This window comes from Cetorhinus maximus, chromosome 12 (assembly GCF_964194155.1).
Source record: "Cetorhinus maximus chromosome 12, sCetMax3.hap1.1, whole genome shotgun sequence".
Lineage (NCBI taxonomy): Eukaryota > Metazoa > Chordata > Chondrichthyes > Lamniformes > Cetorhinidae > Cetorhinus > Cetorhinus maximus.
This window is the reverse complement of record NC_135890.1, coordinates 60,779,205-60,923,383: the sequence shown is the minus strand read 5'-3', so window position 1 is coordinate 60,923,383 and position 144,179 is coordinate 60,779,205. Positions and strand designations below refer to the sequence as shown.

General features: G+C 46.2%; 1 protein-coding gene across 3 annotated transcripts; it reads right to left on the bottom strand.

Annotated features, from left to right (window-relative positions):
* Positions 1 to 31,477: 31,477 nt before the first annotated feature.
* nedd1 (NEDD1 gamma-tubulin ring complex targeting factor) lies at positions 31,478 to 89,342 on the bottom strand. Of its 3 annotated transcripts, none has more exons than XM_078553737.1 (16): positions 89,192 to 89,342; positions 84,783 to 84,926; positions 83,178 to 83,272; positions 82,920 to 83,036; positions 80,801 to 80,941; positions 78,800 to 79,029; positions 70,383 to 70,584; positions 64,637 to 64,850; positions 63,393 to 63,536; positions 63,252 to 63,299; positions 55,825 to 56,033; positions 52,971 to 53,048; positions 41,209 to 41,350; positions 37,268 to 37,421; positions 36,917 to 36,983; positions 31,478 to 33,176 (listed from the first exon to the last, which is right to left on the bottom strand). In XM_078553737.1, the coding sequence occupies exons 2-16, from the start codon at positions 84,916 to 84,918 to the stop codon at positions 33,072 to 33,074; spliced, it is 2,082 nt and encodes a 693-aa protein (XP_078409863.1). In that variant the 5' UTR covers positions 84,919 to 84,926; positions 89,192 to 89,342; the 3' UTR covers positions 31,478 to 33,071. The 3 variants fall into 3 exon arrangements, with proteins under 3 accessions (XP_078409863.1, XP_078409865.1, XP_078409864.1); XM_078553739.1 differs by lacking the exon at positions 89,192 to 89,342 and adding an exon at positions 85,293 to 85,311; XM_078553738.1 differs by lacking the exon at positions 89,192 to 89,342 and adding an exon at positions 85,163 to 85,182.
* Positions 89,343 to 144,179: the final 54,837 nt, after the last annotated feature.

Here is a 144,179-nt window from a genome sequence, read left to right as displayed (position 1 = left end):
CCATTACTGAATCCCCCATTATCAACATCCTGGGGGTTACCATTGACTAGAAACTGAACTGGACTAGCCATATAAATACTATGGCTACAAGAGCAGGTCAGAGGCTAGGAATCCTGCAACGAGTAATCACCTCCTGACTCCCCAAAGCCTGTCCACCATCTACAAGGCACAAGTCAGGAGTTTGAAGGAATACTCTCTACTTGCCTGGATGAGCGCAGCTCCAATAACACTCAAGAAGCTTGACACCATCCAGGTCAAAGCAGCCCACTTGATTGGCACCACATCCACAAACATTCACTCTCTCCACCACCAACGAACAGTGACATCAGTGTGTACAATCTACAAGATGCACTGTAGGAACTCACCAAGGCTCCTGAGACAGCACCTTACAAACCCACAACCACTACCATCTAGAAGGACAAGGGCAGCAGATAGATGGGAACACCACCACCTGGGAGTTCCCCTCCAAGACACTCACCATCCTAACTTGGAAATATTTCGCCGTTCCTTCACTGTCACTGGGTCAAAATCCTGGAACTCCGTCCCTAACAGCACTGTAGGTGTACCTACACCACGTGGACTGCAGCAGTTCAAGAAGGCAGCTCACCACCACCTTCTCAAAGGCAATTAGGGATGGGCAATAAATGCTGGCCCAGCCAGCGACACCCACATCCCATAAATGAATTTTAAAAATGGTGCTTCAGAGGAGTGCTAGCAAACATAATTTGTCACTGAGCCTAAGAAGGAGATATTAATTCAAGTACTCGGCCAAAGAGTAGGTTTTAAAAAGTAGCTTAAAGGATGGAGAGATGGAGAGGCTTAGGAAGAATCAGATGGAGAAATTTAGAAAGAATCAGATGGAGAGATTTAGGAAAAATAAGATGGACAGATTTTGGAAGAGTCAGATGGAGAGGTTTAGGAAGAGTCAGATGGAGAAATTCAGGAAGAGTCAGATGGAGAGGTTTAGGAAGAGTCAGATGGAGAGATTTCGGAAGAGTCAGATGGAGAGGTTTAGGAAGAGTCAGATGGAGAGGTGTACAAAGAGAAATCCAGAGCCTAGAAAGCATCTGAAGGCACGGCTGCCAACAGTGGAATGATTAAAATCAGCGATGCTCAAGAGACCAGAACTGCAGGAGCGCAAAGGATGATGGGGTGGAGAAGGCCACAGGGAAATGGAGGGGTGAGGCCATGGAGTGATTTGAACACATGAATAAAATTTTACATTCCTTTCATAATCTTAAACTTTGAAATCTCTTCTGAATCTTCTCTTTGAAGCATAAACATGAACTTCCTCAAAGTTTAATGTTTTTGTTACTGCCTTCTGATCATTTTGATGATCTTTCCTTTAATTAGGTGACCAAAACCATGGGTCATTTTTAAATGCCAGCTGCAGCTTTCTGCTAATCCAGTGCAGTATCACAGTCTCCTTGCTACAGAGAAGCACTGTGTTGAATATTTCACAGGTGTAAGTATTTATAACTCAATAGTTTTCTTTGCTGATCAGCATCTGTTTAGTTTGTACCTCTCTGATTTTGGTTCTTTGATCAGGAACAGTTTAGTGTGAATAAATGCACAATAATTAGTGTAGATCAGTCTCTTAAACGATCAATGTCCTTCTAATCTGTTATAATACTCTTCATGATTCATCTGGGTTTCTATTTTTGTATCATCTGAATATCTGGAGATTTTGTTCACCATATCCTTGGTCTATTCATTATTATATATCTTATGCCAAGGGCCTAAGAAATAGGCCTGGGGTAGTCTGCTCAAAATTCTCTCTCTAACACAAATAAATACCCTCAACACAAATATTACATATACTAGAAGAACTAAAGTGAAATTAGTCATAAACTGGAAGTTAATTCCCTTTGGGTCTTTGTGTTTATAGCTGTGATATTATTCTGGAATAAAAACAAAAAAAAAAAACGATGAAACATTTAGCAGGTCAGACAGCATCTTGGACAGTTGGTGTTTTGCTGTATATCCTTCCTTTGAACAGTTACATAATCACATAGGAATAGGAGGCCAGAAAGTCACCCAAGACTACTTTGCCATTCAGTTAGATCTTGGTTAACCTGAACCTCATCCCCATTTACACTGCTTTGTTTCATACCTCAAATAATTAACTTGTTCAACAGTCATTCACAGTGGATCTGAACATGTTGCAATAAATAACTTTCAACCACTTTACCAGTTCCTTTTGGAATATATAGGGTTAGATGGTTCTGATGAGTTGAATACAACAGGGAACAAATATTTAGATGTCTTGGATGAAATTGTTCTCAAAGTCACTACTGGCAAGGTTGGGATGGGAATGTAGCTGATATTCACAACAGTTTTCACAAGATTCAGCATTGCACAGAATGGAGAAATAAAGTTTGCGAATGAATATTGATTTAAAACAGAATGACACCAGGGCTTAAAGGGTTAAATCATGGGGCAGGTTAGGTAAATCTATTCCATGAGTGTAGAAGATTGAGGGCAGGCGGGTCTGACTGAGGAATTTAAAATATTACAAGGATTAGTTATTGAGAAATTATCTCCTCTTTTTGGAGAATGAAGAATGAAGGGTTGTAAACTTAAATTTAGAGTTAGGGGATTAGAGCAAAATCAGGAAGCACTTGTTCACACAAAAGGTCATGGGAATCGGGAACTCTCGCTCCAAAAAGACAGAGGAAGTTGAAGATCAATTGAAGCTTGCGAGACTGAAATCAATAGCTTTTTGTCAAATGGGGGTATTGAGGGGATATGGAGCCAAGGCAGGCAAATGGAGTGGAGATACTGACCAGGTATGGTCAACCAGGCTCGAGGGGGTGAATGGCCTACTACTGTTCTTAATGTTCTTACATTTCTAGGAAACAAACGTTACCAATAAATGGGAACATTAAATACTGGAAGGAACTTTGAGTTGATTTATTAAAACTACCTTTTCCTCTAATAGCAAGTCTTCAAATAAATTTGACTCCAACTGTAGAACTGTGCAGGGGTCCTAAACTGGGAGTGTGCTGCAGCAATGAAGACCCCAATCTGCTGCACACCCGGCTGTGGAGGAGGCTGGAATCCCCAAGAAAGGTAACTCACCAGGTTACTGTTAGACAGAGGGAATGGGAGACAATGAAATTAGATGGCATTAATTAAAATTAATAGTTTAATCAAGGTAATAACCAGATTCTAAAAGAGGGAATAGAGAGTGTTCTTTCTCTAGGAATATGAATGTGCAGCTGAGGCCTGTTGCTTGTAATTCCTGTTCTGCTTTGTCTTTAGTTGTGTTAACATTATTGTTATGATATGGCAGGTGATGTGTACCAGTTGGACCAAATCCACAAGGGAAACTTGGCCATGCTATCACAACAGTTTTGCAATTTGTATTCTTTTGGAGAAGATTTGGGCACTGAATTCAGAAGCAATGAGTCCAATAAGACCTTTAGAGATTCAATAAGTGAAATTAAAATATTTATTAACAAAATAAAAGATTTCAAACACTTACATAAGACTACAATTACCTAATACTATAACAACTCCTAAAATTCCTCATTAACCTGACTCCCAGTTACACACCCCCTTTAAGGCAACAGTCCAAAATAGATTTTAGATTTTTGTGTTAAACCAGCGAGTTAACACAGTACCCACTTGACAGTGGAATTCCAAATGGCTTTCTCCAACTTTAGTAGTGGACACAACAGACTTATGCACAAATGGCTAAAGGCTTCTTCAAGACTGTTTCATACACTCCTGTTAAATCTTACATGGGCCCCCTACCAACATAGCCTTCCATTCTCCAGCTCACCACCACCTTCTCAAGGGCAACTAGGGATGGGCAATAAATGCTGGCCCAGCCAGCGAAGCCCACATCCCATAAATGAATTAAATTATATATATGTTTCTCTCCCTTTAATATGTAAATTCCATTGTTCCATATGTCTTTGGAACTGTACCTTTCCCATTATATAAAAATGTTCATGTTGCCAATATTGTCAGTAACCTTTAGGAAAAATAAACACTCTGCCTAGCCATGCTTAGCTGGCTAGTTGTAAACAGACTAATATTCCTTTGAAATCCAAACAATCCCATCATTTACCTAAAAATGCAAATTCCCTTTACACCTTAGATGCTAAGACAGCATCATTGTTTGCATTTCAAGTACATTTCTACATCTTGCTTCTTTTGCTAATTTCAAGCTTGCAGCCTCCCTGACTCCAAATGTAATTAAATCACACAGACAGAACCATCTACACTCAAACCCATAAACTTACTTGACAATAAACCAGAATAATATTATGAAAATTATTATACTTTCGTAACAATCGCGGGCTTAAATACGTATTCCACCAACATTTCTATAGGTAGTGCCAGTTAAGCATGCCATGTGGGAACTTCAGGACACTTCATGTGTCTGGGGGACCACATGTGTATGAAGTATCTCCAACTGCTTTAGTTCAAGCTCAGGATTTCTGAGCTTGAGGGTCAGCTGGAGTCACCAGGGAGGATGAGTGCTTCTTGGATCGTACATTCCTGGAGGTGGTCACCCCGCAGGCAGTGGCAGTTCAGGATAGCAGATGGATGGCCATCTGGAAGAGTAGGAAGAGACAGGAGTGCAGGAGTCTTCAGGGTGTGTGTCACTCTCAAACCAGTACTCAGCTTTTGAGACTGCTAGGAGTGATGATACTTTGAAGGAGTGTAGTCTAGACCATGGCCCCAATGGGCAAGGGACTGTACAGGAAGGAACAGCAAAGGGTAGAAATGCAGTCATTATAGGAGATACCATAGTTGAGGGTACAGACAGACATTTCCATAACTGTCATCATAAATCCTGCATGATGTGATGTCTCCTTCGTGCCAGGGTAAAGGACATCTACCGGTGGCATTTCCTGGGCCTCTAAATAGTGATATAGAGATAGCAGAGCAAATCTGCAGGGAAATCACAAAGATATACAAGAACTATTGAGTGGGGATACGGGGGGACTTTAATTACCCAAATATCGATTGGGATAATGTTAGAGTAAAGGGTAAGGAGGGAGAGGAATTTCTGAAATGTGTTCAAAAGAACTTCCTTAAACAGAATGTTCTTGGTCCAACTAGAAAGGAGGTATTGCTGGATCTGATGCTGGAGAATGAGGAGGGCCAAAAAGACCAAGTGTCGGTGGAGAAACATTTATGTATCCTGAGGTTTAAATTAGAAATGCAGAAGAGCAAGGAAGTGGAACATCTAAATTGGAAGAGGGCTAACTTCAATGGGATGACAGGGGATCTGGCAAGGGTAAAATGGAACCTAAGGCTGGCAGGAAAAACTGTAACGGAACAATGGGTTATCTTTAAAGCGGGTGTTTCAGGTACAGGCTAGGTACATTCCAACAAGGGCAAAAGGTAGAGGAACCAAAGCCAGGGCTCCTTGGGTGACAAGGCAGATAGAGAATATAATGAAACAAACAATTGTGTGATGTCTGTCAGTGAATTTGTCAAATAAAAACCAGGCTAAATGTAATAACTCGAGAAGAGGAAAATAAGACTGGCGAATACAGTCAACATAAAAGGAGACATAAAAACCCTCCACTATCATGTAAATACTAAGCGGGTAGCATGACAACAAGGGGGACAGTAGTCTCATGGTAAATGTTACTGCCCTAGTAATCCAGAGAGTTGGACGCATGATCTTGGGGCATGAGTTCAAATCCCAACACGACAGCTGAATTTAAATTCCATTAACTAATGGATCTGGCAGAAAAAGCTAGTTTCACTAATTACAATCAGGAAACTATTGGATTGTTGTAAAATCCCATCTGGTTCACAAATGCCCTTCATGTAGGGAAATCTGCCATCCTTATCTGGTCTAGGCCATGTGACTCCAGACTCACAGCAAAGTGGTTGACTCTTATGTGACCTCTGAAATGGCCTAGCAAGCCATTATATTTAAGAAGAGGGACAGAACATGTCCACGGAATTATAAACCAATCAGTTTAACATCGGTGATAGGAAAAGTAAAGGAATCCTCACTGAAGGAGAGAATAGAAGAACATCCAGAAATGAGAAATATGAAAATGAATAGTCAGCATGGATTTCAAAAGGGAAAATCTTGCTCAACCAACCTTGCTGAATATTTTGAGGAGGTAACAGAGAAAGTGGACAATGTAATACATGTCATTTATCTGGATTTTCAAAAGACCTTTCATAAGGTGCCCAATAATAGGCTAATGAATAAGGTCAGAGAATGTGGAGTCACAAAGAAATCCAATAGGGAGTTCAGAAGAAATTTCTTCACCCAAGGAGTGAGAATGAGGAATTCACTGCCACAGGGAGTGGTTGAAGTGAATATTGATACATTTAAGGGGAATCTAGACAAGCCTATGGGGAGAAGGAAATAGAGATTTGGATGAGGAAAGGTGCTCGAATGGAGCATAAACACCATCATGGGCAGGTTGGGCTGAATGGCCTGTTTCTGTGCTGTGTATCCTGTGTCGCCCTATGTAAGTCATTCATTTTTATCAAATCGCAACAGAAAATCTAAAAAGTAATAAAACCAGATGGACCACCCAACCTTGACCTAGCTACTGGAAAAGATAAAGGCACGGTCACCCTACAAAGCTCTCCTCACTGACATCTGGTGCTTGTGCCAAAGTTGGGAGAACTGCCCCATAGGTTAGTCAAGCAGCAACCTGACACAGTCATGCTCACTGAATCATACCTTATAGATAATGTCCAGGACACCACCATCACTATCTCTTGGGATGTCGTATCCCACCAGCCAATGCATCCACCATCTCTGCAGCCACTTCCCTTTAAGGGCCTAGGATTCAGGTCATCAGGTCTGGGGGACTTGTCAGCCTTTAGTCCCATTAGTTTTCCTAGTACTTTTTCTCTAGTGATCTATTTTAACTTCCTCCCCACTTTTGCCTTTTGATTTTCCACTATTCTTGGGATGTTTTTGTGTCTTCTACTGTGAAGGCAGATACAAAATACTTGTTCAAAGTCTCTGCCGTTTCCTTCTTTCCATTATTAATTCCCCAGTCTCACACTATAAGGGACCAACACTCACTTTAGCTACTCTCTTCCCTTTTACATACTTGCACAAGCTTGCTGCTTTTATATTTCTTGCTAGTTTTCTCTCATACTCCAATTTCTCCCTCTTTATTTTTTTTACTCATCCTTTACTGGTTTCTAAAATGTTTCCAATCTTGTGGCCTACCACTGATCATCACAATATTATGCACCTTTTATTTCTATCTGAGACCACCTTTAACTTCCTTAGTTCACCATGGATGATGCATCCTTCTCACAGTCTTTCTTTCTCAATGGAACATATCTTTATTGAGAGTTATAAAATATCTCCAGAAGACATATCTTCCCTGTCTGATTGTGCTGCTTAATTTCATATTTGAATCTGGAATACGCTGCCTGAGCGGGTGGTAGAGGCTGATTCAGTTGTGTCTTTCAAAAGGGAAACCTGAAGAGAAATGATGTGCAGAGGCAGGGAGTGAGACTAGCTGAGTTCATGCAGAGAACCGGAATGGGCATAATGGGTCAAATAGCCTCCTTCTGTGTTGTAACCATTAAAAATAGAATTAGTCCCACTCATACACTTTGCCCATTGCCCTTCCATAAGTCCACTAGAATGAATACAGCAAGTCCACACAATGTTTAATATTTTGTAAGGTCTAATACTCAACTTGTATTTCTACCAGAACAAAGTCATCTTCAGTTTGCTTTGAGGCAAACCATTTCAATTTGTTGCAGTGTAAAATATATATGAAGTTCAAGAGATCAGGTTTTGACTATGATTAAAATTTGTGAGCAAGTGGTCAGTATGTTCACAGGTCTTACCTGTAGTCAGTGCCATAAACATAATCCAATTGATTCTGACAACCAGTGAAATAGGATTCAAACAGGGAACAAAGATTAATCTCTTCAAATGTCTTTGGTAATAATCTTTAACCAATACTCATCAATGTCTCATTTCTTCCTCCTGGATGATCTATGACGTGTGGCACAGTTTTTAATCTTTACTTGCAGTGCAGTACTGAGGGAGTGCTTCACTGACATCTGTCACATGAAGCATTAAATCTAGGTCCTCTCCTCTCTCTCAGGTAAACATTAAAAAATTCTCACAGCATTATTTGAAGAAGAGGGGAGTTTTCCCTGGTGTCCTGGCCTATATTTATTCCTCAACCAATATCACTAAACAGATGATTTGGTCATTTACCTAATTGCTTTTTGCGGGAGCTTGCTGTGCACAAATTAGTTGCCATGTTTCCTACATTACAACAGTGACCTCACTTCAAAAGTACTTCACTGGCTGTAAAGAGTTTTGGGGCATCCTGAGGTTGTGAAAGATGCTATATAAATGCAAGTCTTCCTTTATCATTCGAATCACTATCAATCCAGCTCTTCACTGTGTACCGTCCTTAATGAATGAGTCAATGGGATAAGTTCGAAGAATGTGACATTTCTTTCAGAACTACAATGTACTTAGCAATTCCAGTGAAAGAGAGTATAATTGTTTTAGAATTTGTAATCAAGTCTTGGATTTTTTTTCCTCCTTTAAATGATTTTTAGCTGTTGAGACCAAACATTTTGAAGATAACTGGTGAGTCTATTAAAATGACTGTGAATTGTGCAGACACACTTGTACTGTTGTAATGTCACCAACTGTCAACTGTTGCCTACAGCCATGCAGAGATGATCAAAGGCTCATTGCAGTAACATCCAAGGAGATCGAATATATGATGTTACCACTTGTTTTACACTGATGCAAACATCCCTGGCTGGAAGAGCAAGTTTCAGATCGTTTGCAGTATTTCAGCACATCCAGAGGTATAGCCAATCAAACCTTAACACGTATCCTCATCCTGTGGGATGGACCAACAGCATTCCCTGACAGGGTCCATCACTGGCTGTGTCCTAGCATTTGCTAAATAATTACTTATTAACATATTTATAAACTCACCTCCAATCTTAGCCAACCAAACTTTAAATTCCCCAGTTGCCATAATTCTGGCAAGGCAGATTGAAATGCATTTAAATTGAGTTATTAATATCAATTTGGCAGCTCAAACATGCCTGGTGCTGCACTAAAGAAAATTGATTTTTGTTTGGACCAGGTGGTATTTAATTTTACTGTGAGGCTGATGAAATTGTAGAAATGAAATCAGTGAAGTCTTTAGCACCTCTAGAAAAGTATTAGCAAACAGCTTTATTTAACTAATGCTAGGCAGACTGTAAATCTAATGGGAATCAACATAGGGAAATAAAGGGAGAAAATTACCTTTTGTAATGATGCATTGTGATGTAAGAAACACAGAGCACAAGCTCCCACAAATGCCCAGATCATCTCCATTGGTGGTGTTGGTTGAAGGGTAAATATTGACAGGGATAACAGTCAGATCTCCCCTCAAAATCTTCAAACATGGCTGTGGGATTTTTTTACATCCGCCTGAACAAGTATAAAACCCTCGAGTGGGGCTTGAACCCAGAATCCACTGAGCGACAGTATCCAAAACTATCACCCGCTATTCTAACAAATCATTTGAATGGGTTTAACATTGTCACTTTGCTGTAATACCCTTTGGCCCAATTGATAAAATTGACTTATCGATAAAAGCTGTCCTAACTTTCCATCCCACTGTTAAAGATTAGTACATCAGAGAGAGCGAACCTTTGTGTCTCTACTCCCTTTAAAATGTTACCATGTAGTGATTATGTACTTTCCTTATTTTCCTGCCAACTCACATCACCTCTCATTTATCCGCATTAAATTTTATCTGATTTCTATTTGTCCAAATACAAACTTGCCTAACTCCTACATTTATTGACAGTCCTCTTCACAGTTAACCGCATACTTTAATTTTAATATCAGTAAATATTGATATTGTGTCTCCAGTACCCGACTCCAGATCTTTCATGTATGCTAGCAACAGTCCTAACACTGACCCCTGGTGGACACAACTGTTTACATCAAGTGCTAAAAAAACATCAATTAATGACTACTTCAACCCACATCCTATTCAAACTGTCGCTCTCCCATTAATGCCAGGCCATTAAGGAGTGAAATCAGGTATCACTCATTCACACAAGGGGTAGTGGAAAGGTGAAGCTCTCTTCCACCAAAAGACTATGGATTTTGGTCTAATTGAAGTTTTCAAAGCTGAGATTCATAGAATTTTTAAAATTCGTTCATGGGATGCCAGTGTCGCTGGTTAGGCCTTGATCATCCTTAATTGCCCTTGAGAAGGTGGTGGTGAGCTGCCTCTTGAACCGCTGCAGTCCATGTGGTGTAGGTACACTCACAGTGCTGTTAGGGAGGGACTTCCAAGAGTTTGAACCAGCGACAGTGAAGGAACGGCGATACAATTCCAAGTCAGGATGGTGAGTGACTTGGAGGGGAACTTGCAGGTGGCGGTGGTCCCATGTATCTGCTGCCCTTGTCCTTCTACATGATAGTGGCCATGGGTTTGAAAGGTGCTGTTGCAGGAGCCTTGGTGAGTTGCTGCATTGCATCTTGTAGATGGTATACACTGCTGTTACTGTGCGTCGGTGGTGGAGGGAGTGAATGTTTAAAGTGGTTGATGAGATGCTGATCAAATAGGCTGCTTTGTCCTGGATGGCATCAAGCTTCTTGAGTGTTGTGGGAGCTACACTCATCCAGGCAAGAGGAGAATATTCCATCACACTCCTGGTTTGTGCCTTGTGGATGGTGGACAGGCTTTGGGGAGTCAGGAAGTGAGTTACTCGCCGCAAAATTCCTAGCCTCTGACCTGTTCTTGTAGCCACAGTGACTGGTCCAGTTCAGTTTCTGGTCAATGGTAAATGCAGGATGTTGATGGTGGTGGATTCAGTGATGGTAATGCCATTGAACATCAAGGGGTGATGGTTGAATTCTCTTTTGCTGGAGATGGTCATTGCCTGACACTTGTATGGCGCGAATGTTACTCGCCACTTATCACCCCAAGCTTTTGTGTTGTTTAGATATTGCTGCATTTGGACATGGGCTTCTTCAGCATCTGAGGAGTCGCGAATGGTGCTGAACATTGTGCAATCATCAGCGAACATCCTCACTTCTGACTTTGTGATGGAAGGAAGGTCGTTGATGAAGTAGCTGAAGATGGTTGGGCCGAGGACACTACCCTGAGGAACTCCTGCAGCGATGTCCTGGAACTGAGATGATTGACCTCCAACAACCACAATCATCTTCCTTTGTGCTAGGTATGACTCCAAACAGTGGAGATTTTTCTCCTTGATTCCTATTGAGTCCAGTTTTGCTAGGGCTCCTTGATGCCACACTCGGTCAAATGCTGCCTTGATGTCAAGGGCAGTCACTCTCACCTCACCTCTGAAACTCAGCTGTTTCATCCATGGTTGGACCAAGGCTGTAATGTGATCTGGTGCTGAGTGGCAGAACCCAAACTGTCTATCAGTAAGCAAGTTATTGCTAATTCGATTTGTCCAGTATTTTTTGTGGACAGTAATAACAATGTTATGTAGTTGCCAATGTTGTAGCTGCACTGGAACAGCTTGGCTAGGGGCACGGCAAATTCTGGAGCACATGTCTTCAGTACTATTGCTGGGATATTGTCAGGGCCCATAACCTTTGCAGTATCCAGTGCCTTCAACTGTTTCTTGATATCACATGGAGTGAATCGAATTGACTGAAGACTGGCATCTGATGCTGGGGACCTCTGGAGGAGGCCGAGATGGATCACCCACTCTGCACTTCTGGCTGAAGATTGTAGCAAATGCTTCAGCCTTACTTTTGCACTGATGTGCTGGGCTCCCCCATCCTCCTGTTAGTTGTTTAATTGTTCACCACCATTCATGACTGGATGTGACAGGACTGTAGAGCTTAGATCTGATATGCTTTTTTTTGGAGTTGTCTCCCTCTCTCTGTCGCATGCTGCTCCCACTGTTTAGCATGCATGTAGACCTATGCTGTAGCTTCACCAGGTGGGGATCCCATTTTTAGGTATGCCTGGTCCTGTTCCTTTTTATTGGGTATGGGAGGGATATGGAGTTGATCAAACCATGATCAAACTGAATGGTGGCCTCCTCCCATGTATCATGTCCTTACTTTTATTAACATTTGTGGCATCTTATCAATGGAATTTAGAAATTCCATATACACATCATCCTCTGTTATTTCTTTTAATAACATCCCAGTTATTTCCTTCAAAGTGGGATTAAATTTGTCAGACATTATTCGTTCTTTAGAACTGTAGGTTGACAGAGTGTAATTAACTCTGATCTTTCTGTTAAATATTGACTTTTCTCCAGACTTGCCCACTACTGATGTTAGGCTGACTAGTTTCTTCCCCCTTTGAGTAGAGGTGTGATGGTGGCAATCCAGACCTCTTCCAAATGTCAGGATATTTTGCAGACTGTGCTCTGAGCGGGTGCTATTTCCTCTCTTTTATCCCTAAATCTTCTGGAATTTCACCCATCATGGCTGAATTCATGATTGAATTCATCAGACTATATCTGGAATACTGTGTACAGGTTTGGTCTCCTTATTTGAGAAAAGATATAAATGTGTTAGCAGTTCAGAGAGGGTTCACTCAACTCATCCCTGAGATAAAGCGGTTATCCTATGATGAACGGTTGAACAGGTTTGGATTATACCCACTGGCGTTTAAAAGAATGAGATCCTGAGGGGGTTTGATAGGGTGGATACTGGGAGGATGTTTCCTCTTGTGGGGGAGACTAGAACCAGGTTAACACAGTTTTGGAATAAGAGGTCTACTGTTTAAGATGGAGAAGGAGAGAATCTATCTCCACTTGGAGAGGCAAGATTTGATCAGGGATAGTCAGCATGGCTTTGTCAGAGGGAGGTCATGCCTAACAAATTTGATTGAATTTCTTGAGGAGGTGACCAGGTGTGTGGATGAGGGTAGTGCAGTTGATGTAGTTTATATGGATTTCAGCAAAGCCTTTGACATGGTCCCACATAGGAGACTTATAAAGAAGGCAAATGCACATGGGATACAGGGTAATTTGATAAGGTGGATTCAAAATTGGCTTAGTTGTAGGACACAGAGAGTGGTGACAGAAGGATGCTTTACTGACTGGAAGCCAGTGTCCAGTGGTGTACCACAGGGATCTGTGCTCGGTCCCCTATTATTTGTTATTTATATAAATGACATAGATGACTATGTGCAGGGTAGGATTAGTAAGTTTGCGGATATCACAAAGATTGGCCGGGTGGTTAATAGTGAGGTTGAGTGCCTTGGGCTACAGGAAGATATAGACGGGATGGTCAAATGGGCAGATAAGTGGCAGATGGAATTTAACCCTGAAAAGTGTGAAGTGATACACTTTGGAAGGAGTAATTTGACAAGGAAGTATTCAATGAACAGCATGACACTAGGAAGTTCTGAGGAACAAAGGGACCTTGGCGTGTGTGTCCATAGATCTCTGAAGGCGGAGAGGCATGTTAGTGGGGTGGTGAAAAAGGCATATGGGACACTTGCCTTTATCAATCGAGGCATAGATTACAAAAGTAGGGAGGTCATGTTGGAGTTGTATAGAACATTGGTGAGGCCACAGCCGGAGTACTGTGTGCAGTTCTGGTCGCCGCATTATAGGAAGGATGTGATTACACTGGAGGGGGTGCAGAGGAGATTCACCAGGATGTCGCCTGGGATGAAACATTTAAGTTATGAAGAGAGGTTGGATAGACTTGGGTTGTTTTCATTGGAGCAGAGAAGACTGAGGGGTGACCTGATCGAGGTGTACAAGATTATGAGGGGCATGGACAGGGTGGATAGGGAGCAGCTGTTCCCCTTAGTTGGAGGGTCAGTCACAAGGGGACATAAGTTCAAGGTGAGGGGCAGGAGGTTTAGGGGGGGATGAGAGGAAAACCTTTTTTACCCAGAGGGTGGTGACAGTCTGGAATGCACTGCCTGGGAGGGTGGTGGAGGTACTTAAAGAGTACCTGGATCAGCACTTGGCACGTCATAACATTCAAGGCTATGGACCAAGTGCTGGTAAATGGGATTAGGTAGTTAGGTCAGGTGTTTCCCACATGTCAGTGCAGACTCGATGGGCTGAAGGGCCTCTTCTGTGATTCTGAGAAGAGGAGAGTTTTTTTTCTCTCAGAGGGTCATTAGTCTGTGGAATTCTCTTCCCCAGAAAGCCATGGGGGCTGGGTCACTGAATTTATTCAAGGCAGAGTTAAACAGATTTTTGATATACAAGGGGGTCAATGGTTATTGGGGGTCAGACAGGAAAGTGGAGTTGAGACACAACCAGGTCAGCCATAATCTTATCGAATGGTGGAGCAGGCTCGAAGGGCTGAATGGCCTACTCCTGCTACTATGTTCCTATGTACAAAACTTGCATTTATATAGTGCCTTTTTCTTCTCAGGACATCCCAAAATGCTTTCAAGCCAAGCAGGTACTTATACTGTGTAGTCACTGTTGTACTTAGCAAATGCATGAGGCACTGTGCACAACAAAGCCCCACAATCAGCAATGTGACGAATGACTAGAAAATCTTTGTTTGAGAAATAAACATTGACCAGAATACCAGGCAAAGCGCTCCAGTTTTCTTCGAGATAGTGCAATGGAATTATTTATATCAACCTAAATATGCAGGTGGAGCCTCAATTTAACATCTCATCCAAAAGATGGCACCTCTGACAATGCAGCACTCCTTCAGTACTATATTGAAGTACTGTAACATGCTTGCATTTATGTAGCACCTATAACATAGCAAAATGTTCAAATATTCACAGACATGCAACCAATAAACAGTAGCTCATTAATCTGGAGATGGTGGTGTCACTGGACAAGTAATCCAGAGGCCCAGGCTCATGCTCTGAGGACGTGGGTTCAAATCCCACCATGGCAGCTGGTGTAATTTAAATTCAATTAATAAATCTAGAATTGGAAGCTAGTCTCAGTGATGGTGACCATGAAACTATCACCGATTGTTGTAAAAACCCATCTGGGTCACTAATGTCCCTTTAGGGAAGGAATTATGCCATCCTTACCTGGTCTGGCCTACATGTGACTCCAGACCCACAGCAATGTGGTTGACTCTTAATTGCCCTCTGAAATGGCCCAGCAAGTCGCTCAGTTCAAGAACAATTAGGGATGGGCAATAAATGCTGACCTTGCCAGCAACACCCACATCCCATGGAAGAATTTTTAAAAATTCCACCATCTTCTCTTGTATACTTTCATTCTGACAACCACACGCTCTTGTGAAACACAAGGTAAAGTACTATCTCAGTCATTCCTCCATACCGGCTGCCCCATTTCCTACATTACAACAGGGACAGTCCTTCAAAGTACTTCATTGGCTGTGAGGTGCTTGTTCTGGGGTCATGAAAGACACTATATAAATGCAAGTTCTTTATTTTTTATTCTCTTTTATTGTCTCTAGATTTGTCAAACACCTATTTATAAAGATTAATTTTAATTTCTTTATTCCTCTAAGGAATCCCAGCTTTTGCTGTGCCCCCTTTATTTCTGGAATATGTCCGGTCTATACCCTAATAATTTCTCTTGTCAATGTTCTGCCTGATTTCTCCGCTGTCTTATTTGCCAATTTATCTTTTCAGTTTATTTTGTTAGTTCTTTTTCATCGCATTGAATTTGACTTTTTTCCGAGTCAAGTACTTTTATCTTTCTTTGTTTTCTCTCTTTTATCAATTTAAATACAATTATCTCACAGACACAGTTTATTAGATGCTCTTCTCTGCCTTTATATTATTATTTTGGTCATTTCCTAGCACTGGATGTCAGCACTGTTTTTCTCTTTGTTGGAGTAAGCAATCTATGTCCAAATGCAGCAAGACCTGGACAATATCCAGGCTTGGGCTGACAAGTGGCAAGTGACATTCACGCCACACAAGTGCCAGGCAATGACCATCTCCAACAAGAGAAAATCTAACCATCGTCCCTTGATGTTCAATGGCATAACCATCACTGAATCCCCCACTATCAACATCCTTGGGGTTACCATTGACCAGAAACTGAACTGGACTAGCCAGTCAGGCTAGTATTCCATCACACTCCTGACTTGTGCCTTGTAGATGATGGACAGGCTTTGGGGAGTCAGGAGGTGAGTTACTCACCGCAGGATTCCTAGTCTCTGACCTGCTTTTGTAGCCACGGTATTTATATGGTTAGTCCAGTTCAGTTTCCGGTCAATGGTAACCCCAGGATGTTGATAGTGGGGGATTCAGTGATGGTAATGCCATTGAATGCCAAGGGGAGATTTTCAGATTCTCTCTTGTTGGAGATGGTCATTGCCTGGCACTTGTGTGGCACGAATGTTACTTGTCACTTATCAATCCAAGCCTGAGTGTTATCTGGGTCTTGCTGCATACAAGCACAGAGAGCTTCATTATCTGAGGAGCTGCAAGTACTACTGAACACAGTGAAATCATAAGTGAACCTCCTCACTTCTGACCTTCTGATGGAGGGACTCTGTGGGACTGCTGCAGTAATGTCCTGTGGTGAGATGATTGTCCTTCAACAATTACAATCACCTTCCTTTGTGCTAGCCATAATCCAAGCTGCTGGAGAGCTCCTCCTGCATCCCCCTGAACCCCGCCACCTCATTCCACTGACTTCAATTTTGTCAGGGGTCTTTGCGACTGCCATGATTGTCAAGTATAATCAATCTCACATCACCTTTTGAATTCAGCTTGCTTGTCCATATTTGGACCAAGGCTGTAATGAGGTCTGGAGTCAAGTGGTCCCGGTGGAATCCAAACTGAGTCTCAATGAGCAGGTCATTGATCATTAAGTGCCTCTGGATTGTACTGCCCATTTGCCCATTAATCCCAGCCTTATTCAGGTGAAGTTCATCCTTTATGTCCAAGATGCCACCCATCCCCCTCCTGAACTAGTCCCAATATTTCAAGAACCTGAACCCTTCCTATACCAGCTCACCAGCATATAAATCCCTTATCTACACTGACTAGTAGATCACTCCAGGAATTATCCTGAGATTCCATTTCACTCGTCTGTGTCCTCCTGAAATTGGTTACTACCTTCCTCATTGTTTACTACATTTACAAGTTACCAATCATTTAAAAACTTTGAAGTTATACTCTGTATACTCAAATCCAGGTCACTAATATATATATAAAAAAAGTTGATGCAGATATTCAAAACATCCATACCTTCCTGGATATTCATTACATTTCCTGTTGATAATTTAATATAAGAATGGAAAATGGATTATGTCTGAGAATATCGACATCAGAGCATCGGCAGATGTGTTGGTTTTTACACCCGAGATTCAGGACAGAGAGCTGAAATAGGACATAATTTCCTCTGAAACTGATGGTTTGAAGTGAAGGAGAGTTCTGAAAGAAGCAATACTATCTATCAGAAGATGAATGAAGATTGGAGCAGGAGATAGTGAAAACAGTTGCAATCTGCCATGCTGAAACAGATCTTTCTTGTTCAACAGAGGAGATTCTTGCACACAATCAGAAGTGAGTTTTACAAAAGGTAATTGTCTCATTATGGATATTCTCATTGTCTGCTTCTCTCTATATACTTTTAGTAGATGTTCCTTATTGCACTCTATTTAACTATTTATGTTCAAATAGATAGTGGGTGTTTTAGCTCTGTAGTAATATCCAGCAATTTTAGACTAGGTTATAAGGTGTTAAAATAAAAGCAAAATACTGTGGATGCTGGAAATCTGAAATAAAAACAGAAAATGCTGGAAAAACTCAGCGGCTCTGACAGCATCTGTAGAGAGAGAAACAGAGTTAATGTTTCAAGTCCATGTGACTCTTCTTCAGAGCTGCTTTTTATCCATGATTGCCAATGGCACAAAAGATTGGTGGAGAAACTCTGTTTCTCTCTCCACCAATGCTGCCAGACCTGCTGAGTTTTTCCAGCATTTTCTGTTTTTATTTTACATATTATCTTATATAGGATAGTATACCTAGTTAACCACCTGAGTAACTACCTCTGTGAGGCTGACTTGAAACGTTAACTCTGTTTCACTCTCCACAGATGCTGCCAGACCTGCTGAGTTTTTTCAGCATTTTCTGTTTTTATTTCAGATTTCCATCCTCTGCAGTATTTTGCTTTTGTTTTATAGCATAATGAAGAAAAATAGAAAGACTTGTCTAGCGTCTTTCACAATCTCAGGATTTCATTAAGCGCTTTACAACCAATGAAATATTCTTGTAGCGTAATCACTGTTTTGTTCAAAATTTTTAAGCATTGTTTGAAAGTTCAAAATATAGCGAAGCATGAGCCAGAATGCTCTGAGTTCGAGTCCCACTCTAGGACTTGTTGACCACAGAACACAACTGCTGGTGCAGGTAAGCCAGTGTGTATTGGTGCTGGTCCCCAGCCCAGGTAAATGGGGACAGTTAGCAGCAGGAAGGGAAGATGACCTGCCTAATCCAAAAATGACGTTTGATATGAAGCGTGACCAACCTGCATCATGGCCATCCCATGTAACATAGGAAAAGCTGAGAGTCATTTTCATAATGTAGGAGCCTTCATTAATTTATAATAAGGTCCCAATCTGTCTTCCAAATACTTAACTCCAAGCAGGTGAGACTTGTGCCAGTTTCAGTTTGCACGGAACACAGCATAACTCCAACAAAAACAGAAAATGCTGGAAAAACTCAGCAGGTCTGACAGCATCTGTGAAGAAAGAAACAAAGTTAATGTTTTGAGTCTGTATGACCCTCCTTCACGGTATAATTCCAGCCTGGTGAAAATCTACATTTTAAAATGAAACCCTGTTGGGCCCCTCAACCTATGCTGAAGTATTTTTAATGTTAGGAAAAAATTCACTTGTGTAAAGCCAAAGTCGAAGGTTAGTATTGCAAGGTGCTGTACATGTATGGTGTACACAGTTCCTTATCACCATGTAATGCACAATCAGTGGTGTAACTGGGGTTTGCACCAATAAATCCCATTTACTATACTATCATGCTCCAGTAGATTATGAACTTTCAAACAACACTAACATTTTGAACAAAACAGACTGTTAAAATGGCCACTGCAAATGATGGGACTTTTGGCAGTATCAGCTCCACACAGTACTGAGACTCAAGCAGATATCTAATTAAATACGGACATTCACAACCATCTGGAAAATTCACACACCCCTTTATCTAAGGATGGAACGTCAACAAAAGAACGAGCATTCCAGCTGACTCATCTTTCTGGTTCACCACAGAAAAATGACATCAAAACTCAATGTGAGTTAGACGAGAGAGAATATGGTCCCTTCGACCTCTGATTGTATGATGATAGGCCCTCATCCACACCTAGACTGGGCAAATTTCAAAGTGTTAAATGATAACACAGGATGTTTATCAACCTGACCACCCATCTTACTTGGAAACGGATGTTGGACTTGTAACAGGTCACATGGATGAGTCAGCCATGTTTGTTGCCTGCTTTTAAAACAGCAAGAATCAGTTCTGCAGTGACAGAGAGACTATCAGAAAGTCATCAAACAAGCTGCAGTCAACTATGCAGCCAAGGTAATAAACAGCAATACCTTGAAAATGGGAGAAGGACTTTCCCCAACCTGTTCCAACTTCAAGTTCACCTGAGAACCAACTTTCCAGAAATTTGACTACAAGGTGTCTCGCAGCTTACTGAGAATCCTCTGCGTACAAGACCTTCACTTCAACTAAAAGCATCAACTCAGCCAAGAACCTACAGGCCTGCCATGAAAGAGAGACTGAGAAAAAGTATATATTATAATCATTATGTTTTTCTTTTCTTCACTGGTATCTAATCTTTGTGAGAGTGATAGTGTATGTGTCGAGGGAGTGAGTCGTAATGTTTTTAAACCTCCAGAGCAATTGTATGATAATAAATAACCTTCTTTATTTTAAAACTCACAAAAAAGCTTGCTCCTGGAATTATTTAAATTGGGATAATCACTGTTGAGGGTAAAAAATACACACACTTCACACACAATACACATTGATCATGGACAATAAGAAAACACAAATTCCATATGTGACAATACTCATTGCCCCTTACACTTAAACCATAGACATTATGCCACATGGGAACACAGCGATCCAATCCATCTATCTTTTCTCCCTTTATTTGAATAACTTCAGCTAGACCTTATCCAGATGAATTAATACTTGATACAGAAAATGATACAAGCCAGATATGTTGCAAGGGTACATGCAATGTTACTTCATGGCATTACTGGTCTTAAGGAGGTGGTTCAGCAGTTGCTGGTCATGTCCAGCTCTTGGATATAAAGTATATCTCCTAGGTTTTCAGTGTAGCCTGCTTTAACTGCCGTGGCTACAGTCTGCTATTCCTGTCGCTGCTGCCAGTAGGACATGGGAGATGAGTAAATCACTGTGAGCACACAGCACCCTGACACAATGCATGCAGCAATCCCAACTCACATTGTACATTGCTGCAAAGGGAACCAACTCTTTCCAAAGACATTTTAAATATTTGACCAACTCTATTTTGAGAGTGAGTCTCGGTGGGGCCGCTCTTAATTCGGATCCGTCTCTACACAGAGGCGAAGCCTTTCTCAGTAATATCTGTTTTCAAAGTTCTCAGTGGCTGTGACTGTGCACAGACACCGAGACCGACACTAAGGACTGTTTCACAAAGAAGTTCGCCAATAAAGCGCTGTCCGGAATCTCACAACAGGACACACACCATCATTGAAGCAGCGATGTGTCTGCACTGAAACACGGGGAACACACTCCCTCAGGGACAAACAGCTCAGGGATGATAAAGCAGCTTCAGAAACAAAGTCAGTTTAAAATTACCGAACAACCATTCCACACAAGCTGGGATGGAATTGGTCTGGAATTTCTGTCTAAGGTTTTGTACATCTGGTTGCTATTTGTTGCCCCGATAGTTACAGGGAAATGCCCCCCCCCCCCCCCGCCGAGACCTCACCCGGCTTTGCAGCCTCACTAACTCAGACTGTCCCCCACACTCTGACACCTCCCTGTGCTCTACCTGCTCAAGTGGCCACCGCTCCATTGCTCTCCAATTCGCCGCGAACTCCCGCTTCTCGTTCCGCAGAGAAACCAACCTCAGGGGCTGACAGATTATCCACCGGAGACCAGGAGCCAACAGGAACAGAGGGAGCGACGCCAGCGCCCCACCCTGCCACTGACCCCCCAACCCCCCAACACCCCCCAACACCCCCCTGCCACTAACCCCCCACCACCCTGCCACTAACCCCCAACCCCCCCAACACCCCACCACCCTGCCACTGACCCCCAACCCCCCCAACACCCCACCACCCTGCCACTGACCCCCAACCCCCCCTGCCACTAACCCCCCACCACCCTGCCACTAGCCCCCCCACCACCACCACCACCCTGCCACTAGCCCCCCCACCACCACCACCACCCTGCCACTGACCCCCCCACCACCACCCTGCCACTGACCCCCAACCCCCCCTGCCACTAACCCCCCACCACCCTGCCACTAGCCCCCCCACCACCACCACCACCCTGCCACTGACCCCCCCCACCCCCACCCCCACCCCCACCCTGCCACTGACCCCCCCCACCCCCACCCTGCCACTGACCCCCACCCCCACCCTGCCACTGACACCCCCCCACCCCACCCCCACCCTGCCACTGACCCCCCCCACCCCCACCCCCACCCCCACCCTGCCACTGACCCCCCCCACCCCCACCCTGCCACTGACCCCCCCCACCCCCACCCCCACCCTGCCACTGACCCCCCCCACCCCCACCCTGCCACTGACCCCCCCCACCCCCACCCCCACCCTGCCACTGACCCCCCCCACCCCCACCCTGCCACTGACCCCCCCCACCCCCACCCCCACCCTGCCACTGACCCCCCCCACCCCCACCCCCACCCCCACCCTGCCACTGACCCCCCCCACCCCCACCCTGCCACTGACCCCCCCCACCCCCACCCTGCCACTGACACCCCCCCACCCCACCCCCACCCTGCCACTGACACCCCCCCACCCCACCCCCACCCTGCCACTGACCCCCCCCACCCTGCCACTGACCCCCCCCACCCTGCCACTGACCCACCCCCACCCCCACCCTGCCACTGACCCCCCCCACCCCCACCCCCACCCTGCCACTGACCCCCCCCACCCCCACCCCCACCCTGCCACTGACCCCCCCCACCCCCACCCCCACCCTGCCACTGACCCCCCCCACCCCCACCCTGCCACTGACCCCCCCCACGCCCACCCCCACCCCCACCCTGCCACTGACCCCCCCACCCCCACCCTGCCACTGACCCCCCCCCACCCCCACCCTGCCACTGACCCCCCCCACCCCCACCCTGCCACTGACCCCCCCACCCCCACCCTGCCACTGACCCCCCCCACCCCCACCCTGCCACTGACACCCCCCCACCCCACCCCCACCCTGCCACTGACCCCCCCCACCCCCACCCCCACCCCCACCCCCACCCCCACCCCCACCCTGCCACTGACCCCCCCCACCCCCACCCTGCCACTGACCCCCCCCACCCCCACCCCCACCCTGCCACTGACCCCCCCCACCCCCACCCCCACCCTGCCACTGACCCCCCCCACCCCCACCCTGCCACTGACCCCCCCCACCCCCACCCCCACCCTGCCACTGACCCCCCCCACCCCCACCCCCACCCCCACCCTGCCACTGACCCCCCCCACCCCCACCCTGCCACTGACCCCCCCCACCCCCACCCTGCCACTGACACCCCCCCACCCCACCCCCACCCTGCCACTGACACCCCCCCACCCCACCCCCACCCTGCCACTGACCCCCCCCACCCTGCCACTGACCCCCCCCACCCTGCCACTGACCCCCCCCACCCCCACCCCCACCCTGCCACTGACCCCCCCCACCCCCACCCCCACCCTGCCACTGACCCCCCCCACCCCCACCCCCACCCTGCCACTGACCCCCCCCACCCCCACCCTGCCACTGACCCCCCCCACCCCCACCCTGCCACTGACCCCCCCCACGCCCACCCCCACCCCCACCCTGCCACTGACCCCCCCCACCCCCACCCTGCCACTGACCCCCCCCACCCCCACCCTGCCACTGACCCCCCCCACCCCCACCCCCACCCTGCCACTGACCCCCCCCACCCCCACCCCCACCCTGCCACTGACCCCCCCCCACCCCCACCCCCACCCTGCCACTGACCCCCCCACCCCCACCCTGCCACTGACCCCCACCACCCCCACCCCCACCCTGCCACTGACCCCCCCCACCCCCACCCTGCCACTGACCCCCACCACCCCCACCCCCACCCTGCCACTGACCCCCACCCCCACCCTGCCACTGACACCCCCCCACCCCACCCCACCCCCACCCTGCCACTGACCCCCCCACCACCCTGCCACTGACCCCCCAGTCACTGACCCAACTGACACCCCCACACCAACCCTGCCACTGACCCTCCTCCCGCATCCCCCCACCCTGCCACTGACCCCCCATCCCATCCCACCCCATCCTGCCACTGACTCCCCATCCCACCTCATCCTGCCACTGACCTCCCATTCCACCCCACCCCACCCCACCCTGCCACTGACCTCCCATCCCACCCCACCCTGCCACTGACCTCCCATCCCAACCCACCCTGCCACTGACCCCCCATCCCACCCTGCCAGTGACCTCCTCCTCACTGCTTGAACAACCCTACTAATGGAAGAGGGCGGGGTGGAAGAGGGGGTGTGAGAGGGGGTGAAAGAAGGGGTGAAAGGGGGAGGAAGAGCAGGTGGGAGGGAGTTGGTAGGGGGAGGGACAGGAGGTTTGGAGGGGGAGGGGTGAGGAGAGCAGGGAGGTGAAGAGAGGAAGGAAGTGAGGGGGTGGGAGGGAGGACGAAGATGGGGAGGAGCAGGAGGGGAGGAGGGGGTGTGAGGGATCGAGGGACATTGAAGGATGGAAGAGAGAGGAGAAGAGGGAGGGCAGGAAGGCTGGGAGGGAGGGAGTGAAGGGGAGGGGTGTTGGAGGGAGGAAGAAGGGAGGGGAGCATGGTGGAGGGAGGAGGTGAGGGGGAAGGAGGGAGAAGATAGGGCAGGGAAATATTACTGCAGAGGGGTCCTGAGAAGCTGAGCAGTAAAGAGGCATGCAGCAGGGCCTCACATTTTAGAGCCAGAGACGGCAGCGGGACCAGGAGTCTGAGTCCATGTCCCTTATGAATTTGGTGGGGGGGGGAAATCCTTAGTTTATTGTTGACTTTTCAGCAGGAGTAAAATGCAGAGTTCAGGAGAGCTCCAAAAAGAGATATACATCTAAAGACTTACTTCAGGTCAGGTATGGGGAAAATGCACAGAGAGCCATGAGGTGATATAGTCATAGGGGTCTACAGCACAGAAAAAGGCCCTTCAAGTTTGCACCAGCCAAACAAGTACCTAACTATTCTAATCCCATTTTCCAGCATTAGGCCCATAGCCTTGTATGCCATGGAATCGCAAGTGCAAATCCAAATACTTCATAAATGTTATGAGGGTATCTGCCTCTACCACCCTATCAGGCAGTGAGTTCCAGATTCCCACCACCCTCTGGGTAAAAAAATTCTTCCTCATATCCCCTCTAAAGCTTCTGCCCCTTACCTTAAATCTATGCCCCCTGGCTATTGATCCCTCCATCAAGGGGAAAAGTCCCTTCCTGTCTACCCTATCTATGCCCCTCATTTTATACACCTCAATCATGTCCCCCTTCAATCTCCTCTGCTCCAGGGAAAATAACCCCAGTCTATCCAAGACAGAGATAAAAGCAAAAAACTGCAGATGCTGGAAATCCAAAACAGAAACAGAAACAGAAATACCTGGAAATCCAAAATTTTGTCTGTGACATCTTTTGGTTATCTCCACCTATTACTGGCTGCTTGTCCTAACAACGCACACCCCCAACCCCCACCAAACCAGCTTATATTTCACCCCTTTCCTAATTTTACTTAGTTCTGTTGAAGGGTCATGAGGATTCAAAACATCAACTGTGCTCTTCTCCGCCGATGCTGCCAGACCTGCTGAGTTTTTCCAGGTATTTCTGTTTCTGTTTTTGTCCCAGTCTATCCAATCTCTCCTCATAACTAAAACTCTCCAGCCCAGGCAACATCCAGGTAAATCTCCTCTGCACTCTCTCTAGTGCAATCACATCCTTCCTATAATGTGGATTTCAGAACTGCACGCAATACTCCAGCTTGGCCTAACCAGCGTTTTATACTGTTCCAGCATAACCGCCCTGCTCTTCTATTCTATGCCTCGGCTAATAAAGGCAAGTATCCCATATGCCTTCTTAATCACCTTATCTACCTGTCCCGCTACCTTAAGGGACCGATAGACATGCACGCCAAGGTCCCTCTGATCCACGGTACTTCCCAGGGTCCTACCATTCATCGTGTATTCCCGTGCCTTGTTCGTCCTGCCCAAGTGCATCACCTCGCACTTATCCGGACTAAATTCCATTTGCCACTGATCAGCCCATCTGACCAGCCCATCTATATCCTCCTGTAATCTAAGGCTATCCTCCTCAATATTTACCACCCCACCAATTTTCATGTCATCCGCGAACTTACTGATCAATCTTCCTACATTCAAGTTTAAATCGTTTATATATATCACAAACAACAAAAGGACCCAACACCGATCCCTGTGGAACCTCACTGGACACAGGCATACAGTCACAAAAACACCTTTCAACCATCACCCTCTGCTTCCTACCACTCAGCCAATTCTGGATCCAATTTGCCAAATTGCCTTGGATCCCATGGGCTCTTAACTTCACTATCAGTCTCCCATGCGGTACCTTTTTAAAAGCCTTGCTGAAGTCCAAGTAGACTATGTCAAATGCATTGCCCTCATCGACACACCTGGTCACCTCTTCAAAAAATTCAATCAAATTGGGCAGACATGACCTCCCCTTGACAAAACTATGCTGATTGTCCTTGATTAATCCCTGCCTCTCCAAGTGTAGATTAATTCTGTCCCTCAGAATTGCTTCCAATAGTTTCTCCACCACTAAGGTTAGACTGACTGGCCTGCAGTTCCCTGGTTTATCCCTTCCTTCCTTCTTGAATAATGGTACCACATTGGCTGTCCTCCAGTGTTACCCCGGACCACCATTGATTGGAGAGAAGACAAATCCAACTCATCCTTCGGAATAGGGAATTACCTTCTAGAAGTTGAAACTGTTCAGTTTTGTTTTACCTTCCCCAGTGCTTGGGCATTCAGGTCCCACATATTTAGACTCACAGCTGAAGAAGTTAGGTGAAGTGCAGATTAGTATCTGCATAGTTGTATGCAAATAAATTAAACATGTCTAATGGAGGGGGAGAAACATGGAAATATAAGGTAATTTTGAAAAGTATTTATTTCAATCATTGCCTTATTAACAGGTGGTTTGTTGCAATTCTGCGACATTGCAATTTTAACATTATTGTACAATGTACAGCTCAGTTTTCAGTTGACATGTGACAGGGGTAAATGAATTGAAAAGTTGAGTACGTTTGTAATTTAGTATCTCAGTGATAATACTCTTGCCTCCAAAGCAGTAAGTTGTGAGTTCAAGCCCCACTCCAGAGACCCAAGCACATAATCCAGGCTGACACTTCAGTGCACAAGTAAGGGAGTACTGCACTGTCAGAGGCATCATCTTTCAGATGTGAAGTCCCATCTGCCTTCTCAGTTAGACCTAAAGATTGCATGGCACTATTTGAAGAGTAGGGGAGTCTTTAATACTGGCAAGGAATATTTTGGTTCCTCATGTAGGTTGCATTCGACGTTAAAAAAAAATTAGAAATAATCAGAATGTAAGCTTTCAAGTCTGGAATATATAAATCTTTTGGTGTTTCAGTAGCTTTATGCAAACCATGAATACAGAATATAAAGGTTTAAAAGAAAGTCAGACACAATATATTTCTTGTGATAAACAAAATCACTCTAACTTACTGCAGGAACAGTACAGATCTCGCCAGTACATTACAATAGCACCCTCTGCTGAATAGCTTGTGGGAGAGCATCTACCCACTTAGAAAGTTCTGAACGATTCTGACTTATGCAATAAAAACAAAGTGCTGGAAATACTCAGCAGGTCTGGCAGCATCTGTGGAGAGAGAAACAAGTTACATTGAGTCAAATGTGACTCTTCCTCAGTTTGGTATTCTTTCTGCAATTTGGTATTCGGAGAAGTCTTTACAATAAGTACAAATTAATCCTCCCCTCCCCATTATATAAAGCAAGGAAGGCATCTCCAATATCTGCAGCTCAGTGAACTATTTCTTGTCTGAGGCCTGTTATTTCCTGAGGCTTCGCTTGGTATTCTGACAACATGGATCATGGTGTAGCTCCACATCATGGTCCTTCCTCCACTCCTGTTAAGGCTTCAGAATCACAACTTTAGTGTCAGCTGGAAAAGCAGCCCTTGATTAACAAACTACACATACTAAATTACACATACTAAACTGAATACTAAGCAGCTTCAAGTAGTGCCAAGTCAGATTCATCATGATGAATCCGTGAATCTTTGTACAGGTTGAATTTCTTTTGAAGCATACAGCCTACTGGAAGTGGCTTCGGTAATAATAGCTAGATAAATAATTCATTATGGCAAGTAATCACAATATCTCTCAGAAAGCAACACTTTCACTGTCTCAGATTCAGCAAATTGTAGGGCTTTATCTAATGGTAAATAAGTCGTGTTCTCCCTTATTCATTGAATCTCAACATAGAATAATAGTACTATACCAAAGTGGTACAGAAAATATCAGTTGGACTCATGGATATCCAGCTGCCTTACAGCTTTACCATATCAAAGCATCTGTTATCATATGAAGACAATGATACATTGCAAAAGCATGCTCGTTACTCGAAGTAGCTTCTCTATAGAGAGCAAAGAGAGAGATTGCCTGCAACGTAGCCTATGGAACGATCAAAGAATATATAGAATAATTCTTCCCTGTTATTAGCTCACAAGCAAATGATGCAAGGAGATTTACTTCAATATCCAATTCAGCAGTGTGTGTGGGGACTTCAATTTATTTCATTTCAATAAGAAACAGCATCTTGGAAATAAATGGGCTTATCTTTATCTAGATAATTGAAGCTCAGTACAACACCAAAATGATGGTTTCTTTCACTGGCAGACATTTAGAAAAATACAGCCTACTGGAAGTGGTTTCGGTAATAATAGCTAGATAAATAATTCATTATGGCAAGTAATCACAATATCTCTCAGAAAGCAACACTTTCACTGTCTCAGATTCAGCAAATTGTGTATACAAAGGTTTAGACACTTACAAGCTGTAGCAATTTGGATTTTTCCTGAGCTCCAATTTTTTGAATGTATAACGGCCCAGAATTTGCTGCAGCAGGGCATCTCACAGTAAGTGCCTTGATTTGAATTGTTTCTTTAGCCTTCAGCTCCAATTATTTTCTTATACCACAAATTGCTGGCAGCATGAATTGGTAACAACGAGATCAACAGGGCATCAGGGTTCTTGATGAATGATGGGACAAATAGCTCATTGCTATAGGATGGAAAAGGAAATAGGATGTATTTGAATCAAATTAGATACGAGAGAGAGAAAAACAAGAGGTAAATAAATGAGGGAATGAAGATTGGATTAAGCGAGGAAAAAAAAAGGATATGCAACATTAAGAAAACCTCTAAGAACAATACATTATCTTCAGGAGTGAGACTTCAGTTTTAATTGTTCCCTTCCTGGACCTATGAGGTTCAGTAGCATTACAAGATCATAAATTGAGTCACCAAAAGTGTCCTTACATCCTGCAAGACCAGTCCTATCCTAGGCATCTCAAAGGATAAGCCAATCACTTACAGTTGCAGTTCATTGATTACAAACGTACTTAAAATTATTTCAAAAAATAACTAAATGATTTACAATCTCATAGTAGCAACTGGATTTTCAGGAAGGATCTGATAATGATTCGGAAGTTAATGTTCAAGGAATTAATAGGAATTTTGATACCTGGGCTGAAAACTACGGACTGAGAGGTGAAAGCAAAAATAGATTGGTCTTGGGTAACAGTAAACTTCCTGACAAACCTCTACACTCGCCATCAAGTTGTAACATCTTTGAGATTAGCTATTCCAAGAATAAAATGAATTAAAGTCCTATTAAGAGGGATGGAAGTTATAGTAAAAATTAGGTATTCAATGATTCCATGAGACTTGACATTTTCAGAACTAATGTGCAGGTGGGGGTGTGGTGAACAAAGGTTGTCCAGGACAACCTGCTGGAGTTGAAAAGTGAGAATGTGGCATGACTAAAAGGTGAAGTTCAGGCCTACTTTTAGCTGAAATAGGAGCTTTTACTGATCAGGAGGCCCTTTCATCAAGTGCAGTACTTCTTTTGTGACTTTCACACCCAGTTAAAACATCTCTGGCGCCCATCCCATAGCTACCATGCATCGCATGTTATCACCTCGACTTCTTTTTTAATTTTAATGGGCATGAGATGCCCCATTATTTTTGGTGCAACCTAGTATTCAGTTCAAATTGTATCTCTTAGTGGCCACAGAAGTTACTTCCACGTTTCATTGCCCACAGCTTCACCATAACCTCTGATTTTGGGAGGTGGCTGGCCTTGTGAAATTGGAAATGTTCCTACAATTGTAATTTCTCTAAACAAATAATACAGCTGTCAGAGGTAGTTCCTCAATGAATAGTCAGCCAGCATAAGTGAATCAGTAATCCTGGAAAATTGCAGAGCATTATAAGAGGCAGTACAGGAAATTTTTTCTCTGTGGCTCTGGTGGTCTCGCATGTTCCCTGGGTTTGTCTATTCTCTGGTCTAAAAGTAAGGCCCTCTCCCTACCAACAGTAATGTGGGTGACCCAGAATTAAGCAGTTAGGAATCAGAGATGATCTGTTCTACCTTAGACTTCTGTCTGGGTGTTATCCTAAATCTGTTGAGGTGCAACCGTAATTGGGTAATTTTTTGCATAAGCGTTACCCAGTCACTTTGCTAAAGAAACTATTTATACTTCAATTGCACTTCAAGAATATACCAATCTCTTGAGCTAGCTTTTTTTCTGGAGCAACAGACACCTTATTTTATGCTGTAAAGTTACTTATCTTTTTTACAATGGAATTCTGTTAAAACATCTGTGACAGAATGTCTAAGTGGGAAAGGCTGTCAAACAATGTAGGACCTATATCCAAAGAAAGAACTTGCACATTTATAAAGCACTTTATCACATTCTCAAGGCATCCCAACACCTTTCACAATTAATTTCTATGCACAGTAAGGGTTCCAAATGACAAATGAGATGAATGACCAGTTAATCTGCTTTTAGAGATATTGAAATTAATCAGGACACGAGAAGAATTGGCTAATCTTGAGAAGTGAACCTTGGACCTCTGCCCGCTGATCAGGCCCTAACTCCTATAACCAAGGTTTCTGCAAACACTAGGTGGGACCTGGCCTCCATTCAGCATATAGGCTTGATCTCAATTCACACCACACCGTTCTCACTGACATCAACTGGTTCATTCTCAAATCATTTCATGGTCTGACTACATCTTACCACTGCAATTTTCTAGTCCTACATGCTGGCATTACCTTCCAATCTCAACTCTGTCCTACTTTGCTTCCTCACTCTTTCCCACCATTGGTGTCAGGAACTTGGGCCATCACTTTCCCGCACTCAAAATCTTTGCCACTTTCAAAAGCCAAATCAAAACTCACCTCATAGTCCACACTTTGTCACCTCCTGTGACATATCTCCCTCATCCTGCATGGTGCCTTCTGGTCTCCTGTAAAGCTCCTTGAAAAGTGTCAGCCTTGGTTCAGAGGGTAGCACTCTTGCCCAAATCAGAAGAATGCAGGCTCAAGCCCCACTTCAGAGGCTTTTGTGCAATACTGAGGGAATGCTGCAGTGTCATAGGTGCTTCATTTCGGAAAAAATGTTAAACCCCCTCTGCCTGTTCAACTGGGCATAAAAGATCCCATGGCATTAATTGAAGAATAGCAAGAGAGTTCTTTTGGGATCCTGGCCAATATTCATTCCTCAACCAAAACTGAAAACCTATGATCTGATTCTTTATCCCATTGCTTTTTTAGGAGTTTGCTCACAAGAATTAGGAGCAGGAATAGGCCATGTGGCCCCTCAAGCCTGCTCCAGCATTTGATAAGATCATGGCTGATCGCAGTCTCAACCCCATTTTCCTGTCCGACCCCCATAGCCCTCGGTTCCGTGGTCAATCAAGAATCTACCTAACTCAGCTTTGAAAACATTCAATGACCCAGCCTCCACTGCTCTCTGGAGAAGAGAATTCCAAAGACTCAAACCTCAGAGGAAAAGATCTGAAGAGTCATCCGGACTCGAAACGTTAATTCTGTTTTTCTCTCCACAGATGCTGTTAGATCTGCTGAGTTTTTCCAGCATTTTCTGCTTTTGTTTGAGAAAAAACTTATCCTTATCTCAGTCTTAAATGGGTGACCCCTAGCTTTTGAACGGTGCGCCTAGTTCTTGACTCCGCCGCAAGTGGAACATTCAGCATCTGAAATAAAATGCAGCAAAAATTTCTCAGGCTCTACAAAATTTTCACTTCATCAGTTTTAATTTCTGCCAATGTCCGGCTGAGTACTGAACTAAGTTTCTGAACAGCCAGGATACAAATCTCAGACTAAAAATACAGCAATTCATTTCAGAGAACATGACTAATGTTCAAATTTTCCATCTTGTTTAAAAACTGTTTTTCTTAGCCTCTCCAATTTTAAATATTTTATACAGCTTTGGATATGTTTAAATGCATAATGTTCTTACTATAATAACCTATAGCTTAACCTCTCCGAAAAATAAATATTTGGTAACTGATTGTTAAAAATAGGAGCGCAATAGCTTTAATTAGCTTTTATCAAAACATCCAACAAGTAATAAACTCAATTTCCCTCTGAAATGTCCTAACAATGCAGTATATCATATTAAAAACACAAAATACGCACTGCTTGGTAGCTTTCAACTCTTCCAAGATGCATGTGACGATTAAATCCAAGTTTTCTTTTGTCAAAATATTTTAATGATCGATCACGTGTGGGATGATTTTCCTTGCTGCAGTAGCAAAAATTTTAACAGCACTCGAGTATTTAAAAATACACCAAAAGTTTATCGATATATTTATTGCTTAACATGTTTGATATAGTATATTTTCCATCAAAAATATACTGCAATTTAATTGTTAATTCAAAAACCAAATCCACACGGAATTCTTTTATAAAATAGAAGTGCTACAACAGTGTGTAAGGTTCCATATAAACAATTACTTAATTCTAGACAACTGTTGAATATCAGGCCAAGCAAGGACAGTAAATTGGAGTTACTGGCTTACTGCTGTCTGATCAACCTACTTCCTTCAAATACCCACTAGATCTTAAAAAAGGCACTTAAGACTATCCTTTCAGCAATGATGCAGTATTTTAAAATTTAGTTTCACTTCTCCAGAATCCTGAAAATACTGCTTATACCAGAAACAGATACAAAAGATACTGTTTTACCTTGTTTTTAAAGTACATGAAAAACTCAAAGATATCACTGACAAGCAATCCCAATTTAAGGATCCGAACAGATATGGCCATTGTTGTTGTAGGACAAAAACATAAAATCATAAAAGTAGAATCTAGAGTAGAAAACGCCTCACCTAAAACAATCTCTACTCAGAACTGTCCTTATCCTGGAGTGATATTTTCATTCATTAATTTATTTTAAGAAATTCCAGGACAGCAGAATCTGACTAAATGCATATCTAATCCAATCTTTATTCTGATTCATATACTGAATTTCAATGGTATCCTTATTCATTCGCATTATGTAGGAGCCTTGATTAAAGCATACTCCTTGGAAGATTAGCTAGACATCCATCAGAATTCAGCTGTTTCGCCTCTGAAAATTCTGCTAGTTATAGATCTTCAATGCTTTTATTCCAACCATTTTAGTGGAATGGTATTAGTTCATTTTAGAACAAAGGCTGACTAATATGAGGAACTTTCCTGTTTTACAAAACATTTAACATGTTAATTATTTTGAAACAGGTTGAAATCAGTGTCCACCATCTGGGCCTTCCTTGCTGCAAGAAGCTATTACTTCTTCTCATCAGAATGAAACACTCTTGCTGCAGTGAGTGTTCAGAAATGTACTGTTAAAATGTAGCACGCAGTCTTTTATTCTCTTCTCGTAATCTCTCATTTTCCGACACCAAAGCTTCATTAACAGAATATTTTTCAAGTAAACCATGGATTTCATTCTGAAAGGAAAATGAGATATTTAAGTCAAGTTTACATAAGAAACCCACTGCAAAAATACAAATTAAATAGAGACTAAGATAAGTGATATAGTTATAAAGTAAAGCATAGTTTAAACAACTGAGATTTCTTGGAAAATGAAGTTTATTCCCTCAGTACCATTCCTTTCATTTTCCACTTCACTTTGTAGTTCCTGCGTTCTAATATTTTGCCGTGCCTCTCTACTTCATTTCCCCTTAAGTTCATTTGGAGGAGGCTGAACTCCATGCTCAGTAAGATGGATGAAAGCAATGCTGGGGAACAAATACATCATTCAATTTTATCTACCGTGGCAACATCAAGTTCCAACAAAGCCGCAATATAGCCAACTGCAGACCAAGGCTCCCATCACTCAAACTTAGGAAACCCTCTCTATTGCACCAGTCTAATGTTCGTATTTCTCCCCATTTCCCAAGGCATTAATCCCTTGCTAATGTGCAGTTCCACAGTCACTGACATCCTCCATTGCCTTACCATGCAAGTGCCAACAGGTTAAATGACCATAGGTGCAGGCCATCAAAGCCACATCCAATCCTGCATTCATCAGGCAGGCATACACGAGATGTCCGGGGGGGGGGGGGGGGGGGGGGTCAGTGGTTAGCGATTGCAACCTGCTTGATCTTTCCTCTTCCTAACCCAAAGGTACTGAAGGCAATTGTACGATGGCCTCGCCCAAACTACAGCACAACTGTTTGGTAGGATTATTCAGAACATTAGCTTTGAAGAGAAGGTGGCGTGTGTCATTTTTTTTGTTCTTACTGTCTTTCATTTTCTGGCTGTATAACTGTAATTTCAGCTTTCTTTAGGTAAAGTGAAATGCTACAATATGGGTCATATTCTGCTCAACTTCAAAAGTCATACACAAATTGCATTCAGAGCTTTAATTAGCAAAAAGACAATTTGTGGGTTTCAGATAGATTCAGCTTTTTAAAAGATTGTGTAAACAATATTTAAAATATTGTGTTAAGCAAAAATTAAATCTGGTTAATGTGGGCTGGCAAGCATTCTTTAGGAAAACATCCCTGTCTTTGCATAGGAGAGATAATGTGATTGGAATCCCATGATGGAGAAAGGTTGCTGACAGCAAGGGTGGGACGGCAAAATAAAACAGTGATGGTCCTTTGTGGAAATTCGAAGTAAAAACTAATTCGACTCCTGTAGCACTTAACTTGTCGTCATTCCAGAAATTTATTTGTAACTTCAAATTTAATCCAAAGAAAGCACCTGTTAAAAAGTAAAACAGTCCAACATTGATCAACTGAGTTCAACGCCTGAAATAAAGAGAAAATGCTGCAAATATTCAGCAGGCCATCTGTGCAAACAGAAAGAGTTAACTTTTCAGGTCAATGACCTTTCAACAGAGCTGGAGTCAAATACAGAGGCCAAGAAAGGGGAGGAAAGGACAAAAGAAAAGAAAAACAAAAGGGCAGAGGACAATCACAAAAGGATTGATGACCCAAGGCAAAAGGAAGTAGTAATGGAACAAAGTAAAAGTTCAGAGGAGCTGTAAATGGCAACAGCAGAACCATTACCCAGCACCTGATGTCTGAAACTGCTGAACCCCCAGTACAGCGTCTTGTACAAATTCACCCAATTTCAGTACTATTACCGTACTCTTGGCCCCAGCACAACAGTTTCTGGACTCCCTCATATAAGTCTGGCCTACATGTGACTCCAGGCCCACAGCAATGTGGTTGACTCTTAAATGCCCTCTGAAATGGCCTAGCAAGCCACTCTATTGTATCAACCCACTACAAAGTCTAAAAGGAATGAAACCGGATGGGCCACATGATATTGACTTAGGCACCAGAAATGACATCAGCAAACTCAGCCCTGCCAACACTGCAAAGTCCTCCTTACTAAGGTCAGGGGGCTAGTGCCAAAACTGGGAGAGATGTCTTACAGATAGTCAAGCAACAGCCTGACATAGTCATCCTCACGGATTCATACCTCACAGATAATGTCTGTCAAGAAACTATCATATTTTTCCCAGTATTATTGTGGGATATTTTAAAGCAGGCTTTTGTGTGTGTGTGTATGTTTCTGTATGTGTGGCTAATTTAATTAAACCAGAGACGATTAGACTATAAGGTTTAAATTATTAAAGAAGTGAGGTGTAAAACAGGCATTTGAAATGGAGATGAGTAAAGCTAGGGTGAGGTCAACAGATAACAGTGTGAATGAAGTTTGCATTTTTAGATAAGTGGAAAAGGTGTTTGATTTTCAAAGGGACCTGATAAGATTTTTACAACCGGCAAGATATATAAGGCAAGGTTCTAACGATTTTTCCCAAAAGTGCTGGCCATAATGAGAACATGAAAGATTTTTATATTCTGGGAAAAATAACTTTTAAAGGCAAGTGGAAACAATGGGATTTACAGACCAAAAAGGGAGAAATATATTTAAAGAAGGATGGAAGGCTAAGAGTGTAGCTGTGTGAGATCTTGAAAGCTGCACCGTGTGAAACAGACTTGGGGGAAAAAGCCTCTAGCCAACCTGCAGAGGTTTGCTGTTCCAATAACTGAAATTGTGTTAAGCACCTTTGGAAGTCCATTGACCAGTGGGTGCTTGTGGTAATTTGGTGGATGACTTTATTAGCTTGGAACCTATTTGGACTGTTGCCTTAAAGGGTGTATGTAGTTGGGAATCTAGTTAAGTAGAAATTTTGGGAACTGTTATACTCTGTAACTGTAATCTTGTGTGTGTTTAAGTTTGTTCTTTTGTTAATAAACGCTTTAATTTAATCTTTTAATCTCTAAAGGTGGTAGTGGACTCATTACCTTTGACTTCAGTGCACAAGCCTTCTCGTAATTAATACAAATTGCAAAATCGTTGTGATAGCGTGGCCAAGTTTCCCTTGTGGAGTTGGTCAGTGTAGCAAGTGCTGCCTGCCACATCATAACATGTCCTAGACACCACCATCACCATTCCTGGATATATCCTGTTCCACCAGCAAGACAGACCCAGCAGAGGTGGCGACACGGTGATATACAGTTGGGAGTTGTCCTGGGAGTTCTCAACATCGACTCCGGACCACATGAAGTCTCATGGCATCAGATCAAACATGGGCAAGGAAACCTCCCGCTGCACCATCCCCCTCAGCTGATGAATCAACTGTTCCATGTTGAACATCACTTGGAGGAAGCACTGAGGGCGCAGAATGTACTCTGGGTGAGGGACTTCAATACCCATCATCAGGGGTGACTGGGTAGCACCTCGACTGACCGAGCTGGCTGAGTCCTAAAGGACATAGCTGCTAGGCTGGGTCTGTGGCAGGTGGTGAGGCAACCAACAAGAGGGAAAAACCTACTTGACCTCATCCTCACCAATCTTCCTGCTGCAGAGGCATCTGTCCATGACAGTATCGGTAGGAGTGACCACTGCACAGACTTTGTGGTGACAAAGTCCCGTCTTCACCATTTCTGGACCATTTCAGATTGAAGAGTTTGATCTTCACCAAGGTTCTGCACAGAGGCATGCTGAAATCACCTGCACTCTTCGATAGTTTCATGCAGCCCTAGGAATATTTTCACAGTTTCCCACTGACAGGGCAATATAGTCATTCTCAGCAATCACTGCGGGGAGTTCAGTCACTAGTGCAATTACCTCCAACTGCATCTTGTACTACTAAGATAAACTAATCTGTTCAACATGCTATAACACTAGAAATAAAGGGCAGAACAGTTCAATTATTGTTGAATACCTGTTGGATTTGGAATTGCTTGATCATCTCCAGCTGCAAGTTTACGATGTCTCGATGCCACGCATCTCTGGGTTAAATAAAAAGAAACTTCAGAATTTCAGTTCCATAATTTGACAGAGTATGCAGAGTTTTAAACATTTCTAGAGTGAAACAGAAAAAGGTGAACGATAGCTAAAATAACCAGCTTCTTTATCTCTTTTCTTTTTAAAAACACTGAATGTCAAGTCTCTAACAATAAATAGTACAAATGTACTTCTGGTTTCATCCAAACAACTCTGAAAAACAGAAGAAAATAGGTTTGTCTTTTTAAAAAGATTTTTTGCAAGATTTTTTAGTCTCAACATTCCTTACTTGTAATCCTCCAAGGTTTCTTGTATTATGGTCCTAACTAACTGAATTTGAACAGATGTTAATTGTTGCCCAATGCCATCATTTCCAAAAGTATCCACAATTTTGTCAGCCAGCTTCGGAATTCCTGCTGATGTCGGCATCGTCAACTTAGCACCTGTTGAACAAGCACACACGCAATCAGTGATCTGAACATTTTACAATTTTCCTTACAAGTGGCAGAACTTGCACTTTGCAGCGACATATTAAAACTCCGGCATATGGAATATAATTGTGTCTAACTAGTTGATAGTTTATTAAACAAAATGTATTAAAAGCTTTGGTCCTTACTTTGTCATCCTTATATATATTTCAGTTTAACCTTTGGGTAACTTTCCAAACTCTTGGTTGAATTAAAGTTCTTTGATGAATTAATGGAGAGGGTTGATGAGGATGGTGCCCTTGACATGTTTATGGACTTTCAAATGGCATTTGACAGAATAACACATAGGCTTGTTAGCAAGATTGAAGCCTGTGAAATTGAGTGGACTGTAGCAGCATGTATACAAAATTAGATAAAGGATAGAAAGCAGAGACTGGTTTTCCAAACTACTGGGCGTATGCATTGGTGTCCCTCACTGATTAGCATCAAGACCATTTACTCTTTCTGATATATATTAATGGTCTGGGCTTGGGTACATAATGCATAATTTCAAAGTTTGCAGGTCACACAAGACTCAAATGTAGTAAATGGTGAGGAGGAAAGTAACAGACTTCAGGAGGAAACAGACTGGTGAAATGCGCAGACACATAGCAGATGAAATGTAACAAAAATAAGTGTGACGTGATACATTTTGCTTGGGAGAATGAGGAGAGGCAATACAAATCAAATGGTACAATTTTAAAACTGGTACAGGAACAGAAGGCACCTGGGGGTTTTGAAGGTGGCAGGACAAACTCAGAAGGCTGTGAAGAAACATTTGGAATCCTTGGTTTTATTAATAGATGCTTAAAGTACAAAAACAAAGAATTATGCCAAACCTTTGTGAAGCATTGGTTAGGCCCCAGCTGGAGGAGTGCATTCAATTCTGGATGCCACACTTTAGGAAGGCCTTAGACAGGGTGCAGATGTTTATTAGAATGGTACCAGGGATGAGGGACTTCAGTTATGCAGACAGACTACAGCATCTGGGAAGAACTCAGATGTCTCCACATAGTGAGTTATTATCTGGAATGCACTACATGACAGGATGGTGAAAGCAGATTCAATGGTAACTTTCAAAAGGGAATTGGATAAATACTTGAAAGGAAAAAAAGTGAGAGCTATGGGGGAAGTACAGGGGAGTGAGACTAACTAGATAATTCTACCAAAGATAAAAGCAAAGAACTGCGGATGCTGGAAATCCAAAACAAAACAAAAACAAAAATACCTGGAAAAACTCAGCAGGTCTGGTAGCATCGGTGGAGAAGAGCACAGTTGATGTTTCGAGTGCTCATGACCCTTCAACAGAACTAAGTAAAAATAGGAAAGGGGTGAAATATAAGCTGGTTTAAGGGGGAGGGGGAGGTTGGGACAAGAAGAGCTAGGTAAAGGGCCAGTGATAGGTGGACATAACCTTTTTGGTTATCTCAATTCTCAAATGGCCAATGTACCAGGGGAGGACAAAGAAAATGCTTCAAAGACACTCTGAAACTCTCCTCGAAGTTCAGCAGCATTACATTAATGACTAGGAGCTTGCTCCAATGGTTCAAAATGACGACGACCTGTCCATCAAGCTCCAATACGCTTTGAGTCAAAACGTCTCAATGATGAGGCAGAGCGGTGACAGAGAAGGAAAGAAAAGGAAGCAAATCCTGCACTTTGGACCTCACTACCTTGTTGGACATCCTGCCGCATGTGCCTGAAGATCTGAGGATCAAGAATTGGCCTGTTCAGTCACAGGAAGGCCCATGGCAGAAACTCGCAACTCTGAGTAGGCATCACCTTCGAATTGAGGTACACTAAGTCCTCACTTAATGTTGTAATTGTGTTCCTGAAAATGGCGACTTTAAGTGAAACGACTTTAAGTAAATCATGTTTTCCCCAAAAAAAATGAAGTAAAAGCTGTAGTTAGGTTCTGTAGGATCTTCCTCACCAAAAGAAAACCATGAAAACATTATATCTTTAAGTTGAAATACTTTACATTGCTAAATTCCTATATCGGTAGATAAAATAACGTTTAAAATAAGTGTAAAAATATTTAAATAATGTGGTAACTTCCCGACATACAGAACCTCCTGCTCGCTGCCAACCCTGCTCACCACACATCCCACTCTCTTGACCCTCTTAGACACTGTAGACCCTTCCTCTTGCCAACCTTCTGACGTGCAGCCTGTGCTGCTCTCTGACTCACCCCTGAACCTCCTGCTCTCTAACTCTCCCGCTCGTCACTTCCCTGTCCTGAACCCTCGCCGTGAGCAAGGGCTCTGGACATGAGCGGTGAGACGCAGGAGGAACAGCATCAAATTGCAGGAGATAAGTTCTCTTCAAGTAGTTTGTGATCAGCTTGACCTATTTTTGATCGGAAATCTCTCTTTTCAGCCTCTCCGAGGTCTGAAAGCCACCAGAAGTGGTTCATGAGCAGAGCGAGTGGAGGTAAAGTAAGCAAGGTCTCTACCCTGCTGGTTTTACTGCACTAGAGAAGAGTTGTGTCCCAGCCTGGTGTCCCAAAGGTATTCAATCCATTGTTGAGTAAATTGACTCATTGTCAGGATCAAGGAACTGTTAACCAGGAGATCTCTGATCAAAAAGGGGTGAAGCTCCTGCAACTCTAAGCTGTTTGTCCTGCCTCTCATTTCCAGAGCCCACACTCACAGCAAGGGTCCAGTAGAGGGAAGTGATGAGCAGGAGAGTCAGGGAACAGGGAGGCCACAATTCGGAGGGCCAGTAGTAAGAGGATGGGTTAGGGAGTGGGAGACATCTCAAGTCGGCGGGTCGGCAGCAATATGGTGGGTTAGGGAGTGGGAGAGGCCCCTCCAAAATGGCGCTGATCGAGTCACGCAGCCCTCTGTCAGACTGGTGCAAAACAACGTTAAAATGAATCGCGCAATGCTAAACGAAAATACAGGACCATTAAGTGACAGTGTTAAAGTGAAACATCATCAAACAGGGTCTTAATGTACAATGATATGCAAAATAGTCCCATAGGAGCAGAAACATTGATTCCTAAATGTTACCAAATCTTTACAAATTGTTAGTATAAACAACACTAAACAGGAGCTGCAAACGGATGTTAAAGAAGCCACACAGGGCTCCGGTACTGCAGATTGCCGATCCCTGAAGTAGGATGTACATCTCATGGATGAGATGACCTTGGAGGGATGCCCTTTTTCAGTTATATATGTGGCAAAAGAGCAGGGAGGTGGATTAATGGAATCTTTAAAACCCAATAGGCCATATGGTCTCTTTGATCCTATGTTTTGATTTACAACAGGGAAGATTATAGGACAAGTGTCACTTCTACTGACATTGAAACCTTTAAATAAATTACAGGCTGCTACATTGATTGCACAGCGTCGATGTTGTTAACAACCGAAAAACAGCAGTGAAAACTATGAGTGCTGCTGTGTGGATTAAGCTGCAAGTTAGGTCCATTGTGATTTGGATTAAGGCAAGATTTTTGAAACGCAAGTTATATTAAGACGTGAAGGGAAACCACACAAAACTCTCAGTTTTTAAGTAGATCACAGTTTAAAAGAGTGAACCATACATAAGCAGGCCTTATGTAAAAGTGCATTAAAATCTTCTCATCAAACTAAAATTGTTCGGTTTTCAAAAAATCAATTTCGCTCTTTCAATCTCCCTGGTATACCTTTATACTCTGTGCCTATTAAATTCATAGAACATATAGCACAGAAATAGGCCATTCAATCCATCCAGTCATGCCTTTTGGAACTAGTACAAATATAGATCAGTGACTGCTCACCAGATGTAGAGGTCTCCTGCTCTGGAGATTCCTGAGGAAACGGAAATTCTCTTCCTTTTCTTTCACATACATCAGGTGTTTTCACCATGGAAGATGTTAGAGGTGTCCCCAAGGTCCCACAATCAGCAACAGAAGAGTTTAACTTTGTAAACATATTGAAACCATGAACAAATTAACATCTTAAAAGAGAAACATTTAAAGCCTTTGAGAACTGAAGCGATATTTCGAAATAAAAACAAAAACATGTTTCATTATATTCATTTATACTAACATTCATGGTTTTATCTATTTTTCTTTTTCAGTATTTACAATATTCATGCAAGCTACATAGTCGACTGTATTGAGGTTCTGGACAAAGCTATACATCTTGAATACTAAACAAGGCTGGTCATATTATGGGTTAAAGATCTGTATTCATTTCAGTCCTAACAGTTTTTTTTAAAAGTATTTTTAAAAAGGATAATAAATCCAGCTAAGGATATGAATACATTTCAAGCTAAATATATTTACAGCAAATAGGATCACAATAGATAAGGAACATAGGAACAGCTGTTAACCATTCAACCTCTACAGCCTGTTACTGAACTCAATGAGAGATCATAGCTTGGCTCACCACCTTGGCTCTGTATTTTTATATCTTTGGGAAACAAAATCTGATCAGTCTCATTTAAAATTATTAATTGGGGTAGAGCCTTCCAAAATTTTACCACACTTTGTGAAAAAAGTATTTCCTAACTTCTCTCTAAAATAACCAGGCTCTGATTTTAAGGTTATTTCCCCTAAGCCTAGACCCACCACCAGCAGAAAAAAAATCTTATCTACCCTCTCAATTCGTCTCAAAATTCTAAAAGCTTCAATCAAATCCCCTTCAACTGTCTACATTCTAGGGAATACAAGCCTAATTCATGTAGTCTCACCTCAATCAAACCCTTGGAGTTCATGTTGGTGAATCTGCACTGTATAAGTCCTTTCTAAAGTGTGGTGCCCATAACTGTACTCAGTCCTCTAGATAGGATCTATCCCGGACTTTGTTTAGCTGTAACAGAACTTCATCCCTTTTACACTCTTGACTTCTAAATACAAAGGTCAACATTTCATTAGCTTTTTAGATTGTTTTTGTACCTTATTTACATTTGTGTACAGCCACCTAAATATCTTTGGGCCTCAACAGTTTCACATTTTAATATTCAGATGTATTCTTTAGTAAAAATGAATGACTTCACACTTGCCTGCACTGAAATCCATCTACCACAGTTTTGCCTATCAATCTCTTTGTAACGTTATGCTTCCAACTACACTACTGACTATTCTGGGGAAGTGGTGGCATAGTGGTATTGTCACTGGACTGATATTCCAGGGTAATGTTCTGGGGACCTGGGTTCAAATCACCAGATGGTGAAATCTGAACTAAAGGTCTGATGATGACCATAAAGCCATTGCTGTAATAAACAGTTCTGAAGAAGAATCATACGGACTTGAAACGTGGTCTTTCTCTCCACAGACGCTGTCAGGCCTGCTGAATTTTTCCAGCAATTTTTGTTTTTTGTTTCAGATTTCCAGCATCCGCAGTATTTTGCTTTCATCGTTGTAAAAAACCCATCTGATTCACTAATGCCCTTTAGGGAAGGAAATCTGCCGTCCTTACCTGGTCTGGCCTAGATGCGACTCCAGACCCACAGCAATGTGGTTAATGAGGGTAAACTACCCTTTGAATAAGGGCAATTAGGGATGGGCAATAAATACTGGCCAGCAATGCCCACATCCCATGAACGAATAAATAAAAAACCACCAATCTTTTGTGCCATCGGCAATCTTGGATAAAAAGCAGCTCTGAAGAAGAGTCATATGGACTTGAAACGTTAACTCTGTTTTTCTCTCCACAGATGCAGAGATGCTGATCCAGGCTTGCTGAGTGTACCAGCATTTTGTTTTTATTTCAGATTTACAGCATCTGCAGTATTTGGCTTTAATAAAAGTCTCACTACTGTGTTATGCAAGTTATTAATAGTGTAAATAGTTGAGGCCTCAGCACAGATTCTTTTGGGACACCATTAATCACTTCCCTCCAATTCGAGTGCAAACCTATTGTCCCTGCTGTTTTCGACCACCTAAACAATCTCCTAACCAGGTCAGTAGTTTCCCCTCTATTTTATGAACCTTAATTTTAGGTAACAGTCTGTTCTGTGGAACCTTACTGAATGTGTTCTGGAAGTCCAAAAACAGTACATTGAGACATTACCCTGCTTATAACTTGAGTCACTTTCTCAAAAAATTCGATTTGCTTCATTAGACACAACCATCCCTTTACAAATCCATTTTAAGCTCTCTGCAATCAGCTCAAATTGCTGAGTGCCCAGTCACTCTGTCCTTAATTATACATTCCAATAACTTCCCACAAGAGATGTTAGACTAACAGGTCAAAAGTTCACTGATTTCTTTCTCTCTCACCCTTTAAAAATAATGAAATTACATCTGCAAATTTCCAGTCTAAAGAGACATTTCTGAATCGCACACGCTTTGAATTGTGTCTGATGCACCTCCAATTTCTTCACCTACTTCCTTTTAAATCATTTGTTTTCACGATAGAAAACGCAAAACATGCTCTGGAAACAGTGAGAATGAGGAATTTTAAAGAAAATAGTAAAGAATTAGTCCTGGAGAAGTTAATGGGACTAAAAGCTGTCAAACCCTCTGGACCCAATGGTTTACATTCTAGAGTTTTAAAAGAGGTAGCTGCAGAGATAGTGAATGAATTGTCTTAAATTTCCAGAATTTATAGAATTGGAAAATAGAAAACGCAGTGCATTATTTAAGAAATGAGACACAGAGGAGATTACAGGGAAGTTGGCCTGAAATCAGTAGTAGGGAAAATACTAGCATATTCTTAGAGACATGGTAACAAGGCACTTTGGTAAGTTTGTGCTGATGCTTCCCAAAGGGAAATCATGTTTGACAAATCTAGTAGAGTTTTTTTTGGGGGGCTGCAACTAGTAGCATGGATAAGGGGAAACAGCGCATTTCGCTTTTCAAAAAGCATTCAATAAGATGCCACCACAACAGATTATTACACATAGTTATGGCTCATTGGATTAAGGGTAATATATTAACATGGCTAAGGATTGGTGAATGGACAGAAGGCAGAATAAATGGATCATTTAGTCACATGGCAGTACAGAACTTGAGTATTGTTGAAAGAGAGACATGCTGTTGCAGCGTTTCCTCTTACACACATCAAGGCATTGATATGGAGAATGAACCAGGCAACCATATAGTTTAATTTTAAAAAGGCACAATGCCTGGATATTCCTTTTGCCTGCAGGGGACAAGGTCCTTGTATATGAATATATGTAGCCTCTAGCAAGCATAAGTGACCTACATTGTAAGCCCAACTGATAATCTTAAGTTGATTGTGTCGTTGGGTTCCTACGACATGAAAAGGAATCCAACACTATGTTCAAACCTTAATCCTTATTGCTATTTTTTTAAAAAGTTGAACAATTAAGATGGCTACTACAAGTCACCTGATCACAGAGTTGGCCCTTTGCCTGGGAGCTATCCCCAGGAGTTAGGGACAAAAGAATTCTTCTCTGAGTTTCTGGAATGTCACACCTCACTATGCCTAGGTGGTTACTAACAGATTCATATAGGGAGGCAATGGCATAGTGCTATTGTCACTGGACTGGTAATCGAGAAACCCAGGGTTCGAATCCCTACATGACAGATGGTGGAGTTTGAATTCAATAAAAATCTGGAATTAAAAGTAAAAATGATGACCATAAAACCATTGTCGATTGTTGTAAAAACCCCTCTAGTTCAGTAATGCCCTTTAGGGAAGGAATCTGCCGTCCTCACCTGGTCTGGCCCACATGTGACTCCAGATCCACAGTAATGTGGTTGACTGTTAAATGCCCTCTGAAATAGCCTAGCAAGCCACTCAGTTGTATCAAAACGGTACAAAGCCAATAAAAAGGAATGAAACCAGATGCATCACCCGGCATCAACCCAAGCACCAGAACGACAATGGCAAAACCATCCCCGTCGACCCTGCAAAGTCCTCCTTACTAACATCTGGGGTCCTGTGTCTCAGGCTAGTCAAGCAACAGCCTGCCACAGTCATACAAGATCATGTCCCAGACATAGTGGTATACAATCGGGAGGGACTTGCCCTGGGAGTCCTCAACATCGACTCTGGACCCCATAAAGCCTCATGGCATCAAGTCAAACATGGGCAAGGAAACCTCCTGCTGATTAACACGTACCACCACCAACACCCCACGCACGCACACAACCCCCCCCCACCACCCCCCTCCCCACCCCACCTTCAGCTGATGAACCAGTGCTCCTTCATGTAGGGAGGGAGCACTGAGGGTGGCAAGGACGCAGAATGTACTCTGTTGGGGGACTTCAGCATCCATCACTAAGAGTGGCTCGGTAGCAGCACCACAGACTGAGCTGGCCGAGTCCTAAAGGACATAGCTGCTAGGCTGGGTCTGCAGCAGGTGGTGAGGGAACCAACAAGAGGGAAAAGCATACTGACCTCATCCTCACCAACCTGCCTGTTGCAGATACATCTGCCCATGACAGTCAGTAGCGATAGAAGTGGCCACCGCACAGTCCTTGTGGAGACAAAATACCATCTTCACATTCAGGATACCATCATGTTGTGTGGCACTACCACCATGCCAAATGGGATAGATTTCAAACATTTCTAGCAACTTAAGACTGGGCATCCTTGACACGCTGTGGGCCATTAGCAGCAGCAAAATTGTACTCAACCACAATCTGTAACTTCAGGGCCTGGCATATCCCCCACTCTACCATTACCACCAAGCCAGGGGATCAACCCTGGTTCAATGAAGAGTACAGGAGGGCATGCCAGGAGCAGCACCAGGCATACCTAAAAATGAGGTGTCAGCCTGGTGAAGTTACAACACAGGACTACTTGTGTGCCAAATAGCATAAGCAGCAAGTGATAGACACAGCTAAGCGATCCCACAACCAACGGATCAGATCTAAGCTTTCCAGTCCTGTCACATCCAGTCATGAACGATGGTGGGCAAGTAAACAACTCACTGGAGGCGGCGGCTCCATAAATATCCCCATCCCCAATGATGGAAGAGCACAGCACATCAGTGCAAAAGATAAGGCTGACGCATTCGCAACAATCTTCGGCCAGAAGTGCCAAGTGGATGGTCCACCTTGGCCTCCTCTGGAGGTCCCCAGCATCACAGATGCCAGTCTTCAGCCAATTTGATTCACTCCGGCTGAAGGCACTGGATATTGCAAAGGCTATGGGCCTTGACAATATTCTGGCAATAGTACTGAAGACTTGTGCTGCAGAACTTGCTGCGCCCCTAGCCAAGCTGTTCCAGTACAGCTGCAACACTGGCATCTACCCGGCTATGTGGAAAATTGCCCAGATATGTCCTGTACACAAAAAGCAGGGCAGATTCAACCCGGCCAATTACTGCCCTATTAGCCTGCTCTCCATCATCAAGGGGTCATCAACAATGCTATCAAGTGGCACTTGCTTAGCAATAACCTGCTCAATATCACAATATGGGTTCCACCAGGGCCACTCAGCTTCTGGCCTCATTACAGCCTTGATTCAAACATGGATAAAAGGGCTGAACTCAAGGTGAGTTGAGAGTGACTGCTCTTGATATTAAGGCAGCATTTGACAGAGTGTGACATCAAGAAGCCCTGGCAAAACTGGAGTCAATGGGAATCAGGGGGAAAACTCTTCACTGGTTGGAGTTATACCTAGCACACAGGAAGATGGCTGTGGTTGTTGGAGGTCAATCAGCTCAGCTCCAGGACATCACTGCAGGAGTTCCTCAGGGTAATGTCCTCAACCCAACCATCTTCAACTGCTTTATCAATGACCTTCCTTCCATAAGGTCAGACGTGAGGATGTTCACAGATAATTACACAATGTTCAGCACTATTCGTGGCTCCTCAGGTCCTGAAGCAGTCCATGTCCAAATGCAGCAAAACCTGGACAATATCCAGGCTTGAGCAGACAAATGGCAAGTAACATTCGCGCCACACAAGTGCCGGGCAACGACCACCTCCGACAAGAGAAAATCTAACCATCACCCCTTGACATTCAATTACATGGCCATCACTGAATGCCCCACTATCAACATCCTAGACGTTACCATTGACCAGAAACTGAGCTGGACTAGCTATATAAATACTGTGTCTACAAAAGCAGGTCACAGGCTCGGAATCCCGCAGCGACTAACTCACCTGCTGACTCCCCAAAGCCTGTCGAACCCTACAAGTCAGGAGTGTGGTGGAATACTCTCCACTTGCCTGGATGAGTGTAGCTCCAGCAACACTCGAAGCTTGACACCATCCAAGGCAAAGCAGCCCATTTGATTGGCACCCCACTTACAAACATTCACTCTTTCCACCACTGATGCACAGTAGCAGCAGTGTGTACCATCTACGAGATGCACTGCAGAAACTCACCAAAGTTTCCTAGACAGCACCTTCCAAACCTATGACCGTTACCATCTAGAAGGACAAGGGCAGCAGACACATGGGAACACCACCACCCAGAAGTTCCCCTCCAAGGCACTCACCATCCTGACTTGGAAATATATTGCTGTTCCTTCACTGTCGCTGGGTCAAAATCCTGGAACTCCCTCCCTAACAGCACTGTAGGTGCGCCTGTACCACGCTGACTGCACAGATTCAAGAAAGTAGCTCACCACCACCTTCTCGAGGACAATTAGGGATGTGCAATAATTGCTGGTCAAGCCAGCGATACCCACTTCCCATGATTGAATAAAACGAAATCAGAGGGTTTGGGAAAACACGCCACCACTTAAGTCTTTAAAAGACAAATAGAAAACATCTTCTGTTTACGGATAGGTGGTAAGAGGAAATCGGTGCAGTTTCACTGTCTCTAGCTCCTATCCATAACAGTGCAATTCTTAGCACACCTGGCATTGTTCAGCAGGTGCTACATTCGTGGAATCACATCTAATATTAGACATTATAGTCTGAGTTTTGCAAGCACAGGTTGGTTGAGTACTATCAGTATTCTGCAGACAGCCAAAGAGATGAGCTGGTTGATACAATCTGCCAGACGTTGGGACATACAGACAACGTACCTGGCATTGTACAGGCACTGAAATTCACACAGCACATTATTTATTTGTGTGGTAGGCAAAAAGTCTTTTTGTCTTGACAGCAACAGCCTGTTAGTGGAGAATACTATTCATGTTGCTACTGTATAATGGCAGCATGAAACTGCTAGTTTCACCTATTGCTCAAATTTTTAAGATACCTTACCCTTCCAAGATAATTTCAGGTAGATGGGACACTTTGCAGGTGCAAAAGTGATATCCTGAGGCCCATTCCTGATTACGCAAGACACATTGCGAGCAACGGTCTGATTGTGGTAGCCATTATCCTGCAGGATAACTTTGATGCACCCCATTTTGGCGTCAAGCTTGCACAGCATGCAAATGGCTCAGGCCTTATTCACAATATTGCTGATGAGGCTAATCTTATAGTTCATGGAACTGTAGGAACCCCAACGCATATATTGACCAAAGTAGGCTTGTGGTAGAAAGAAGAAAATACATTGGCGGATTTCTCAACTAGTATGTTGAGGAAAGTGTGATCATTAGCCTGCTTCATTTCAAAGGTGAATTTGAGTGCGAGATGGAGCACATTAAAGGTGTTTAAGAAAATTCATACATGCAGCTGCCGATTCAAATGTAGCAAACGTATCATCTAGGCATCGGAAATATACAAGGGGTAGGAGGTTAGGGGTTGGTTAGGGGTAGCTAAGGTTGTCACAGGACTAGTAATCAAGATGCCCAGGCAAGGGGACATGGTTTCAAATGCCACCATGGCAGCTGGTGGAATTTAAATTCAATTCATGGAATTAAAAGCTAGTCTCAGTAATGGTGACCATGAAGCTATCATTGATTGTTGTAAAAAACCCATTTGGTTCACTAAAGCCCTTTAGGCAAGGAAATCTGCCATCCTTAACTTGGTCTGGCCTACATGTGACCCCAGACCCACAGCAATGTGGTTGACCCTTAACTGCCCTCTGAAATGGCCTAGCAAGCCACTTAGTTCAAGGGCAATTATGGACGGGCAACAAATTCTGGCCTTGCCAGCGATGCCCACATCCCATAAAAGAAATTTTTTTTTAAATAAACTGGTGGAGTACCAAGAGGATCAGTGCCTGGGCCTCAGCTATTTACAATCATTATCAATGACTTAGGTGAGGGGATTGATGTAACATATCCTAATTTGTTGGCAACACAGGGTTAAGTAGGAAAGTAAGCTGTGATGAGGATACAAAGAGGCTGCAAAAGGATTAAACAGGTTAAGTAATGGAAAAGAATATGACAGATGATATATAAAGTGGAAACATGTAAGTTATTTACTTTGGAAGGAAAAATAAACAAGCAGAATTTTTTTTAAAATGATGGGAGAATGGGAAATGTTGATATTCAGGGAAATTTGGCTGCCACTGACAAAAATCACTGATAGTTAACATGCAGGTATAGCAAACAATTAAGAAAACAAATGGCAGGTTAGCCTTTATTACAAAGGGCTTGGACTAAAAGAGTAATATAGTCTTACTACAATTGTATAGGGCTTTACAAGACTACATAGTTGGAGTACTATGTGCAATTTGGGTCTCCTTAAGTAAGGAAGGGTATACTTTCTTGAGAGGGTGTGCAATAGAGGTTCACTAGGCTGATCCTGGAATGAGAGAATGGCCCCATGAAGAGAGATGGAGTAGGCTTGGCCTATATTCCCTCGATTTTAGAACAAGAGGTGATCTTTTTGAAATATATAAAATTCTTAGGGATCTGACGGAGTAGATGCTGGAAAGATGTTTCCCTGGCTAGCAAGTCTGGAACAAGGAGGTCACAGTTCCTGAATAAAGGGCTGAAATGAAGAAAATAAAATTCACTCAAAAGGCTGCAAATTTTTGGAATCCTCTACCCGAAGGAACTGTGGATTTTAGAACATTGTCAGGGACATAACAAGGCACTTAGAAAAGCATAATATGATTGGGCAGAGTCAGCACCTACTTTTCAAGAGATCGATAGATTTTTGGCTACTAATAGAATCATGGGGTATGGGGGTACTGCAGGAAGGTGTCATGAGGTAGATCAGCCATGGTCCCATTGAAAGGCATAGGAGGCTCAAAAGGCTGGTCCACTCCTACCCCTATTATGTTATGTTAAATCCAGAGGTGAAAAACATTGGCCCTGTAGATTCCTCAGTTTTTTGTGGCCTTATTTTTTCCAATACTTTTTTCTTGACTAGATCTTGATTCATTATTAATTTCCCTGGCAAGTCAGGTATATTATCCTCTTCGATTTTAAGTGTCCCCGAGAGAGATTTTTTTTTACACCAGCTTCCATCATAATTTTTAGATTATTTCCCAGTTGGTAGATCAATGAAAAACAATTGTCTTAATACTTTCACTAGAAAAATATCTTATTTTTGCTGATACTTGCTGAGTTCAACGTGATCACAAAATTCACAACTGGGTAAGTGGTTATATTATTGGACTAGCAGAGGTCTGGACAATAACCCAGAGTTTAAATCCCACTGTGGTAGCCTGAGAATTTGAATTCAGAAGTCAACACAAAGCTTGACGCGGAAAAAAAAATAGCTGATTCACAAATGTCCTGTAGGGAAGGAGACCTGCCATGTTTACCTAGTCTGGCCTATACTTGACTTCAGTCCCACATCAACATAATTGGCTCGTAGCTGCTCTCTAAAATGCACTAGCAAGTCTCTTTGTTCTAACACACTGCCATGTACCACAAGTATCTCATCTAAAACAGCATCTTCAATGGTGTAGCACTCCCTCAACACTGCAATGAAGTGTAAATATCAATCCAGGAGTGAGCTTTAAATCCATCCACAAGAGTGCTACGACTGAACCATGCAGCTTAATGTGTCTTTTTAAGGAAAGTGCCATACTTGTTTTGTTGGCCTCTAGCGACACTCCAAATAAAACTGGATTCCACATATTTCCTTCAATTTACTTAGGTTATTTTTTTAAGACCAATTCGTCCACTCTGTCTCCTTGGTTATGTTAAAATGAGACCGTAAAATAGGTTTTTAAATTGGAAATAAAACCCTATTTAATGGCCCTTAATAATGAAGTATTTCCATTGTTCAAAGTCTTTGAAACATATTGCTCCATTATTCCAGTTATTTAGGAACGGTTTAGAAAACAGAAAAGATGACAAGTAAATTTTCTAGCCACAGAAAATAATCACTTCAGCATCCACCCAGCTTTGAAAGTTGACGAACACACAGCAAACAAATCCATTTCGGATGGGGTGTCTTCATATGGCACACCATTGCTGATGGCAAGAGCGGCCAATCCTTAAGGGGTAGTTCTGGAACAAGTGCCACACACGAAGCTGCTCAAGTGTCATTGTGGGTTGTTGTTTTTGGCTTTGGTGTCGGTTGCAAAGCCATTGCAGCCACTGGTCATCGTGGTGATGCACACCAATCTACAGGAGGTGTTGCCATTTTCCTCTGTCATCAGCTAGCGACTCCCAGGAGTGGTAATAGATGTCTCGAGCCTTCATATCATACTTGCAAGCATCCTTGCAGTGGAGCTTCGGGCATCCTACTGGTTGTCTGGCTCCAGCTACCCCACCGTACAGAAAGCCCATCTTCCATCCTGAAAGTGTGCCTGATCCACTGAAGCCACCTCTGCTTGATGACCTTTAACAAACTTGAGAGCTCTGCCTTTGAGACAACTGCCACATTGATGATTTTGTCCTGCCAGGATATGCTCATTATGCGCTGCAGACAGCGAAGATTGAAATTGTTGAGCTTCTTTTCTTGATAGCTGTAAGTCATCCATCTTTCACAGCCATAGAACAAAGTACTGAGAACACAGTCCTTATAAACCTTCTGCTTAGTTCTAAGGGTCAGCTTCACAAAATCACAGAATTTTACAACATAGGAGGAGGCCATTCACCCATCGTGTCTATGCCAACTCTCTGTAGAAGCAATTTACCGACTGCCACTCTTCCGCCTTCTCCTCATAGGCCTGCACATTCTTCATTTTGAGATAACAATCCACTTCCCTCTTGAATGCCTCAATTGAACCAGCGTCCACCACATTCCCAGACCGTGCATTCAAGATCCCAACCACTCGCTGCAAGACGAAGTTTCTCTTTATATCTCCATTGCTCCTTTTGCCAATTATGTTAAATGTGTGTCCTCTTGCTCTCAATCCTTCCACTAATGGGAAGTTTCTGTCGATCTACTCTGTCCAGACCCCTCAATTTTGAACAACTTTAACAAATCTCCTCTCAACCCGTTCTTCTCCAAGACAACAGCTCCAATTTTGCCAAACTATCCTCATAACTGAAGTTCCTCATCCCTGGGACCATTCTCATGAATCATTTCTGCACTTTCTCCAATGTCTTCATATCTCCCCTGAAATGTGGCACCCAGAACTGAACGTAATACTCCAGTTGCGTCCAAACCAGTATTCTATGCAAGTTTAACATAACTTCTTTGCTTTTATACTCTCTGCCCCTATGAATAAAGCCCAGGATGCCACATCCTTTAACTGTTATCTCAACCTGTCCTGCCACCTTCAATGATTTATGAACATGATGTTATTCCATGCATTTCAAAATTTAATTTGATTCCCTTGAATATAAAAATTTACACAACAATAAAAGTCCACTTTGAACGCATCGACTGTTGCCCTGCAAAGCCCAAGCAACACCTACCTGATCCCGCCTTGCAGTTTCCAACTGACCATTGTGCTCAATCATTTTGGATTTCTGCAGTCCCAGGACATCATTTTCCTGTTGAGAATTTGGAATACGTACGTTATTGCAGAGTGAGATTTCTTGGGTTAACATGCTACAACCACATTCACATTTACCAAAATCAATGCCCAGGAGAGGCTAAGGGAAACTATTCTCTACAACAAATACTCTTTGATACTATTACTGGCCTAATCTTTATAATGGATAAAAACTGGTCACAGCAAGCTTGGTGCATGCAAAGCACATCATGGTGCGATTGGCTTAACAAGAAACAAGTGGAAAATGCACCTTGAAATAAGTCAATGGCCAGGATTTGCCATGCCCACCAGTGTTAGGCACGTTAAGTGGCATGAGCAGACAATATGGCGCGATCGGTTTCACGACGGCATGAAACCAGTTTGCGATCGTCCATTCAGCCCGCTAATGGTGGGCCCCGTTTCCCACCATCGGATGTTGGAAACCTCACTGTAACACATCAGCTGGATCGTGCGCCCACGTCAGTGGGAAAACACGCTGATGTGTTTCACAACAGCACATATGTATTGTACACCTGGCAGGCTGCACTTCGCTCGGGTTTGTTTGCCTACCTTGCTTCGGTCAGCACTCACAGTCATCAGCGCCAGGCTTCACAGACAGCACATCATCAATTTTAGAGGGGCTCACGGCAGGTCTCGACCTACAGATCTGACATATGGGGGTGGCTTTTCAATGGTTGCAGGGTTAAGGCTTGCTTGGAGAAGGGGGAGGAGTGGCCACAGGCAAGGGAAGAGGCTGCAGGGTGAGGGCTGTACTGGGGAAGGAGGGTAAACCAGGGTGTGTTTGGGGGTATGTGTTGACCTGTGCAAGTGGCCTCAAGATGGTGAGAGCTGAGGATGCAGTCTCCAGAGGAGACGAGGCCAGATAGACATGAGGATATGTGAAAAAATGGCTGATGTCCCATGAGCTGGTAGTGAGTGAGATGCCAGTGAGTATGTGATGGGCTTGAGTGTGTGTTTAGAATGATGAGATGGTTGCCTTAACCTGGTTGCACGGATGTGATCATTCATCCTCTATCTGCATTGGATGGCCAACTTCTTCTGTGCAGCATTGGCATTGATCCCCACTGCCACTGCCCCCCAAACCTGGCTGGTCACACTGCTGTCCATCCTTCGGCCAGAGTGGGGGTAGAGCACATCGCGGCAGGCCACCACAGCGTCCAAAAGGAGTTCCAGTTATGCGTCACTAAACCTGGAGGCTGCAGTCTTTCTGCCTTTCGTGGACATCTTTCCTGCAGTAGTCGTGGGCTGGAAGCACCGAGATGTGTGCGTGCATCTGGACTTTAAATATGGCGCCTGGCATGATGGCATGGTGAGGTGATGGCATGGTGGGCAAATAAGAGCCTGCTTACCATCGAAACGGCATGTTTCCCAGGAATGCATAACTAATGAGGCTGGTTTGGGATGATATGGCGTGAAAACCCGCCATTGCGGCCGGGTACTGCACTTAGTGCGAATCTGGGACGATTCCACCCAATGTCACATCACATTATAAATACTCTACGTGCCAGAGCGGTAACATGTAGGTTCAAAGCAGCAATTTTCCATACGCAAGACCCTTATCACAACCATACCAGATACGCACTGAGGCAGGTACTTGAACAGAGTAATGAAAACACTGAAGATAAATCACACCCAAGGTCTCTGTCACTCATTGTGTAAAGTGCAAGTTCAGAAAGGTGACTGCAAAGGTTTGTGAGCTTAACTGGTATTTTGCAGCCAAGATATGGAAGGAGAAAATGTAAAGGGCCTTCTATAAAAGGGGTCTGCCATCATGGATAAAAGAAATTTACAGCAAAGGAATAGGGAAAAGGCTGGTCACTGATCAGATGATGTCATTATCCTTATAATTCTGATTCACCTGCAGAGTTCTTGCGTTTCCCAGAACTGATCAGGTTTTCCATATCTGTCAAAATCAGTTGAACTTTCTGAATATATGAAACAAAGGTACTTTTCTGCCATTGACAAATTTTCTCCTTTCACAAAAACGCTACTCTTGCTACAGTTTTGTAGCACCAATAATTCAACTAGACAGTATTTGCCTTGACTGTGAGCAGTCAAGACTATTCAACCACAGGGACCATCATAGCCAAACCATGCACACTTCCAGTGAGTATATTTGGATAGTCTTCAGGAGCAGGACGTTTACAATTCTTCCTTCTCAAGCCCAGAAGTTATGCTGTTACCTGTGGTGTTCCTCACTGAGATCAGCCAAATCAGCATAGACCAAGGATCAAGTCTGGACCTTCCTCACCTTGGCTGCTTCAGCTATTTAGTGTGTACACTGGTAAGCTATTAATTTAGGAACGTGAGTAAGTCATTCAGCCACTCAAGCCTGATCAGTCATTCAGTTGGAGTATGGGTGATTTGTACCTCAACTCCATTTACCTATCTTTGCTTCATATCCAATGCTATCCTTACAAAACAAAAATCTATTAATCTCAAGCTTGATTATTTCAATTACCTCAGCATCCAGTTTTTTGGGAGAAATGCTCCAGATTTCCAATACCCTGTGTGTGGAAAAAGTGTTTTCTTTTTTCACTCCTAGATGGTATAGCTTTAATTTTAAGATCATGCCTTCTTATTCTGGATTTCACCCACCCCAGCCCAAGAGGAAATAGTTTCTCTATATCTACCTATAGGAACCCTTAAACAGTATAAACACCTTAATTAGATCACTGCTTAATCTTTTAAACTCAAAGTACAAGTCAAATTGATGTGACTTGTCCTCATAAAAGCAAACAGAAATCTAAGTGCCGTTGATATAGATTTTATACCTGGCCAGCTGGCTCTTTTGAATCTTGTCTCACACTTTGGAGTTTGTTAAATATGGCACTCATGTCTCGTTGTGGAGTCTGTTCTTTAATGGGAGATGGAGATCCAAAACCATGTAATGAGTTTGAGTTCAACTCTTCTTTTGTACTGGCACCCACTGGATTACTTCTTGTGGAAAATATGGTGTTCAACTGTGGCAAAAAGCCAGAACCTACAAAGAAAAATATATTTCAGCCTTTTGTCCTAGAGGAGCAAAAGATAAAAACATGAAACCATAAAATGCAGGTACCCTTTAGGGGCATTTCTAATAATGACTGGGGCAAAATTAATCATATATTAAAATAAAGGAATAAAGGCGTATTTTCTCTGCTTGAATTTAGCTGGATCTTAATTGATAACTACAATTATGGTGAATTACACATGCACTGACCTTGTTGAAATGGTTGCATTTCATACTCCTCCCTCAACCAAATTTCAATGTTTGTTTTGAATGGAAATTTGTGAAAATCAACATTAACATAGACAAAGGTCTTCTTAAAATCATATGAAAATTTATATCAAAAAATAACAGGCTGAAGTTTAGATTTGGGAAAAGTCAATAATTTCAACTTCATCTAGAATAGTCACAGTTCTTGCCTGGATGAGTGCAGCTCCAGCAACACCCAAGAAGCTTGACACCAATCAGGACAAAGCAGCCCAAATGACTGCACCCATTCCACCACCTTAAACATTCACTCCCTCCACCTGTAGTGTCTGCAGCATTTACCATATACAAAATGCACTGAAACAACTCGCCAAGCCTTCTTCGATGCATCTTCCAAACCTGTGACCTCTACCAGGACAAGGGCAGCAGATGCATGGGAATACTACCACCTGGAAGTTCCCCTCCAAGTCACTCACCATCCTGACTTGGAAATATATCGCCGTTCCTTCACTATAGCTGGGTCAAAACCCTGGACTCCCTTCCTAACAGCACTGTGGGTGTACCTATACCACTTGGACTGCAGCCCTTCAAGGCGGAGGCTCACCACCACTTTCTCAAGGACAATTAGGGATGGACAACATATGCCCGTAATGCCCACATCCTACAGTGTAATGTAGTGGCAATGTCACTGGAATAGCAATCCAGAGGCCCAGACTAATGCTCTGGGGATATGGGTTCAAAGCAAACCATGACAAGTGGTAGAATTTAAATAATTCAATTAATTATTTTTTTTTAAATCAAGAAGGAAAGTTGGTTTCAGTAACAGTGGCCATGAAATCGCTGTCGATTGTCATAAAAATCCATCTGGTTCACTAATGTCCTTTAGGGAAGGAAATCTGCCATCCTTACCTGGGTCTGGCCTACATGTAACTCCAGATCCACTGCAATGTGGTTGACTTTTAACTGCCCTCTGAAATGGCCCAGCAAGCCACTCAGTTCAAGGGCAATTAGGAATGGGCAATAAATGCTGGCATTCCCAGCAATGCCCACATCCCACGAAGGAATAAAATAAAAATAACGCAAGTTGCATACCCAGCTTCTGAATTAGCTGCTCTCCAAACTTCCAATTGAGAGTTGCACTTAGTCCAATTCTGTGATACAATATTGTAAATTCAGCAGAGCATAAAACCCCACTGACACTGATTTTTATTAAAGTGATGCCAGGATTTTGGTGAGTCATCTGAAAAATGCTCAATTTGCTTTATTGAACAAAAAAAGTCAAGAGGTGGCACAACTGAAATCTTGAAGAGAAATGGATGAAAGAGATGTAACAAGGACTTATATAAGACCATAAGACATAGGAGCAGAAATTAGGCCATTCGGCCCATCGAGTCTGCTCCACCGTTCAATCATGGCTGATAAGTTTCTCAACCCCATTCTCCTGCCTTCTCCCCGTAACCTTTGATCCCCTTACCAATCAAAAACCTATCTATCTCGGTCTTAAATACACTCAATGACCTGGCCTCCACAGCCTTCAGTGGCAATGAATTCCCTAGATTCACCACTCTGGCTAAAGAAGTTTCTCCTCATCTCTGTTCTAAAAGGTCTTCCCTTTACTCTGAGGCTGTGCCCTCGGGTCCTAGTCTCACTTACTAATCTTCCCCACGTCCACTCTATCCAGGCCTTTCAGTATTCTGTAAGTTTCAATCAGATCCCCCCTTATCCTTCTAAACTCCATCAAGTATAGACCCAGAGTCCTCAAAAGTTCCTCATATGTTAAGCCTTTCATTCCTGGGATCATTCTCATGAACCTCCTCTGGACCCTCTCCAGGGCTAGAACATCCTTCCTGAGATACGGGGCCCAAAATTGCTCACAATATTCTAAATGTGGTCTGACCAGAGCCTTATAAAGCCTCAGCAGCACATCCCTGCTTTTATATTCTAGTCCTCTCGAAATAAATGCCAACGTTGCATTTGCCTTCCTAACTGCCGACTCAACCTGCAAGTTAACCTTAAGAGAATCCTGGACTAGGACTCCCAAGTCCCTTTGCACTCCAGATTTCTAAATTCTCTCCCCATTATGGCTCTATTCTTCCTACCAAAGTGCATGACCTCACATTTTCCCACATTGTATTCCATCTGCCACTTCTTTGCCCATTCTCCTAACCTGTCTAAATCCTTCTGCAGCCTCCCCACCTCCTCAATACTACCTGTCCCTCCACCTATCTTTGTATCATCTGCAAACTTAGCCAGAATGCCCTCAGTTCCTTCATCTAGATCACTAATGTATAAAGTGAAAAGTTGTGGTCCCAACACTGACCCTTGCGGAACTCCACTAGTCACCGGCCGCTATCCTGAGAAGGGCCCCCTTATCCCCACACTCTGCCTCCTGCCAGACAGCCAATCTTCTATCCATGCTAGTACCTTGCCTCTAACACCATGGGCTCTTATCTTACTGAGCAGCCTCCTGTGCGGCACCTTGTCAAAGGCCTTCTGGAAGTCCAAGTAGATAACATTCATTGGCTCTCCTTTGTCTAACCTGCTCATTACCTCCTCAAAGAATTATAACAGATTTGTTAGGAATGACCTCCCCTTGATGAAACCATGCTGACTTTGCCCTATTTTACCATGAACTTCCAAGTATTCTGAAATCTCATCCTTCATAATGGACTCTAAAATCTTACCAACGACCGAGGTCAGGCTAATCGGCCTGTAATTTCCTGTCTTTTGCCTCACTCCCTTCTTAAACAAGGGGGTTACATTAGCGATTTTCCAGTCCTCTGGGACCCTCCCTGACTCCAGTGATTCCTGAAAGATCACCACTAACGCCTCCACTATCTCTTCAGCTATCTCCGTCAGAACTCTGGGGTGTAATCCATCTGGTCCAGGTGATTTATCAACCTTCAGACCTTTCAGTTTTCCTAGCACCTTCTCCTTGGTAATGGCCACCATACTCACCTCTGCCCCCCCGACTCTCTTGAATTTTGGGGATGTTATTCGTGTCTTCCTCTGTGAAGACTGACGCAAAGTACCTATTCAGTTCCTCCACCATTTCTTTGCTCTCCATTATTACTTCTCCAGCGTCATTTTCCAGCAGCCCAATGTCCACTTTTGCCTCTCTCTTACCCTTTATATATCTAAAAAAACTCTTGCAATCTTCTTTTATATTACTGGCTAGTTTACCCTCATATTTAATCTTCTCCCTCCTGATTTCTTTTTTAGTTGTCTTCTGTTGGTCTTTGTAGGCTTCCCAATCCCCTAGCTTCCCACTGCTCTTCGCCGCATTGTATGCTTTCTCTTTAGCTTTTATGCTGTCCCTGACTTCCCTTGTCAGCCACGGTTGCCTCGTCCTCCCTTTAGTATGCTTCTTCTTCCGAGGGATGAATTTTTGCTGTGTCTCCCAAATTACTCCCAGAGACTCCTGCCATTGCTGTTCCACTGTCTTCCCTGCTAGGCTCATCTCCCAATCAATTCTGGCCAGCTCCTCCCTCATGCCTCTGTAGTTACCTTTATTCAACTGTAATACCGTTACATCTGATTCCAGCTTTTTCCTCTCAAATTGCAGGGTAAATTCTATCATATTATGGTCACTTCCTTCTAAGGGTTCCTTCACCTTAAGCTCCCTTATCAAATCTGCCTCATTACACATCACTAAACCTAGAATTGCCTGTTCCCTAGTGGGCTCCACCACAAGCTGCTCCAAAAAGCCATCTCGTAGACATTCCACAAATTCCTTTTCTTGGGATCCACTACCAACCTGATTTTCCCAGTCTACCTGCATATTGAAATCCCCCACGATCACTTGAAACCTTGCCTTTCTTACACACCTTTTCTATCTCCTGGTGTGTCTTGTGCCCACATCCTGACTACTGTTCAGAGGCCTGTACATAACTCCCATTATGGTTTTTTTATCTTTGTGGTTCCTCAACTCTACCAACACAGATTCTACGTCATCTGACCTTACGTCATTTCTTGCTATCGATTTAATTTCATTTCTTACTAACAAAGCAACCCCACCCTCTCTGCCAACCTGATTTCTGACTTCAATTGCAGTTCTGAGAATGCAAAATATAAATTCATGATAGTCAAATCTCATATGAGAACAAAGGTTTATAGCAATTATTTTCTTTGCATTGTGATTTTTTAAAAATTCATTCATGGGATTTGGGCATCGCTGGCTAGGCCAGAATTTATTGCCCATCCCTAACTGCCCTTGAGAAGATGGTGGTGAGCTGCCTTTCTGAATCGCTGCAGCCCCTGTGGTGTGGGTACACCCACAGTGCTGTTAGGAAAAGAGTTCCAGGATTTTGGCTCAGCAACAGTGAAGGAACAGCAATATATTTCCAAGTCAGGATGGTGAGTGGCTTGGAGGGGAACTTCCAGGTGGTGGTGTGCCTGTTGCCCTTGTCCTTCTAGATGGTAATAGTTGTGGGTTTGGAAGGTACTGTTTAAAGAGACTTGGGGAATTCCTGCAGTACATCTTGTAGATGGTACACACTGCTGCCACTGTTCATCAGAGGGAGTGAATGTTTGTGGATGGGGTGCCAATCAAGCGGGCTGCTTTGTCCTGGATGGTGTCGAGCTTCTTGAGTGTGGTTGGAGCTGCACTGCTCCAGGCAAGTGGAGAGTATTCCATCACATTCCTGACTTGTGCCTTGTAGACTGGTAATGGGCTTTGGGGAGTCAGGAGGTAGGTTACTCACTGCAAGATTCCTAGCCTCTGACCTGCTCTTGTAGACACAGTATTTTTATGGCTAGTCCAGTTCAGTTTCTGGTCAATGGTAACCTCCAAGATGCTGATAGCGGGGGATTCAGTGATGGTAATGCCATTGAATGTCAAGGAGCGATGTTTAGATTGTCTCTTATTGGAGATGGTCATTGCCTGATACTTGTGTGGCGTGAATATTGCTTGCAACTTGTCAGCCCAAGACTGAATATTGTCCATGTCTTGCTGCATTTTGACATGCACTGCTTCAGTATCTGAGCAGCCGCAAATGATGCCGAACATTATGCAATCATCAGCGAACATCCCCACCTGACATTATGATGGAAGGAAGGTCATTGATGAAGCAGCTGAAGATGGTTGGGCCTAGGACACTACCCTAAGGAACTCCTGCAGTGATGCCCTGGAACTGAGATGATTGACCTCCAACAACCACAACCATCTTTGTGCTAGGTATGACTCCAGCCAGCAGAGAGTTTACCCTGATTTCCATTGACTCCAGTTTTGCCAGAACTCCTTGATGTCACAATCTGTCAAATACTGCCTTGATTCCAAGGGCAGTCACTCTCACCTCAACTGTGGAGTTCAGCTCTTTTGTTAATGTTTGAACCATGGCTGTAAGAGGTCAGGGAAGCCCTGACAAAACCCAAATTGAGCGTCATTGAGCAGGTTATTGCTAAGCAAGTGCCACTTGATAGCACTGTTGATGACCCCTTCCATCATTTTACTGATGATAGGGTGTAGACTGATGGGGTGGTATTGGCTAGGTTGGATGTGTCCTGCTTCTTGTGCACAGGGCATACCTGGGCAATTTTCCACATTGCCGGGTACATGCCAGTGTTGTAGCTGTACTGGAACAGCTTGGCTAGGGGGCATGATGTCAAGGCTGACATTCCCAACCAGAGATGCGTCATCAAAAAGCCAGTATAGACTTTTCACTTGCCTACCTGGAGGTCCAATCTGGTGAGTCAACCTGTTATCAAACAAATACAATTTCTGCTACTCTCAATTAAATCACTATTTCTCACCCATGATGCCAAATTTTGAGCAACTTTGATATGGGATTACAATTGGTAGGCATTAGCTTCATATGGGACTGCTGCAGGCAGCTGCAGCTTTCATCTCATCAGTCTAAACTACATTCAAATCCAGGCCCCAGAAAGGACAGTCCATTAGTGGATTTCTAGAAGCAAGTTAACTAAATCAATAGATAAAAACAAAAAACTACTGCAGATGCTGGAAATCCAGAACAAAAACAGAATTACCTGGAAAAACTCAGCAGGTCTGGCAGCATCGGCGGAGAAGAAAAGAGTTGACGTTTTGAGTCCTCATGACCCTTCAACAGAACTAAGTAAAAATAGGAGAGGGGTGAAATATAAGCTGGTTTAAGGTGGGGGGGGGGTGGGGGAGAGAGAAGTTGGGGGGTGGTTGTAGGGACAAGCAAGCAGTGATAGGAGCAGATAATCGAAAGATGCCACAGATAAAGGAACAAAGAGGTGTTGATGGTGGTGATATTATCGAAGAGAATGCTAATTAAGAATGGATGGCAGGACACTCAAGGTACAGCTCTAGTGGGGGTGGGGTGGAAAGACTGACAGGGCATTACAGGTATAGATTTTAAAATAATGGAAATAGGTGGGAAAAGAAAAATCTATATAAATTATTGGAAAAAACAAAAAGGAGGGGGAAAATTGGAAAGGGGGTGGGGATGGACGAGGGAGTTCAAGATCTAAAGTTGTTGATATTCAACTTTAGATCTTGAACTCCCTCGTCCATCCCCACCCCCTTTCCGATTTTCCCCCTCCTTTTTGTTTTTTCCAATAATTTATATAGATTTTTCTTTTCCCACCTATTTCCATTATTTTAAAATCCATACCTGTAATGCCCTGTCAGTCTTTCCACCCCACCCCCACTAGAGCTGTACTTTGAGTGTCCTGCCATCCATTCTTAATTAGCACATTCTCTTAGATAATATCACCACCTTCAACACCTCTTTGTTCCTTTATCTGTGACATCTTTCGAATATCTGCTCCTATCACTGCTTGCTTGTCCCTACAACCACCGCCCCCACAACTTCTCCCCCCCGCCCCCCCCCCCCCCAAACCTTAAATCAGCTTATATTTCACTCCTCTCCTATTTTTACTTAGTTCTGTTGAAGGGTCATGAGGACTCGAAACATCAACTCTTTTCTTCTCCGCCGATGCTGCCAGACCTGCTGAGTTTTTCCAGGTAATTCTGTTTTTGTTTTTAACTAAATCAATGTTCATGGAAGCCTATCTTACCATTTTCTCTTGCAATGCTGTCTTCACTAGTCTTTATTCCTGTAACATCTATAAAAGCAAACCATAATGCATGTTATGTAGTTCACGAACCATTTGCACAATTCAATAAATACCAAAGAGTGCTAATTTAATTCAACTTACCATCTCTGACTGGTGAGAACACGTCTCCAAAACTATTTCTACCCACACAATCAAGGTTTTTAAAATTGCCACTGTTGTCTGCTCTTTTTGTATTTTCTGTCTCTTTGGATGGAATGACATCCAAACTGGTGCTATGTGATAAACCTAGAAATAAAGCACAAGTAGCAAAGCAGGTTTTTATCGGTGAGTGAAAATTCTGTTTTGCCCCAATTTATTAAAAAATATCATACATCTATCCAAGAAGACTGCTATTATAATCCCCAAACTAAAGATCCGTTAAGCATTTATATTACAAAAACAGAAGATGAGGGCATTTAGACCAACAGCATCTTGATTAATTCCTCCTACCTTCCCTTTCACAATACCTATCAGTTCTTTTCTCTGAAGAAATGAATCTACTTCTCTCCTGAACCTGTTTATGCAGTTCACTGACATTCCCTGGAAAATTAATCCTAAATTTATTGCTTAACTCACTTGCTTGGACTAAATATACCAATACACAGAACTTCGAATGTTAGGATTTTAAATCTTTATGAATAAGGTTAAGTATATAGTCATTTGATCTTGGAATGTTGGTAACACTGGCAATCAATATTCATTACCCATCCCAGGTTGCCTTGATGCCATTAAGTCAATCATAGTATGGGACCTGAGTCATGTATATAGCAGAGTGGGTTAGGGGTGGCAGCCTCCCTTTCCTGAACAATATTAATGGACTAGCTTTGTGTGCTGGACATACTGAATTCAAATTTATAGTTTGCCATGGTAGGATCTGAACTCTTGACTTTGGGCTGGTCATACAGTACCAGAACCACTTAGCTACTATACCCATGCTTGAGTAAAACAAAGTTTGAAGAGCTACTTAGTCAACATTTTGCACTGGAAGATTTCCAAGGTCCTCTCTCCAAAACTTTTCAATAAATCTGCTTTGGATTTGGGTCATTTTGGCATAGCACTAATAGTTGCCTTTCCTTTGGACTCTGAAGGCATCAAGAATCAGCCATGCAGCAGGGAACTGGAGGTGTATATCAGCCACACTGGATAGGAATGGCAGCTTTCATTGCACCAGCCCACAAATTAGGAGATTTATTCTTAACTGAATTCAATTTGACAATTTGTCCTTTTAGGTTGCCAGTCCAGGACCATAGCAACAAGGCTAATATGCTCCTCTAGCTGCAATTTGAATTCTTTTCAACCTTAATGTATTGCCCTTGTCCATTTAATTCAAATAGAAATAGTTCTACCTTTTACATCTAGATTAGCTTCAGCTCCTTTTTGTTCTACAATAGCAGGAGGTACTTTGACAGCTGGTGCAGATGTCATCAATGCAGTAAGCTCCTGGATTTCCTTAGCATTGCCACTACCTGAAGCACTGTTCACCTTAGCTGAAGTCCTCTTAGTAGCTGCAGCGGACAATGAGGATGAACCCCTGCTTGCAAAGCTTTTACCTCCATTTGACTGGAAGAGAGAAAAGGCATATTTAAAAAGTGCAACAAACCTACCAGACAACTGAAAGGCTGACAATGTTATTTCTACATGATTCGCACAACACCCACTGAAGAGTGCTGAAACAATCAAAAGGGCCAATGTCAATGGCACAGAACCAGTGATTTCTACAATGATGCTACAATCTAAAGCTACATTAAACTTAAAACAGATAACTTCAGTGCAATCCTCTTGATGCTTCCAAAGTGGTTTATCCTCCAAATACAAATAAACAGGCTGAGGAATCCAACAAAGAGAAAATAAGTCAAATATGGACCTTGAAATTCCTTGAGCTGCATTTACTCCCTCAGGGGGGGCCTGAAATATGGTCAGAGCCTGGCTCTCACCTCCCCATTTGGGCATTTGTGGAGTTGTGGGGGATTGGGGCAGAGGCTTTAAACTTATTTCCCATGTATACCCATGTCAAAGGGGTGAGTAGGGCAGTTTTCTGCTCTTGAATGACCCATGGCAGTTGAGACCCTTTCAGGCCCAATAGGCCAGAGTGGCTCCAGTGGGAGCCAGAGTTATATTCTATGACCCTCTAGAGAGCTACACTCGGCCTTACAAGAGCAGATCTGTCCAACCCTCTGCAGCTGCTGCAATGCATCTTTGTAATAATAGCAACCCTCTACAGCTTTGCAACTGAAGTAGTCTCCAATGTCTGTGATATGGTCAAGCCTTGGACAAAGGAGTGCTGGGGTACCACTTCGCCTTAGCAATTCCCAGGTTATGATCTCTTTCAGGATCAACACCAACTTGCTCTTCCACCAGAACTCCATTTAAAATAAAGACTGTGCTTACAATGAGATATTTTCTTTATTGGGTTGACAAGTGGCAAGTAACATTTGCAGCACACAAGTGCCAGGCAATGACCATCTCCAACAAGAGAAAATCTAAACATCGCTCCTCGACATTCAATGGCATTAACATCACTGAGTCCCCTACTATCAACATCCTGGGGGGTCCAATTGACCAGAAACTGAACTGGACTAGCCATATAAATACTGTGGCTACAGGAGCAGATCAGAGGCTAGGAATCCTGCGGCGAGGAACTCACACCCTGACTCACCAAAGCCTGTCCCCCATCTACAAGGCACAAGTCAGGAGTGTGATGGAATACTCCCCACTCGCCTGGATGAGTGCAGCTCCAACAACACTCAAGGAGTTTGACACCGTCCAGGGCAAAGTAGCCCACTTGATTGGCACCACATCCATAAACATTCACTCCCTCCACCACCAACGCACAGTGGCAACAGTGTGTACCATCTACAAGATGCACTACAAGAATTCACCAAGGCTCTTTAGATTGCACCTTCCAAACCCACGACCATTACCATCTAGAAGAACAAGGACAGCAGATAGATGGACCACCACCTGGAAGTTCCCCTCCAAGTCACTCACCATCCTGACTTGGAAATATATCCCCGTTCCTTCACTGTCACTGGGTCAAAATCCTGGAACTCCCTTCTTAACAGCACAGTGGGAGTACCTACACCACATGGACTGCAACAGTTCAAGAAGGCAGCTCACTACCACCTTCTCAAGGGCAACTAGGGATGGGCAATAAATGCTGGCCTAGCCACTGAAGCCCACATCCCCTGAATGAATTAAAAAAAAAATTCCATTTACAAACTGAGAATGGGAAATGGAAACCTGCTGCTCAGTGTCGAGACAAGATTAAAGCAGCACAAGAATCATCCCATCATATAAACTACCAGACCAAAGTCAATCAGGTTTCTCCATATCTTGCACACTAAGGTCCCAAACAGCCTGGGCAGTGACTATAGTAGGGGCTGTAACTGCCTCACATTGTTCTTGACTTGAAGAACATAGCAAAGAAAGCTTGAAAAGAAAAACCATGAATGCTGGAAATAAGAAATCAGGACAGATTATAGAAAATAACAGGTCAATTAATAGTGAAAGAAGTCACTGGTCTGTGTGTCTTCCTGACATTTTGGATGAAATCTGTCATGAATCATTTGAAAATTGAATTTGCTGAAATTTATTCTGCAATATAAAATTAGAATCTTATAATAGAACAGGAGTCCATACTGTGTTTCTTTGAAAGTGCTCTCCAACTTAATCCCACATTCCAGCTTTTACTACTTAATCCAACAAATTAGTCCTCTTCAAAACACATTGGACAAGTACATGAAAGTTCCTATGGAATCTGACTCCACCACTTGTTCAGGTAGTGTGTTCTACATCATAACTGAGGGAAAGATTTTCTCAATTCCCCTTTTTGTAAGTTATTTTAAATCTATGACCTACCCGCCTGCCAAAGAAAACAGCTTCTTCCTTCATTGCTCTGTCAAAACCCCTCAATTTTAAATACATCCACTAGGTCTCCCTTAACTTTCTCTGCACCAAGTAAAACAATTTCAGCTTCTCCCCCTCTGTACATAATGAAATCCTTCATCCCTGGTACCATCCTGGTAAACCTCCTGTGCACCTTACCCAGGCCCTTCCCAAAGTGTAGTGCTCAGAATTGTACACAATGCTCCAGCTGGGGCCTAACAGGTGATTTGTAAACATTTCAATGACTTCTTTGTTTTCATATTCAATACCCCTTTCACAAAGCCAAACATCCCATATGCTTTCTTAACTGCCTTATCAACTAGCCCTACTGCCAGCTTCAATGATTTGTGAATATACACACCCAGTGCACTCTGCCTTTGCACCCCTTCAAAATTTCACTTATTGAGATTATACATGCTGTTCCTACCAAAGTGCAACACTTCATACATATTCACACTAAATTGAATCTTCCTATTTCTGCACACTTCACTGGTCTATGTGCCTTCCTGGAGCCTATTACAGTACTATCTTCCTTACAGGTTGCCACCTTTTGTATTTTTCACAAAATTCAGCATATGTTCCCACCAAAACAAATAAAAGGTTATGGCTAAAAATGCCGAGCCTCAGTAAATGTGAACAGAATAATGTGGGAGGTCAGAAATAGGAGGTATTGGGTAAGACTTTGGTGCTGTTACTTGGTTAAGTTTGTATCCCTCCAATCAGGTTCCCGCCCCTGCTGCAGCACTGAAATTGCTTTCAAACTCACAAATGACATCCTTTGGGATTGTGACTGTGAATTATCCCTCCTAATCATCTCAATTCATCAGCCACCTGCAGCCATGGTTCTCCAATGCCTCTCTTCCATTGCCCAGTGGTGTGGATCTGCTATTCCTGCCTATCCAGTCACAGCTAGAGGATCTCCTACAATGGATTCTCTTTCCCCTCCTCCGCTGTTATCTCTGGTATCCTCCGAGGATCTATCCTTGGGCCCCTCATATTTCTCACCTGTATGCTGTCGGTTTCCACACCTACGCAGATGGCACTCAAATCTGCCTCTCGATTCCTCCACTGCCTCCAATGTGTCACACTGCTTCTCTGACATCCAGTACCGGATCAGCAAAAATTTCCTCTGGTTAAATATTGGGAAGACTGAAGCCATTTGCTTTCAGTCCCAGCCACAAACTCCGTTCCATTCTGACTCCATTCCACTCTCCGGCCACTGTCTGAGGGTAAACTGGACCATTGGGAAACTTGCAATCCTATTTAACCTTGAGCTGAGCTTCCAACCCCATGTCTCCTTCAATCACAATGACTGCATTCCATCTCAGCCACATTGCCAATTGTCCCCACCCATCTCAGTTCATCTGCTGCTGAAATCCTCATCCAAACCTTTTCAGCCTCCAGAGTTTATTATTCCAATGCTCTATTGGCCAGCCTGCCAACCTTGCACCTTTTGTAAACTTTAGCTCATCCAAAACTCTGCTTGTGTCCCAACTTGTACCATATCCTGTTCACCCATCACTCCTGAGCTTGCTGACTCCACTGGCTTCCAGTACAGTGATGCCTCGATTTTAAAATTCTCATCCTTCAATGATTCAATGGCTCCCCCCTGCCCTATATCTCTGGACATTCCTCCAGACCCACAGCCATTAAAGATCACAACATTCCTCCAATTCTAGCCTTGTGCATCCCTGACTTTCTTTGCTCCACCGCTAGCAACCCTGCCTTCAGCTGCCCAGGCCCTAAGCTTTGGGATTCCTTTCCTAAACTTCTCTTTGTCTTTACCTCCCTCTCACCCTATAAGCCGCATCTCAAAACATACCTCCTTGACCAAGCTTTTGCTGCCTTGTCCTAACATCTCTATGTGGTTCAACGTCAAATTTTATTTGACAATTTTTTTTTGAAGCGTCTGTTAAATGCACTATATAAAAGCAAATTGTCAAATAATTACAGCTCTTTGCTGACATAAACTCAAACGTTAGAAGAAAGTAATGGGTCAGATCTAATCTCACTAATGATTCATTCTGGGACACCTTATACAGGTGTGACCCTTAAAAAAGATTTGCATTTATATAGCACCATTCATGACTAAAGGACATCCGAAAGTGCTTTTAAAATAAATGTAGGAAACACAGCAGCAAAGCTGCACACAGCAAGGTCCCACAAACAACAATGTGATAATGACTGTGTACTCTGTTTTAGTGATGTTGACTAAGGAATAATATTGGCCAGGACACCAAGGATGAATCCCTTGCTCTTCTTCGAAAGAATGTCACTGGGTCTTTTATGCCCCGAGAGTGCACAGGGAGCCTTAGTTTAACCTTTCAATTGAAAGGTTACATCACATTTTATTGAAAAAATTGATATAGCACCTTTGACAAAATGAAATGTACCAAGGCACTTCACAGGAGCATTATGAAACAAAATATGACACCTAGCCACACAAGGAGATATTATGTCAGATGACTGAAAACTTGGTCAAAGAGATAGGTGTTAAGGAGTGTCTTAAGGAGTGAGTGAGTGGGGTAGAGAGGTGGGGAAGTGTAGCAAGGGTATTCCAGAGCTTAGGATCTAGGGAACTGAAGGCATGGTTACTAATGATGGAGCAATTATAACAGGGAATGTAGGAAGACCAGAATTAAAGAAGTGCAGATTGCAGATAGGGAAAGGCCATGGAGGGTTTTGGTTTTAAAATTTGCATCCCTGTTTTCAAGATGTTGCTTGACTGGGAGTCCATGTCGGTCAGCGAGCACAGGAGTAGCAGGTGAATGAAAATTGGTTTGAGTTAAGACACAGACAGCAGAGTTTTAGATGATATGAAGCTTGTGAAGGGTAGAATGTAAGAGACCAGCCAGGGAGATATTGGAATAGTCAAGTCTATTAGTATGAATTAGGGTTTCAGCACGTGAGCTGAGTCAGGGGCAACCTCAGGTGATGTTACGGAGGTGGAAATAGGCAGTCTTAGTGATGGCACAAAATATGAGGTCAGAAACTCACCTCAGGGTCCAGTGTGACACCAAGGTTGTGAACAGAGTGGCTGATGCTTTTATTAAATGAAACAAATATGTACTCTGTGGTGATAATTAAGTGCTTTGGTGTTTGGGTGATATAGTGACAATTTTGTACCACTTCACTTCAATATGCTTGGCTTTAAAACTAAAAAGATATTGTACAAGGTAGGAATTTAGTAAGAGTCAGTCTACCTACCTTGAATTGTGTCGAACCATTCTGAAACTTTAAGCACCGTATAGATTTCTTGTGGGCACTGACAATTTTTAGTGGTGAAGTTGTCACTCGTAAATCATAGACATAAATTTTGCCCCTGATGGATCCGACAGCCAAAGTTGCTCCATCAGTCATAAAATCTATCGCAGTCAAAGGAGCTTCAACAGAAATAGCTCTCAGTAGCCTGTGCAGAATGAAATTTAACAAGATCATCACAAAGTTTTAGCTTAAATTCTTTAGGCAGTACAGTTTCCTAGATAAAAGATTAATACAATGATATACCATTTTTAATGATTTTTCCACTAAACCATACGCTTATTGTTCTCTAATATACCTATATAAAAATGTTTTGTCATCACATTTTAAATGTTGCGTGTCTGTGCATAAATTTCTAAGTTGCACTTGTACCTGATTTATAAATATGAAATTTAATTCAAATAACGAAGTATAGCTAAAGGGATGGGGATCAAGCAGCAAGTTAGGAGCAGAAATGAAACAATTTCAAAACAGACAACCAAAAATAAAAATATAGGCGATGAAGCAAATTGCTCAAAATATATTTTCTGAAAGCTTTTCAGCCATCACCTCAATCTCCAAAAAGCTGAATGCTTATTGTTGAAAACAGGATTTGCAACCAATTAAAAATTATTATCTTATTGAATTACTATCACCAAGTTTGCAGATGACACAAAAATAGGTGGGAAGGCAAGTGGTGAGGATGACACAAAGTCTACAGAGGGATATAGACAGGTTGAGTGAGTGGGCAAAAACTTGGCAGATGGAACATAATGTGGATTATACACTTTGGTAGGAAGAACAGAGGAACTGAATATTATTTAAATGGAGAAAGACTGTATAAAGCTGCAGCACAGAGGAATTTGGGGGTCCTCGGTCATGAATCCCAAAATGATAGCATACAAATTCAGAAGGAAATGGGGAAGGCAAATGGGATGTTGGCCTTCATTTCAAAGGGAATGGAGTATAAAAATAGGGAAGTCTTGTTAAACTATACAAGGCACTGGTTAGACTACACCTAGAATACTGTAAACAGTTTTGGTCCCCTTATCTAAGGAGAAATATATTGGCATTGGAGCCAGTCCAGGGATGGTTCACTGGTTGATCCCGGCTTTGGAGGGATTTTCTTATGAGGAGAAGTTGAGTAGGTTGGGCCTGTATTCATTGGAGTTTTGAAGATGAGAGGCGACCTTTTGAAACATGTAAGACTCTTAGGGGGCTTGACAGATGCGGAGAGGTTGTTTTCCCCTGTGGGAGAGTCTAGGACCAGAGGGCATAATCTCAGAGTAAGAGGTCGCCCATTTAAGACAGATGAGGAGGAATTTCTTCTCTCAGAGGGTAGTGAACCTGTGGAATTCTTTACCGCAGGGGGCTGTAGAGGCTGAGTCGTTAAGTATATTCAAGGTTGAGATAGACAGATTTTTAATCAGTAACAGAATCAAGGGTTATGGGGAAAAGGCAGGAAAGTGGAATTTGGGATTATCAGATCAACCATGATCGCATCGAATGGCGCAGCAGCCTACTTGTGCTCCTAGATCTTATGGTAATGACAAAAGCATCTTGAAAAAAAAACAATTGAGCTATGCATCGGCAGTTCTCCATTCGAACAGCTTTATGACAATATTTTCTGTAGAGGGGTCCAATTGGGGAGGAAAACTAAATAACCCAAAAACACGAGTCTTACACAAAAAAGAATGGATGTTTTGAACTGCCCCAACATCTGATCTGTGTATAACTGCTCAAAGTGGTCACTTCATCCAAATCTGCCTTTAAAAGTGAAATGCCATAGCTCTACGATTTGAAAGATTGTTTCCCTGATCGATAGCAAGAATACTGTATGCAAATCATTAAGTCTGTATTTTTTAAATTATTTTTACCCCAATAATATATACAAATAGTAAAAGAAAGACTTGCATTCACAGTGCATTTCACGACCACCAGGCGTCTCAAAGCACTTTGCACCCAAAGTAGCTCAATGTACTCTTTCAGTCTATGTGGGAGCAATAAACCATCCCACAAGAATACGAAGAAGCCTCCATTGTCCATCTGTACAAGCGGAAAGGAACACACCAATCTTGCAAGAATCCTAGAGAAATCTCACTCATCTCCATCGCCAGCAAAATCTTCACCAGAACCCTTCCGAACCACTTAGTGCAACATCGCGACCAAGGTTTGCTTCCATTGAGTCAGTGTGGTTTCAGAAAAATCAAGGAACCACAAATATGATGTTTACAGTTAGACAGCTTCAGGAAAAATGCCAAGAACAGAACATGGACCTTTACTCCAGGTTTGTTGACCTGACCAAGACCTTTGACACAGTCAGCCGTGAGGGCCTTTGGAAGGTTATGGAGAAATTTGGCTGCCCTGAGAAATTCATCACAATGGTTCGACTGTTCCATGGCAGCCTGCTTGTGCATGTCCTGGATGATGGTGAGTCTTCTGACCCATTCCCAGTCACTAATGGAGTTAAACAGGGCTGCGTGCTAGCACCAACCCAATTCAGCATGTTTTTCTCTGCCACGCTTTCCGATGCCTTCCACAGTGACAATCCTGGCATCGAAATCAGGTATTGCATGGACGGGAAGCTGCTCAATCTGAGATGATTCCAGGAAAAGATCGGGATCAAGGTCATATATCACGATTTCCTGTTTGCCAATGACTGTGCACTAGCTACTGGTCCAAATCTGCACATGCAACATAGCATGGATTTTTCCTCTGATGCATGCTACAACTTCATGTTATGATCAGCATGAAGAAAACTGAAGCAATGTACCAGCCTGCTCCAGGAAAGCCCTCTCTTGAGCCCAAGGTCCATGACCAGGAGCTGTCAGCAGCAGATAAGTTAACTTATCTCAGCAGCACACTTTCTTGAGCTGTCGATATTCAGGAGACGCATGCAGAAATTGTCAAAATACATGTAGCCTTTGGCAGGCATTGAACATCATTCTGGGAATGAAGAGGAGTAAGTCTGCTGAGAGCCTTTAGAGCAATAGTCCTGCTCACTTTGCTGTACACTTGCAAGGCACGTACCAACGTCAGGCCAAAAAAGCTCAACCGCTTTCGCTTCAGCAGTCTTCGGAAACTTCTGAAGATCTGATGGCAAGACAAGATGCCACTGAGGAGCTCACCTGAGCTGGCATATCAAGCATCCACACCAAATTGAGTCTCGGCTGAATATTTTTTCTACTCATTTACAAGATGTGGGCGTTGCTGGTTAGGTCAACATTTATTGCCCATCCCCAATTGCCCTTATGATGATGAGCTGCCTTCTTGAACTGCTGCAGTCCATGCAGTGTAGGTACACCCACAGTGCTGTTAGGGAGGGGTTCCAGGATTTTGACCCAGTGACAGTGAAAGAATGGCGATGTATTTCCAAGTCACGATGGTGAGTGACTTGGAGGGGAACTTCCAGGTGGTGGCGTTCCCCTCTATCTGCTGCCTTTGTCCTTCCAGATGGTAGCGGTCATATATTTGGAAGGTGCTGCCTAAGGAGCGTTGGTGAGCTTCTGCAGTGCATCTTGTCAATGGTACACACTGCTGCCACTGTTCTTTGATGGAGGGAAGGCGAATGCTTGTGGATGGAGTGCAAATCAAGCGGGCTGCTTTGTCCTGGATGGTGTCCAGCTTCTTGAGTGTTGTTAGAGCTGCACCCATACAGGTAAGTGGAGAGTACTCCATCACACTCCTGACTTGTGCTTTGTAGATGGTTGACAGGTTTTGGGGAGTCAAGTGGTGAGTTACTCACCGCAGGATTCCTAGTCCCTGACCTGCTCTTGCAGCTACAGTATTTATATGGCTAGTCCAGTTCAGTTTCTGGTCAAAGGTAAGCTCCAGGATGTTGATACTGGGGGATTCAATGATGTTAATGCCATTGAATGTCATGGGGCGATGGTTAGATTCTCTCTTGTTGGAGATGGTCACTGCCTGGCACTTGTGTGGTGTGAATGTTACTTGCCACTTGTCAGTCTAAGCCTAGGTATTGTCCAGGGCTTGCTGCATTTGGGCATGGACTGTCACAGTATCTGAGGAGTCACAAATGGTGCTGAACATTGTGCAATCATCAGCGAACATCCCCACTTCTTGTGATGGAAGGAAGGTCATTGAAGCAGCTGAAGATGGTTGTACCTTGGACACTACCCTGAGGAGCTCCTGTAGTGATGTCCTGGAACTGAGATGATTGGCCTCCAACAACCGCAACCATCTTCTTTTATGCTTATGACTCCAACCAGTGAAGAGTTTTCCCCCAAATCCCATTGACTCCAGTTTTGCCAGGGCTCTTAGATGCCACACAGTCAAATGCGACCTTGACGCTGACAGACACTCTCACCTCACCTCTGCAGTTCAGCTCTTTTATCCATGTTTGAACCAAGGCTGTACTGAGGTCAGAAGCTGAGTGGCCCTGGCAGAACCCAAACTGGCTGTCAGTGAACAGGTTATTGCTAAGCAAGAGCCGCTTGATAGCACTGTTGATGACCCTTTCCATCACTTTACTGATGTCCGAGAGTAGACTAATCAGGCAGTAACTAGCCGGCTTGGATTTGTCCTGCTTTTTGTGTACTGGACATACATGGGCAATTTTCCACACTGTCGAGTTGGACTGATCATGTAGCCAAAATACCTGATACTTGCTTACCAAAGTGAATCTTCTATGGAGAGCTTGAGTCTGTGGTGCACTCTCATGGCAGTCAAAGGAGGTGCTGCAAGGGCACCTTGGAGATACATACTGTGTTATATAATGCTCCTTCAGTACTGCACTGTAGTATCAGCACTGATGTTTGTGATTCATAAGGAAGTGTGCTACCAACTGAGACGCGGCTGACATGGCTAAAGTGTAAGGAAATGATTCATAATTAGACCTTCCGTATATTTAATGATGAGCTCATTTTGAATATATGTAATGCATGGTGCTATGTGCTGTTAAACTATGAAAAGCTAAATATAATTAAGGCATTGTAACTTCATGATAAGAATAGAATCACTATCTACAGATGTTTGCTGTACAGTATCTTAATGTTCCTCCCACTCTCTTGAAGGCAGTGGCCATTTTTGGTACAGTTCCATCGGTGAACACGACTGTGCAACTTAGAATACAGGCAGCAGATTTTTGAATTCAAAAATGGGTACCTAGAATATTACTTCGACACTTCATAATGTGATGTGCAAGCAATGTTCCACCAATAGATAGTGCTAGATGACAGCCTCACTCAGAGCTCCTGCCTACCATCTGTTAGCAATTTGAAAAAATGGTAGAATGCTCTATAGTACTTGTAAGAATGAGTAATTCTACTTAAAAGACTTGCATAATCTTTCATGGCATGTGGACATCGCTGGCAAGGCCAGCATTTATTACCTTTGAACTGAGTGGCTTGCCAGGTCATTTCAGAGGACCCATTGCTGTGGTCTGAAGTCACCTGTAGGTCATACCAGGGCAAGGATGGCAGGTTTCCTTCCCTAAAGGACATTAGTGAACTAGACGGGTTTTTACAAGAATCGGTGAGAGTTTCACGGTCAGCATGACTGAGACTAGCTGTCAATTCCAGATTTTATTAATTTAATTTAAATTCCACCAGCATTAACCTGGGCCTCTGGATTACTAGTCCAGTGACACTACCATTACACCACAAGCTGCTCATAAATATTCATATATTCTATGCAATAGCCTTAGAATCATAGAATAGAACATCACAGGAGGCTATTCATCCCATCGAGTCTACACTGGCTCTTTTAAAAAGCAATCAAGCTAGTCCATTCCCTGTTCTATCCCCATATCCCTGCAACTTTTTATCCAAGTATTTACCTAATTCCCTTTGGATGGTGCAAAAAATTCAATAATAGCTTTCCAATCAGGTAGTGCATTTGAAATTCTAACCACTCCTGCATAAAAAACTTTTTTCCTTATGTCATCTCTGATTCTTTTGCCAGTTACCTTTAATCTGTGCCTTGAGTTATTAACCCTGCAGCCACTAGAAACAGTTTCTCCTTATTTGCTTTATCTAAACCCTTAACCATTCCAAATACCTCTATTGGATCTCCCCATAGCCTTCACTACTCGAAGAGAAGAAAACAAAGTTTCTCCAGTCTATCCAAGTACTGCAAATCTTCTTCCCTGGAACCATTCTAATAAATCTCCTCTTCATCTTCTCCAATTTAAATCCCGCTAAATCCCTTCTACAGAGTTTTGCCCAGGATTGGACATAACACACTTGTTCGGTCCCAGCTGTGTATCATGTAGGTTAAGCATAACTTTCTGGATTTTATACTCCATGCCTTACTTATAAAGCCCAGGATCACAAACATTTTATTAGCTGCTTCGTGCACAAAGATCTATGCATAAATACCCCAAGGTCTCTCTGGCTTGTACCAATTATCATGCATGGTTTCTCCCCATTCTTTGAATCAAATGTATCATCTCGCACTTCCTTGTATTAAATTTCATCTGAATTTCTGTTCAGGGCTATGCGGCTGGACCTGTTATGTAGAAGATTCCATATCATTAAAGAATGAAGAAAGGCTACAAAGGGATAGAGGAACATTCAGGACCTGGATCAGTTTTGAAGGAGTTAAAATTTCACCTTGATTCTGTCTTAATCAATAGCCACTTTTATTGTGTGTATAACTCTTGGTATATTACGATCAGCTCGGGCCACTAAATTTCAACTTTCACCTTGGTGTTGCATTTGACTCCAAGATGAACCACTGATCATGTATCCGCCCATCAGCAAGATCATCACCAGCTTCACAATACCAAGCTTTCTCCACTGGGTTTGCCAATTGTCCGATTTGACCCATAGAACTTTAAGATCTTTAAGCTTTAGGGGGAGGCAGTGGCACAATGGTATTGTCACTGGACTGCTAACCAGACACCCAGGGTAATGCTCTGGGGACCCAGGTTTGAATCCCGGGGCCCAGGTGGAATTTGAATTCGTTAAAAATTCAATAAAAATCTGGAATTCAAAGTTTAACGACCACCATGAAACCGCTGTCGATTGTTATAAAAATCCATCTGGTTCACTAATATCACACCAAACCTCAAAAGGAAATATTAGGTCAGATGGCTAAATGCTTGGTCAAAGAGGTAGGTTTTAAGAAATGTCTTAAAAGAGGAGAGCAAAGTACAGGAGCAAAGAAGTGTAGTGAAGAAAATCCACAGACTGGGGCCGATGTAAGGGCCACTGCTGCTGGGTCAATTATAACTAGGAATGCACAGCAGGCCAAAATTAGAGCAGCACAGATATCTGAGGGTTGTGGTGCTGGAGGAAATTACAGAGGTAAAGAAAGGTGAGGCCTTGGAGGGATCTGAAATATTGCTTGGCTGGGAGGCAATGTAGGTCAGAGAGCTCAGGGATGATGGGGAATGGAATTTGGTGCGAGTTAAGGCATGGGCAGAGTTCTGGATGACCTCAAGTTTACGGAGGAATCTTGACATGTGAGAGACCAGCCAGGAGATCGTTGGAATAGTTGAGTCTACAGAAAGCAAAGACATGGATGAGGGTTTCAGCAGATGAGCTGAGACTGTGTGTGTGTGTGTGTGGGGGAACAGACGGTCTTAGCAATGGTGCAAATGTTTGGTGATCAAACATGACACCATGTGAACAGACTGACTTAACCTCAGGGTGCTGCCAGGGAGAGGGATGGAATCAGTAGCTAGGAAATGGAGTTTGAAGCTGGGACCAAAAATATCCAGTCTTTCCAACATTTGCTCGGAGTACTGGATGTCGGATGAGCAGTCTAATAGTTTAGAAATAGTAGAGGAGTCAAGAGAGGTGGTGGTGTCGTAGAGCTGGGTGTCTTCAGTAAACACGTGAAAATTAACGCTGTCTTCAGATAATGTCACTGAGGGGCAACAGCAATAGGAGGGGCCAAGGATTGAACCTTGGGGGACAGCAGTGTAGGAGCAGGAAGAGAAGCTGATTCCTTGGCTAGGATTAGACAGATAAGAATGAAATCACATGAGAGCAGCCCCACCCACCTGGACAACAGTGGAGAGGTGGTGGAGAAGGATGGTGGTGTCAAGTGTGTCAAAAGTTGTCTTTAACAACTTGTTCACATTTGCCCCCAAATGTCTCTGTTCTTGCAATCCCTTTACTTATAATACCTCCCTTCATTCTTCCCACCAAAATGTATCACTTCAATACTTTCTACATCAAATTTAACCTGCCCACGTGTCTGCCCATTCCACCAGCCTATGTTCTCGAAGTCTATCACTATCCTCCCCACAGTTCACTGTACATCCAAGTTTTATTTCATCTGCAAATTTTGAACTTGTGCCCTGTACACCCAAGTCTAAGTTATTAATGTATTTCAAGAAAAGCTAGGGTCCTCATACTGACAATACATAATGGAGATATGTAAAGTAACCACCACACATCCCAAAACATACTCACATCTTGCTGGATGAGTCATAGCAGTTGATCTTTTTATCCAAACCAACTGTGGCAAACAATAGATCATTTACTGGTGAAAAGCACAGTCCAGAAGCTGGAGCCTTGTGGGCATTTTCAAAGTTATGATAAGGTTGTTGTGTATTAACATCCCAAAGGGTTACAGTTCCACTGTCATGGACACTTCCCAGTAAAGCTTTCTTAAAGATGGAATACTTGAGATTTTGCACCGGCTGAAAAAGGAAAAAAGAAAATCAAGCAGAAATAGTTGAAATGTGCAGCCATGGAGGGAGGTAGAAACAGATGTGGAATTTTCTCTAGTTAAAATGAAAGAAATAATTTCAATCTTCCAACATTTAACTTGCCAATTCAGTTAATTATTTTATTGGGACAAAGAATGCTGCTTAAAGTTCCGATAAAAGGTAATTGACCTGAAACATTAACTGTTTCTCTCTCCACAGATGCTGCCAGACCTGCTGAGTTTTTCCAGCACTTTCCATATAAAGTCAAGCCGATTTGTGAAGAAAACATCTTATGTTAAATACATTGTCATACCAAATTAAGTTTTAGTTTGACATTATACATTAAGCAGCAAGTAACCAGTCACTAATTGTGGTACTAAAACAAAAGAAAGCTCAATTATGTTTTTTTGAAGTGATTTGTGTAGGGCCATTCTGGTTCCATGTATAGCAACAAACAGTTCCAACCTGTTGACAGATTAATATGTAGATTTTGCAGTATCAATATTTTAAAAAAAAACATTTTGTTGAGAGCAATAAGATGGTGAAACTGGTGCTCTAACTGAAGTAAAACCAACAACTTGAGTTTCTAATTAATGCACAGCTTTTCTGATAGTTTATTTATTTACAGGGGTAGGGAGAGGACGACAAATGAGTTGAATACGTTTCTGAATTTAGTTCATTCAGCAGAGTTTATTTTTTGGACTCAGCTAAACCCTAACACAAACATAACTTTCACGCAGAGTTCAGTAGTTGCCTGAAAAAAATAGCAATGAGATTTCCCCAGGGTAGCAGTATCCACTAAATTAAAGCAACACAATTCAGGAGAGCAATCAGGAACTTCCCCTCTCTCCATCCTTCCACTGCACCCCAACCCCCCAGACCCCTTACACACTTTCAGCAGCAAGGTAAAAGTGAACACATTTTTTAAGTTTTACTCTGGTTTTACAATTATAACACAAACAATTCTGTGTTTGATTACGGACTTCGGAAAATTGTTCAAATAAAAACAGGCAAAATAAAGTTACCTCTTATTTATGCAAAAAAGTGCATAACTTCATTTTTTGTAGGCTGATAGCCATCAGGAAGAGGAGATTTCCAACTAAATGGTTTGAGCTGGATTTCATCTCCAGTCCTGTAAATAAAAGCCACTGTTGAATTCACTGCTCCCAAGAGGAGCAAATTGAAATGATAGTGGGAGCCTATTACCACGTCGTTAGAAAATGAGTTCCTGCATAGGGTACAATTTGGAGAAAATGATGCTGTACAGGCAATTGATGTACTTATTTGGAGTCAAACTTGCTATGTTAGCTAAAGATTTTAAAATAGACACCAATTAGCAAGTGTAACACAAAATCAAATATACATATTAAACCACTTTCAAATCAATAATCATAGAATAACACAGCAGAGCAGGCGGCCATTTGGTCCATTGTGCCTGTGCAGGTTCTTCGAAAGAGCCACTCCCCTGCCCTTTCTCCAAAGCCCTGCAAGTTTTTTCCCTCCTTCAAGTATTAACCCAATTCCCTTCGAAAGTTACTAATCCACTTCCACCATCCTTTCAGGCAATGCATCCAGTAATTTATCCCAATAAAGCCTCAAATCAAGATTATTTCCAATTTCTCCCTGAACCAAAACCAAACAGTCAAGCACTAAACTATATGTGACAACTCATTTCCCCAATATATTGCCAGTTTACAAAAGTAGAGAAAAGAGCATTTACAAAATTTTAAACTTCAAAACACTGGCTGAAGATAGTATGTACCTGAGTTTTACCGTGACCAAATGGAGCACTAGAAATATTAGTTGTAACACTGTGTAGAATAATATCACCGCTGCGGGAGCCTGATGCTATATAGTAGTCATTCCAATTGAAACATACACTACTGACTTCATCCCGATGATCCTGCAATGCACATTATTGATTAGTAGAACGCCATTAACATGGAAGCTGTTTTTAGATATGTAAATTATAAAAAATATATATTAAGCACAAAAATGTCAAAGAAAGTAACTCTAACATAATACGTCAATTTGTTAAACTTCCACAAACAATTAGGAAGACACAAAAGTAGTTAGCGCACAGTTTGGGAGTGGCAGAGATGCTTTAAGGCACTCAAACACCAAAATGCTGATCCTGAACAGAAAGGTAAATGTTACAAAGATCAAGGAGAATAGGTGGGGTAATACAAATTCAGATCTGTTTTATATCTTCTCAGATCTAGTGGAATCAGCTACTCCGATAAGCAGTCTGAACACTTATTTTTGTGGGATTTGACTCATGCTGTATCTATTTCTACAACAGAATGACCTAGGATTCTAATAACAGTACCCGCCTTCACAACCAGAACTAGATATTTGTGTCTTTTACACCACTATTCTCTATGAAGGCAGAGCAAGCAATTATTTGGTGAGGGTAGAAATTAAATTATTTATCTGCTTCATTTTACAGGGAGAGGACATACAGAACAACTGTTAAGATCAGCCTCTTTAATTTATGTAATACCAAAGAACATTAATGTCCCATCTTAACTACCTTAAGGAACTTACTTATGCGTTTAATCCCACGGAACTTTAACTAAACACGGTTGTTGGCATTAGAATTAAAACTTTCATGTTAAAGCAGCAAATTCTTCTATCCAAACAGCCAAAGGAAAAAGGAGAAAGGATGAAGATGCTACAAAATACATTCCAAAGATATAACGTAAAATTAGTTTTCAAAACCATTGATGCAGACTCTGGGATTTGCATCAAAATACAGTTATCAGAATACAGAACTCAATGCATTTCTCTTGTTTTCTACAGGTGAAACTTGAAGTATGTAAAAAGCATAAGTTAAAATGTCCAACTTGAAATTCTTCACATCATATTATACAAGATTTTTGGGTGTTGCTGGCAAGGCAAGGCTGGAATATAATTAGCTATCAACCAATTATTGGGAGATATTCATGTGGAGCTAGGGGCTCAGAGGCTTGACCCAGGTAAGCAGAGCAGGTTTCATTCCCTAAAGGACATGAATGGGTTTTCGCAATAATCTGACAGTTTCGCGATCACTTTTATTGACATCAGGTTTGTTCATTTTCAATATTTTTTCAGAGCTTAAAATCAAATTCACAAAATGTCATAATGGGATATGAATTCATGTTTCCGAAATTATTAACTCAGATCTCTAACTTACCAAGTCCATTAACAGTCACTATGCCCATATCCAGTTTTTACATTTCTACCCAACAGGCATGTTGTCTATCCTGGAATAAACTGTAAACTCTTCCCATCTCCCTGCTATCAAAACAACTTGCATTCTTTCAGGTCCTCCTCACCCATATACGACTCCCAGGCTGAGGGGGCAAAACTGAAACTGCTCTTAACTTCTGATAAAGGCTTCTGGCCCAGGAATGGGAAGATGCAAGTAAAAGATTTGGATCAACTTGCTCTGATTCTCTCTCTCCCTGTCTCTGAGGGAACAGACAGATTTTACTGCGCTCTGAATAAAATAAATAAGAGCAGATATTGGCCACTTAGCCCCTCGAGCCTATTCCACCATTCGGTAAGATCATAGCTCATCTGATCCTGGCTTCAACTTCACTTTCCTGCCACTTTCCAATAACCCTAGGCCTCCCTATGGATCAAAAATCTGTCTTTTGCAACCTAGGATATATTGAATAACCCAGTTTCTACTTCTTTCTGGGATAGCGAATTCCAAAGATTCATAACCATTTAGGAGAAATTCCTCCTCACCTCAGTTTTAAAGGGGCAACTCCTTATTTTGAAACTATGCTCCGTAGTTCTAGTTGGGGATTATGAGAATGGACTTGTGACATATTCATCATGGAACAGCAAAACTGAAGTCTCCACTAACACTTAACCATTGTTGAACAAAATACCTTCAGTGTCCTATGAGATCTCTTTGACTTGATATCCCAGATATTGACCGTGTTATCAAGACCACCACTTACAATACACTTGGAAGTAGAATTCAGGCTTAGACATGTCTGCTTTTTCTGTGGAATGAGACAAAATTTAATTATCAAAACGGACTCACAAGCATATTAAATTAATGAAGCTCAGTGCAAGAAATTCCCAAACTTTATTCTCCAACCTTAAGTAATCTTTGTAGCTTTAAATAACGAATAGTTACCTACCCCTTCGGCAAGATCTTTTATAGGAACTGGAGTGGGTTTGCAGGATGACAGCACTATTTTGTCACCACTGCTAGATGAGCTCACCAAACACTGATGTAGAGGAATGAAGGTAAAATGGTTTCAAAAATGAAGTTATTTTGCCTCATTACAAGAGCCAAATTACTATTTGAAGAACAAAACGCTTTGTAAATTAAGCTGTGACTCGGATACTCAATGGCGTTCAAATGCTGAAGATAAGAAATCTTGAAGTTTTACAAGAGGTTTGTTAAAGTTGAAACCAGGCTAAAAATACGTTCAAAGTTCAAACAAAAAATACTGCTGACTCTGTTTTATCCACTATATCATCTCTGGTCTATTTCAAACAAGTTTAAGCAATCTCTGAACAAGGATGAGCTTTTTTTTTAAACTTAGGAAGAATTTGAGCACATTTCAGAATGACACAGGGGGAATTAATGGGCGCTCATGGAAGCAGTGATGTGAACAGGTCTGAAAGAGAAGGATGGAGGCAGGAAGAGACTAGCAAAAACTCTGACATTGGAAATAAAATCCTAAGATCAGAAAGTGACATGAAATTCCAGCAGAATGGGGAACTTAGGAGTTGAACATTAAAAAAATCAATCCGCCCTGCTTAAAGATGCTGTACTGCAAACCCCCATTTCTCTTATGATAGCTTGTTAATTTGGGATCCTATTGACAGATTATAAAATTATTTTATGAAACAATATAAAACCATATAAACTATTTTACATATGCTGGGAGCCTCTTGATTAAGAAAGACATAACGGAATTCAACATCGCCTCCAATGTACCAGCTCAGCCTTTGGCCAAGCAGCAGGATGTGAAACCCCAGACTAAGGTCATGGTTTATGGGAAAGCAGTGATCCCCGCACTCCTACGTGCTTCAAAGACTTGGATAAGCTACTGCAGGCACTTCAAAGCACTGATGTACCGCCAGTGGTGCCTTTGCAAGATTCTCCAAATCCGGTAGCAAGAAAGGCCAATAGCAGTGTCCTCTCCCAAGCTAACATGCCCAGCATTGAGGTGCTAATCACTCAAAACCAGCTCCGTCGGGCGGGACATGTCATTCATGTGCCTGATACCCCCGAGGCAACTGCTCTACTGGGAGCATGGCCACGGTAGGAGACTCCCAGGAGGAGAGGAATCGCTTTAGGGATGCCCTCAAAGCATCTCTGAAGAGATCAAACATCCCCACTGACTCACGGGAGACCCCGGTTTGTGATCGACCAAAATGGAGGTGGTTCATTCGGGAAGGCACAAAACACATTGATAGACTTTGTTGGGAACATGCAGAGGTGAAGTAGAGACATCGGAGAGAGTGCACAAATCTCCTAACAACTCATTTACTCGACCCTTCAAGCACCACCTGCCCCACATGTGACAGAGTCTGCAGATCGCACATTTGAATTATCAGCCATCTCAGAATCCATTGAAACGGAGAGGAAGCAAGTCATCCTCGATCCTGAGGGACTGCCTTAGAAGAGAAAATCAATTACCACAACATTCCAATGGTAACTGATTAGTTTTACATTTGATTAACTTACATAAATGCAATAGTTATTGACAACAATGAGCTCCAAAGGATATTATCAACAGTCCAGCAAACAGATGTTACTTCACAGGGTTTCTTGTGAGGGTTAAACTGTTCCACCACTGTCATTGAAACCGAATCCCAGATTTTAATGTCATCCCCGCATGAGGCTAATTTGATGCTATCCTGCATGGTATATCCTGCAAAGTATGAACATGAGAAATAGGATTGCCACCAGAATTAGACGCTTGGTTAAGTATACAGTCGTTTCTCAAAGATTGACTAGATCCTGGGTCTGAATATAGATTAATAGAAAGATAAAGACAACATACAGAATTTAAATATGCACAGTTTAGGATATCCAGCTTTTCAAATCTGCATGTATATTGCCACTAATAGCATTCAAACAGTTAACAGTTTGCATTTATATTAGCACCTTAAAACATGCCTGTGCACATTGCAGTTGTATGAAGAGGGGCAAACACTGAGCCAGGAGTTTAGAAAGGATGATTGAAAGCTAAGAGAAAAATAAGATGGGTTTTTAAGAAGATCCATTAGTCTGATACCTTGATTCCAAACCGGAAGAACCTAATTTGACTAAGTATCAAATACTTCGAGGCAAAAGGAGACCTTTAAAATCACAATTATACATTACACAGAGGCCCGCTTCCAGTGTAAAAATTGAAGACTTTTGTTCAATGGCAGGGTCAACCATTTATAGTTTAAATGAAGTAGAATTTATAGCAGCATTTTCCCATTTTGATCATTTTATCAAAATGTTGACATGAATAAAAAAGCATCAGGAGAAAATGAAAGACTTGCATTTATACACACCTTTCACAACCTCAGGAAGTCCCAATGTGCCTCACAGCCAATGAACTTTAGTCACTGTTGTAATGTAGAAAACACTTTGTGTTTCCAATTTGTGCACAGCAAGTTCCCACAAATGACAACCAAGCAGCTGAGGGATGATGTTGACCAGAAGACTGGAAAGAACACCAACCCCCTTCCTCTCAAAGTAATGCCAACGGTCTTATGTCCAGCTGAGTTGGCAGATCAGGCCTCATTTTAACATCTCATCTGAAAGAGTGCAGCACTCCCCCTGTTGCTGCTCTGAATTAGCAGTCTGGAATATGTGGAGTGAGATTTGAACCCACAATCTTCTGTTCGGTTCAAGCGCTCTCACTTCTGAGTCAAAGGAAATGAGAATAACGGAGCTGGGAACAGGGTAACTCAATGTGATTAGGACAATTTAATCACATGGGAGAATAAATACTACTGCAAACCAGTTAACTTGTCTCACATTGTGCATTTAACATATTTCTACATAGATGCTGTAAAAGTAAATTTTATTTGATGCAAACTGATAGTATTGCACATTTTTGATGCCTATTGCAGCTGGGTCGTTATTAAACATTGTAAATACATCGGTAATGAAATCACATTCTCAACAATACATCTTTTGAAACAAATTAGCTGAAGTCACAACAAGATACCATGACACATAATCCTTCCTTGTCTTCTCTGCAGCCTTGCAACATAATTGGCCACACCATCCTCCGCCACTGCCTGTCCTGTGCTCAATTCTGTTCTTACCCAACTGATCACAGCCTGAACATCTCTACCTTACACTACTGCCTCAGGAATCCCTCAAGAATCCATCCTGGAGTCAAACATCAGGAATGTGCTGCGTGGATTAACAAACAGGTTGTGCAGAAGCAGCAGTCGTTTTAAGATGCATGCACGGAATTCTTAAAGGAGCATTGCACTGCAACAAACTGCCCACGCACGGGAAAGGGAAGAGGGAACACTGCTCGAGTCCAACCTCATTTATTTCTGCTTAAAGGTAGAAAAATCAACAGAAATGGCAACACACATCAATGAGGCTATAAAAATTTCATTGGAATTCATTTCAAACACTGAAGGGGGAATAGAGTTAATGTTGAGGGTGTGGAGTTTACCTTGGAAGTCTTCAGTCTTCCCACTTTAAATGGAAGTAGTTCTAGTTCATTTCAGTCTGGATTTTGGAGTCTGACAACACAGAGACGGTTCAGAACGAGCTGGGTGTCATCAGCGCACATGTGAAAGTTGACTCCATGTCTGTGGATGATATTGCCAAGTGTTGTCCCACCCCCCCTTAAACCAGCTTATATTTCACCTCTCTTCTATTTTTACTTAGTTCTGTTGAAGAGTCATACAGACTCGAAACGTTAACTGTGTTCCTCTCCGCAGATGCTGCCAGACCTGCTGAGTTTTTCCAGGTATTTTTATTTTTGATTTCCAGCATCCGCAGTTTTTTGCTTTTATTTTGCCAAGTGTTATGTTGTACATAGAACGCACAATACAGAAAACAGGCCATTTGACCTAACTGGTCAATGCCAGTGTTAACATTCCACAGTATTCTCCTCTCAGCCCTCTTAATCTAATCCTATCAGCATTTCCTTTGGTTCCTTTCTCGCTCATGTTTTTATCTAGCTTCCAATTTTATTTTTATTCATTCCCATGATCTGGGCTTCGCTGGCTGGGCCAGCATTTATTGCCCATCCCGAACTGCCTTTGAGAAGGTGCTGGTGAGCTGCCTTCTTGAACCGCTGCAGTCCATCTGGTCCAGGTACACCCACAGTGCTGTTAGGGAGTTCCAGGACTGAGTGGCCCTGGAAGAACCTAAATTTGGCATCAATGAGCAGGTTATTGCTAAGCAAGTGCCGCCTGATAGCACTGTTGATGACTCTTTCCATTAGTTTACTGATGATAGAGAGTAAATTGATGGGGCGGTAATTGGCCGGATTGGATTTGTCCTGCTTTTTGTGTACAGGGAATACCTGGGCAATTTTCTACATAGCCAGGTAGATGCCAGTGTTATAGCTATACTGGAACAGCTTGGCTAAGGGCACGGCAAGTTCTGGACCACATGTCTTCAGTACTATTGCTGGAATATTGTCAGGACCCATAGCCTTTGCAGTATCCAGTGCCTTCTGCCGTTTCTTGACATCACATGGAGTGCATCGAATTGGCTGAAGACTGGCATCTGTCATGTTGAGAACCTCCGGAGGAGGCCGAGATGGATCATCCACTCGGCACTTCTGGCTGAAGATTGTCGGCAATGCTTCAGCCTTATCTTTTGCACTGATGTGCTGGGCTCTTCCATCATTGAGGATGAGGATATTTGTGGAGCCTCCTCCTCCTGTTAGTTGTTTAATTGTCCACCACCATTCATGACTGGATGTGACAGGGCTGCAGAGCTTAGATCTGATCCATTGGTTGTGGGATCATTTAGCTCTGTCTTAACACTTGCTGCTTATGCTGTTGGGCACACAAGTGGTCCTGTGAATGAATGAACTGAATGCCACTCCATGCAGTAACAAGTTCTCCAGTTAAATCTCCCTGAGTAAAAAGTTTTCCTGAATTCCCTATATTGGAATGAGTAACTATCTTGCACTTATTGCCCTAGTTTGACAGTTTCTACTGTCTGCAGTTTCAGGCTGATTAAGTGCGATACAAAGTTAAGATCGAGATGTATCCATCATAAGAACTGCCGCCGTACAACTCTCATTGCCCAACTCTATCATTGGCTTAACTATTTGCTGTTGGCACCTTCATTAATGTTTTTATCAATTCAGGACCAATTACTCAAAAGTTCTTGTAAACAATTTCCCTCCACAAGCTTGAACTCATTCAAAACCAAAATCTTGCAGGAATAATGCTCTGTGATTAGAAGCTGAAATTTTAATTGTAACCCATTCAGTGGTGACACTCTTGCCTGAGTCAGAAATCATGGGAATTTAAATTTCACTCCAGAGACCTGAGCCTATAATCCAGGTTGACGTTCAATGGAATATTGAGGGAGTGGTGCACTGTCAGAGGTACTGTTTTAACAATAATACATTAAGCACAGACTGTCTGCTCTCAAGTAAAATAACCCACAACCAAATTCAAAATACAGTACGAGCATTCTCTCTGGTATCCTGGCCAATAGTTATCCCTCAATCAATATCACCAAAATAAGTCTTTTGGTTATCACGTTGTTTGTGTCAGCCATGACTGAATTGGTAGCACTGTCTTTGAATCAAAGTTCTAGATTCAAATCCCACCCCAGGGTGGGAGCACAAAAATCAAGGCTGACACTCCAGTGCAGCATCTCAGTGCAGTCTCTGCTCCGTGGATGTAACAGCTCCCATGGCACAATTTCAAAGAAGAGAATAGTTATACTTCAATATTTATCCCACAATCAACATCATAAAAACAGGTCATTATCACATTGCTCCACATTGCTCTTTGTGGGAGCTTGGTGTGTGCAAGTTGGTTGCCAAGTTTCCACATTATAACAGCGACGACACGAGAAAAAGTACATCCTTGAATCTAAAGCACTTTGAGACCGCCTGAGGTCCTTAAAGATGCTACAAAATTTCTTTTCTAATTAGAAAATTGCTCCACATTCCAGACTTAAATATGGTTAAAAACAGACCCTGATCCCCAGAGACAGAGAGTTGTGGGAAAGTTGCAGCTCCTGCCCACCAGCCGCTGAATATTACCGCAGGAGCCGAGATGCCTCCTGTGGAGATGGTCTGTAGTCAGGCCGGACACAGGACGCTCTTACCGGGAGGAGAGGCCGGACTCCGGGACCACCGGCTGGGGAAAGGGGGGGGAACGCGGAGCCAGCTGCGGCTCGGGTGTCTAGATGGGGTCTCCAGTCGGACACTCCGGTGCCTCACGCTGTAGCTCGGGCCCTAACGCACTGACAGACACCGTTCTTCCCCGGGTCACTCACTGACCCCCAGCCGCCGGGCCAAACACTCAAGCCCTTGGCGCCAACAACCGCCTCCCCAGGATGCGCACGCACCTACCACAAAACAGGCCATCCCAAGGATGCGCGCGCACTGCCGGCAAGCACCGCCCCACTACGGATTGTGAGCGAGCCCCGACAAGCCCCGCCCCTGCCCAGGTTGCTCGCGCAGCACCAAGAACCGCCCACATCCACCAGTTCTGCGTGCGCACCTCCTACGACACCCAACAACACTGCGGGATGCGCGCGCACCTGAAGCTTCGCGGTTTCTACCGCCGCTTTTGGTTTGGGGAGGAGTCGGTCTTAATTGTGCTGGTGACAGAATCATGGAATTACTGAGTACATAGAGTCAATTAATGTTCCTGCTAGCTCGCTAACAAAGCAATTCACCTGGAAGCACTCTCCCACCTTCTCCACTAACCCTGTCACTTACTTAATGATCCAGTGCCGGTTTCAGAGCTTCCATTGACCCTGTCTCCACCACACTCTCAGACAGTGCATTCCAGATCCTAACCACTCGATTGACCCTGTCTCCACCACACTCTCAGGCAGTGCATTCCAGATCCTAACCACTCGACTGACCCTGTCTCCACCTCACTCTCAGGCAGTGCATTCCAGATCCTAAACACTCGATTGACCCTCTCTCCACCACACTCTCAGGCAGTGCATTCCAGATCCTAACCACTCGATTGACCCAGTCTCCCCCACACTCTCAGGCAGTGCATTCCAGATCCTAACCACTCGATTGACCCTGTCTCCCCCACACTCTCAGACAGTGCATTCCAGATCCTAACCACTCGATTGACCCAGTCTCCACCACACTCTCAGACAGTGCATTCCAGATCCTAACCACTCGATTGACTCTATCTCCACCACACTCTCAGACAGTGCATTCCAGATCCTAACCACTCCATTGACCCTGTCTCCACCACACTCTCAGACAGTGCATTCCAGATTCTAACCACTCGATTGACCCTGTCTCCCCCACACTCTCAGACAGTGCATTCCAGATCCTAACCACTCGATTGACCCAGTCTCCACCACACTCTCAGACAGTGCATTCCAGATCCTAACCACTCGATTGACTCTATCTCCACCACACTCTCAGACAGTGCATTCCAGATCCTAACCACTCGATTGACCCTGTCTCCACCACACTCTCAGACAGTGCATTCCAGATCCTAACCACTCGATTGACCCTGTCTCCACCACACTCTCAGACAGTGCATTCCAGATCCTAACCACTCGACTGACCCTGTCTCCACCTCACTCTCAGGCAGTGCATTCCAGATCCTAAACACTCGATTGACCCTGTCTCCACCACACTCTCAGGCAGTGCATTCCAGATCCTAACCACTCGATTGACCCAGTCTCCCCCACACTCTCAGGCAGTGCATTCCAGATCCTAACCACTCGACTGACCCTGTCTCCACCTCACTCTCAGGCAGTGCATTCCAGATCCTAACCACTCCATTGACCCTGTCTCCACCACACTCTCAGACAGTGCATTCCAGATCCTAACCACTCGATTGACCCTGTCTCCCCCACACTCTCAGACAGTGCATTCCAGATCCTAACCACTCCATTGACCCTGTCTCCACCACACTCTCAGACAGTGCATTCCAGATTCTAACCACTCGATTGACCCTGTCTCCCCCACACTCTCAGACAGTGCATTCCAGATCCTAACCACTCGATTGACCCAGTCTCCACCACACTCTCAGACAGTGCATTCCAGATCCTAACCACTCGATTGACTCTATCTCCACCACACTCTCAGACAGTGCATTCCAGATCCTAACCACTCGATTGACCCTGTCTCCACCACACTCTCAGACAGTGCATTCCAGATCCTAACCACTCGATTGACCCTGTCTCCACCACACTCTCAGACAGTGCATTCCAGATCCTAACCACTCGACTGACCCTGTCTCCACCTCACTCTCAGGCAGTGCATTCCAGATCCTAAACACTCGATTGACCCTGTCTCCACCACACTCTCAGGCAGTGCATTCCAGATCCTAACCACTCGATTGACCCAGTCTCCCCCACACTCTCAGGCAGTGCATTCCAGATCCTAACCACTCGACTGACCCTGTCTCCACCTCACTCTCAGGCAGTGCATTCCAGATCCTAACCACTCCATTGACCCTGTCTCCACCACACTCTCAGACAGTGCATTCCAGACCCTAACCACTCGATTGACTCTATCTCCACCACACTATCAGACAGTGCATTCCAGATCCTAACCACTCGATTGACCCTGTCTCCACCACACTCTCAGGCAGTGCATTCCAGATCCTAACCACTCGATTGACCCTGTCTCCCCCACACTCTCAGGCAGTGCATTCCCGATCCAAACCACTCGATTGACCCTGTCTCCACCACACTCTCAGACAGTGCATTCCAGATCCTAACCACTCGATTGACCCTGTCTCCACCACACTCTCAGACAGTGCATTCCAGATCCTAACCACTCGATTGACCCTGTCTCCACCACACTCTCAGGCAGTGCATTCCAGATCCTAACCACTCGTTTGACCCTGTCTCCACCTCACTCTCAGGCAGTGCATTCCAGATCCTAACCACTCGATTGACCCTGTCTCCCCCACACTCTCAGGCAGTGCATTCCAGATCCTAACCACTTGATTGACCCTGTCTCCACCACACTCTCAGACAGTGCATTCCAGATCCTAACCACTCGATTGACCCTGTCTCCACCTCACTCTCAGGCAGTGCATTCCAGATCCTAACCACTCCATTGACCCTGTCTCCACCACACTCTCAGACAGTGCATTCCAGATTCTAACCACTCGACTGACCCTGCCTCCCCCACACTCTCAGACAGTGCATTCCAGATCCTAACCACTCCATTGACCCTGTCTCCACCTCACTCTCAGGCAGTGCATTCCAGATCCTAACCACTCGATTGACCCTGTCTCCACCACACTCTCAGGCAGCGCATTCCAGACCCTAACCACTCGATTGACCCAGTCTCCACCACACTCTCAGGCAGTGCATTCCACACCCTAACCACTCGATTGACTCTATCTCCACCACACTATCAGACAGTGCATTCCAGATCCTAACCACTCGATTGACCCTGTCTCCACCACACTCTCAGGCAGTGCATTCCAGATCCTAACCACTCGATTGACCCTGTCTCCCCCACACTCTCAGGCAGTGCATTCCCGATCCAAACCACTCGATTGACCCTGTCTCCACCACACTCTCAGACAGTGCATTCCAGATCCTAACCACTCGATTGACCCTGTCTCCACCACACTCTCAGACAGTGCATTCCAGATCCTAACCACTCGATTGACCCTGTCTCCACCACACTCTCAGGCAGTGCATTCCAGATCCTAACCACTCGATTGACCCTGTCTCCACCTCACTCTCAGGCAGTGCATTCCAGATCCTAACCACTCGATTGACCCTGTCTCCCCCACACTCTCAGGCAGTGCATTCCAGATCCTAACCACTTGATTGACCCTGTCTCCACCACACTCTCAGATAGTGCATTCCAGATCCTAACCACTGACCCTATCTCCACCACACTATCAGACAGTGAATTCCAGATCCTAACCACTCGATTGACTCTATCTCCACCACACTATCAGACAGTGCATTCCAGATCCTAACCACTCGATTGACCCTGTCTCCACCACACTCTCAGGCAGTGCATTCCAGATCCTAACCACTCGATTGACCCTGTCTCCACCACACTCTCAGGCAGTGCATTCCAGATCCTAACCACTCGATTGACCCTGTCTCCCCCACACTCTCAGGCAGTGCATTCCAGATCCTAACCACTTGATTGACCCTGTCTCCACCACACTCTCAGATAGTGCATTCCAGATCCTAACCACTGACCCTATCTCCACCACACTATCAGACAGTGCATTCCAGATCCTAACCACTCGGTTGACTCTATCTCCACCACACTATCAGACAGTGCATTCCAGATCCTAACCACTCGATTGACCCTGTCTCCACCTCACTCTCAGGCAGTGCATTCCAGATCCTAACCACTCGATTGACCCTGTCTCCACCACACTCTCAGACAGTGCATTCCAGATCCTAACCACTCGATTGACCCTGTCTCCACCACTCTCAGACAGTGCATTCCAGATCCTAACCACTCGATTGACCCTGTCTCCACCACACTCTCAGACAGTGCATTCCAGATCCTAACCACTCGATTGACCCTGTCTCCACCACACTATCAGACAGTGCATTCCAGATCCTAACCACTCGATTGACCCTGTCTCCACCACACTCTCAGGCAGTGCATTCCAGATCCTAACCACTCGATTGACCCTGTCTCCACCACACTCTCAGACAGTGCATTCCAGATCCTAACCACTCGATTGACCCTGTCTCCACCACTCTCAGACAGTGCATTCCAGATCCTAACCACTCGACTGACCCTGTCTCCACCTCACTCTCAGGCAGTGCATTCCAGATCCTAAACACTCGATTGACCCTGTCTCCACCACACTCTCAGGCAGTGCATTCCAGATCCTAACCACTCGATTGACCCAGTCTCCCCCACACTCTCAGGCAGTGCATTCCAGATCCTAACCACTCGACTGACCCTGTCTCCACCTCACTCTCAGGCAGTGCATTCCAGATCCTAACCACTCCATTGACCCTGTCTCCACCACACTCTCAGACAGTGCATTCCAGACCCTAACCACTCGATTGACTCTATCTCCACCACACTATCAGACAGTGCATTCCAGATCCTAACCACTCGATTGACCCTGTCTCCACCACACTCTCAGGCAGTGCATTCCAGATCCTAACCACTCGATTGACCCTGTCTCCCCCACACTCTCAGGCAGTGCATTCCCGATCCAAACCACTCGATTGACCCTGTCTCCACCACACTCTCAGACAGTGCATTCCAGATCCTAACCACTCGATTGACCCTGTCTCCACCACACTCTCAGACAGTGCATTCCAGATCCTAACCACTCGATTGACCCTGTCTCCACCACACTCTCAGGCAGTGCATTCCAGATCCTAACCACTCGTTTGACCCTGTCTCCACCTCACTCTCAGGCAGTGCATTCCAGATCCTAACCACTCGATTGACCCTGTCTCCCCCACACTCTCAGGCAGTGCATTCCAGATCCTAACCACTTGATTGACCCTGTCTCCACCACACTCTCAGACAGTGCATTCCAGATCCTAACCACTCGATTGACCCTGTCTCCACCTCACTCTCAGGCAGTGCATTCCAGATCCTAACCACTCCATTGACCCTGTCTCCACCACACTCTCAGACAGTGCATTCCAGATTCTAACCACTCGACTGACCCTGCCTCCCCCACACTCTCAGACAGTGCATTCCAGATCCTAACCACTCCATTGACCCTGTCTCCACCTCACTCTCAGGCAGTGCATTCCAGATCCTAACCACTCGATTGACCCTGTCTCCACCACACTCTCAGGCAGCGCATTCCAGACCCTAACCACTCGATTGACCCAGTCTCCACCACACTCTCAGGCAGTGCATTCCAGACCCTAACCACTCGATTGACTCTATCTCCACCACACTATCAGACAGTGCATTCCAGATCCTAACCACTCGATTGACCCTGTCTCCACCACACTCTCAGGCAGTGCATTCCAGATCCTAACCACTCGATTGACCCTGTCTCCCCCACACTCTCAGGCAGTGCATTCCCGATCCAAACCACTCGATTGACCCTGTCTCCACCACACTCTCAGACAGTGCATTCCAGATCCTAACCACTCGATTGACCCTGTCTCCACCACACTCTCAGACAGTGCATTCCAGATCCTAACCACTCGATTGACCCTGTCTCCACCACACTCTCAGGCAGTGCATTCCAGATCCTAACCACTCGATTGACCCTGTCTCCACCTCACTCTCAGGCAGTGCATTCCAGATCCTAACCACTCGATTGACCCTGTCTCCCCCACACTCTCAGGCAGTGCATTCCAGATCCTAACCACTTGATTGACCCTGTCTCCACCACACTCTCAGATAGTGCATTCCAGATCCTAACCACTGACCCTATCTCCACCACACTATCAGACAGTGAATTCCAGATCCTAACCACTCGATTGACTCTATCTCCACCACACTATCAGACAGTGCATTCCAGATCCTAACCACTCGATTGACCCTGTCTCCACCACACTCTCAGGCAGTGCATTCCAGATCCTAACCACTCGATTGACCCTGTCTCCACCACACTCTCAGGCAGTGCATTCCAGATCCTAACCACTCGATTGACCCTGTCTCCCCCACACTCTCAGGCAGTGCATTCCAGATCCTAACCACTTGATTGACCCTGTCTCCACCACACTCTCAGATAGTGCATTCCAGATCCTAACCACTGACCCTATCTCCACCACACTATCAGACAGTGCATTCCAGATCCTAACCACTCGGTTGACTCTATCTCCACCACACTATCAGACAGTGCATTCCAGATCCTAACCACTCGATTGACCCTGTCTCCACCTCACTCTCAGGCAGTGCATTCCAGATCCTAACCACTCGATTGACCCTGTCTCCACCACACTCTCAGACAGTGCATTCCAGATCCTAACCACTCGATTGACCCTGTCTCCACCACTCTCAGACAGTGCATTCCAGATCCTAACCACTCGATTGACCCTGTCTCCACCACACTCTCAGACAGTGCATTCCAGATCCTAACCACTCGATTGACCCTGTCTCCACCACACTATCAGACAGTGCATTCCAGATCCTAACCACTCGATTGACCCTGTCTCCACCACACTCTCAGGCAGTGCATTCCAGATCCTAACCACTCGATTGACCCTGTCTCCACCACACTCTCAGACAGTGCATTCCAGATCCTAACCACTCGATTGACCCTGTCTCCACCACTCTCAGACAGTGCATTCCAGATCCTAACCACTCGATTGACCCTGTCTCCACCACTCTCAGACAGTGCATTCCAGATCCTAACCACTCGATTGACCCTGTCTCCACCTCACTCTCAGGCAGTGCATTCCAGATCCTAACCACTCCATTGACCCTGTCTCCACCACACTCTCAGACAGTGCATTCCAGATCCTAACCACTCGATTGACCCTGTCTCCACCACACTCTCAGGCAGTGCATTCCAGATCCTAACCACTCGATTGACCCTGTCTCCACCACACTCTCAGACAGTGCATTCCAGATCCTAACCACTCGATTGACCCTGTCTCCCCCACACTCTCAGGCAGTGCATTCCAGATCCTAACCACTCGATTGACCCTGTCTCCACCACACTCTCAGATAGTGCATTCCAGATCCTAACCACTGACCCTATCTCCACCACACTCTCAGACAGTGCATTCCAGATCCTAACCACTCGATTGACCCTGTCTCCCCCACACTCTCAGACAGTGCATTCCAGATCCTAATCACTCAATTGACCCTGTCTCCACCACACTCTCAGACAGCGCATTCCAGATCCTAACCACTCGATTGACCCTGTCTCCAGCACACTCTCAGACAGTGCATTCCAGATCCTAACCACTCGATTGACCCTGTCTCCACCACACTCTCAGGCAGTGCATTCCAGATCCTAACCACTCGATTGACCCTGTCTCCACCACACTCTCAGACAGTGCATTCCAGATCCTAACCACTCGATTGACCCTGTCTCCACCACACTCTCAGGCAGTGCATTCCAGATCCTAACCACTCGATTGACCTTGTCTCCACCACACTCTCAGACAGTGCATTCCAGATCCTAACCACTTGATTGACTCTATCTCCACCACACTATCAGACAGTGCATTCCAGATCCTAACCACTCGATTGACCCTGTCTCCACCACACTCTCAGGCAGTGCATTCCAGATCCTAACCACTCGATTGACCCTGTCTCCACCACACTCTCAGTCAGTGCATTCCAGATCCTAACCACTCGATTGACCCTGTCTCCACCACACTCTCAGTCAGTGCATTCCAGATCCTAACCACTCGATTGACCCTGTCTCCACCACACTCTCAGTCAGTGCATTCCAGATCCTAACCACTCGATTGACCCTCCCTTCACCACACTCTCAGGCAATGTATTCCTGATCCTAATCACTTCATTGACAATGTCTCCACCACAATTTCATGTAGTGCATTCCAGATCCTAACCAGTTGATTGCCCCTGCCTCCACCACACTCTGAGACAAAGCATTCCAGATCCTAACCACTCGAGTGATCCTGTCTCTCTTATCTTGAGTTAAGCCCAAACTCTTCTGCCCGTAACCTAACTTGCATCAAGTCCCATTCGCCAATCGTCTCTCTGTTCGTTAACCTAAATTGGCTCATTGTTAGGCAATCCTCTGTTTTAAAATTCTCATATTTGTTTCCAAACTCCTCCATGGCTGGTTCCTCCTTATCTCTGTCACTACAGCTAGCCTTAGAATCCTCAGATATCTATGTTTCTCAAATTCCAGTCTTTTGAACATCCCTATTTTTAATTACTCCACCACTGACGGCTGGCAAGGCCTGAAGTTCTGGAATTCCCTCCCTAAACCTCTCTCCATCTCTGTCTCTCTCCTCCAATGTCAGTCTTTAAAACTTATGTCTTTGACCAAGCCTGTCCTAATATCTCCTTATGTGGCTCAGTGTCAAATTCTATTCCTTATTCTAAAGATAAATCATAAGATGAAGCATAAATTATGTCAGATATCAGGTCGATAATGTAAGTGAGAAGCAGCCTGAATATAGGAAGTCCAGAAGGGAGGTTAAAGAAGTAATAAGAGGAGTGTTGCGGACAGGAGGGGGATTCATTTAAACAGCACTAATTTCTTCTGTCACCACCAGTCAGTAAATGGAAGTGTTTTTGATTTGTTTCCTCCTTTATAAGCAGTGGCATATTTCCCAACCCCACATTTTTGGGGTGACCCAATTTTCTATGAATAACCCCACAGCAAACTCGAGATAGGATGGACTCAAAGGGTTAATTTATTTGCACACCTCAAAATGCAGGAGGAGGGTCACAGCATTGCCTCCTTTGCATTCATACAGTAAAAGAGGAATGGAGGAAAATATTTATAGTGCAGAGACCACAGAGAAACAAATATGATTTTACATGGGTTCCAGAGTTCAGAATCGAAGTCCAGTGAAGTATTCCTTCACGGAGTTCAGTGAGCTGAAAACCAATGCTGGATAATTCCCTTTTCTGGTGGTGTTGACTTCACACGTAGAGATGAATCAGTCTTGTAGATGATGGTGCAGAATTTCCAACAGAAGCAGTGTAGATGGGGGCCAGGTGTCCAACCTGGGTCAGAGTTCCTTGCACGTGATGTTCGATGGTAAGTTGATAGACTGAGTCTTTGCAGTACAGCAAAGCAATATTACTGGTTCCACAAGCCAGAGGTCCATGTCACATGACTCCCACCTCTTCACACTGTCTTTGACAAAGGGTGTGTATCCCTCATCTGGGATTGTTAAATGTCTCAACTATTAAGAATTGAAAGTAACGTTGTGGGGCCCTTTGTCTTAGCAGATGAGCAGATTCCTGTTGACAAGCCTGCGCTATGAAATGCAAATTGCCTTTGTATAACTCTCTTTGAATTTGGTCTGTACAGCCCACAGGGGGTTGTTAGTGTCTCTTCAGGGATAATAGTGCAAGTTTCTCAGAAACTGCCAGGTACACTGTCACACAAAAACCTTTGACTTGCTGTAATTAGGGCTGGTGCAGTTGGAGATGTGTAATGATGTATCACTTCCATGAGCGGAAAATGAAAATGTCTGAAATACTCAGTGAGAGTCAGCCAATGGGCAAAATTTTCCATGCCCGCTGGCAGCGGGCGTAATAGGTGGCATGGGTGGACAATATGGAGTGATTGGTTTCACGACAGCAGGAATGCAGGTCGCAATTGTCTGCTCAGCCTGCTGACGGCGGGCCGCATTTCTCACCAATGGTCGTCGAGGAACTCAATGTAATACATCTGCATATCATTAAAAGGCCATCCAGCCAGGCTCTTACACCCTCGCCGGATCGTCCATCCCGGTCAGTTGGAGAGCACGTCGACGTGATTCACACAAGCGACATGCACTTGGCGGCCTTCACTCTGGGGGAACTGGAGGTTAGTGGACAGCTTTGTTCTGCAGAGCTCACCAGGGATGCCTGTTGTTTGGCAAGCTTCAGGGGCGCCGGGTGGTGGGGTGAAGTGCTACCCTGCCACAGAGGCGACTGTTGTTGGGGAGTGTGTCTGGGGGCAACTGCTGCCCAGCCTCGGAGGCGACTGTTGTCGGGGAGGTTGTCCAGGGGCACGGGAAGAAGAGCAGGGAGATATCCTTAGTATCTTGGTCAAAATTTATCTCTCAGCCAACACCTGAACAGGTTATCTAGTCATTCCCATTATTATTTTTGGAAGATTGCTGTGTGAAAAATGGCTGCCACATTTCCTACATTACAACAGTGACTACATGACTGAACTACTTCATTGGTTGAAAAGTGCTTTGAGACATTCTGAAGTTGTGAAATACAGTGTAGAAATGCTAGTTCTTCCTTCTTTGTTCTGGACCTATTTTGATGCTGTTCGTTTTTATCTTTCCTCTGATGAATGGTTACATTGACACATTAACTTGTCTGTTCACTGAATGACTTACTGGATTTCTTTTGCCTTTTCTGTTTTTGTTTCCGATTTCCAACATTTGTAGTTTTCTTTAATTTTTAATCTATGTCGTTAAGTTATATACAGAATGCTGAGGTAAATATGAGTCATTATGGATTGGTAGTGCAGCCAGGGGCAGCACATTTGCACCAAACTGTCACCTAACTGATTCTTTGCAGTAAAGTATCTCTGCACTTGAGGAGCAATTGGTCTAACTGAGCAGCATCGGAGGGTGACTAATTTATTGATTGTACTGTTTGGAATGTCAGCAAGCAAGTGGCAATGCCAGATGGTTCAGGACACAGGGACAGTCTGGGAAGAGTGGGGTGGGTAACGACACAGATGCTGCACAGGCCTGGGTGCAGAGATCCTCTGAGCTACAGGAACTGTCCAATTGATATATAGGTCTAGAAATTGGTTAGTGCCACCAAATATCTATGTGCCAGAATGTGTGGGCCAAGGCACACCTAATATTGAGCCTCAGGCCTCATTTACATGAGGCCTCAGGTAGTTCCTGAGAGAGTTGGGGGAAGCGATCAAGAAGAACGGGGTGCAGCCGGGTGATTGGGAGCCAGCAACAGTCTTTGTCGCTGTAATGAGCCAGGAAAAACACTCCTACTCCAGTGGGTTTGAGGTCTTATAGAAGGCATTTGCTGGAGTCAGGCACTAGAATAAAAAGCAATTCTTAAGGTTGGTTGCTTCCTGTGCTCCACACTGACAGATTAGGGAGAGGAAGATTAGGATGGTCAATGTTGACTGCAGGGTTGATGCAGGAGGGAAGGATTCATGTTTTTGGGTCATTGGAGTGAGTTGTGGAAGAAGGTAGGCTCAGAAGAAACATGTCCAAAAGAGTGATTCACGTGAGTCCCTGAAGGACGGTGTCTCTCAAAGAGATTCTCATTCTCCAAGGTTAAGCCCCTCTGGAGCATCAAGTTGGGCAGAGCACAGCATACCACAAAGATATGTGATGGTGCATACTGAAGGGCACCCCAGATCTATCTAGACACTGGAATCGTATCGTCAGTAGGCTTATGGTTGTCCTCATAGTCGCGTGGCACTGGTTGTAGGTGTTCCCTGCTTGTGTGCTGGGGTGCCACATCTTCAGAACATTGTGCTTGCCACCCAGGATCTATCCACGAAGGTGACTGGGCGACCTTAAAAGCTGATGCACCTAGAATTCTATCAGGGACTGCAGCAGTCCAAGAAAGCTGCTCACCACCACCTTCTCAAGGACATTTAGGGATGGGCAATAAATGCTGGCCTAGCCAGCGACGCCCGCATCCTGTAAATGAGTAAAAAAAGCTTTCCAGGAATCTTGCACACACATGCAGGATCCGTTTATGATGGTCACATACTAATTATACATTCAGCTAGCCAAAACCCTTCCTGTTGTTGAAGGCTCCTGGCTGCTCTGTGGGAGCCTTGATATTAACATATGTGCTGCCAATTGCCCCCTGCACCTAAGGGAATCCAGTGATGGCCCTGTATACAACGTCCCTCTCAACATGACTGGCCTAATCTGTGTGAAATTCTATGTATTGGCCTGTGAGGAACTGCATATATTCATAAGTGGGGACCTGTCCTCGGTAGGGAAAAGATATATGTTCAGGCATTATACCTTTTTTGAGTTAAACAAAAGTCTTGGGGCAATAGTTCCCTGGTGCATTCTCCATGGCAACATCTTGACCAATTTGAGTCAACTGCCAACAAATCAGCACCCCTTTTTCATGCAGTATAAATTGTTGCTCCCTTTGAAATTTGGTATTCTTGTGTCTGTCCTGATGAGTGCGAGACAAAAAGCTTTGACAACATGTCTCATTTTTCAACAGTTCTCAAACATGTGATTACACAAAGTATTTAAAGCAAAATTGGTTAGTTTGGAACCATGAAAGGATATGATAAAGTGGCTATAATGGAAATGCGCTTTAAGTTAGGACAAGACTAGAAACTGAATTAATCCTTATAACATTTTCAGGAACAATTTTCAGTGTCCGATAACACTAAGTGCATTAAAGCAGTAGACTTGAAACACTCAAACTGCTTCCGAGAACTGAGAAGACTGAGATAGGCTTTAAACGATGAAGGACTTTAATCAATTGAACTGGGCAGACTATTTCCTCTGCTTGAGGAGTCATTGATAAGAAAGCATGAGTTTAAAATTGACACTAATGCATGAGGGGAGAGGTGAGCAGAAAATTCTTTCCAATGAGAGTTGTTGGATTTTGGGATGCTTTGCCAGAGAGAGTGGTTAAAGCAGAGACCATTTAATCTCTTAAGCAGAGAAAGGTGTATGTCTATGAGAGATATCAGGTTAGTTTTGCATTACTCTAGGATAGGCTTAATGATGAGATATTCTCAATACTGTTATGGTTCGGTAAAGGAAGGGTTTTTGTTCAGATGTTAAATCTCCAGAGCAGTATTTTCCCATTAACATGCTCCTCCTGATGGAAGTTCCCTTTAACTGAAAATGCTAATGAGATAAATTAATGTAACTGAATAAATTGACTGACTGCACTCCAAATATTTTTCTCAGTGGTTCCAAAAATATCCAAAAAATCAGTTTGGTGGCAGTTAGACAACTGATTAATGCCCAGGGTTTTTCAGATGGCGGGGTTACTTGGCCCACCATTCGAAGAGTTGGTGGAGAACGCATCGCTGCTAATACTGGCTGCCCCGCAGCCATTTAATGCTCCAAAGAGTGTTAGTTGGCTGGAGATGGGACTTCCTGAAATCTGATTGGCTGGTAGCACTCTAGACCCAGCAGCGCCAAAAGCTGCAGTGGACAGGACTAGGGCTAGAATCAGTCCACAGAGTCTAAGTCCTGGAGTCCAGGACCAGGTAGGTGTGGAGGTCTCAGGGCAGTGAGGGGAAGTGAGATACATGGGACAGGGGCAGGGGGTGGGGTTTGCAAAGGCAGGTGGGACTGTTGGTGGAGAGGTCGGGGTGGGAGCACCCACAGGGGAGCAGACCTTGGGCAGAATTTTCCGCTTGGTGGGCAGGCGGGCTTGACCGACTCAGCGGCGGGCAGGCAGCCAATTCCCACCAATCAAGGCCCGCCCAGCGGGTTAGTGACTCCCGTGGAGAACGGGAAAATAGTCGTGGGGGCGGGCGGCCTCAGACTGCCGGTTCCAATGGGGAGCCGGCAGCCTGTGTAAAGAGTGGCCAGACAGCCTGCTTGAAGCAGTGCACCATGGCCACTCGGGGAGAGAGTGAGGGAGCTGTGTATGCAGAAGAGCATGAGCAGGAGATGGGGGGCAGGCTGCAGGAGAGGCCAGCAGGGGGCCACTGTGCCCCTCGATTCTCCGATGCATGCCTTGCTGTCCTCCTCCTAGAGGTTTCCAGCCATTGGCACTTGTTGTATCCGGAGGATGGGAGGAGGAGGGTCCCCCATGTCACCAGCCAGGCGTGGGAGGAGGTTGGTGATGCTGTGAGTGCCCATGATGATGTGCGGCGCACTGGCACCCAATGCCGCAAAAGATTCAATGATTTGCTGCGCTCTGGATGGGTGAGAACCATGTTGGCCTTGGCCATTTGACCCAGCAGGTAGCCTTAGCCTTTGAGCCTCCCCAACCGCACCCCCCCACGTCTTGCTGTCGTTACTGCATTGGGCATTTGGCACACCCTGGGTGGGCAAACAGGTACTGACCATGCTTACATCAGCCTTAGTGGTTGAGGAGAAGGTGGGTTCTCCCCACAGCATATGTTGGTGTTTGTTGGATTTGAGCAGTCTGGGGGCAACCTGCAGGGGAGGCTGCTAGACACATACTCAGATCTCCAACACATGTCATATTGATAGTGATGAGATGGCGCAAGGGGTGCCTCAAGGTGTTGTGGCCAAGAGCCTTCTGCTGGCATCGGCACCGCATCTAGTTGTGCCTCCTTACCTTGGGTGCTAAGACCCGTGTGTTATTCAAAGTGATGGACGCTGAATGTGTCCAAGGTGGCCGTTAGGGGAGGGGGTTGGGAGCAGCCATACTATCTTCTGGGGACTGATCACCAGTAGTACAGACAGGAGCCGTTGGAGGCCTCAGATGGGCCACTGTGGTTCGGGTGCGGCGTGCGCGTGCAGAGTACATGAGCGATCAGCCCCAATAAATCCTCTTCTCTGTTCTGCAGGCAAAAAATCAACAAAATCAGCAGGAGCGCCAGAGGACTGGAGGTGGGCACGCCCTGCTCCAGTGCCTCACGACATTTGAAGAGCAGGCCATGGAGCTGGGGAGGAGGCAGGAGGCCAGGGCGGCCGGGGGTGGCGAGGCTGGGGTCCAGTGGCCAGGTATTTGAGGTCCACAGTCCCATCCACTCTGTCTGCCCACCATCCAAACCACTGATGGTTGCTGCAATCGTTAATGCTACAACACTGCTCATTCACAGACTGAGACACTCTGACGTGTGGGTCATACACAAAGATCCCTTGTCCCCTTGAGGATTCGTGTCTCCACCACCTTCCAAATTCACCTTATCCCATTTGTAACCACTATCACCATGGTCTAACATGCCATAGCATCGCTGCTGCACAGCCAAAGACTTTTTGCATCTTAGGGGGTTTGGGACCTCCACCACCCTTTCAGCCAGTGCGCCCCACATTACTTTGTCCAAAAGGTCCTCAGCACCTCAGCTGTGAACCTCATGGCACTCAACTTAGATAAATGCCACCACCTTAGTCATCCCTGCGCCAAGGGGAAATGTTGCCTTCTGCCCACCCGGTCTATGCCCCTCCTAATGGAATGAAGGTCAATAATGTGACCTGTCAATCTCCTGTGCTCCACGGCAAATGTCGCAAGTGTTTGCGATGTTTCCTCAGCACCGCAACTATCCAGGCCAGAATGCATCCAGGTCAGGTACCTCTGCACTCTCCCCACTCCAATGGTACATAACATGACATGTGGCATTCCTGAGGCTTTTCCACCTCACCAATGTTCATCTCCTTAGGGTCTTGAAGGGTGAGCGACTTATGAGGCTGGGGGGGAAAGGGATGAAAGGTGTTACTGACTGAACGCTAACTGATGCACTGTCCTTGTTGTTAATTTCAGCATCACCACCAGATCACCGCGCCCATAGACACCGCAGCCCCACCTCCACACCTGAGGCCCAACATGTGCAACTTGCGGCACATCATTTCAGCCAGCCAGGCACCAGCGCAGACACAAACATCTTGGTGGGGAATTTACCGTCAGCTAGTGTTCCGGGCCACAGTGGAGAGGGCGCTTCACAATCGCTGGAGGAGATGGTAGGGACAGAGAGTGCCGATGGCACCAGCAGCCAGAAGGCTGCAGGGGACGAGGCACATGCTGAGTCTGGCACTGATGACATGCCTCTGGAGTTGTCACCAATGCAGCAGCTGCAGGACAAGCGACAGGAAGTGTGTTTGCATCTGGCAGGGTTGCATGAGAGTATGATTCAGTTGGTCTCTGTGGTGGAGGAGTCCAGGCAGAGTGCACGTGAAGGCATAAACCTCAGGGCAGACCTTCAGGCTTCCTCCACTGAGAGATTGGCGACTTTCATGGAGAGGGGGTTCAATCGGATGGAAATTCTTCTGATTGGGTTACGCTCTGACCTGCAAGCCCTCACAGCGGTACTGGCCATGGGTGGTCATACCCAATGTGGGAGATGTTGTGGGCACCAAGCATCGGCGCTCAGTGCCCATGCGTCTGCGGTAAGCAGGGAGGTTGAAAGGGACCTCACGTTGGCACAGTCGCTGTGAGCTCCTCTCAGAGCGGTCCAGATGAGGGCAGCAGCTCCTCCGCCCCTCTGCCAGTCAACGTTGCTTCCATTGAGGTTGCGACAACTGGGGAGGTGCCAGTTCTGGAACTGGCCACTCCCTCCCAGGCAGGGCCATCACAGGCTCCACGGGCCAGAGGACGCCCACCAAGGTCATCGAGGCCAACAGGACAGCAGGCTGTCTCACAAGCCATTCTGACCGATGGGGCGGCACCTAGACGTAGCACCCACAAACGTAAGCATAAGGCACATTAGGCACTCAATGGGTATGTCACTGGTGATTTTGTGTTGGCCTTAGAATAGGGAACAAAATTCTCCTTATTGGAATGGAGAAGTATAACATAATAAAGTCTACTTTTCTGACCATGGCTGAGGGTGTTTCCTTTGTGGTGAATTTTTCTTTTTCACAGACATACCATGAGTGTTTGAGTGGACATTGATGCTAATTGTACTAAGCCCTTAGTTGCAGCTGATAAGGTGGAAGATGTAGCACCTAAGTGCAATGTGTGGAAGCGCCAGGCAATGCTGTTCCTGCTGATCCATGGGTGTGGAGCTAGCTGAAGGTTCTATGGATTAAATAGTCCCGGGTGTCCCTGCCTCCTTGGCGTAATAGCGGGTCAGCGTGCTGCCCCTCATCATCGCCCTGTCCTTCCTCATCCTCTGAGGCACTGCTGGATTCATCATGTGCAGCCTCATCCAGGGCGTCAAGGTCTTCATCGTCAACTGCATCCCCCCTTTCCAACGCAAGACTGTGCAGAGCGCAGCATACTACCACTATCAGAGAGACGCGACTCTGAGAAGTACAGAAGTGCGCCCCCTTAGCGGTCCAGGCAACAGAAGCACATCTTGAAAAGACCGTTGGTTCTCTCCACCACAGCCCTTATAGTGCCCTGGCTCCTATTGTACCGCTGCTCATCTTCTGTTCTTGGACAGCGTAGTGGTGTCACGAGCCACCTTCGCAGGGGATAGCCCTTGTCACCCAGCAGCCAACCGTCTAGCCAAGCCGGAGCACTGAAGAGGCCCGGCACCTGGGAGTGTCTGAGGATGTAGGCGTCGTGGGAGCTGCCTGGGTACCTTGCACAGACTTGCAGAATCTGCATCCTGTGATCACACTATCTGCACGTTCCTGGAGTGGAAGCCCTTCCTGTTGACGAAGGCACCGGAATCACCTGCTGGCACCTTGATGGCCACATGTGTACAGTCTATTGCACCCTGGATGCGGGGGAAGCCAGCAATGGCTGCGAAGCCTCTGGCTCGCTGTGTCTGACTGCCTGGTCACAGCGGAAGTGGATGAAGGTCAATACCCGTCGGAACTGAGCGTCTGTAACCTGCTTGACACAAGTGTGGACAGCTGATTGGGATACACCGCATAGATCACCTACCGAGCCCTGGAAGGAGCCAGAGGCATAGAAGTTGAGGGCCACTGTGAGCTTCAGAGTCGCTGGCATGGGGTGTCCACCCACACAGTTAGCTGAGATCTCAGGACCAATCATCTGACAGATATAGTTGACTGTCTCCGTTGACAGACGGAGCATCCTTCAGCACTGCATCTCAGTCATATTGTGGTAGCTGCTTCGCCGGCTGTATACCCTGGCAGCAGGATAGTGGCGTCTTGTGCGGCCCCTTCCACCTTGGACAACCTCTTGGCCCTGCGCCCCTTGTACCTGCGCCTGGCCTCCCAAAGGTGGTTCCCCTGGAGGCTGATTGTCCAGTCCTGGCCTCCTCCTTATTCTATCCCTCCCTTCCTCCTCAGGGGAGCTGCCTCCAGTGGAGATGTCAGAACCCATATCCCCAGGCTAAATGGAGGCCTCCGGAAAGCTGCAGGCCTGAGAAAGATTACTGTGACTGGTTTCAAAGTACACAAGAAGCTCTTGGAAATCGATGTGAACTGCTAACAATCAAACTGGCAACTTTAAAACACTTTCTGCAATTAAAACTTCATGGAAAGCATGAACAACCCCTCTGAGAGTCCACATATCCTGCCAGTGCATGAGTTTTATTTAAAAATCTCCTACCCACCTGCCCGTTGGGCCAGTGCACCAACCCGAAGTTCACACGGGCCCCTCAAAATCCTGGACAATTGGCAAGTTAAGGGCCTTAACGAGGCCTTTCATTAATGGCGGGCGCGCCTGCCAACCGAAATATCGTGATGCCGCGCATTGACGTCGGGACACTCGCGCAACGTCAGCGCGTGACATTTTAAGCGCTGATCTGCGGGCTCCGCCACCTGCATGTCAGCCGGAAAATTCTGCCCCTTGTGGGGTGGCACCAGATGTTAAAAGGTGGCCTTTGCAGGAGTTTTTGTAAGCTGTATATGATGCAAACTCATGAAAAGTGACCAGTCTACCTCAGGTTGCCCTGGAAGGGCAAAGAATCTCAAAAGTTGAGCAACAGGTGATGGTAGCTGTTTCACGCTGCTACTATGCAGTAGCAACACGAGTGGTATTCGCCATTAACAGGATGCTGCCGTGAAGTCCAAAAGACATTCTGCCTTTCACACAAATCAGTAATATGGTATATGAATTCCATTGCCACTGTGATGCTAGGTATGTAGACCGTATGTCCCAAAGACTGGCAGATTGTATCAAATAGCATGTTCTGGCCGCTATTCAACGGGCAAGGTACAGACCGTACCCAACCAGTCTGTGCTTGCAAAACCCAAAACCCAGTGTTCAACATTAGATCTGATTTCGCGATTTGCTAAATAATTCTCAGTGTGCTAAGAATTAGTGGGGGGGGAGGGCGGGAGGAGGCGGTGTTCAGTGATGGTAATGTCATTGAATGTTGAGGGGAGATGGTTAGATTCTCTCTTGTTGGAAATGGTCATTGCCTGGCACTTGTGTGGCACAAATGTTACTTACCACTTGTCAGTCCAAGCCTGGATATGATCCAGGTCTTGCTGCATTTGGGCATTTATTTTTATTCGTTCATGAGATGTGAGCAGCGTTGGCTAGGCCAGCATTTATTGCCCATCCCTAATTGTTCTGTTCAGAGGCCAATTAAGAGTCAACCACATTGCTGTGAGTCTGGAGTCACATTGGCCAGACCAGGTAAGGGCGGCAGATCGCCTTCCCTATAGGACATTAGTGAACCAGATCGGTTTTTATGACAATCGGCAATAATTGCATGGTCATCATGATTAGATTCTCTCTTTTTGGAGATGGTCATTGCCTGGCACTTAAGTGGCAAGTAACATTCGTGCCACATATCAGCCCAAGCCTGGATATTGTCCAGGTCTTGCTGCATATGGACATGGACTGCTTCGGTATCTGAGTCGTCACAAATGGTGCTGAACATTGTGCAATCATCCATGAACATCCCCACTTTTGACCTTATGATGGGGAGGAAGGTCATTGATGAAGCAGCTGAAGTTGGTTGTGCCTAGGACACGACCCTGAGGAACTCCTGCAGTGATGTCCTGGAGCTGAGTTGACTGATTTCCAGCAACTCAACCATCTTCCTTTCTGCTAGGTATGACTCCAACCAGCAGAGAGTTTTCACCCTGATTCCCATTGACTCCAGTTTTGCTAGGGCTCCTTGATGCCACACTCAGTCAAATGCTATGCAGTCACTCTCACCTCACCTCTGGAGTTTAGCTCTTTTGTCCATATTTGAACCAAGGCTGTAATGAGGTCAGAAGCTGAGTGGCCTTGGCAAAACCCAAACTGAGCATCAGTGAGCAGGTTATTGCTAAGCAAGTGCCGCTTGATAGCACTGTCGACAACACCTTCCATCACTTTACTAATGATCAAGAGTGGACTGATGGGGTGGTAATTGGCCGGGTTGGATTTGTCCTGCTTTTTGTATTCAAGGCGTACCTGGGCAATTGTCCATATTGCTGGGTAGATGCCAGTGTTGTAGCTGTACTGGAACATCTTGGCTAGGGGTGTGTTAGATCTGGAGCACAAGTCTTCAGTGCTATTGCCGGAATGTTGTCAGGGCCCGTAGCCTTTGCAGTTCCAGTGCCTTCAGCCATTTCTTGATAACACATGGAGTGAATCGAAGTGGCTGATATTATGTCAAAAAACAAGCAGCTTTATGTAACTACCAGTAATGCAAAGCAAAGCATCGCGGTACAATGCACGTATTTTAATTAGCAGAAACAATCAATGGATGTAACTATTTGATTCTGATACAAAGCAAATACAGCTCAAAACCATTTGGAAGAATGAAAGCTGTGGTTTTACACAGTCCAAGAAATAAAATTAATGGGACAGGTTGTAAATTTAGAAAACACATTGTGAAATATTATTTAACATTTTAAAAACTATTAAATTTGTTTTAAAACATAACCAATCCCTGTAAGTAATTAGTACAATATCTATTAAATGAATGCTCAATTGTGTGTCTGAGTTAGTTGATGTACAGGTACATATTATGAGTAAATGTAAAAGGAAAATCAAAATAAATATTTTGAAGACATTGTCATCAGTTGCAAGTTCCAAATTGAATGCAGTAACTTAATCCAACTCCATGAAAGAAATTAGCCACTTGAACAGAGAGCCATACTTTAATATGTAGCCAACTGCAGGGTTGAATATTTGTTCCAGTTGTTCCAGGGTATCGAAGGAAAGATCAAATGGAACCTATTGAGAAAGTAAATGAAGTTAACACAATATATTAAATAGTCAACTCTCATGATAAAGCTTCTATGCTATATTTACTATCAGATTATTATAGGAAAGACAGCAAAGATATTTGTTTAAAAGCAAAAAACTGTGGATGCTGGAAATCCAAAACAAAAACAAAAATACCTGAAAAAACTCAGCAGGTCTGGCAGCATCTGCGGAGAGGAGCAGAATTAACGTTTCGAGTCCAAATGACCCTTCTGTTGAATATTTCTTTTTTTCTTTAGTTCTGTTGAAGGGTCATTCGGACTCGAAACGTTAACTCTGCTCCTCTCCGCAGATGCTGCCAGACCTGCTGAGTTTTTCCAGGTAAAGATATTTGTTTGTATGGTTTATGGCGATTCTCCAGCGACAGATTGACGGATTCCCCAATTGAATGACTCAAAATCCTAAAAGCAATCATTTATGTCATTTTTCTGGGGTAAGTTATGGCAGGTAATAGTAAGAACCCTATGTAAATACAAGGCAATTGTGTCCAAAAAGACCACTGAGATTACCATAAATTGATTTACTTAGAAATAATTCTTTTACGCATTTAACTAGCATTTATCTTATTACCTGCATTGATATGATGACCTATATGATTTTAGAAATGCAGCTGCTTTAGAATATAAGCCACATGTCTGGACAAAAAATATTAAAAACCCATTGTCCAGAAATGTTAGTAATTGTTTAGAGAAGTGCTGATAGTCCATGATTGATTGCCATTGCTTAAGATGAATTGTTATCATTGCACTGATAACCAACACTGAATGACTGATAGACTAGACAGTTGAAACCACAAGGCACAAAAGGGGCAGAGAAAGAGAATGGCAAGGCAAGATGTGTCCTAGGGATTAGGAAAGTGTGAAAAATGTACGTACAGTCAGGCACAGCAGAGCAGGAGAAAGAGTGATTGGAATGATCAGGTCAGGTGGTAAAGTGAAAGGGGTATTAGGAAGGGCGACTTTCTCACAAAAGGTGTGAGGATAGAAATCATGGAACAAGTTCTACAGCCTGAGCAAATGTTGGCTGAAACCTAACACTTGCCTTGCTATTGACACAGGACAGAGGGAAGAAAAGAGAGAGTGAGAACAGGTGCGATACCCCCTGTGTCCTTTGGGTGATATATGATCTATTTGGTACTGTAAATTGCTGCATAAACACTGTAATGTGTTGATCTCTGCTGTGTGACAATAAAAGAGAATTACTACAACTTTTGGTTGTGAGGTCTGAATCCTTTGTATTTCTTACACATAATTGAGTTTTTCTTGGACTTTGTTCTAACTTAGTTACTTTCCTGATGAAATGTTTTGCACTTTCTTGCTGAATGTAAATCAAACATTAACTCTAGGATACGTGTTTAACTGTATATCCTGCATTATAAATGTTTGCTTTCTTTGGCATGAAATGTCAAGTTCCAGCCACAAAAAATCTTTATGTTTCAGACTGTATTGAATCCACTCTAGCAGTATTTGTTCTTATACACCATAATCAATTCCTGAAGCCAATACATTTCCAGCTCATTTTGAAGATATACTATTAAGTTTGTTAGCTGCAACTCCATCTTTAAATATCCACCAAGAAAAAAGCAAAATACTGCGGATGCTGGAAATCTGAATCAAAAACAAAAATAGCTGGAAAAACTCAGCAGGTCTGACAGCATCTGCAGAGAGGAATACATATAACGTTTCGAGTCTGTATGACTCTTCATCAGAACTAAAGAAAAATAGAAATAGCGGAACACCTTCGGTCTGTCCGCAAGCATAACCCAGACCTCCCTGTCACTTGCCATTTCAACACACCACCCTGCTCTCATGCCCACATGTCCATCCTTGGCCTGCTGCAATGTTCCAGTGAAGCTCAATGCAGACTGGAGGAACAGCATCTCATCTTCCGATTAGGCACTTTACAGCCTTCCAGACTTAACATTGAGCTCAACAACTTCAGGTCACGAACTCACTCCTCCATTCCCATCCCCTTTCCGATTCCCCTTTTTTCTAATAATTTATAATTTTTTAATATATATTTCTATTATTTTTAAATTTATTTCCATCCATTGTTTTATCTCCACCTTTTAGCCCATTTCGATCCCTTCCCCCTACCCCATCCTCACTAGGGCTATCTGTCACTTGCTCTTCCTGCTTTCTACCCTTAATGTCACCATTAGCATATTCCTTAGCTAATATCACCACCATAAACATCCTTTTGTCTATGACATCTTTGGCAATCTCTTCTTTGCCTCCACCTATCACTGGCCCTCTATCCAGCTCTACCTGTCCCACCCCCCTCAAACAGCTTATATTTCACCACATTTCTATTTTTCTTTAGTTCTGATGAAGAGTCATATGGACTTGAAACGTTAACTTTATTTGTCTCCGCAGATGCTGTCAGACCTGCTGAGTTTTTCCAGCTATTTTTGTTTTTGTGTCTTAAATATCCACTCATTTGAAAAAAATGATCTTCACAGAATCACAGAATCAAACAGTGCAGAAGAGGCCCGTCGGCCCATTGAGTCTGCACCGACACATGAGAAACCCCTGACCTACCTACTTAATCCCATTTACCAGCACTTGGCCCATAGCCTTGAATGTTATGACATACCAAGTGCTCATCCAGGTACTTTTTACAGGATGTGAGGCAACCCGCCTCCACCACCCTCCCAGGCAGCGCATTCCAGACCGTCACCACCCTCTGGGTAAAAGAGTTTTTCCTCACATCTTGCCTGAGACATTTTCCTCACATCTTGCCTGAGACATTTTAATTTTATCCTCATTTTCTCTACTGCAATACAGTTGTAGATATCCCAAATCAATGTCTTCATTGTAAATGAGATGGAAATCCTAGACATGTTAAATATGTTAAGTAAATACAAATATAGGTGGCATTTATCACATAGCCATGAGAGAGACAAAATTGTGAAATACTGATTATCATTAATGGAGAGGCAATGAATGCTGGGGAGGTACAAGTAGTTTTTTAAAACAGGCTAATGTAATGCCCTTATTTAAAAGAAAAAGATGGTACGACTGACACAGAAAAACTACAGACCTATTAATCTTCCATTCCACATATTACAATGGAATTGACTATTAGAAGTAAACTGGAGGCTCATCTGCACAATAATAATCAAATAAACAGAAATCAGCATGAAGTTTGAGGAGCAGATGCTGCCTGAACAACCTCCTTGATTTCTATGAGGAAGCGATAATAAATGTACTCTGTTAAGTCAAATGGCATTGCGTATCTTGAATTCCAAAAGTCTTTTTGGTTAAGTTTTATATGTAAGATTGTAAATTAAACACAAAGCTCTTGTGATTCCAGGTAAAACCTGGGAACTAATAAGAAATTAGCTGAAAAGTAGAACAAATGAATACTCATTGGAGGAGTTATGACAAGAGTGTTGGGAAGTACTGATCAGAACTCAATGTTGGGATCACTGCCGTTTCAAATTTAAGTCGATGACATGGATTCAGGAACTCGATGCAAAGTGGTCAAAATCTAGAAAATACCAAACTATGAAGGGCAGTTGAATTAGAAAGGGTAAATGAGAAATTAAAGAATGAGCACTACAAAGGATACAATCGGGCAAAACAATGTCAGATGCAATTTATTGTAGCTTAGCATTCCTTTTTATTACTGCTTAGGCCAGCATTTATTGCTTATCCCTAGTTCTTCTGAACAGTCATGACTCTTCTTGGACTGCCACAGGTGTGTGCTGAAGGTGCTCCCACAATGCTGTTACATATTGTGTATTCCATATGATTTAATGCAACTGAGTTGCTTGCTGGGTCACTTCAGAGAGCAGTTCAAGTCAGTCACTTTGGTGTGGGACTGGAGTCAGATGGATGTCAAATTTCCTTCCTTAAAGGCTATTAGTGAACAACCTGGCAGCTTTATTATCTGTTATTCTGTTACTGTGGGTTTGTCTCAGGATTCATTGGCTTCTCAATCTAGAAGAGACCTTGCTGGAGGCAATAGCCTTCAATTCAAAAATACCTTATTTACATTACTATTTACAAGGTCATGGAACATTAGGACATAGCTATAGCTACTCTCTGAGATGCTTCTCAGTGAGTGACATCACTGTGACATCTCCTTACACACATTCTCAGTAGCTAGCATTAGAGTCAACCCTTTACTCTACATCTCCCCTTAAGTCTTTATCCCTATATTATTCTATACACATCCTCCTACGTCTCTCCCAAAAGTCTCTTCTTTTAGAGGGCTAGTCTCTTTTGTGGTTTCACCAGTCCTATGAACGAGTGTGGAGCTCCTTCTGAGGTAGTTGGGAATCTGTTTGCTCTGAGGTTAGTTCCAGGGGGTTGTCACACCTGGTTTCCATCATTTGTAGTTCTGTAGGTGTGACATTTGCTTGAGGATCAGGGTACATCCAGCCCACCCAGCTGTCTGACCATTTAAATCAGTGAAGCTCTGTTCCTTGGAATGGTGCCCGACTGTGAATTGACCAGATAAGGTCCTGGTTACTGTAGCTTCTCTATTTCAGTACCTCCTTGCTGCTGGTCTCTGATCCAGAGCTGGAAGGTCATGAGCCCTGTGTCTCCGGTTAAAAGTACGGGCTTGCCTTGCTCCGTAAGTTTCTTCCTTTTTTCTAGCACAATCACGATCTTCCATCGTGACATTTGGTATCAGCGTGTGGGGAAGGAATGGAAATTTAGTTCTTAGCCTGTGGCTTATCAGAAGCTGCAATGGTGTACAGCAGGTTACGACCAGGTCAGAAGGGGATAACTTCCTCCCTTCTATTCAACCTCCTCAGTTGGTCGCAACAAAGGTTTATGTTTCTTTTTCACGAGGATATGCCTTTTCCAAATCAGAATGTATTTAACTATTTAAGCTGTGAGCAATACAAAGCCAATCAAGGTTTTCTTGAGTCAAAGAAAGAACACATTTATTAACCACTAACTAAAATAATAAAATCGTGACATCAAGCATTTGGTCTTCATGCAATCATTCAGGCCCACACACACACACACACATCAGAAATAAAGGGAATTAGAGTCCAATAAAATAAAGGTAAAAGAATAGATTGCCCTTGAGGTGTAGATTTTAAAATACTGTGGCCAATTTGGATTAGCTGGTTTCTTCAATGGAGTCAGATATAGAAGATGTTGCAATTATTATGAGATCTTGATTTGCTAGTAGATTTTTAGTAGAGTTTGTTTCTCAAACGGGGGTGACACTCTTATTCCAAAAGAGAGAGAGAGGGAGAGAGAGCAGCCATTAGCCTGTTTCCTCTGCTGAAGAATTTCTTGACACCATCTGTAACACTTGCAATCTCAAGCGGCTGGGTAACCTTACCTTGAAATACTTCACCCAGTGTATATTTCCAAGAGGTTTTGGGTGTGTTTGTCTGTGGTAGCCATTGTCTCAATGTCCAGTGCTTTGCATTTTAATGTTTCTTCTGTAGAAGACTGAGTTTTGATGGGTGTCGGGATTATAGGAAATGTCTTTCTCTTCACACTCCCTTGAGGGTGATTTGTTTGTATGTCTCCTTCACCTTGGAATGTGGCCTTGCATTTTTAAGCAGTTTGCTCTGCCTCAGTTCAAATTGCAACATTTCCAGTTAGTTGAAAGTTAAAAAATCATATTTTCAAAAAACAAAGGGGCATAGGCTCGTGATAAGCGATAACTGAATGAGCAAGCTCAAAGTAATCACTCGTCTTTAGTAGCTTTTTTATAGTGCATGCTCCTCTATCAGACTCTCCATTAGACTGAGGGTGCTTTGACGAACTTGTGACATGCACAAATCCATACGATGCTGCAAAGGATTGGAAACACTTGTTATTGAATTGTGACCCATTATCAGAGATGACAACGTTCAGAATGCTGTGTGTGGAAAACATCCTCTTCAGAGAGGTTACAACAGCTTCAAAGATGAGGCCAGGCAGCTTTTGCACATCTATCCAGAAGGAAATATAGTCTACTCCTCTGAGAAATACTTTCCCTTTTAATTCAAATAAGTCTGTGCTAAGGCGATTCCAAGGCTTGGATGGGAAGGAGGAAGGCAGAAGCGGCTTTTTCTGCTTCTGTCTGTGAATGGCACAGGTGGTGCAGTTGGAGACCATGTCTTCAATAGTGTGTGAAATCCCTGGCCACCATACTGACTGCTGTGCCCTGGCTCGACACTTGGTTATATCAATATGTCCTTGATGAATCTTTTGGAGGACATCCAGGTTGAGGGCTTGTGGTACCACCATTCTTGCATCATATACCAGGTGTCTATGATGCTAATATGGTGATGTTGTTCAAAATATTTTCTTAGGATGGGGTTGCTTGGAATGTATTGTGGCCATCTATCCAAGCAGTATGTGTGAATCTGACTGCAGTCTTCATCTTCCCTCTGAGCCTCATGAAACTGTTGCAACTTATCGTCTGTTGCAGCAAGTATTGATAGTCAAGGTTGTGAAGGCTTCAGCTTGTTCAATGAAGGTCTTATCTCCCTGTACTGGGTAATTGGCAGGTATCTCTGACAGAGCGTTGACTGTAGTCTGATATTCACCATGTATGTGTTCCATAATTGCATCATATCGCATGAGTCATAATCTGAATCTCTGGAATCTTGGTGGCATCCTCATGATTGCTTTTGTGTTCAACAAGGTTACTAATGGCTTATGGTCAGTCTCAATCTTAAACTGCAGGCCCAGGGCATAATCAGAGAAATTCTCACACGCCCGAGTCACTGTGAGGCCTTTTCTTTCTATAGCAGCTGTTCAGCCTTGGTTAATGATCTGGATGCATAATAAACAGGTCCTCTTTTGCCATTACTTTGGACCTGGAATAGTATTTCTCCCAGGCCTTTTGCAGATGCGACACTTGTGGGAAGTTCAGGATTGTAGTGGGCTACGACCTCTGAAGATGTTACATAGTTTTGATCTGCTCCAATGGTTGCTGCTGATACTCAGTCCAGCACCAAGCTTGGTCCTCTCGTAAAAGATATCTGAGGAGTTCATTTATCTGGGCTAAATGAGGTAAGAATTTATCTAATTGGTTGATCAAGCCCATAAACCTTTGTAGTTCTGTTATATTCCTAGGTGGTGGGGATTCCTTTATTGCTTTTATTTTCTGTGGGTTTACGATAATTCCAGTTGCTTGTATAATATGACCTAGGAACTTTATCGTGGGCCTAGAAAACTCACATTTATCAATGAAAGTCAAGCCAGCCTCTTTCAGCGTTAGTAAGACTTTTCTGGCTTGTTTGTCATGTTCCTCCTTCGTTGAACCATGGACCAAAACATGTGGCATTTTTTTTATTCATTCAAAGACATGGACGTCGCTGGCTAGACAAACAGTTTAGTTGCCCACCCGTAGTTGCCCTTGAGAGGGTGGTGGTGAGCTGCCTTCTTGAACTGCTGCAGTCCATGTGGTGTAGGAACACTCACAATGCTGTTAGAGAGTTCCAGGATTTTGGCCCAGCAACAGTGAAGGAACGTCAATATAGTTCCAAGTCGGGATGGTGTATGAATTGGAGGGGAACTTGCAGGTGGTGGTGTTCCCATTCATCGGCTGTCCTTGTCCTTCTAGGTGGTAGAGCTCGCAGGTTTGGAAGGTGCTGTCGAAGGAGCTTGGTGAGTTGCTGCAGTGCATCTTGTAAATGGTACACATTGCTGCCAGTATATGTCAGTGGTGCAGGGAGTGAATGTTGAAGGGGGTGGATGGGATGCCAATCAAGTGGGCTACTTTGTTCTGGATGGTGTTGAGCTTCTTGAGTGTTGTAGGGAATGCACGCATCCAGGCAAGTGGAGAGTATTCCATCACACTCCTGACTTGTGCCTTGTAGATGGTGGCCAGGCTTTGGGGAGTCAGGAGGTGAGTTACTTCCTGCAGGATTCCTAGCCTCTGACCTGCTCTTATAGCCACAGGGCTATATGGCCGGTCCAGTTCAGTTTCTGGTCAATGGTAACCCTAGAATGTCGATAGCAGGGGATTCAGCAATGGTAATGCCACTTAATATCAAGGGGAGTTGGTTAGATTCTCTCTTGTTGGAGATGGTCATTGCCTGACACTTGTATGGCGTGAGTTTTACTTGCCACTTATCAGTCTAAGCCTAAATGCTGTCCAGGTCTCGTTGCACATGGGCAAGGACTGCTTCAGTCCATTCAAAATGATGTCTTCCATGCCTTCCAGTATGTTGGACATCGTCTGTTGGGAAATTTCTGGGGCAGATGTGATACCAAATGGCAGATGATCAAAACAAAGGGCGTCATGAAAGTGGTTAGGAGGTTTGACTCCTGATCCAGTGGTGGCTGCCAGAATCTGTTGTTGGTGTCTAGTTTGGTGAAGATTGTACACTTTGTAAGTTTGGCCAAGTTCTCATCTACCAATACCATTGGATGCATTTCTCTTTCCAACGCCTAATGAGGCATGTCAGGTCAATGCAGATTCGAATAGAGCCATTAAGCTTTGGGACTGATACCATGCCAGAGCATCACCTGGTTGGTTTAGAGACTGGTAAAATGACCCCTTGTTGAAACATCACCCCTATCTCACTCCTGGATCTTTTCACAAGTGAGTGTGGGACTTTCCTGGGTATAAATAGACAAATGGGTTTAGCATCTGTCTTGGGTGTGACGTTGTACACGGTCTTCAGTTTACTTAAGCCTTTGAAGAGTGTGGGGAATTTCCTTCTAAATTCATTATCTTGTGTTTGTGCATTGACATCATCAACTTTTATAAGCAGGTTCAGGGTGCAGGCTTTTCTGCTCAGCAAAGGGCATTCATAATTCTGAATAACATATAACATTTCAAAAATGTTATCTTTATATTTTGGTGTTATGTCAAGCGGACCTTTAACATTTAGCTTTATTCCACCTGGATCCTGGAGTTGAATAGAGGATGGTTGCAAAGCTATTTTGTTCAGCCATGAAACTGTCAGATAAAACGCAGACTCCAGTATGCAGTTTAAATTCAGTAGGATGTCAATATACTTCAATGTCAGCACTCCAAACTGGCTTTTATTTTCCTTTATTTTACCTAGGAAGGTGATTTCATGGTTGTCAAGGTCTTTAATTTCTTGAATGGAGGTTCCTTTAACAGATTTCTCCTTCTGTCTTGCAAACACGTATTTCCACTTGCCACACACATGGCACTGCACAATTCAGGCAGGGCATTCTTCCCACCTGTGAACCTTCTGCCCTGCACAGCGGGGACATTGGAAAATGGCATTGGTGCCTTTTCAGATGTTTCCCTGTTTGCTGCCTTACTCAACCCACAAACTGAACAACTTCATTGGGATGTTCCTGTGGGATTTCCCTTGCGTTTCTTACAAAGACCTTATTCTGCTTGTGCTCTTCCACCTGTCTGGCCAGTTGTACAGCTTTACTTAAAATTAAATCTTCCCTCTATTGTAAAAAGAGAGGTTTTGATTAAAACACCAACAATTATCCTATCTCTGATCAGGTTGTTCCATATTCACAATTGTTGGAATAGGTGGTACAGCTTATTAATGAATGAGTCGATCCCTTCACCCTGTTTTTAACTGGGCCTATTTAATCACCATTTATTGTCTCACATCATCCGTTGTGCAAGGTATAAGGATCCTGAACTCTGTAGGAGGCATCCTTGAGCATCACTGTTGAAGTTGAGGCCTTGGTACAAATCTGGCCACCCAACAGGTGCTGGTGACCCAATTAGGATCCCTCTGAGAATGCTTTTTGAGCAGCCTCTGTAGCCACTGCCTCTTGTTGCTCTGGCCGTTGCCGTGTCTGGTGCTGGGCCATCTTGTGCCAATTCCACCTCAGTTGCACAATGGCTAGCAAAACAGCCATCATCAGGGATGCCTGAGGTGCTCTGTGACCCAGTCATCACATCGTTTGAATCTTTCCCTCTGTCTTGATCAATTCAGCCAATAGGAAGACCTGTACCTAGTATCAGTCGACCCCTGGCACCCACCCTGACACACAGCCCCAGCACGGTGAAGCCCATACTGGAGGACTACAAATGAGTGCTCCTCTCATTCAGACATCCATGTGCAAAGATACATGCTGCCTGGACTGGGGTCATGAAAGCCACGTCCTCACATCCTCCCTCAGATACGACTGAGCTTCCTTCCAAAACCCTTAAGACATATTCGCCAGACCTTGTCCTTGCCATTACATGCATAATACCCACCCCCTTATCTGCCATTATTATCTACCCGGATACCTCGAGGTTCCAAGCTGGTACATTTCCCAACCTGGGACCCATGGAGCTCCACTTCCCTCTCCCACTCCGGATGTCCCTGCCTCAGTCATGAGGAGATGGCCTCCAACTCAAACTTCACTGCTGCTCCAGACCTTGCTGGAGTGATGCTGAAATGAGACCCACAAATTATGGAGGACTGCTACTGTCTTGTGGGTTTGACCATAGAGACAAGAACAGATCCAAGCATGGTCCTCCATCCAGTTGACAAATGATTATTCGGGTGACCCTTTAGTTGGCCCCTAAGCATACCAGTAACTCCACTGACAACTAAAAATCTTCCACGCACTTTCAGTCTTGGCTTTCACCGTGGGACTATGTTATGATATTGCAAATTAAACAATAATGTGCATCTCCTATCGATGATGGACCAGCACCTTCTACTGTCCCCCGTCACCCACCAAGTTCCCCCATCTTCATTTGCCAACACCACATTATCCTTCATCTCCCCCAGTTCACTTTCTACATCCACCCATTACCCACTCCCCTATAACACCATGGCCAGAATTTTCCATGCCCGCTGGCGTCGGGCATGCTCGGTGGCATGAGTGGGCAATATGGCAAGAAGGCCAGAAATCGGTTTGCAATAATCCACTCAGCCTGTCGATGGTAGGCCGCGTTTCCCGCCATCGGATGTCGGGAACCTCATTGTAATATACCTGAATATCATTATAAGGCCAGCCCACTGGAATCATCCACCCCACTGGATCGTCCGTCCACGTTGGCATGATTGCAGTCCGGTGCAGAACACGTCTTGATAAGTGTGACGTGCAGAAGTCAGGACTTACCACCAGGGCCTCTCTCACATCACAGACATCTGAGGAGCAGGAGATGCTGAAGCCCTACAGCAACAGCACACTGGAGGAACACCCATGGCATGCTGAGTGGATTCTCATGGACATGGCTCTGCTGTGAAGCAGCTCATGGAAGTTGAAAAGTCACCGTTGAGGGTCTGCTCACAACAGATGATGGTCGAGGGGTGGAGAGGAAGGGCCAGCTGTGTTTGGGAGAGGAAGATGTACCCGGGGGGTGGGAGAAGAAGGTCTAAGTTCGACTGGGAGAGGAAAAGGTGTCAGGGGGCGTGAGGTTCGGAGGGGGGGAATGAAGGTGTCAGGCTGGGGTGAGGTTGGGAGGGGGGAATGAAGGTGTCAGGATGGGGTGAGGTTGGGAGGGGGGAATGAAGGTGTCGGGGGGAGGTTGGGCGGAGGGAGTACGGGGGCAGGAGGGGGTAACAGACGAGAAAACGGCAACTGGGGAGGTAAGTGTAAGGGGGGGCCGTAAGGTGTAAGGGAAGGAGTTCGGGGAGGTGGAAGGATTGTGGAGAAGGGAGGGAATCTGGGGGAGGAAGGAGTGCAGAGAGGGGAAGGGGTCCGTGGGGGAGGAAGGAGTGTGGAGAGGGGAGGGAGTAAGGTTGGAGGATGAATTAAGGGTGGAGGAAGGAGTCAGGAAGGGGGAAGAAGTAAGGCTGGAGGAAAGAGTCAGGATTGGGCAAGGACTAGGGGTGGTGGAAGAAGTAAGGATGCCTGAAGAAGTCAGGAAGGGGGAAGGACTAAGTGGGGGTGGTGGACCAAGGGTTGGGGCGAGGGGGGATGTCCAGGTGGGGAGGAAGGGGTTCCAAGGACTGAAGGGGTCCGGAAGGGAGGGAAGTCCAGGTGAATGTGCAAGGGAAGAATAAGTCCATGGCTGCCTCCTGGGGAGCGAACTGAGGGTGGGCATGGAACAAGGGAATGGTGAGAAAGGCCGAGGGCAGAATGAGGTGGTAGGGTGGGAGGGTGAGGGTTCGATGGTAGTGGTTGATGAGATGGCAAGGTTGGTTGGTGGAGACTCGGAGGCAGACACAGAAACAGGAGTGGGAAGGAGGAGGTCGGGGAGGTGAATGTGTATGGGGCTGGGATTTTTGGGAAGGAATGGAACGTGCACATTCACTTGGATATACCCGAAGGAAAAGGGTTGCAGCTGGTAGGTCACAGAGGGGAGGTCCAAGGTTATGCCAGTGATTGGGGAGAGGAAATGGGTGACTGGGAAAGGGGAAAAGTCAGGGGAGTGCGTTAAAAGCCGAATCAGGACAATGCTGTCTTAACTGAAAGTGAAACAACAGTTGTGGTGGGCGAGATCAGGCGCTGCATGGGAGTGTGATCAGTGGGTGGGCGGAGATGCAGGTCAGCTCAGATGGACAACTGGAAATGATCCCCGCCATGCAGCATTCAAAACGCTCAGGACATTGAGGTAAGTGTGATATGAGAAGGATCTGCGCTCATGGAAGAATGGTTACACGAGACTCTGAAAGGCACTGCCACACACACACTTCTCCATCCAGAATCACTCATTGGCCAGCTGCTCCCTCTGCAGTGACAGAGGACAAGGTTCAGGGGCTCACAGGCAAAGGGGACTCAGAGGGGGAGGGCAGCCTCTGAGATTCCTGAGTAGATGACCCAGGGTGGCCAGCTGCCGCTCCTCCTCCCTTCGGGTGCCCTGGCCCGACTCAAGGGGAAGGAGCACCTGGAGGGATTTCGAGGTGTCCCGTTTCCCTCTTAAGTTGCCAATGTAGGGACTCACACATGGCTCCAGCAATGGAGTGCATGTCTGCACACATCTCCGCGTTCTGCAGGACCAAGGTCTCCACGGCATCCGCCATCCTCACCATGGAGACCTCCAGACACGCACATGTGGGCACCACTTCATCAGAGAGCAGACGGACACACTCCTCCGACTCGCATGCCGCTCTGTTGAGGGCTTCCAACAGCTTTGCGTGATATTCCCCCGTTTTCTGCTGACTCTCCAGGATGAGTTGGGAGGCCAAATCAAGAGGCTGGTCATCTGACTCGGAACTCACAGATGCCTCTTCCCCAGCAGTCCTCCGAGTGCTGGGGAGCTTGGCCGAACCTGCCTCCTCCTGCTGCGGATATATGTCCATGCGGTGACCACCAGATTGTGAACCCTAGCCTGCTCTAGAGCTAGGTCCCACCGAGGTGTGTGTCTCTGAGCTGGTGGAGGTGTGAGTAAGCACTGTGACGGGTCTTCCAGGCGGCTTATTTCCAGCTCTTCAATGCAGGAGGTGTCTTCTTGGCTGGAGGCGAGGGCCTGGATGGACATGAGGCACTGAAACAAAAACAAAAATAGCTGGAAAAACTCAGCAGGTCTGACAGCATCTGTGGAGAGGAACACAGTTAACGTTTCGAGTCCGTATGACTCTTCATCAGAACATCATGAGGGACTGTCTGGCTGAGGATGTCTGTTGCTTGGCAGAGCTCCCTGTAAACCAAAGTAGAGATATTTAGTGCATGTCAGCGGAGTCAAAAGCAGGAGAGAGAGCACTCACATTTGCGTTGAGAGAGGGATGATGTGGTGCAGGATCCTTACCAGGGTGTTCGCCACCGACCTCACCGTCACTGCAGGCATGGTCCATGTCCTCAACAGTCAGCTCGATGGCACACTCCTCAAAGTGAGTGAGCGGCCTAATGTGGGCCACTCCACCCCTGGTCTGGGGCCTCTCCTTACCGTTGTGAGCCAGCTTTTACTGCATGAAAACAGATGGATAGAGTGTGAACAGGACACATAGCACTGAGTGGAATGTTTGTGTGGTCAGAGGAGCCATGGACAGGATAAGGACGCAAGCTCGAGAGGGTATGAGGCTGATGGAGATGTGAGGGTGTGTGTAAGAGTTACTGGTGTTGTCCCTTGAGGTGTGAGATCCCTGTGGATGTGTGATTGGTTTGTGAGTATGTGAGTTGAGAGTGATGAGAAGATGAGAAGAGTGAGTTACCCTGTGAAACAGATAAGACCATTCATCCCGTGGCGGCACTGGGTGGCTGTCCTCTTTTGCAGGGTATCGGCACTGACCACCGCTGCCACCGCCTCCCATGCTGGAATGGTGATGTACCTGTCTATCCTGTGGCCAGAGCAGGGATAGAAGACATCACGGCGGGCCTCCACAGCATTCAAAAGGCGCTCGAGGGACGTGTCACTGAAGCCGGAGGCTGCAGTTTTTTTGCTTTTCAAGGCCACCCTGTCTTCCGTGGGCTGGAAGCACTGAGAGGTGTGCGTGTGGCTGCAGTTTAAATGTGGCGCCCGGCATGATGAAGTGGCCACGTGGTGGTATGGCAGGCAAATAACACCCTGCCTGCTCTAGAAACGGAATGTTTCCCAGGACTGCATAATTACTGCAGTGGATCTGGGATGATAGGGCATCAAAAGTCGCCATTGCAGCAATGTTTTACACGCCCATTACTGCACATAGTACAAATCTGGGACAATTCCACCCTATGCCTCTTTAGTTAAAAGAAGAGTCATATGGACTCGAAACGTTAACTTTGTCTTTCTCTCCACAGATGCTGTCTGCCCTGCTGAGTTTTTCCAGCACTTTTGATTGTGTTTCAGATTTCCAGCATCTGTATTATTTTGCCTTTATACACTCTAGGTCTTTATTTCTACTCTGCCCTCTTAAATTTCCAAGTGCAGGTGCCCATTCTGACCCATCCTGTTCTCAAGGACACCATCAATCTGACTTTATCGGAACACCCAGATGAGACCCTACAGTACCCAACCATGTCCCTGCCGCTCTCCTACCAGATCCAGCACTCCACCGTCACTGTAAACTCTGCCTCCCAGTTCCCTAATCTTATCCCTCAGGACCCAATCCTTGAAATCCATGGCCCCACACTTTAGACGCTACTCTCTGTCCACCATCACCAAATAGACAGAACGTCCCCCAACCAAAAGCATGAACAACATCCACTTGAACAGATCAGCCTGCCCCCCTTGGCCATTGACAGCCCGCACTCTCCCTTCCCGGACAGACCGCAATCTCCCTCCCCGGACAGGCCGCACTCTCCCTCCCCGGACAGGCCGCAATCTCCCTCCCCGGACAGGCCGCACTCCCCTCCCCGGACAGGCCGCACCCTCCCTCGCCGGAGAGCCCGCACGCCACCTCCCCGGACAGCCCGCACGCCACCTCCCCGGACAGCCCGCACGCCACCTCCCCGGACAGCCCGCACTCTCCCTCCCCGGACAGCCCGCACTCTCTATCCCTGACACCTCGCTCTCTCTATCCCGGACAGCCCGCACTCTCCCTCCCCGGAGAGCCCGCACCCCCCCTCCCCGGACATCCTAGACTCTCTATCCAGGACTGCTCGCAAACTCCCTCCCCGGACAGCCCGCACTCTCCCTACCCGGACAGCCCGCACTCTCCCTCCCCGGACAGCCCGCACTCTCCCTCCCAGGACAGCCCGCACTCTCCCTCCCCGGACAGCCCGCACTCTCCTTCCCGGACAGCCCGCACTCTCTAACCCGGACAGCCCGCGCACACATCCTCCCCGGACAGCACGCACTCTCCCTCCTAGGACAGCCCGCACTCTCCTTCCCGGACAGCCCGCACTCTCTAACCCGGACAGCCCGCGCACACATCCTCCCCGGACAGCCCGCACTCTCCCTCCCCGGAGAGCCCGCAACCCCCCTCGCCGAACATCCCGGACTCTCTATCCAGGACTGCTCGCAAACTCCCTCCCCGGACAGCCCGCACTCTCCCTCCCAGGACAGCCCGCACTCTCCCTCCCCGGACAGCCCGCACTCTCCCTCCCCGGACAGCCCGCACTCTCCCTCCCAGGACAGCCCGCACTCTCCCTCCCCGGACAGCCCGCACTCTCCTTCCCGGACAGCCCGCACTCTCTAACCCGGACAGCCCGCGCACACATCCTCCCCGGACAGCACGCACTCTCCCTCCTAGGACAGCCCGCACTCTCCTTCCCGGACAGCCCGCACTCTCTAACCCGGACAGCCCGCGCACACATCCTCCCCGGACAGCACGCACTCTCCCTCCTAGGACAGCCCGCACTCTCTAACCCGGACAGCCCGCACATACCCACCCCGGACAGCCCGCAGTCTCCCTCCTAGGACAGCCCGCAATCTCCCTCCACAGACAGCCCGCAATCTCCCTCCCCGGACAGCACGCACTCTCCCTCCTAGGACAGCCCGCACTCTCTAACCCGGACAGCCCGCACACACCCACCCCGGACAGCACGCAGTCTCCCTCCTAGGACAGCCCGCCCTCTCCCTCCACAGACAGCCCGCAATCTCCCTCCCCGGGCAGGCCGCACTCTCCCTCCCCGGGCAGACCGCACCCTCCCTCCCCGGACATCCCGTACTCTCTATACCGGACAGCCCGCACTCTCCCTCGCCGCACGGGCCGCACACTCCCACCCCGGACAGCCCGCACTCTCTCTCCCCGGACAGCCCGCACTCTCCCTCGCCGCACAGGCCGCACACTCCCATCCCGGACAGCCCGCACTCTCCCTCCCCGGACAGCCCGCACTCTCCCTCCCCGGACAGCCCGCACTCTCCCTCCCCGGACAGCCCGCACTCTCCCTCCCCGGGCAGGCCGCACTCTCCCTCCCCGGGCAGACCGCACTCTCCCTCCCCGGACAGCCCGCACGCCACCTCCCCGGACAGCCCGCACTCTCCCGCCCCGGACAGCCCGCACGCCGCCTCCCCGGACAGCCCGCACTCCCCCTCCCCGGACAGCCCGCACTCTCCCTCCCCGGACAGACCGCACTCTCCCACCCCGGACAGGCCGCAATCTCCCTCCCCGGACAGCCCGCACTCTCCCTCCCCGGACAGCCCGCACTCTCCCTCCCCAGACAGGCCGCAATCTCCCTCCCCGGACAGCCCGCACGCCGCCTCCCCGGACAGACCGCACTCTCCCACCCCGGACAGGCCGCAATCTCCCTCCCCGGACAGGCCGCAATCTCCCTCCCCGGACAGCCCGCACTCTCCCTCCCCGGACAGCCCGCACCCTCCCTCCCCGGACAGGCCGCACTCTGCCTCCCCGGACAGCCCGCACTCTCCCTCCCCGGACAGGCCGCACCCTCCCTCCCCGGACACCCCGCACTACTCCGCCCCGGACACCCCGCACTCTCTCTCCCCGGATATCCCGCACTATCCCTCCCCGGTCAGACCGCACCCTCCCTTCCCGGACAGCCCGCACACCACCTCCCCGGACAGCCCACACTCTCTATCGCGCACAGCCCGCGCTCTCTATCCCTGACACCTCGCTCTCTCTATCCCGGACAGCCTGCACTCACCTTCCCCGGACGGCCCGGACTCTCCCTCCCCGGACAGCCCGCAACCCCTCTCGCCGAACATCCCGGACTCTCTATCCAGGACTGCTCGCAAACTCCCTCCCAGGACAGCCCGCACTCTCCCTCCCCGGACAGCCCGCACTCTCCCTCCCCGGACAGCCCGCACTCTCCCTCCACAGACAGCCCGCACTCTCCCTCCACAGACAGCCCGCACTCTCCCTCCACAGACAGCCCGCACTCTCCCTCCCCGGACAGCCTGCACTCTCCCTCCCCGGACAGGCCGCAATCTCCCTCCCTGGACAGGCCGCACTCCCCTCCCCGGACAACCCGCACTCTCCCTCCCCGGACAACCCGCACTCTCCCTCGCCGGACAACCCGCACTCTCTATCCAGGATTGCTCGCAAACTCCCTCGCCGGACATCCCGCACTCTCCCTACCCGGACAGCCCGCACCGTCCCTCCCCGGACAGCCCGCGCTCTCCCTCGCCGGACAGCCCGCGCTCTCCCTCGCCGGACAGCCCGCGCTCTCCCTACCCGGACAGCCCGCACCGTCCCTCCCCGGACAGCCCGCCTGCACCCATACCGGACATCCCGCATCCCTCCCCCGCCCCGGACATCCCGCACCCTCTATCCCGGACATCCTGCACTCTCCTTCCCCGTACAACCCGCACTCTCCCTCCCCGGACAGCCCGCGCTCCCCTCCCCGGACAGGCCGCGCTCTCCCTCCCCGGACAGCCCGCACTCTCCCTCCCCGGACAGCCCGCACGCCGCCTCCGCCGGACAGCCCGCACGCCGGCTCCCCGGACAGCCCGCACTCTCCCTCCCCGGACAGCCCGCACTCTCCCTCCCCGGACAGCCCGCACTCTCCCTCCCCGGACAGCCCGCACTCCCCTCCCCGGACAGGCCGCGCTCTCCCTCCCCGGACAGCCCGCGCTCTCCCTCCACGGACAGGCCGCGCTCTCCCTCGCCGGACAGCCCGCGCTCTCAATCCCCGGACAGCCCGCGCTCTCACTCCCCGGACAGCCCGCGCTCTCACTCCCCGGACAGCCCGCGCTCTCCCTCCCCGGACATCCCGCACCGTCCCTCCCCGGACAGCCCGCCTGCACCCATACCGGACATCCCGCATCCCTCCCCCGCCCCGGACATCCCGCACCCTCTATCCCGGACATCCTGCACTCTCCTTCCCCGTACAACCCGCACTCTCCCTCCCCGGACAGCCCGCACTCTCCCTCCCCGGACAGCCCGCACTCTCCCTCTCCGGACAGCCCGCACTCTCCCTCCCCGGACAGCCCGCACTCTCCCTCCCCGGACAGCCCGCACTCTCCCTCTCCGGACAGCCCGCACTCTCCCTCCTCGGACAGCCCGCACGCCGCCTCCGCCGGACAGCCCGCACGCCGCCTCCCCGGACAGCCCGCGCTCTCCCTCCCCGGACAGCCCGTGCTCTCCCTCCCCGGACAGCCCGCGCTCTCCCTCCCCGGACAGCCCGCGCTCTCCCTCCCCGGACATCCCGCGCTCTCCCTCCCCGGACAGCCCGCACTCTCCCTCCCCGGACAGCCCGCACTCTCCCTCCCCGGACAGCCCGCACTCTCCCTCTCCGGACAGCCCGCACTCTCCCTCCTCGGACAGCCCGCACGCCGCCTCCGCCGGACAGCCCGCACGCCGCCTCCCCGGACAGCCCGCGCTCTCCCTCCCCGGACAGCCCGTGCTCTCCCTCCCCGGACAGCCCGCGCTCTCCCTCCCCGGACAGCCCGCGCTCTCCCTCCCCGGACATCCCGCGCTCTCCCTCCCCGGACAGCCCGCACTCTCCCTCCCCGGACAGCCCGCACTCTCCCTCCCCGGACAGCCCGCACTCTCCCTCCCCGGACAGCCCGCACTCTCCCTCCCCGGACATCCCGCGCTCTCCCTCCCCGGACATCCCGCGCTCTCCCTCCCCGGACAGCCCGCGCTCTCCCTCCCCGGACAGCCCGCGCTCTCCCTCCCCGGACAGCCCGCACTCTCCCTACCCGGACAGCCCGCACTCTCCCTCCCCGGACAGCCCGCACGCAACATCTCCGGACAGCCCGCGCTCTCGCACCCCGGACAGCCCGCGCTGTCCCACCCCGGACAGGCCGCACTCTCCCTCCTCGGACAGCCCGCATCCCTCCCCCGCCCCGGACATGCCGCACTCTCCCTCCCCGGGCAGCCCGCACTCTCCCTCCCCGGACACCCCGCACTCTCCCTCCCCGGGCAGCCCGCACTCTCCCTCCCCGGGCAGCCCGCACTCTCCCTCCACGGACATCACGCACTCTCCCTCCACAGACAGGCCGCGCTCTCCCTCCCCGGACAGGCCGCGCTCTCCCTCCCCGGGCAGCCCGCACTCTTCCTCCCCGGGCAGCCCGCACTCTCCCTCCCCGGACAGCCCGCACTCTCTATCCCCGGACATCCCGCACTCTCCCTCCCCGGACAGCCCGCACCCCCACTCCCCGGACATCCCGGACTCTCCCTCCCCGAACTGCCCGCACACACCCTCCCCGGAAAGGCCGCACTCTCCCTCCCCGGGCAGGCCGCACTCTTCCTCCCCGGGCAGACCGCACTCTCCCTCCCCGGACAACCCGCACTCTCTATCCCCGGACATCCCGGACTCTCCCTCCCCGAACTGCCCGCACACACCCTCCCCGGACAGGCCGCACTCTCCCTCCCCGGGCAGGCCGCACTCTCCCTCCCCGGGCAGACCGCACTCTCCCTCCCCGGACAACCCGCACGCCACCTCCCCGGACAGCCCGCACTCTCCCGCCCCGGACAGCCCGCACGCCGCCTCCCCGGACAGCCCGCACTCTCCCACCCCGGACAGGCCGCAATCTCCCTCCCCGGACAGCCCGCACTCTCCCTCCCCGGACAGCCCGCACTCTCCCTCCCCGGACAGCCCGCACTCTCCCTCCCCAGACAGGCCGCAATCTCCCTCCCCGGACAGCCCGCACGCCGCCTCCCCGGACAGACCGCACTCTCCCACCCCGGACAGGCCGCAATCTCCCTCCCCGGACAGGCCGCACTCTCCCTCCCCGGACAGGCCGCACTCTCCCTCCCCGGACAGCCCGCAATCTCCCTCCCCGGACAGCCCGCAATCTCCCTCCCCGGACAGCCCGCACTCTCCCTCCCCGGACAGCCCGCACCCTCCCTCCCCGGACAGGCCGCACTCTGCCTCCCCGGACAGCCTACACACACCCTCCCCGGACACCCCGCACTACTCCGCCCCGGACACCCCGCACTCTCTCTCCCCGGATATCCCGCACTATCCCTCCCCGGTCAGACCGCACCCTCCCTTCCCGGACAGCCCGCACACCACCTCCCCGGACAGCCCACACTCTCTATCGCGCACAGCCCGCACTCTCTATCCCTGACACCTCGCTCTCTCTATCCTGGACAGCCTGCACTCACCTTCCCCGGACAGCCCGGACTCTCCCTCCCCGGACAGCCCGCAACCCCTCTCGCCGAACATCCCGGACTCTCTATCCAGGACTGCTCGCAAACTCCCTCCCAGGACAGCCCGCACTCTCCCTCCCCGGACAGCCCGCACTCTCCCTCCCCGGACAGCCTGCACTCTCCCTCCCCGGACAGGCCACAATCTCCCTCCCTGGACAGGCCGCACTCCCCTCCCTGGACAACCCGCACTCTCCCTCCCCGGACAACCCGCACTCTCCCTCGCCGGACAACGCGCACTCTCTATCCAGGAGTGCTCGCAAACTCCCTCGCCGGACATCCCGCACTCTCCCTACCCGGACAGCCCGCACCGTCCCTCCCCGGACAGCCCGCGCTCTCCCTCGCCGGACAGCCCGCGCTCTCCCTCGCCGGACAGCCCGCGCTCTCCCTACCCGGACAGCCCGCACCGTCCCTCCCCGGACAGCCCGCCTGCACCCATACCGGACATCCCGCATCCCTCCCCCGCCCCGGACATCCCGCACCCTCTATCCCGGACATCCTGCACTCTCCTTCCCCGTACAACCCGCACTCTCCCTCCCCGGACAGCCCGCACTCTCCCTCCCCAGACAGCCCGCACTCTCCCTCTCCGGACAGCCCGCACTCTCCCTCCCCGGACAGCCCGCGCTCCCCTCCCTGGACAGGCCGCGCTCTCCCTCCCCGGACAGCCCGCACTCTCCCTCCCCGGACAGCCCGCACTCTCCCTCCCCGGACAGCCTGCACGCCGCCTCCGCCGGACAGCCCGCACGCCGCCTCCCCGGACAGCCCGCACTCTCCCTCCCCGGACAGCCCGCACTCTCCCTCCCCGGACAGCCCGCACTCTCCCTCCCCGGACAGCCCGCACTCCCCTCCCCGGACAGGCCGCGCTCTCCCTCGCCGGACAGCCCGCGCTCTCACTCCCCGGACAGCCCGCGCTCTCCCTCCCCGGACATCCCGCACCGTCCCTCCCCGGACAGCCCGCCTGCACCCATACCGGACATCCCGCATCCCTCCCCCGCCCCGGACATCCCGCACCCTCTATCCCGGACATCCTGCACTCTCCTTCCCCGTACAACCCGCACTCTCCCTCCCCGGACAGCCCGCACTCTCCCTCCCCGGACAGCCCGCACTCTCCCTCTCCGGACAGCCCGCACTCTCCCTCCCCGGACAGCCCGCACTCTCCCTCCCCGGACAGCCCGCACTCTCCCTCTCCGGACAGCCCGCACTCTCCCTCCTCGGACAGCCCGCACGCCGCCTCCGCCGGACAGCCCGCACGCCGCCTCCCCGGACAGCCCGCGCTCTCCCTCCCCGGACAGCCCGCACTCTCCCTCCCCGGACAGCCCGCACTCTCCCTACCCGGACAGCCCGCATCCCTCCCCCGCCCCGGACATGCCGCACTCTCCCTCCCCGGGCAGGCCGCACTCTCCCTCCACGGACATCACGCACTCTCCCTCCCCGGACAGCCCGCACTCTCCCTCCCCGGGCAGCCCGCGCTCTCCCTCCCCGGGCAGCCCGCACTCTCCCTCCACGGACATCACGCACTCTCCCTCCACGGACAGGCCGCGCTCTCCCTCCCCGGACAGCCCGCGCTCTCCCTCCCCGGACAGCCCGCACTCTCCCTCCACGGACATCACGCAATCTCCCTCCCCGGACAGCCCGCGCTCTCCCTCCTCGGACAGCCCGCACCCCCACTCCCCGGACATCCCGGACTCTCCCTCCCCGAACTGCCCGCACACACCCTCCCTGGACAGCCCGCACTCTCCCTCCCAGGACAGCCCGCAATCTCCCTCCCCGGGCAGCCCGCACTCTCCCTCCCCGGACAACCCGCACACCACCGCCCCGGACATCCCGTACTCTCTATACCGGACAGCCCGCACTCTATATCCACGGACAGCCTGCACTGTCCCTCCCCGGACAGCCCGCACCCCCCCTCCCCGGGCAGACCGCACTCTCCCTCCCCGGACAACCCGCACACCACCGCCCCGGACATCCCGCACTCTCTATCCCGGACATCCCGCACTCTCTATCCCGGACATCCCGCACTCTCTATCCCGGACATCCCGCACTCTCTATCCCGGACATCCCGCACTCTCTATCCCGGACATCCCGCACTCTCTATCCCGGACATCCCGCACTCTCTATCCCGGACATCCCGCACTCTCTATCCCGGACATCCCGCTCTCTATCCCGGACATCCCGCACTCTCTATCCCGGACATCCCGCACTCTCTATCCCGGACATCCCGCACTCTCTATCCCGGACAGCCCGCACTCTCCCACCCCGGACACCCCGCACTCTCCCTCCCCGGGCAGACCGCACTCTCCCTCCCCGGGCAGACCGCGCCCTCCCTCCCCGGACAGGCCGCGCTCTCCCTCCCCGGACAGCCCGCACTCTCCCTCCCCGGACAGCCCGCACACCACCGCCCCGGACATCCCGTACTCTCTATACCGGACATCCCGCACTCTCCCTCCCCGGACAGCCCGCACCGTCCCTCTCCGGAGAGGCGGCACTCACCCTCCCCGGACAGCCCGCACTCCTTCTCCCCGGACAGCCCGCACTCCTTCTCCCCGGACAGCCCGCACTCCTTCTCCACGGACAGCCCGCACTCCTTCTCCACGGACAGCCCGCACTCCTTCTCCACGGACAGCCCGCACTCCTTCTCCCCGGACAGCCCGCACTCCTTCTCCCCGGACAGCCCGCAGCCCCCCTCCCCGGACAGCCCGCAGCCCCCCTCCCCGGACAGCCCGCAGCCCCCCTCCCCGGACAGCCCGCAGCCCCCCTCCCCGGACAGCCCGCAGCCCCCCTCCCCGGACAGCCCGCAGCCCCCCTCCCCGGACAGCCCGCAGCCCCCCTCCCCGGACAGCCCGCACTCTCCCTCCCCGGACAGCCCGCACTCTCCCTCCCCGGACAGCCCGCACTCTCCCTCCCCGGACATCCCGCACTCTCCCTCCCCGGATAGCCCGCACTCTCCCTCCCCGTAAAGCCTGCACTCTGAAGACAATTGCTAGTTAAATAGATGCTGGGCATTGATTATCCCATCTAAACAGAAAAAAAGATACAGCTGGAACACTTCAGGTAGAAGCTACTTGAAGTCAGTAGTACTGAGGAACTATCTTGAAAATAAACCAGCTTGAACCAAAAGACCAGCCTGGACTAATTTCTCTACTACAACCTCTTATTGTGAGTAACAGTCATCACTCTCTATGTGGATTATAACACAGGCCATCAGTTTAAATGGTCCATACTGATTTTTATGCTTCATGTGAGCCTCCTTTCACTCTCCTTCATCTAACCCATCAACATAGTCTACTATTCCTTTTTCCCTCATGAGTTTATCCCGTTTCCCCTTAAATGCACTTTGATGCGATTCATCTCAAAATATTTTTTGTGGTTGTAAGCTTCACAATCTGACCACTCTCTGGGTAAAGAAGCTACTCATGAATCACCTATTGGATTTATTAGCTCTTGTCAATGATTTTAGATATGTCTATCAGATCACCCCTAAGTCTTTTGTGTTTAACCTCTCCTGATAGGTATAATCTCACATTTCTAGTATTAATCTAATAAATCTTTTTTCCACCTTCTCTAACGCCTCTATCCTTTTTTATAACATGAGGCCAGAACTGTTCACAGTATCCAAGTATGAGCTAACCAAGGTTCTGTACAAGTTTAACACAAATTCTCTGCTTTTCAATTTTATTCCTCTGGAAATGAATCCCAGTGCTTTGTTGTTTTTTTTAAAATCATCTCATTAATCCACCAGTACTTGTAGTGATCTGTGTATCTGTACCCCTAGATCCCTCTGCCCCTCTGCCCCATTGGGACACAGAAGAACACAAGAGAACAAAAGAGATAGGAGCAGGAGAAGACAATATGGCCCTTTGAGCCCACTTCACCATTCAATATGATCATAGGCGATCTTAGGCTTGCATTCCATTTCTTTTCTGTCCACTCCCCATGTGCTGATTCTTGAGAGACCAAAAATCTGTCTATCCCAGCCTTAAATATCTTCAACAATGGAGCACCCATAGCCCTCTGAGGTACAGAATTCCAAAGATTCACAAGTGAAGAAATTTCTCCTCATCTCAATCCTAAATAATCATCCTCTTATCCTGAAACTGTGCCCTCAACGGTTTAGATTCCCTGACCAGTGGAAACAACCTCAGTGTCTACCCTGTCAAGCCCCTTCAGTAGCTTCTATGTTTTAGTAATATCACCTTACTTTTTTCTAAATTCCAGAGAATATAGGACTAATTTACTCAGCCTCTCAATATAAGAATAGGTGTGAAACTTGTTTAGTGTTCAGGGAGACTCTGGGTGCGCTAGGACAAGGAAGCATGCAGATACATTAAGCAATTAGGAAGGCAAATGGAAATGTTGGTCTTTACTGCAAAGGAATTGGAGTACAGGAATAAAGAAGTCTTGTTACAGTTGTCCAGGGCTTTAGTGAGGCCACACCTGGAATACTGTGCACAATTTTGGTTTCCAAAATTAATTAAGGATATACTTGAAATGGACGCGGTACAGCAAAGATTCACGAGATTGGTCCTTGGGATAAGAGAGTTCTGGGTGATTTTTCCCTCCCTATGTTTGAAGCCAACTATAGCATCCCAACTGATGCTCCAGATGAGTGGATGATTAATTGTAATTCAATATAACCTAAGGCTGCAGCTGGGAGCCATTTGGTCTAATGTGGCTCGGCATTCTCGTTGGATAAGTTCATTGAACCATCAGGTAAGCCACCATTTTCTATGAAACAGAAAAACATTGGCCAGACCTCAATATGAATTCCTGAAATAATCACCGGTAAAGAAACAAATAAAGTACTAATGCTTTTTGGCAACTTTACCTCCGTCTCAGGTTTAGTGTCTGATCCAAGAAGAAACAATTCTTTTATTTCTCTGCATAACTGCAGAACCATCTCCTGTAAAAATAGGTAAAAACATTTAAAACTTGTCAACTTGTATTGAATTTTATAGGTTGTCAAGTTACATCTGATTAATATGACAGTGTATTTTGTGATCAATGGTCAATAACATAATGGGAGGAGAATTTTTATTTTCCTAAACACGAATCACAAATTGATGTTTTAAAAAAGAAAAGCTCAGCCTATTTTTTTTAAATACCCCTTTGCTTAAATGGATAATGATTTAAAATAATTAAATGTAGCTGTGAGTACTTTGATTTTGATCATCTATGGATTCATTTCTAGATTCTAAATTTCCCATTGTTGCACCCGTACCTCAGACATGAACCAAGTGCAATAAAATGGCGTAACAATGACACACAAGTGGACGGCACTTGATTTGTGCCTGAGCTGCTGCTTAAGGTGTTTTTTAGGTGGCCAGTGGAGCATGCATTGATTTAAACATTAACATCAGCCCATGCCTAAAGAATGACTTGTTTCCTAAATTCCTGTGTGGGCTGGGTCTTGACCAGGAAGTCATTGCTGTCATGTTTTGGTGATTTTAGGCCCCTATTTTGCTGAGCTGAATTCGAAGGGTGATATTTGGGAGTCTTGAACTCAGTTACAAGATTGCCTTGCCCATGTTGTTGGAACCGGGCCATTCTGTTTGGTCACTTTGAGGCTGTGTTATGGCACAGCCAATGGTAAACACTGAGTTGTTCAAATCCCAGAGGGAAACTTGAGACAACGGCCACAACTATTTTTTTGCAATTTCCATGTTTCGAGATGTGGGCTTTGAATTCAGTAGCAAAAAGACCACTGCACCTTATAGGTTTTTACAAAACTAGGTTAAACATTTATTAATAAGAGAAATGATTTTAAGCACTTACATATGTCTACAAATTACTACTACAATGACTTATAAATCCCCTAATTAATCCAACTCCCAGTTACACTTTCATTAAGGCATCAGTAAGACACACAGATTTTAAAAGACGCAGGCAAAGAAACATGATACCCGTGAACAATCCAATTCAAAGTGCGTTTTCTTTGCTTCAGTTTGGTGTAGACAGCAGCTTGAGGCATAGATGCTGAAGGCTTTTCATACTTGTTAGATCTTGAAATGCCTGCCTTTACACACAGCCTGCTCTCCTTGATACATATTTTCCCCTTGGAATGTAAATTGCCATTGTTTCAGTCATTGGACTTTACCTCCCTGATCATAAAAATTTATTATAGTACCAATTTTACCAGTAATCATTGGGAAAAATAAACACAATGGGCAGGATTTTACATTCGGCGAGTGGGCGTGTGCCCGACCTGATTGAACGTAAATTAACGTGCGATGACATCGGGCAAATGTCCCGACGTCATCATGCACTCTCGCAATCTTTTGGTTGGCGGGCGTGGGCAAGAGTTGACAATTAAAAGGCCTATTAAGGCTCTTAAATGGTTAAACCTTGGGGGAGGCTGTGGCATGGTGGTATTTTCACTGGACTGGTATTCCAGAGACCCAGGGTAATGCTCTGGGGACTGGGGTTCGAATTCCACCATGACAGATGGTGAAATTTGAATTCAATAAAAATCTGTGGCAGAATTTTCCATTTTGCAGGGGGGGGAGAGCGGGTGCGGGTGTGGACCCAGACCCAATCGGCACCCGCGATCAGGTCTATGCCGCCATTTTACACGGACAGGCCAATTAAGGCCGGCCCAGCATATTTGCCGACTCCCGTGGATAGCAGGATTGTGCGGGTGGTGGCGGGCGTGCACAGACCACTGGGTCCAATGGCAACTCGGCAGTCTGTTTAAAAGAAGGCCTGGCAGCCTCCTGTAGGCTGGTTACAATGGCCAATGCTAGGGCATACCACAGCGGGTCGGCTTAGCTCAGCCTGAGTGGTTCATGAGGAGATGAGTTCCCCCCCGCACCATGTGCTGGTCTTAGTCGCACATGACTAGTCTAGGGGCAACCTGCAGGAGATGCAGCTAGGCGCATACTCAGAACTCCAACACATGTCCTATTCACAGTGATGAGATGATGGAAGGGGAACCTCAAGGTTGTTGTGGCCAAGAACCATCTGCTGCTGTCGATGCTGCACGTAGTTGCGCTTCCTTGCTATGGGAACAAAGACCGTGTGGTTCCTAAAGTGATGTACGCAGCATGTGTCCAAGGCCATGGGGGGGAGGGGGATTCGGAGCAGGCGTACTATCTTTGTGTGAATGATCAGCAGTAGTGAGGAGAGGAAGCACTGGAGGCCTGATATGGCCCACTGTGGTTGGGGTGCAGCGTGCGCGTGCAGAGTCCATGTGCAAATTGCCACAATGGATTGTGTTCTCTCTTTCTCAGAAGAATGCTCATAATGCGTCAGAGTGTGCGAGAACTGGAGGTGGCAAGGCTCACCTCCTCATGTTAAGCCGCTTCGAGCCGGAGGCCCTTGAGCTTGAGAGGTCAACTGCTGTCGGTGAGGCTGGGGTGGAGCGGCCTGGTATTTGAGGCCAACAGTGAGATCCGCAATGTCCTCCCAACATCCATAGCACTTATGATTGTTTGATTTGTTATTGTTACAACATTGCTCGGTCACAGAGTGATAGAGTCAGAGGTGTGGGTCATAGAAAAAGATCCTTCGGCCCTTCGAAGATGCGCACGTCAAACATGTTCCTAACTATTCTAATCCCATTTCCCAGCACTACGTCCATAGCCTTGTATGCCATGGCATTGCAAATGCACATCCAAATACTTATTACATGTTAGGAGGGTTTCTGAGTCTACCACCCTTTCAGGCTGTGCGTCCCACATTCCCAACACACTCTGTGTGCAAAAGTTGCTTATCACATCCCCTGTAAACCTCATGTCCCTTACCTTAAATCAATGCCACCTGGTTACTGATCCCTCTGCCAAGGGGAAAAGTTCCTTTCTGTCGACCCTATCTATGCCCCTCATAAGTTTATACACCTCAATCATGTCACCCCTCAAACTCCTCTGCTCCAGGGGAAATAACCTCAGTCTATGCTATCTCTCCTCATAAGTGAAACTCTCCAGGCCAGGCAACATCCTGGTAAACGTCCTCTGCGCTCTCTCCACTGCAATCAGATCCCTCCCATAAAGCGCATTTCAGAACTGCACGCAGAACTATAGCTGTGGCCTAAGTAGTGTTTTCTGCAGTTGGAACCTCCCTGGTCCTACGTTCTATGCCTTGGCTAATAAAGGCAAGTATGGCATATGCCTTCTTAAACGTCATATGTACCTGTCCCGCTACCTTAAGAGACCAGTGGACATGCACACCAAGGTCCCTCTGATCCTCAACACTTCCCACAGTACTACCATTCATCGTGTATTCCCGTGCCTTGTTTGTCTTGCCCAAGTGCATCACCTCACACTTATCCACATTACATTCCATTTGGCATTCATTAGCCCATCTGATCAGCCCATCTATTTCCACTTGTAATGTAAGGCTAGCCTCAACACTATTTGCCACCCCACCAATGTACGTGTTCATTGGTTCTGGTTCTGGAAGGTTGAGCGCATAATGAGCCAAGGGATAAGGGACGAAGTTTGTCACTCTGTGCATGCTAATTGATCCACTGTCTTTGTTGTTCATTTCAGCATCATCAGAGCATGGCCGGCAGGAGGAGCTGCAGATGCCCCCTCTCACACCTGAGGGCCCTCAACTGTCACCTGCGTCACACTATTTCTGCGAGGCAGGCACCAGCGCAGATACTAGCAACTCGGTGGACATTGGAACATAGGCTAGTGTCCCGGGGTACAGTGGAGAGGGCACTTCACATTTGCTGGAGGAGCTGGCAGAGACAGAGAGTGCCGATGGCTCCAGCAGTCGGAGGATTGCAGGGGACCAGGCACATGCTCAGTCAGTGTCTGATGATGTGCCTCTGGAGTTGTCCGCGACGCAGCAGCTGCAGGAAATGCGGCCGAGTGTGCGGGAGCATCTGGGAGTGATACATGAGGCTATACTTCACTTGGTGTCCGTGGTGGAGGAGTCCACGCGGAGCATCACTGATGCAATGAGCCCCATGGCAGAGTGTCATGCTTCCTCCATTGAGAAAGTGGCAACTCCCATGGAAAGGGGCTTCCAGGAGAACAAGTAGGTTCTCCTGGGGTTACGCTCGGACCTGCAAGCTCTCACAGCGCCAGTGGCCACAGCTGGTCAGTGCGAATGTGGGAGATGGTGTGGGCTTCAAGCTTCCCAGCTCGTTGCCCATCCATCCACAGTGAGCAGGGAGGTCCGGGGCGACCTCACGTCGGCGCAGCAACTTCCTGTCATATCTGTGGGCTGCTCTCACGGCGCTCCGGATGAGGGCACCAGCTGCTCCGCCCCTCTCCCAGTGACCGCTTCATCTGGTGAGGCTGTGACGGCTGGGGAGATGCCAGCTATGCAACTGGCAGATCCCTCCCAGGCGGGCCCAGCACAGGCTCCATGGGCCAGAGGACGATCGCCAAGGTCATCGAGGCCAACAGGACAGCAGAGTCAGCAGGCTGTCTCCAGCGATGGGGCAGCACCAAGATGTAGCACCCATAAGGCACCTTAGGCACACCACGGGTTTCTCACTGGTGCTTTTGTGTTGGCCCGAGATTAGGTCCTTTTAATTTGTTTTTGCTTGCTTACAGTATTGGGAGAGCATCTGATGTTAAAATTAAAAATCAGATATGTGACCATGGCTGAGGGTGGCTCGTTTGTTCTGCATGTGTATGTTTAAGGGAAATATCATGAGTGTTTGTTTGGACATTCAAATTTATGTCCAAAGCCCTTAATTCCTGCTGACGACCTGACAGATTTTGCACGTGGGTAACGAGTATGGATGCACCAGGCAAGGCTGGTCCTGATGATCCATTTGTGTTGTGCTAGCTGAAGGATCGTTGGATTAAAGTCTCCCGGGTGTCCCTGCCTCCTTGGTGTAGTCCGGGTCAGCGTCTAGCCCCTCAGCATTCCCCTGTGCATGCTCATCCACAGAATCGCTGCTGGACTTATCGTGTGCAGCCACAGGCACTGCATCGACGTCTTCATCGTCCACTGCGTCCTCCCATTTCCAGCGCAAGAATGTGTAGGGCGCAGCATGCAGCCACTATCACCGACACACGTTGTGGGGGTGACTCAAGTGGACCCCCTGAGTAGTTCAGGCATCAGAAGTGCATTTTGAGAAGACCGATGGCTTTCTCCACCACAGCCCTTGTGGAGGCGTGGCTCCTATTGTACCGCTGCTCAGCTTCTGATATTGGATGGCGGAGAGGCATTATGAGCCACCTTCTGAGGGGATAGCCCTTGTCACCCAGCAGCCATCCATCCAGCCGAGCCGGAGCACAGAAGAGCACCGGCACCTGGGAATGTCTGAGGATGTCAGCGTTGTGGGAGCTGTCTGAGTACCTTGCACAGACTTGCAGAATCTGCATCCTGTGACCACACACTATCTGCACGTTCATGGAGTGGAACCCTTTCCTGTTGACGAAGGCACCGGGTTCACCTGCTGGTACCTTGATGGCCACATGTGTGCAGTCTATTGCACCCTGGACGTGGGGGAAGCCAGCAATGGCTGCGAAGCCTCTGGCTCGCTGTGCCTGACTTGCCTGGTCACAGCGGAAGTGGATGAACGTCAATGCCCGCCTGAACAGAGCGTCTGTAACCTGCTTGACACAAGTGTAGACAGCTGATTGGGAGACACCGCAAAGATCACCCACTGAGCCCTGGAAGGAGCCAGAGGCATAGAAGTGGAGGGCAACTGTGAGCTTCAGAGTCGCTGGCATGGGGTGTCCACCCACACAGTTAGGTGAGATCTCAGGGCCAATCATCTGACAGATATAGTTGACTGTCTCCCTTGACAGACAGAGCCTCCTTCGGCACTGCACCTCAGACATGTTGAGGTAGCTGCTTTGCTGCCTGTAAACCCTGGCAGCAGGATAGTGGCGTCCTGTGCGGCCCCTTCCACCTTCGACAATAGTGTTGGACAATAAATGATGGCCTAGCCAAGCGATGCCCACATCCCATGAACGAATAAAAAAAAAGTTGTATTTTTTTCTGCCAGCTCAACCATTCAGTTGGCGGACGGTCGAATAGACCAGGCGGCCTTTGCGTTTTTTACAAAACCTCATCCACAGGCGAGATGAGGATTCCAACAGTAAGTAAAAAAAAAACGTTAAAAAATTTCTCCACCTCATTTTAAACATGTGACTGATTCACTGAAATGGGGACATAGAATCACAGAATCTCACAGTGCAGAAGAGGCCCTTCAGCCCATCGAGTCTGCACCGACACGTGAGAAACACCTGACCGACCTACCTAATCCCATTTACCAGCACTTGGCCCATAGCTTTGAATGTTATGACGTGCCAAGTGCTAATCCAGGTACTTTTCAAAGGATGTGAGGCAACCAGCCTCCACTACCCTCCCAGGCAGTGCATTCCAGACCGTCACCACCCTCTGGGTAAAAAAGTTTTTCCTCACATCCCCCCTAAACCTTCTGCCCTTCACCTTGAACTTATGTCCCCTCGTGACTGACCAATCAACTAAGGGGAACAGCTTCTCCTTATCCACCCTGTCCATGCCCCTCATAATCTTGTACACCTCCAACAGGTCGCCCCTCAGCCTTCTCTGCTCCAACGAAAACAACCCAAGTCGATCCAACCTCTCTTCATAACTTAAATGTTTAATCCCAGGCAACATCCTGGTGAAACTCCTCTGCACCCCCCCCAGTGCAATCACATCCTTCCTGTAATGTGGCGACCAGAACTGCACACAGTACTCCAGCTGTGGCCTCACCAAGGTTCAATACAACTCCAACATGACCTCCCTATTTTTGTAATTGATTGATAAAGGCAAGTGTCCCACATATATTTTTTACCACCCCAGTAACATGCCCCTCTGCCTTCAGAGATCTATGGACCCACATGCCAAGGTCCCTTTGTTCCTCAGAACTTCCTAGTGTCATGCCGTTTATTGAATATTTCCTTGTCAAATTACTCCTTTCAAAGTGTATCACCTCACATTTTTCAGGGTTAAATTCCATCTGCCACTTATCTGCCCATTTGACCATCCCATCTATATCTTCCTGTAGCCCAAGACACTCAACCTCACTGTAAACCACCCGGCCAATCTTTGTGTCATCCACAAACTTACTAATCCTACCCCCCACATTGTCATCTATGTCGTTTATACAAATGACAAATAATAGGGGACCCAGCACTGATCCCCGTGGTACGTCACTGGACACTGGCTTCCAGTCACTAAAGCATCCTTCTGTCATCACCCTCTGTCTCCTACAACTAAGCCAATGTTGAATCCACCTTATCAAATTACCCTGTATCCCATGTGCATTTGCCTTCTTTATGTCTCCCATGTGGGACCATGGGACCAGGGCTTTGCTGAAATCCATATAAACTACATCAACTGCACTACCCTCATCTACACACTTGGTCACCTCCTCAAAAAATTCAATCAAATTTATTAGGCATGACCTCCCTCTGACAAAGCCATGCTGACTATCCCTGATCAAACCTTGCCTCTCCAAGTGGAGATAGATTCTCTCCTTCAGAATTTTCTCCAATAGTTTCCCTATCACTGACATGAGACTCACTGGTCTGTAGTTCCCTGGCTTACCTCTATAACCCTTCTTAAATAGCAGAATCACTTTAGCTGTTCTCTAGTCCTCTGGCACCTCCCCTGTGGCCAGAGGGGAATTAAAAATTTGGGTCAGAGCCTCTGCGATCTCCTCCCTTGCCTCCCTCAGCAGCCTGGGACACAAATCATCTGGACCTGGAGATTCATCCACATTTAAGCCTGCCAACACCTCCAATATTCTTGTCACTCCCGAAATCATTTTGCTTAAGAACCTCACAGACTCTCCCTGAGTTCGATACCTTCATCCTCACTCACTTGGGTGAAGACGGATGTGAAGTATTCATTCAACACACTAGCGATGTCGTCTGGCTTCACCCATAGATTGCCCCCTTGGTCCTAAATCGGCCCTACTCTTTCCCTGGTCATCCTCTTACCATTGATATACTTATAGCATATCTTGGGATTTTCCCTACTTTTACCAGCCAGAGCTTTCTCATATCCCCTCTTTGCTCTCCGAATTGCTTTCTTAAGCTCCACCCTGCACTTTCTGT

What these genes read in the sequence shown, in the direction of transcription:
- nedd1 (XM_078553737.1), bottom strand. Translation starts at nt 84,918, where the DNA reads ATGCAGGATAGCATCAAATTAGCCTCATGCGGGGATGACATTAAAATC. An exon ending in TAAAAGATCTTGCCGAAGGG is followed by an intron (nt 83,037 to 83,177) that starts GTAGGTAACTAT and finishes CTCATTCCACAG; the next exon opens with AAAAAGCAGACATGTCTAAG. An exon ending in GAAACCTTGGAGGATTACAA is followed by an intron (nt 36,984 to 37,267) that starts GTAAGGAATGTT and finishes TATTTAACCCAG; the next exon opens with AGATGCGTGGCATCGAGACA.